Below are 118,876 nucleotides of genomic sequence, written 5' to 3' on the forward strand. Positions count from 1 at the left end.
ATCCCTGTGGCTGATTCATGTCACTGTATGGCAAAAACCATCACAATATTGTAATTATTCTCCAATGAAAATAAATTAATTTTTATATGCAAATATTCTAAACAAAATGCTAGCAAACTGAATTCAATAGTACATTGAACGGATCATATTCCATGATCATGTGAGATTTATATCTGCAATGAAAGCATGGTTCATCATATACAAATCAACAAATGAGACATACTACATTAACAGAGGGCTTCACAGGTGGTTCTGTGGTAATGAGTTTGTCTGCAATGCAGGAGATGAAAGTTCAATCCCTGGTCAGGAAGATCCCCTGAAGAAGGGAATGGCAACTCACTCCAGGATTCTTGCCTGGAGAATTCCATGAACAGTGGAGCCTGGTAGGCTACATTCCATGGGGTTGCAAAGAGTCAGTCACGACCAAGAGATTAACACTTTCTGTTTCACTAATATCTAAAACATATCAGGAATCATACAATTGAATAGTAAAACTAATAATCTGATTTTAAAATGGGTAAAGAACCTGAATAATTAGTTTTCTACAGAAGAGATACAAATGGCCAACAGTTACATGAAAAGATGACATCACTAATGTCATGAAAAGATGACATTACTAGTCATCAGGGAAATTCAAATCAAATCACAATGAGGTATCACTTCAACAGGTTAGAATGATGATTATCAAAAATACAAGGGATAATATGTTGACAAGAATATAAATAAAAGCAAATTCTTATACACTGTTGGTGGTAATGTAAATTAATGCAGCTACTATGGAAAACAGCATGGAGGTTTTTCAAATTTTTTTTTTAAATCACCACATGATCCAGTAATCCCACTTTGGTGTACATATTCAAAGGAAATGAAATCACTATCTTTAAGAGATATCTGTACTTCCATGTTCATTTCAGCATTATTCACAATAGACAAGACACAGAAACTACCTAAATATGCACTGACAGATGAACTGATAAAGAACCTGTTATATATGACTATATATATATACATATATATATAAAACATTTATTCATATATGTAAATAAAATTCAGTCATGAGAAAAAAATTATGCTATCTGACATAGCAACATAGACAGGTATTCTTTGTCCTGGCCAACACACTTTTCCCTTTTGAAACTCCAAGAGAATTTCAAAGGAGTTATATGAGAATATTAGTAACCCTCTACATCAATCAATATAATAATATTAAAGATAAGATAAAATTACAATATTAATTGGAGAGTAATCAGGTATGAACTATAGATATTACATTTCAGATAACCCACAGTATTTATTATAAACTGCAATAAGTAAGCCTGTAGGCTTCTAACACCAAAGAGAATTTACCTCAGAAACATATTTGAAGATAACCATATACTATAAAAGAGACATGGGAAATTGTTGGAGTAGGGGCATATTATTTAATAAATGATACTGTTATTATGTGGAAAGAATCCATTTGCATTTCCCTCTACATATCACAAGCCAAAATTCATTCTAGGTAAATGAGTATTTATTTTTCTTTATCCATCTGCCTCTTTTGAAATATCTAAGAAATCTAATCTTCTTGGAATTTGTTTACATGTATTGTGACATAATTTCATCTGTTTTCCCAAAGGATTAGCTAATTACTCTAACACCATTCACCAAATGTGTAGAAAGAGTTAGTATAGCAAATGTAAGATTGCAAGCTTTATAAAGACTTGCTTGAAAGGCTGGCCTTTGGCTGGATTCTGTTAACTTGGATTTAAAGAAGGTTTCCACTATTCCCAGAACAGATTATGACTGGCCCATTGTGCCTAAGCTCTCTGTGCAAACAATACAGTTTATGCTAAATATTAATACCGTCTTTCCTTCTGGGAGTCTCAAATTTTGGTGTATGCTAGGCAAAAGGTACCTCAACCTCCCTCAATTCTTGGGTACTGAGTATCTAATAAGCTTCCTTGATAAATAACATTTCACACATGTTGTCATAAATTGTTGAAGGAATTAAGTGTATCCTGTGGGACTCCACTGGGAGAGAAATATTGGAAGTTTGCAGCAGTTTCTTTTGAACTTTGCTCCATGCACTTTTTTTTCCCTTCACTGATTTGGTTTCACATTCTTTTGTAATAAATCATAGCTGTGAGTACAACTGTATACTGAGCCTTGTGAATCCTGCTAGTGAATCACCGAACATGCTGAGGATCCTGGGCACACTGAATCTTTCACTTTTCTCCATGAATTTGAACTGTCACTCTAATATAAATACCCACATATATGTGGAAACATATGGGCTCTCTATCTGTATTCCATTTAACTTTTCCTGAGTAGTTCTACCCTGTTGAGAGATTTGACAAAATTTTAAAATTCTCTGTGGGACAAACACTTTCCAACCTCCATATTACTTTTCTTTCAAAATTCTCTGGACTATTCACAGGCTTGTGTGTATGTAGAAATCAATAAGGAGTTCTTGAACTTCTAAGAACCTCTAAAAGGCAAATGATAAAAGCTTATAAATACTCTGCTTACAAAAAGAAAATCCAACTGGCTAATAGACATCTGAAAGCAGGTTTAACCTCATTAATAATACCAAAATAATAAGACAACACCATGTTCCCCAATTCCATTAGTAAAAGGCTTAAAAATTTTGCTGATAGGCTTATAGACATATGTATCTACTAAGTTCACTATACGTTTCTAAGACAGATTACCCAGCCCACAGCCCCATCCCAAAGGAAGAAGTCCTTGCTTGACTCTTGAGTAGGCATGACCAAATGGATAAGCACTGGACACCTGAAGGTGAGAGTTCATGGAACTGGTGAAAGGGATCAGCAGCGTCACTAAAGGGGATAGATGGCCTTCTAGAAAATCTTTGAAGAATGGATAGGCCTCTGACAGAGATTACAGAGGGCTGGAGATGATGAGTGAGAAAGGACAAGTGAATGAGAAAGCTGACCTCTTCAGGTGCAAGGAACTGTGTGAATAAGCTGTGGTGAAGATCAGTCTGTGAAAGCCTATTTGTGTGATCTGTAAAATGCTATATAATGTATGTTCTACCCTGAAAGGCATTAGTTAAAAAGGTTTTAAAGACAAGTTCTAAGGCATATTCAAGGTACAGATATTCTTTATGTTATACAAACTCTTCCTGAGCCCAGAAAAAGAACGAAAGCTATCCTAACTCATTTAATGAAGCTAATATAACCTTGAAACTATAATAAGAAAACTACAGCATTAAAAAATAAAATCATAGGTCAGTACCATTAATGAAAAAAATGAAAAAACTGGCAAGTTGAATCTAGTAGTATATTAAAAAACAGTAACAACAAAAATACTGTGATAGAATGTCAAGGAGAGAGGCATAACCATAACTGCAGTCAGATTTCAGCACAAGTACAGACAAAATAAGTAAAGATATATAACACAAGACTTAAACAAGATTATGAACTAACTGGACCTAACTGACATTTATAGAAAAGTTCACAGGACAACAGAAAGATACACAATCTTTTCAAGTGCAATCGGTATATTTCCTAAAATAGACCATATTCTGGGCCATAAAGGAACACTCAATAAATTAAAAGAGTAAGTTCTCTGACCAGGTCAGTACTGTAGAAATATATAACCAAAACATACCTGGAAAAGCTTCAAATATTTACTAACTACATGCTGCTGCTGCTGCTGCTAAGTCGCTTCAGTCGTGTCCGACTCTGTGCGACCCCATAGACGGCAGCCCACCAGGCTCCGCCGTCCCCGGGATTCTCCAGGCAAGAATACTGGAGTGGGTTGCCAGTTCCTTCTCCAGTGCATGAAAGGGAAAAGTGAAAGTGAAGTCGCTCAGTCGTGTCCGACTCTTAGCGACCCCATGGACTGTGGCCTACCAGGCTCCTCCGTCCATGGGATTTTCCAGGCAAGAGTACTGGAGTGGGGTGCCATTGCCTTCTCCGTACTAACTACATAGCCTACTTCTAAATAATTCTTGGATAAGAGAAGAAATTTAAAAAGAAATTAGTATGTAATTTCCATAGAAAAATGAAAACACAACATACCAAAATTTGTGGGATGCAGCTTAAGCAGTATTAGAGGAAAACTTACAATACTAAAATGCCTATATTAGAAAAATGATGGGCTCAAATTAATTGACCTCAGCTTCCATTTCAAGTAGCTAGAAACAGAATAGTAACAACCACAAAGTAAACGAAAGAAAAACATAAGAGCAAAATCCAATAAAGAATAGAAAACACAAAATTTAAAAAATCAATAAAATTAAACACTAATTTGTTGAGGTCAATAAAATTTATCAGCCTCTAGCCAGAATGATAAAGGAAAACAAAAGAGAAGACACAATTACTGATAATCAAGAATGAGAGAGATGATATCACAAGATAACAAACATCAAAAGGATAATAAATTTATTGGCAAGGCTGGAGGGAAAGACAACCCATAAACTGCTGATGGTAATGAAAATTTGTAATATCCCTTTGGAGGGATATCTCAGAATATCTAATTAAACTACATATGTATTTATCATTTGACCAACCATCCTCACTTCTAGGAATCTACCTCTAACCAGACAAAAATTATAATTGCACAAGATTACTCTTCCAATGTATGGCAAAAACCACTACAATATTGTAAAGTAATTAGCCCCCAACTAAAATAAATAAATTTATTTAAAAAAATTACTCTTCCAACACTGTTGCAACAGCAAAATATTGGAAAGAAATACCCGTATACAGGAGAGTAATTGAACAAATTAAAGCAGTGACTGGAGAAGGAAGTGGCAACCCACTCCAGTATTTTGGCCTGAAGAATTCCATGGATAGAGGAACCTGGCAGGCTACACTTCATGGGATCACAAAGAGTCGGACAAGGCTGAGTGATTAACACATAGCAGTGACACAATGGAGGATTATGCAGCTGCAAAAAATGAAAAAGATTGCTATGTACTAATTGGCTTCAAATCTGTAAAATGTGCAGATAAAGAGGTTAATGGGATTAGTCAAATTTATTTTTTCTAACTATACTCTCCTAAAAAGACTTTGGTATTCTGGAAATACCTCATAAAGCTGAGCTCTGATCAAAATGGATTAGCACAAATAAGGGAGTGCCACTAAGGATAAATGCAAACCACCAAGATGCATTTGACCAAAAAACAAAAACAAGGAAAAGAGCAGAGTCAGTGGAAGGAAACGTGTGAGAAAATTCATAAAGCAGTTCCTGTAGGTGGTTCCCAGAAAGACCCTCCTCTAGGCCCAAGACTGGAAAAGGGAGGGAGGCTCAGATGGAGCAGGTAGAACAATGACCCTTGTGTCTCTGGATGGGAACTGTTGAGGGCGCAATGGGACTAAGCCCTTTCAGAATCTCATATCCAGGGCAGATCCTCAGGATGCTGCTGCCTGGGTTGAGATCCAGGGATCCCCTTGAGGGTTGAAAAGCTTGCGGATATCCCAATGAGAACCACTATGTTAAGGGCCCAAAGCATCTAGGTTCCCTCCTCATGAGTGTGTCATCTCTCCACTTCACTAGAGCTGCCCAGGTTGAGGTTCATGCCTCTCTTTTATCTCCAGGCACCTGGAACTTTAGAGTAAAAGTCAGTTCCATTACTCTCTGATCAACCCCATACCCATTCCCATCACTAACTCGCCTGCAATATTGAGTCCAGTCATTCCCACTGTCAGACAGAAGAGAGAGTGCCAACTGGAAGAGAGTAAGGGAGGGGTATGTATGGTACCTCAAAGATCCCATCTGATCCCATCCCTGCCTCTCCAGAGCCAGCGCTATGGGTGTACACAAATTGGGTGTTCACAGACTGTCACTTCACCGTGTCCTCTCTCTAGGCACCCCTGAAGCCAACTGCTTCCTCGTGTCCACCTCCCCTACCCAGAGAAACAAGAGTTGCGCTGCGCTGGGCGGGGAGCCTGGGGTGGGGTGAGGGGCGTTCAGAAAGCAGGATGGAGCAGGAGGCAGCACGAAGGTCCCAGGCGCTTCCTCCACGAGGATCTAGTCTCTATCACCACCTCCCATGGATGCTATTTCCCGGCCGGCCGGCCTCCAACCCACCTCCTCCAACAGCGGCCGCTGCTTCTCTCCACATACGCCTCCCTCAGGATGACTTCCGGCCTCTTGCGCTCCTGGACAAAAATCAGAACCCCAGCTAAGACGCTCGCGACTGGCTGAGGGATAGTGTCCTCTGCCAACAAATACCGTAATCCTGGGCACCTGAGCAATTCGTTTTCAGGCTAGTGCAGCTTGAAGAGACACCCACCCACCCACCGTTACATCCTACCACTCCTCTTACAGCCGTCCGTCAAGCGTCAGGTGCAAGCCTTTCCCGACCCTTTCAGTGCTTACACCCCTCTACGCCGGTCCAAGCCAGAGCGCCGTCATGTGACCCACCCTCAGCCTCACGTGACCGCACATTCGGCATGTCTGCCGCAACCCTGCAGCAGCAAGCAAGGTACAGTCTTCTGCCTCTAGGGCTGAGCTGCTTGCTAGAACAACCTGAAGCTCCCGGTGGTGGTGAAGATGGCTGAAAGGAAGGCTGGATTGGCGCCAACGCTTCCAGTCCTAGGCCTGGGCTTTGCTCTGTAGGAACACAGGGCTGGCGAGGAACACTCCATGAGGAGTTCAGAGACCAACTGACTTAATGTTCTGTATAAAACTCGTTTGAGTAGGCTCCGAGAGTGATGGACAGGGAAGCCTGGTGTGCTACAGCCCATGGGCTCGCAAAGAGTCGGACACGACTGAGCGACTGCACTGATAAAACTCGGGTGATGTATTAAAACACACGCAAGATCTGTGTTGAAAATACTGATAGGCAAAACAAACATTCAGTCTCCAGTTTCCACCACCAGGACGATCTCTGTTATCACTTCTGGTTTGTGAATGGATGAAATCTGCCACTTTGCCCTACTTAAAAAATCTTACAGCCTAGACTCTTAAAAAAAAAAACTTTCCATCCTGAGACAAACCAAGGTGAATAAAAATGTGTATTTTCCTTTAACCTGGACTCCCTCCGACGCCAAATCAACGTTATCCCTGACTTTTAATCCTGTCTGAAGATAATTACCTTTGTGAATCCAAAAAAAATGTGTACCATAAACTCAGAAACTTTAGAAAGTTTACAATTTACTCCCTTTAAATAATTATGCATTTTTATTTGGCAACCCAGTCCTAAGTTGTAGTCTCTCACACTTCTTTACTCTTTTGACATGTTTTAAATGGTTATAAGATTTTCCATAATCAAATAATATACATTTCATAAATTCAGTCCATTTCACACATTTGGGGAGTATCATCCTTCCATATATTTTACCAGCCTTTTCTATTTCATCAAACATAGAAGGCATCAGAGCTTTTCTTATCCAATTAAAAAACCTGTATATCATCACTCTTAGTGGCTGTATGCTATTACCTTAACACTGTCCATGGTACCACCATGAAGAAATGGTCTTCCTGACAGTTAAATTTGTGTGCTTTCTGGTCTTTTTCTTTTAATCTGTGGGCCAGTGGTCTCCAACCTTTCTGGCACCAGGGACGAGTTTCATGTAAGACAATTTCTTCACAGACTGGGGGTCGGGGGGATGAGGATGGTTCAGTTGGTAATGTGAGCAATGCAGGGGGGCATGGTTCAGACAGTAATGCAAGGGATAGGGTGAGCTCAGAGGAAGCCTTCTGCTCACCTCCTGCTGTGTGGCCTGATTCCCAACAGGCCACGGACCAGTACTGGTCTGCACCCCGGACCCCTGCTTTAGGCAGTATCAAAGAAACACCCATTCTTTGAACTGCAAAATGCAACTTCTCAGCTCTTCAAAACTTACCTCATTTTATATCGCTTAATACTTAATACTCCTCGCAGCCACTCCAGGCAGACTGGATACCTCACTCCCATAGGAGCACTTTTCCAACTGCGAGCTTTTCTTCACAACATCCAACCTCTTCCCTACATTTCAGAGCCCAAATCAACTGGGTGCTTTTTCTCTAAATCATACCCTGAGTAGCAACCTATGGTAACATTTGCATTTACAGATATAAGAATAAGCTTTTTCAAGGAGCATTATTATTCATACATTAATTATCTCTATGTTGTCACGTGTTATCTTGGTATTTATATTTTAAGTTCAAGGAGAAGGGTGATTTCTGCCTACTTAAACACAGAACTTTATTGAAAACAGGACATGACTCAAATCGACATCAGTAACACCAGAACAACAATCAAAAGGGTAGCTTATTTATGATGGCTCAATTCACTGTAAGTTTAAATACTAAATTCACAATCTGGACAAAAACAAATATCAACAAATGTGCTTTCAGTTTTAATATTCATTTGGCATCAGAAGATTGATCCAACTCATACAGAGTTGGGCAAAGTTAGTATCAGCATTAAGGATGTACATTACAACATAGAACCAAATTTGAAAACATTATTGAAGGATCATAACTCAGGAACGTAAGAACAATCAGAGCCAAGTAACTAATTATATGCATTTTTTTGGTCTGCCTTGGGGTCATTTTTATGATCTGTTTTGCCTTGCAGTTCCTTAGCAAATTTCTCAACTTCATGGAATGCAGAAGTAAGTGGCTCACGACTGAAATCATCAGTGAACAACGCCTCTCTTTTTATATTGTTACCAATATTCTCAAACATTGTTAGAACAACTTGAATATTATCATTTGTCTCTTTCCTGCTAAAAAGGCCCATGAATTCTGACACTGCTTCAGCATTGAGTAGTTCTTTTGTTATGACAGGATTTTCAGACAAATTCAACACCATTTTCAAAACATGAAACCCTGTTTCAGTATTGCCTGTGGCTAATAACAAGAGAAAACCAGATATATACCTGGCAACCAGTGTGTGATAGTAAGTGGCTCTAGTGAGGTGTCTAACCATCTTTATTCCAGATAACTGCTCAGGGGAATCCAAGCTATAAGCAAGAGTTTCCTCACATACTTGACAAACATATGTCTGAATTATGTTTAGATTTGGGTAAGGTGGAGCCATGTGAATCATATTCTCTAAAAACCTTGTCCTAAGTCGGGAGGAGGGATAATTGAGCAAGGTTTCAATAAGTGAGACAACACCTGAATCACGAACGAAATCATGAGTATATTGAGAGGTAGTTCTCATACCCATTGCAATTTTAGATATTTCATGAATAAAAGGATCTCGAATTTTGTCCATTAATAGTTCTTCTTCAAACTCTTCAGGACCAATTTTAAGCTCACACTGTATGCAGCTGCAGGAGCAACACTCAGGCTCTGCACTCTCCCTGGTCCTAAGATGCTCCCGAATTTGCACGACTGACCAGTAGAATGGATCATACTGAAATGGGAACTCGGAGTCAGGTTGATCAGGCTTAAGCAAAGATTCCTTGTCTTCCCCTTCTAGGCTCAGTTCCATGTGCTTTGGCTTGCCTCCAAAGATTTCAGAGAATAGAAATGCTGCTTCTTTTGAAAATCTAAAGGGACTTGGGGACGGGAAGCCAACCCTACCCCATGGGCCAGGCTTGAACTGAACAGTAACCTCCTCCCAGCTCTGGGGCCTGTGTGAAACATCAGGCTCCTGCTCAACTGAACATCTGGACCTGCAAATGGCCCTGTACACAGGGCTAGGATCTGATTCAAAATGGGTCTCATCTCCTGCCAAAACCAGGACCCCACAATGGCTTCATCCTCCTCAGCTATTGTCCCGGACTCACAGTTGGTTCCATCACCAGTCCTGTAATTGTCCTCGTTTTTAGCCACAAACCAGAACCCAACAACTGCCCCTTCCTCATTTTCTGGCCTAGACTCAGAGGTGGCCCCAGTTTCAGTCTCATTAATGTCCTTGTCTCCAGACCAGAACCAGGACTCAACAATCATCTCTTTATCATCCTCTGGCTTAGATGCACAGCATGTTTTGGCTTCTACCTTGACTTCTTTTGCATCCCAGAACCAGGATTCAAAAATGGTTTCCTCTCTAGGTCTTGATGTGGTCTCTTCTACTGCCTGAGGTCTAATGTCTATACTCTCTTCTTCAGCCCAGAACCAGGACCCAACAATGATTTCCTCCTTTTCAGCTCCATGCTTGGACTCAAAACTAGCCCCTGCCTCCAGACTGGTCTCTTCTTCAGTCCAGAACCAGGACTCAACAATGACCTCCTCCTCTCCAGCTTTTGGATTGTATTTGCTGCAAATGTTAGCCTCATTCCTAATAGCCTCTTCCCTGGCCCAGAACCAAGACCCAACAAAAAGTTCTTCTTCAGCTGCCAGCCTGTCCTCTTCTCTAGCCTCTGCTTCTGTTTTAAGCCTGTCTTCCTCCCTAGCCCAGAACCAAGAACCAATAATGTCTTCCTCTTCAATATCCAGCCTGGATTCTTCTCTGTCTGCAGCCTCTATAATGGCTTTATCCCCTTTCCAGAACCAGGATGTGATCATGGTCTCCTCTTTGGTAGGTGGCTTGGCTTCTTCTTCAGCCCTATCATCTATACTGCTCTCTTCCACAGCCCATAACCAGGGACCTATAATAGTCTCTGGCCCTGTATATTTTATGGACCAGAACCATGAATTAACAATGTCCTGTTCATCCTCTAGCCTAGACTTCCAGCTGCCTTCACTGGTAGGAAACATACAGGGACCTTCTCCTGACCAGAAACCAGACTCACTGTTAATCTCTTCAGCAGCTGTCATAAATTTACACTGGGCACCAGCAGCATACTTCATACCAATCTCTTCAGTGGTCCCAAACCAAGACGATGTAATACTCTTTTCCTTGTCCTCTAGGCTAGACTTATTATTCACTTCAGCCCTCCCACAAGCTTCTACTCCAGGCCAGAACCATGACCCAATAAAGGGCTCCTCCTCCTCCGTCTCTGGCATAGTATCACAGTTGACTTCAGCCCCAGAATCCATGTGGGCCTGGTTTCCAGCCCTAAACCAGGGCCCAAATATTGTCTCCTCTTCAGCTCCTGGCCTGGCCTCTTCTCTGAACTCAGCCACTGTACTGATTTCTTCTCCAGCCCCAAACCAGGGGCCAATGACCTCTTCTTCCTCAGACTTTGGCCTGGACCCACAGTTGGCCCCAACCCCAGCTTCCACACTGGCCTCATCACTGACCCAAAACCAAGATCCAAAAATGGTCTCTTCTTCAGCCTCTGGGTTGGTTTCTTCATTAGCCCAGCAAAAACTGGCAATGACCTTTTCTTTCTCATCTGTTGGCACTGATTTGGAAGTGGCATCAGCCCCAGTTTCCACACTGGTCTTTTCCCCAGTTCCAAGCACGGAATTGCTAATAGGCTCCTGCTCAGTCTGTGGTCTGAATGTACCACTGGTTTCTGCTTCAGTCCAGAACAAACTACCAACAATGGACTCATCCTCCACTTGAGAACTGGACTTGACAGTGGCCCCACCAACTATGCTAGAGTCTTCCGCAACCCAGAACCAGGCCCAGGTGAGGAACTCTTCCTCTAGCCTGGCTTCTTGCTTGGCCCTGGCTCTGGCCTTGATTTTGGCTTCTTTCTTTACCACTACTTTGGCCCTGACCTCTTTCTTGGACTTGGGCTTGGCCAAGTTATTAGCCTTCTCTCCAGGCCAGAACCAGGGCTCTTTTTTGACTATATCCATAGACCCAGACATGAAATCAATGGAAGTTTTTCGCTTGGCCCTGTGCCTGGCACTGACATTGGCCCCCTTCCTGGCTCTGGGTTTGTACCTACCCTCCTCTCCAGCCCCAAACCAGGATTTGACATTGTCTTCCCATTCAGACCCAGAACTGGATTCAGAGACTTCTTTCTTAGACCTAAACCAGGACCTACTATTGGTCTCTTCCCTAGGCTTAGACCAGATACTGGTCTTTTCTGTAGCCCAGAACCAGGATTTCTTGATAGATTCATCTTCAGAAACAGAACTGGAGGCAACATAGAGTTCCCAACTGGTTTTGGGCCTAGACGTAGCCTCTGCTTTGGCCATGTGCCTAGACCTAGTACTGGCTTTTACCCTGTCTCTAGGATGAAGCCTTGTACTTACCTCTTCTCTACTCCAGAACCAGGTCATAAAGGATCTATCCACCCATCTGAAATCACAATTGTGAGGGGTCTCTTTTTTAGATGTAGGCCTGGGATGGCACCAAGACCCCATATTGGTCTCCTCCTCTGACATAAGCAAATGCTGGATTCCTAATTTGGACTTGACCTTAGTGCCAGGAAAGGACTCAGCATCCATACTACCCAGTTCCCTAACCATAGATGAGGTCTTAGGTTTCGCAACTGACCCAGACTCAGTACTGATCAGCGGCCTGGCTATAGCATTGTTTTGGGACACTCCCTCTGTCTTCAGTAGGATCTCAGCATCAAACTCAGTCTTGGCCCATGAATAGGTTTCATCCATGGACCTTTCTACAGTGATTGCCTTGGCTTCACTCTTAGGATGTGTCTCAGTTACTGCCATGGTGTCAGTTTTGGGCCTTGCTACAAGCATTACCTGGGCCTGGGTTCTAACCTTTGGTCTGACCCCCACTGGGACTTCATTCTCTCTTTCAGCCCCACCGGCAACTTCTTTGCTAGGCTTCTTTTCAGGCTTGGCCTGGACACCAGTCTCAATCTCAGCCCCAGTCATAGTACAGTAACAGAGGTGACCTGAATAACTACAACTATTCCAGTCTCAGCTTCTACCACAGATTTCTCACAGTTTTGTATCTTCACATTCTAATTTTTTGATGATTCAGGTGATACAGTTGGAAAGAAAAGTTAGAGCCAATCACCAGTCCAGCAGTCCTTTCCAATCCCAGCCTCAGTCAATATTACAGTCAGAGTGAAGAGAAAACACAACCAAGCTGGGAGAGGATGGATGGTTCCTGGGTGGGTACACACCTGTTGAAGGTGGTGCTCAGCAGCAATTCCAACACTACCAGAGCTACCACTGGAAATCAATCTGGGAAGTGAGAATGACATGGAGGTTTGAGTCTTTTCCAACTCTCACTCCATGCAAAAACTCACGCAGAGAGACTAGACGTTAAATGCTTAGTGGGAAAGTTAGGCTATTAAAGTCTATCACCTTCATTTTGTCTACAATTTTTATCCCCAGAGCCGCCATATTACCTTGCTTGTTATAAAATAGGTATGAAGTTGGTGGAAAAGTATCTTGGCAATGAGAGAGGCTGAGGAGTCCCAAGGCCAGATCCTAGTCACTGCTGGATTTATGTTGGTCTCCTCTACCCCACCCAAAAGCTGTACCCATTCCCATACCAACCTGCACTGATGTAGTACAATTTCTTGCTCCTTTCCTGGTGTCAAACTCTACAGCAGCCTGTAGGCTACCCTGAGAACAAGTAAACATATAAGAGAGAATGGAGCCTGACTGCTAGAAAGACAAGCGAGAACCCTGACCCTGATACAAACTTCTTTCTCTTTTAAAGGTCTAATATGCCAATATTTTCTGTTTCCTGGTCTCTACTCTCAAGTCTTTTCCTCCCATTAACTGCCCAGTCCACACCTACTCCAATATTCCTAGTATACCCTGCAGGAAACATGAGGGTTTCTGTGGCAATGTACAAATTTGACATGGAGTAGGTGAGGTAGAGAAGGCCCTGCAACCACTTGGATCAAAGCTATCTGCCATATTACTCTAGCTGTCTCCTGCATTGCCCCCCCGCCCTTTGCACAAACCTCCAGAGATTTGAACCGGACTCCTCTGCCTTTCCTTCCTTGCAGAAGTGACCAGACTTAAAGCAGGCCTATGGGAAAACAGACAAAAAGGTAAGACAGTCAAGAAATAATAGTAGCAACTGAGTACTTGGGGGACAGACAAACACCACAAACATGAGTTCCCAAGTTACCTGCCTTTTAACATGTAAGAGTCCCATTAGGTAGAATATCTCCTTTTAACTTAGGCCATCTGGATGACGTTTCTGGATAACCCCTCAATATCATACCACACTCCTCCTCTTACTCTCTTCAGTTCTGAAGATTCACCACTTGTTCACCTCCTTTGTGCTGCACAACAAATTGGGGGAAGAGCACCCACATGTTCTAGGTTGTGTAGTGGTACTTGTATATATGACTTCTCTCGCACCTTTATCTCCCAGTCCAGCTTTTCCACCTCCAGTTCTGGAGAGAGGAGAGAGAGGAAGGCAAGGGATGTGTGTGGAAACCAGGTACACAGAATTTTAGAAAGTATTCCTGGATGCCTGACCTGCGCTGGTCGCACTCACCCCACCCCGATTCAGATGTCCAGTCAAGGGCTGCTTCCCACCCTCAACCCCCCCATTCCCCACGCACCTTCAGATAAACAGTTCGTTTTCCCATCCCTCGTTTTCCTCAAGCCTCTCCTCTACAGATGCACCCCGTGGCCTGCAATTGCCAGACCGACTGCACAGAGGGGAGACTTTGGCATCAAAGAGGTGCCTGTGGGAAGGGACAGCACCCGGCACGAGGGGCCCAACAAGGACCTTCGCAGAATCATGGCCTGGGCTGCTTCCGTCCCGGCTCCCTCCGCCACTTCGTGCGTAGCAGCCTCCCGCACAGCCCTCTTCCCGCACAGGCACCGTTGAGGGCGGGGCGCAGGCACCCGGAAAGCCCGGCGGGGACTAGTCCGCCCCATACGCCTCCCCAGCATCCGAGAAAACCCCCACCCCCACCCCGCCCGCGCAAGTCGCCGCTGTCTCAGCCCCAGGGATCCTCCGGCGCTGCGCACTTCTCTAATGGGTCCCGCTCTGACCCGCTCGCCTTCCTACCCTCAGGCTGCCAGGGGTAGGCTGTGAGCAGGTCGTCGCCCCGCAACACCCTCACTTGCCTTCATGGGCGCAGGGTCCTGGTGGTTGTCCTCCCACTCAGGTCGCAGTTCCTCTTTCGTTTCCCACCGCTCGCCGTGCGGGTAGAACAGCAAAGAGGCGTCTGGCCCCTGCGCCGCTGCGCCAAACCCGGCAGAGGGTGTGTAGGCTGCAGCACCGATCGCTCCCGGCGACGGTGTCTGGAAGGGGGGCGGAGGGATACGGCACTAATGGGCTTATTGCCCCCCCAACCACCACCCCCCCTCCAGGCCCAGCGTAGTTCCGACCCAGAGGGGGCGGGGCCGGGAAGAACGCCAGCCCTCCACCGCCCCCCGTGGGGTGACCCCCCCCAGCACGCTTCTGGTCCTGCAGCGTAGGGGGGTCACGGGCGGCGCGGCGCGGCGCGGACCGGTCGCACTGCAAGGAGCAGGGGATGGATACAGACCACCCTGCACTGTATGTGTGAACCCCCAGACTGTTTGGTGTCCGCCCCTCCCCTCCCCAACCGCGCCGGCCATCCCTCTTGGGTGCGGGTGGCAGGGGGGCTGCTTTCACCTTCAGGGGCCGCAGGGCTGGAGGAAAGTGGGAAGGGATGCCCGTGGAGACTGAGCCCCTGCGCCTCTTCTAAGGGAAGGCAGCCCCTGATAGACCTCTGACCTGAGGAGACAAACCACTTGTCTGCTCCAGTGTCGTCATTCTTTCTGCCACACTGCTGTTCTCTCAGTCGCTGTGGTGGCACGCTTTACCATTTCACTGTCCCCACAGTTGCCCAGGAAAGAGGACCTTTCCCTGACAGGACCTGCACCTGCTCAGACAATCCTGTTTTTCACCCCATAGCCAGGGGTCAGGCATCACGTAGGGGCAGCCCTGGCTCCTCTTCCTGGCTTCTGTCTGTCAGGTCATCTCTTGCAGGGGATTCCAAGGGCTCATCATCTTTGGCAGGATAGGAATATGCCAAGGATTAGAACCAATTGGGATCTCACACGCTTGCCATACACACCAGTCTACTTCCCCCAGCCATTCTTTGGAGAAGGCCCCACCAAGCACTTAAGAGAGAAACCTGCTGTTTCATGAATCCTCTGATTCCTGCACTTCTATGTCCTTCCTCCCTGTAGTCTCCATCCCCTTCATTTGTGCTCCATTGGGCAAAGAGCAACCATGGTTATGACCAACTCTGGTTGAACACAAACCTGCTGGCATTGTTGCCCATTTTAAAACACAACTAAATGGCATGCTCATTGTGGTAGGCTGAATAAAGATCTCCCAATGATGTCCATGGGCTTCCCAGTGGTGCTAATGGAAAAGAACCCACCTGCCAATGCAGGAGGCATGAGACCCTTTTCCTATTTGCAACCTTCAGGACTGTAAGATAATATTTGATTGTTTTTGTTTTGTTTTTTTTTAAACCATCAAGATTGCAGTAATTTGTTACAGTAGTAGTGGGAACGAAATTCTGTCACCATCCTGATAAAGTCCATTCCGGTTCACTTTCTTGAATTGGACTTCCACCCCCAGGAGGATCAATTTGGGGGCTCATCTCTCACCACTTTAACTACCCTCTTAAGCGCCTTCTCTCTTTGCTAAAGAAGAGAAATTTTGAAATCATCTTCGAGGTTCCTCTTGGAGAAAGTCCCTTTGCATTGAAAATCACTGATGCTTACCAGGATGGAAAGGGAACCTTATTCATACCACAGCAGAGGACGAGATGGTTGGATGGCATGATTCGACATGAGTTTGAGCAAACTCCAGGAGATAGTGAAAGACGGGGAAGCCTGGTGTGTTACAGTCCATGGGGTCACAATCAGTTGAACGTGACTGAGCGACTGAACAACAAATCATACCACAAATTTTCATATATTTTCATATCAGCTTTTACTTGTTATTAGATATTTATTGTAACTGCACAATATTTCAGTGATAGAAAAAAAAGTCTAGAGATGATTCTATACTGTATCTAGAGACAACAAATGTCAGTTTCCATAGGAAAGTCTTTCACTGTGCTCTTTCAATTACCTTAGCTGAATTGTGGATTATGTTTTCTTTGTTCCAAAGTAGACTCTCTCTTGGACGAATGCCAGGTTTGAAGAAGGATGTCTGAGCTCTGCGCGATCTGTGGGTGTGTGTTAATCTCTTTGCCTCTGTGAACTGTTTCTTCTTGTTGTTAAGGTGTCTGGTGCCTTTCATTTATCAACAGATATATATGAGTGTCTACTTTATCCTAGGCACTAGATATGCAATAAAAAAAAAAAACCCAGATATCTCTGTTCTCTTCAGTTTACATTTACTTGTATTTTCTATTTTATTTGGATTCCTACCTAAAATTTTATGGTCATACCAATGCAAACTTCTCTGGTAATTTCCAGATGCTGGGACATTGATTCCCAAAACATTTACTGGCAGGGGAGTGGATACTGTGAGACTATGAAATACATTATGGACAATTTGTTCTAAATTCATTTACAGAACAGACACTATTGCTGTTAACATTTATTGGACTAGAAAAGTCTTATTTCATGCTTTTTATGTGTTAGTTCTTTATGTGTATGTATCAGAGAGACTGTCATGTTTAAAATCAAAGAGCAAATAAAATATTTAAACAGGATGCTGACCTATGTCTGTCTGACTGTTAAATAATATTGATTTGTTGTTGTTGTTCAGTCACCCAGTCTTGTCTGACTCTTTGCGACCCCATAAACTGCAGCACGCCAGGCCTTCCTGTTCCTCATCATCTCCCCAAATTTGCCCAAGTTCATGTCCATTGCATCGGTGATGCCATCAAGCCATTTCATCCTCTGATGCCCTCTTCCCCTTTGTCCTCAATCTTTCCCAGCATCAGGGATTTTTCCAGTGAGTCAGCTGTTCACATCAGATGACCAAAATACTGGAGTTTCAGCTTCAGCATTAGTCCTTCTGTTAGGTAGTTAGAATAAGAAAAAGGAGTCCAGAATGGCGGTGGCTAAAAGACAAGGAAGGGAAAAGCCCGCAAAAATAGAACAAAGGAAGGTTTGAGGACCGGAGTGAGGACCTCAGGTAGAACAAACAGCACTCCTGGCTAGCCCAATTTACATAGGGCAGGCCCAGGGGAGGAAAAAAACATATAAAAAGAGGAGCCAAAGGGTGGGGGGGGGGCTCTTTCTCCCACACGCGTGCACACTCTCTCTTCCTTCTCTTCAGTTCTTTTGGGTCAAAATGCCCTCACACTTCGAGAATGTGTTTTCCTTTATTTTCTAAATAAAACTGAGCTGTAACACAGATCTGTAACATTGTCCGAGAGCTGTGACGTGCCGAGGGCTTTAACGTCCATCACTTCAAATTTTTGTTGTGATGAGACAGAACCGAGGAAATTACACACTCCTCTGACACTTCCAATGAGTATTCAGTGTTGATTTCCCTTAAGATTAACTGGTTTGCTCTCCATGCTGTTCAAGGGACTCTCAGGAGTCTTCTCCAGCATCACAGTTCAAAAGCATCAATTCTTTGGTGCTCTGCCTTCTTTACGGTCCAGCTCTCACAACCGTACATGACCACTGGGAAGACCATAGCCTTGACTATATGGACCTTTGTCAGCAGAGTAAGGTCTCTGCTTTTCAGCACACTGTCTAGGTTTATCATAGCTTTCCTGCTAACAAGTAAACATCTTCTGATTTCATGGCTGCAGTTACCATCCACAGTGATTTTAGAACCCAAGAAGGGGAAATTTGTTACTACTTCCACCTTTTCCCCCTCTATTTCCCATGAAGTAATGGGGCCAGATACCATGATCTTAGTTTTTTTAATATTTAGTTTTAAGCCAGCTCTCCCACTCTCCTCCTTAACCCTGGAGAGGCTCTTTAGTTCCTCTTTGTTTTCATGTAAATACTGTATTTGTGAAAGTCACTCAGTTGTGTCCGACTCTTTGCGACCCCATGGTCTATACAGTCCATGGAATTCTCCAGGCCAGAATACTGTATTTACTTCCCTGTATTTAAAAATACTGTATTTACTTCCTTGTAAAATGGATTCTCATGTGAATGCAACAGCCACAGTTCCACCCTCCAGTGTTTCCAATGGCACCTGTGTAATCCTGACTAGCCTCTGAAATCTAAATTTCTGTGGTGTAAATGCTGGGCATTACACCTTTTGATTTTATTTTAAGTGCCTGACATTAAGCTTTTGAGTTGCAAAGGCATCCATTTCAAAAGACATCCATCTTAAATAAACATAGGTTGTAAGACAGCTACAGAATGGATCTGAGAACAAACTAGGCCACTCCTACTCATGAAGCTCTCTCTTTCAGAAAGCCTTGGTTAACCTAGTTAACTGAGTCCTTAAGAGATACTGATTTTTCATCCTTGAGACTACTATCCATTCTTGTGCTTTAAATTAGTAAATAAAGACAACCTGAGGAACCCTAGGCTCCCTATGCTGGGACCCTCATAAAAGAAGACCCCCAGTTTCATGTTCTCTCTCTGTCTCTCTCCCCACACCCCCAAATAATCCCCAAACCAGTAAGCCTGGGATACAAAAGCAGTTGTGCTGCCTCACTATACCCACCCCACCTCCCACATCCATGCACACAAACGTTCACTCTAACATATACCTTTCCTGTGCAGCTTGAGTAATCTACTCCTGTCTCTCTCAATTATCATGGTCATGGACCTAGTTTTGCCCATTTGGCTTAACTTACCTTTCTTCTGTCCTTCATGTGCCTCAGGCAAACTTTCCCTCTGGAAAGGGAAACAACCCTTTTGTTCAAGGTTGATCCAAACCCTATGTATTCTTAGAATATATCCATTCTCCTATTCCTGAGTTCCAGGCTGGGTTGAGTTCTTGTAAACTATGAAACTGGCTCAACAGTTGTCTACTTTCAGTAGAGACTGAAGAACCTCTAAGAAAGCTCTAAACAGTGTCTGCTACTTGAGACAAAGCACATCTAAAGAATGTATGGGGAGTCTTGACCCAAGAATATTTTCAGGTTACATTTACAGTGGGTTCTTCTTTAAGAGAATTTATCCTTAGGGAAAACAAAGCCACGCACAATGACCTCAGCCCAGGAACAATGCCTTTTCATTAAGGAAGTTTAGCTATTCTATTGATAATGGCAGCACTGGTATTAGGACTCTTGTTTTTGCCTCTTGTAAAATATATCTTCAACTGTGTGTCTATCAAAACAAAGGCAGGTTCGTAAGTTATCCCCAAAAGAAGTGTCTGCAAAGAAACTATAACATTATGGTGTGCAAATTCCACTTATAAAGTATAACCTAAAGAGGAGAGAGTGTCCTGTTCTCCAACATGGTTTTAAAGTTTAGAGTAGTAGTCAATTCTAACATCATGAGGACTCTGGGTGTGGGTAGTGGTTGGACAAATTAGAGGGAGCAATTGGAGGAACTTAAGTGCTTAACAGTAAAGCATACTGTGCCAACCACTTATGGAAAAATCGTGTGAAAACCATTGAAATTCAGGACATGGGAAATACCTCTTGAGGATTTCTAGAACTAAAGGGGCTGGTGAGGTGAGCTCATGGTTATTAACTTTGCAAGGAGAAGAGATCTTGAATTTCTACAATGCCAGCGAATATTGGCAGTTAACTGAATGTCAAAGTAACTTTCAAAACAGAAAAGATATTGAAAAGTCCATAGTACCTTCTGTTATGTTTCTTATTACCTAACCATCACTTATGCCTCACTATTATGGGGCATTGCAATAGTCTGTGTCTAGTCAACAAAATGGGAAATAAGAGTCAAGGCAGTCCACCTGCTTCCTAAAATCCTTAATAAAGAATGTCCACATCATTTATACTTAGATTTCATTGACTGGAATTCAATCACCATTCATTGAGAGTGCTGTCCATTCACAAGCTGTGCTGGGACAATTAAATATCCACATGCAAAAGGATAAAATTGCTTCAGCAAACTAGGATAGAGTGGAACTTCCTTGACTTGATAAAGAAATATACAGAAACATACAGTTACCAGGGAAGCCCACATAATGGTTAGGAACTGGCTTTACATTAAGATCAGGAAAAGTCAAGAATGTCCTCTCTCACCACTCCTTTTCAAAGTTGTACAGGAATTCCTAGCTAAAGTATTAAGACCAGAAAAGGATATCAAAGGGATGCAGATTGGGAAGAAGAAATAAAACTGCCTTTGTTTGCAGATGACACGATTGTCCATGTAGATAATCTAAAAGAATATAAAAAAATGGAACTAATAAGCAACTCTAGTAAGGTTACAGGATAAGGCTAATATTAAAAAGTCAATTGCTTTCCTACATACTAGCAACGAGCAAGTGAGGTTTGAAATTAATAAGACAGTACATTTTATATTAGCACCCTCAAATGTAAAGTACATAGGTATAAATCTAACAAGTATGTACAGGATCTATATGAGGAAAATTACAAAACTCTGATTAATGAAATCATACAGGAACTAAATAAATGGAGAGAGAGTTCATGTTCATGGATAGAAAGACTCATTGAGACTAGTTCTTCCTAACCAGCTCTTCCCAAACCAAAGTATAGCAAGCTATTTTGTGGATATCAAAATATATCAAAGTTTATATGATGAGGCAAAAGACCCAGAATAGCCAACTCAATATTGAAGGAGAAGAACAGTCAGAGGACTGACAAAACTTGACTTCAAGACTTATTATAAAGTTACAGTGATTGTAATGATGCGATATTGGTGAAAGAATGGACAAACAGATCAATGAAACATCATCAGAACAGAGTCCAGAAATATACCAACATAGCCAACTGATCTTTGACAAAGGGGCAAAGACAACAAAATGGAGCAAAGATGGTCTTTTCAACAAACAGTGTTGGAGTAAATGAACATCCCCATGCAAAAACTGAATCTAAACTCGGACCTTACATCTTTCACAAAAATCAACTTAAAATGGATGGCAGACCTAAATATGAAATGCAAAACTACAAAACTAGAAGTAACATAGGAGAAAACCTTGATGCATTTCCCTGATGACTAGTGAAGTTGAGCACCTTCTCATATACTTGTTGGCCATTTGTATGTTTTCTTTGGAGAAATTTCTATTCAAGTCCTTTGCGTTTTTTTGTTTTTGTTTTTTCTTTTTTGGCTATGAAGTTGTAGGAGTTCCTTGCATATTTTAGGTATGAGTCCCTTAGATATATGGTTTGCAAATATTTTCTCCCTTTTCACTCCATTGATTATTTCCTTTGTTGTGTACAAACGTTTTACTTTTAGTTTGATATGGTCTCATTTATCTATTTTCACTTTTGTTGCCAGTGAGTTTAGTGCTATACCCAAGAAATCGCTTCTAAGACAACCACACTATTGTAATTAGCCTCCAATTAAAATAAATGAATTAATTAAATAAACTTTTCTCTATTTCTTTTTTAGTGAGGTATAGTTGATTTACAATACTATATGTTTCAGGTGTACAACATAGTGCTTCACAATTTTTAAAGATTATACTCCAGTTATACAACTACAATAAAATATTGGCTATAATCCTTGTGCTGTACAGTATATCCTTGCAGCTTACTTATTTTACACATAGTACTTTGTACCTCTTAATTTCCTACCCCTATCTTGTTCCTTCCCATTTCCTTCTACCTACTGGCAACTACTAGTTTGTTCTCTATATCTGTGAGTTTGTTTCTTTTTTGTTATATTCACTAGTTTATTTTTTAGATCCTGCATATAAGTAATAACATGTAGAATTTGTCTTTCTGTCTTACTTATTTCATTGAGCGTAATAGCCTCCAAGTTCAGTCATGTTGTCAGTCACAAATGGCTAAATTTCATTCTTTTTTATGGCTGAGTAATAGTCCACTGTGTGTGTGTCTGTATACATATTTTTTTAATTTTAGTCTTTTGAAGTATAGTTGATTTACACTGTGTTAATTTCCTCTGTTCAGTTCAGTTCAGTCGCTCAGTCATGTCTGACTCTTTGAGACCCCATGAACCACAGCAAGCCAGGCCTCCCTGTCCATCACCAACTCCCACAGTCCACCCAAACCCATGTCCATTGAGTCGGTGATGCCATCCAACCATCTCATCTTCTACCATCCCCTTCTCCTCCTGCCTTCAATCTTTCCAAGCATCAGGGTCTTTTCAAATGAGTCAGCACTTCGCATCAGGTGGACAAAGTATTGGAGTTTCAGCTTCAACATCAGTCCTTCCAATGAACACCCGGGCTGATCTCCTTTAGGATGGACTGGTTGGATCTCCTTGCAGTCCAAGGGCCGCTCAAGAGTCCTCTCCAACACCACAGTTCTAAACCATCAATTCTTCTGCGCTCAACTTTCTTTATAGTCCAACTGTCACATCCATACATGACCACTGGAAAAACCATAGCCTTGACTAGACGGACCTTTGTTGGCAAACTAATGTCTCTGCTTTTTAACATGCTATCTAAGTTGGACATAACTTTCCTTCCAAGGAGCAAGGGTCTTTTAATTTCATGGCTGCAATCACTATCTGCAGTGATTTTGGAGCTTAGAAAAATAAAGTCAGCCACTGTTTCCACTGTTTGCCCATCTATTTGCCATGAAGTGATGGGACCAGGTGACATGATCTTAGTTTTCTGAATGTTGAGCTTTAAGCAAACTTTTTAACTATCCTCTTTCACTTTCATCAAGAGGCTCTTTAGTTCTTCTTCACTTTCTGCCATAAGGATGGTGTCATCTGCATATCTGAGGTTACTGATATTTCTCCCGGCAATCTTGATTCCAGCTTGTGCTTCCTCCAGCCCAGTGTTTCTCATGATGTACTCTGCATATAAGTTAAATAAGCAGGGTGACAATATATAGCCTTGACGTACTCCTTTCCTTATTTGGAACCAGTCTGTTGTTCCATGTCCAGTTCTCACTGTTGCTTCCTGACCTGCATACAGGTTTCTCAAGAGGCAGGTCAGGTGGTCTGGTATTCCCATCTCTTTCAGAATTTTCCACAGTTTCTTGTGATACACACAGTCAAAGGCTTTGGCATAGTCAATAAAGCAGAAATAGATGTTTTTCTGGAATTCTCTTGCTTTTTCGATGATCCAGCGGATGTTGACAATTTCATCTCTGGTTCCTCCACCTTTTCTAAAACCAGCTTGTACATATGGAAGTTCACGGTTCACGTATTGCTGAAGCCTGGCTTGGAGAATTTTGAGCATTACTTTATAGTGTGTGAGATGAGTGCAATTGTGTGGTAGTTTGAGCATTCTTTGGCATTGCTTTTCTTAGGGATTGGAATGAAAACTGCCCTTTTCCAGTCCTGTGGCCACTGCTGAGTTTTCCAAATTTGCTGGCATATTGAGTGCAGCACTTTGGCAGCATCATCTTTCAGGATTTGAAATAGCTCAACTGGAATTCCATCACCTCCACTAGCTTTGTTCATAGTGATGCTTCCTAAGGCCCACTTGACTTCACATTCCAGGATGTCTGGCTCTAGGTGAGTGATCACACCATCATGATTATCTGGGTCATGAAGATCTTTCTTGTACAGTTCTTCTGTATATTCTTGCCACCTCTTCTTAATAACTTCTGCTTCTGTTAGGTCCTTACCATTTCTGTCCTTTATTGAGCCCATCTTTGCATGAAATGTTCCCTTGGTATCTCTAATTTTCCTGAAGAGATCTCTAGTCTTTCCCATTCTATTGTTTTCCTCTATTTCTTTGCATTTATTGCTGAGGAAGGCTTTCTTATCTCTCCTTGCTATTCTTTGGAACTCTGCATTCAAATGGGTATATCTTTCCTTTTCGCACACATATACATATATATACACAACATTCTTTTTCATATTCTTTTCCATTATGGTTTATCAGCGGATATTGTATACAGCTCCCTGTGCTATACAGTAGGACCCTGTTATTTATACATTCTGTATATAATAGTTTGAACTATTGGGAACAAGAATGGAAAGCAGGGACACCAACTGAAAGCTGGGAAGTAATTGCAATGCTGTAGGTCAGAGATGATAGTGGCTTGGACTAGGGTGTTACCTGTGGAAATGGTGTTAAGTATCCAGCTTTGGCATATATTTTGTAGGTAATGCCAATGGATATTATAGATGGATTGAATGTAAAGAGAGAGGAATCGATGATTCTGATGCTGAGCAACTGAGTGAATAATGGTATCATTTACTGAGATGAATGAAGACTGGGAAGAACAGGTTTTAGGGGGAGGGTCATGAGCTCAGGTTAGGGCATGTTGAGTTTTAGATGCTTTTTATACATATACATGGAGATGAAAAGTAGGCATTGGATGTATGTGTGGGGCTTTTAAACGAGTTCCAGATTAGAGATAGAAATTTGAGAGTCATCATGATGCTTGCATGAATGTTCAGTTGCTCAGTTGTCTGACTCTTTGCAGTCCCATGGACTGTAGCCTGCCAGGCTCCTCCGTCCATGGGATTTCCCAGGCAAGACTCCTGCACTGAAAAAATAAAAGCAATCTGAAGAGAACTCCCACAAACTCCTACTGCCTTATTTACCTGCATCTGTACCCATAAATTTTGCCTTTTCTAGTATTCTCGCAATGAAATCTTCATCCTGTTATGTAAACCTGGCCTCTTCATTTGTCCATTGGATGATATCCTATTTCTTCTACTCAAGGTCATTGTTCCAAAATTTTCCTCTCTCTCTCTTTTAGCATGAACATTTCCCTCTCTAGTGGAATGTTCTCACCAATATTCAAACATACTGTACTACCTCCTATCTTCAAAATAAAATTCTCCCTTTACACCATATCACTCAATAGTTACTACCTCATTTCTCTGATTCCTTTTGCTACAAAATTCCTTAAAACTGTGGTCTTTGGGTACTGTATCAATGGTGTCTCCTCCTTTTCTCTTGAAATCATGCTAGTCTTTCATCTCCACCATCCAATGGAGTTTCACTGATCCACTGAAACTGCTCTTGTCAAAATTGCTAATGATGTCCATGTTGGTAAATTCAATAATCAGTTCTCAATCCTCACTGTAACCTACAATCCCAGTTACCATACAATTTACCATTCAAGTCAGAACATTTCTGAGAGTGAAAAAGGATTCTGTTGACAATTATTTCTGCACAACAGATATAAATTAGGACTGTCCTGGTAAAGGAGGGGTATTCTGTCACCTTACCTATCAGCAGTGTTAGGCAGAGTTGAAAACTTCCTTCTTGAAACATCTTAATTTGCAGGATATCATACACTCTGGCAGAGAAGGCAATGGCAACCCACTCCAGTACTCTTGCCTGGAAAATCCCCTGGATGGAGGAGCCTGGTAGGCTGCAGTCCATGGGGTCGTGAAGAGTAGGACACGACTGCGCGACTTCACTTTCACTTTTCACTTTCATGCATTGGAGAAGGGAATGGCAACCCACTCCAGTGTTCTTGCCTGGAGAATCCCAGGGACAGCAGAGCCTGGTGGGCTGCCGTCTGTGGGGTCACACAGAGTCAGACACGACTGAAGCGACTTAGCAGCAGCAGCAGCAGCATACACTCTGAGTTTTTCTCCCATTATACTGGCGACTCATGACTGCACATTCTTAACTTTCTTTTTTCAATTTTGCTTTTGCTAGTTCATTATCATCTCTTATATCTCAATATTGAAAAGCCCCAGAAGCTCAATCATTGGACTTCTTCCCTTACTACCTGCATTATTTATATTCCTTAGTGATCTCACACAGTTTCTTGGCTTTAAATACCATCTGTATTATTGCCTGGAAAATTCTATGGACAGAGGAGCCTGGCAGGCTACAGTCCACGGGACTGCAAAGAGTCAGACATAACTGAGCAACTGAACATGCATGCAAGCATCATGATGACTCTCAAAATTCTATCTCTAATCTGGAACTCATTTAAAAGTCCCACACATACATCCAATTGCCTACTTTTCATCCCCATTGTATATGTATAAAAAGCATCTAAAACTCAACATGCCCTAACCTGAGCTCATGACCCTCCCCCTAAAACCTGTTCTTCCCAGTCTTCATTCATCTCAATAAATGATACCATTATTCACTCAGTTGCTCAGCATCAGAATCATCAATTCCTCTCTCTTTACATTCAATCCAGCTATAATATCCATTGGCATTACCTACAAAACATATGCCAAAGCTGGATACTTATCACCATTTCCACAGGTAACACCCTAGTCCAAGCCACTATCATCTCTGACCTACAGCATTGCAATTACTTCCCAGCTTCCAACTGGTCTCCCTGCTTTCCATTCTTATTCCCCTAGGATCCATTCTTTACACAGCAGACAGGATTATCCCTTAAAAAATGGAAGATGTATCACACAACTCCCCTTGTCAAAATCATCTAATGGCTTCCCATAAAACTTCTTTTATCTAAACTTCTTTCCCTGGCCTACAGTATCTCACAAGATCCACCCACTGAGTACAAATTTACATTTCTTTCCAACCTCTTTGCTTACTCTATTTGAGCTACACTGGCCTCCTTGCTATTTCTTTAACAAGCTAATCACTTCTCTACCCAAGGAGCTCTGCATTTATTGTTCCCACTGCCTAGAATATTTCTTCTGCAGATAGCTTCATGCCCTAATCCCTCATTTCATTCATTTATATGTTCATAGAGAATTTCTCTATCTCATTAAAAATAGTACCTCACTTCCAGTATTCTTTATCCTCATACTCTGTTCTCAATTTTTCTTCATAGAATTTATCACTACTAAATATTATATTACATATTTTATATATTTACTTTCTTATTATCTGTTTTACTTCATCGTAAATGTAAACTCCATGAGGATAACAATTTATCTTTTTCTATGCTATATTCCCAGGACTTAGGAACAGTGCCTGGCATATAATAGATTGCTTAATAAATACTTGTTAAATATATAAATGCCTCCAGAACCTTGGGGTGTCTTTTCTGTTGATTATAAAAATCATATCAGTTTATACTATAATTTTAAATCTGAGGAGAGTTATTATCCTTTTACATGCTTTGAAGTCAAAAGCTACCTGGAGAAACAGAGAAGTTTGGCCTTGGAGTACAAATTGAAGCAGGGCAAAGGCTAACAGAGATTTGCCAGGAGAATTCACTGGTCACATCAAACACCCTCTTCCAACAACATAAAAGAAGATTCTACACATGGACATCACCAAATGGTCAATACCAAATTCAGATTGCTATATTCTTTGCAGCCGAAGATGGAGAAGCTCTATACAGTCATCATAAAAAAAAAAACCAGGAGCTGACTGTGGCTCAGATCATGAGCTCCTTATTGCAAAATTCAGATTTAAATTGAAAAAAGTAGGGAAAACTGCTAGGCTATTCAGGTATGACCTAAACCAAATCCCTTATGATTATATAGTAAAAGTGATAAATAGATTCAAGGAATTAGATCTGATAGAGTGCCTAAAGAACTATGGATGGAGGTTTGTAACAGTGTAAGGAGGCAGTGACCAAAACCATCCCCAAGAAAAAGAAAAGCAACAAGGCAAAATGGTTGTGTGGGGAGGCCTTACAAATAGCTGAGAAAAGAAGAGAAGTGAAAGTCAAAGGAGAAAGATAAAGATATACCCAACCAAATACAGAGTTCCAAAGAATAACAAGGAGCGATAAGAAAGTCTTCTTAAGTGAACAGTTTAAAGAAATAGAGGAAAACAACAGAATGTAAAACACTAGATATCTCTTCAAGAAAATTATAGAGATAGCCCTGGTGGCTCAGGTGGTAAACCATCTGCCTGCAGTGCAGAAGACCCGGGTTCAGTCCCTGGGTCAGGAAGATCCCGTGGAGAAGGAAATGGCAACCCACTCTAGCATTCTTACCTGGAAAATCCCATGGTCAGAGGAGCCTAATACGTTACAATCCATGGGGTCACAAAGAGTCGGACACGACTAAGTGACTTCACTTTCACTTTCAAGGGAACATATCATTCAAAAATGGGCAAAATAAAGGACAGAAATGGCAAGGACTTAACAGAAGCAGACGAGATTAAGAAGAGGTAGCCAGAATACACAGAAGAACTATACCAAAAAAGGTCTTAATGACCAGGATAACTACGATGGTGTGGTCACTCACCTAGAGCCAGACATCCTGGAGTCTGAAGTCAAGTGGGCCTTATGAAACACAAGTATGAACAAAGATAGGGGAGGTGATGGAATTCTAGCTGAGCTATTTCAAATCCTAAAAGATGATGCTGTTAAAGTGCTGAACTCAAAATGCCAGCAAATTTGGAAACCAGCAGTGGCCACAGGATTAGAAAAGGTCAGTTTTCATTCCAATCCCAAAGAAGGTCAATGCCAAAGAATGCTCAAACTACCAAAAAACTGCACTCATTTCACATGCTCATGAGGTTACGCTCAAAATCCTTCAAGTTAGGCGTCAACAGTACGTGAACAGAGAACTTCCGGATAAGCTGGGTTTAGAAAAGGCAGAAGAAACAGAGATTAAATTGCCAACATTCGTTGGGTCATAGAAAAAGTAACAGAATTCCAGAAAAATATCTACTTCTGCTTCATTGACTACGCTAAAGCCTTTGACTGTGTGGATCACAACAAAGTGTGGAAAATTCTTCAAGAGATGGGAATACCAGACCACCTTACCTACCTCCTGAGAAAAGTGTATGCAGGTCAAGAAGCAACAGTTAGAACCAGACATGGAACAATGCACTGGTTTCAAATTGGGAAAGGAGTATGTCAAGGCTGTATATTTTCACCTGGCTTATTTAACTTCCTTGCAGAGCACATCATGCAAAATGCAAGGCTAGATGAAGCACAAGCTGGAATCAAGATTGCCAGGAGAAATATAAATAATCTCAGTTATGCACATGACACCACCCTAATGGCAGAAAGCAAAGAAGAACTAAAGAGCCTCTTGATGAGGGTGAAAGAGGAGAGTGAAAAAGCTGGCTTAAATCTCAACATTCAAAAAATGAAGATCATGGCATCCAGTTCCATCACTTCATGGCAAATAAATGGGGAAACAATGGAAACAGTGACAGGCTTTATTTTCTCTTTGGCTGCAAAATCACTGTGGATGGTGACTGGAGCCATGTAATTAAAAGACAGTTGCTCCTTGAAAGTAAAGCTATGACAAAACTACACAGTGTATTAAAAAGCAGAGACATCACTTTGAGAATCCCTTGGACTGCAAGGAGGTTTAACTAGTCAGTCCTAAAGGAAATCAACCCTGAATATTCACTGGAAGTACTAATGCTGAAGCTCTGATACTTTGGCCACCTGATGTGAAGAGCTGACTCAATGGTAAAGACTCTGATGCTGGGAAAGGCTGAGGGCAAGGGGAGAACGGGGTAATATAGGATAGTATGGTTGAATGGCATTACCAACTCAATGGACATGAGTTTGAGCAAACTCTGGGAGATAGTGAAGGACATGGAAGCCTGGAGAACTGCAGTCCATGGGCATCACAAAGACTCTGACATGACTGAACAACAACAATGAGTGATTGAACAACAACAAATCATTGGCCAAACTAAGAAGCACCCCATAAAATATCTTTAAACTCATTAGTTTGTTGGAGATAATAATATTCTTTGTTTGTAAAGGTGAACATATTCCACCCAGTACATTTTTTTACTCTGCCATCTAAAACAGATTAAAAAACTAATGCATACACATTATCACACTGAAATTGTATATAATTCTGAAAGAGGGGCTATTGGTTTGCTAGGATTTATAACATTTGGAATTTTGAAGAAACGTGTACAAAATTCTATATATTAAGCATAAATATGGGTCTTCTGTCTCCCAAAATGGATGTTAGATGCCAAGTCAATAAATATAAATTTGAGGATGTATTAGTTTCTTGGGGCTGCCCTAACAAAAACAGCACAGACTGGGTGGCTTAATTTATTAAGAGAAATTTATTTGTCTCGGGTCCATAGGCTAGAAGGTCAAGATCAAGGTGTTGGCAGGTTTGGTTTCTCTTGAGGCCTCTCCTCTTGGATTTCAGATTATCACCTTCTTGCTGCACCCTAATGTGGTCTTTCCTCTGTGCACATGCATGTCTGATGTGTCCCTGTCAAATTTGCACTTCTTATAAGGACACCAGTCTAATGGACTTGTTTGAAGTTGACCACCTCTTTATATGCCCTGTCTCCAAATATAATCACATTCTGAGGTATGAGAGGTTAGGAATTCATATTAATTTAGGAAAAGAGGGACAATTTAGCCCATAACAGAGGGTTATTATGATAAAGAGAAAATTAAAATGAATCCCTATCATATGTACAGGAAGTCCATCACAGAACAGTTTTCCAAGTTGTTCATTGTGAGGTGAAATTTATAGAACGGTAAAATTTCATAACTCCACTTTGGCAAGGAAACCTGGGGGGTTTATCACCCATCTGTTTTCACCTTATTATAATATGGCCTTGTGTGAATTCATGGATGATGACTGGATGGATGTCTCTCAAAGATATCCATATAACAAAATTCAAATTATGTGAGTAGCCTGTTTTACCACAGTATTTACACATTTGGAACTTGTTTTACTGTTACTATGACCACTGCCTTTACTGTAAGTGGTATGGTAGACTGAATAAGGCCCTTTCCCCCCAGAGATGTCAGTATCTTGATCCCTGGAACTTGTCAATATGTCACCTTACATGCTAATATAAATAAGTTAAGGTTCTTGATATGGAAAGGTTATCCTGGATTATAAAGATGGGCAAATATAAGTACAGGATCCTTAAAAGAGGGAAGAAAGAAGGTCAAACACATAAGGAAGAGATGAGACAAAAGAATCAAAGTCTGGAATGATACAAGAAAAGGACCATGAATCAAGGAAGGTAGGCAGACTCTAAAGGCTGAAAAAAGACAAGGAAATGGATTCACCCTTCACAGCCTTCAGAAGGAAACAGCCTTGCCAATATCTTCACTATATTCCAGCGAGACTAATTTTGGACTTTTGATCTCCATAACACTAAGATAATAAATCCATGTTGTTTTAAGCAATTATATATGTAGTAATTTTCACAGGACCAATAGGAAACTATTATAAGAAAAGTTCCCTCTGCCTTTAAGCAGAACAGAAATACTAGAACTTTTCTTTAGGAAATTACCTAGGTGAATTGTTGAAAATATTGAAATTAAGCACACTGCAAAGTTTCTATCAATTCTGCCCTAATCCTACTGCTGAATACTTTAAGACAACAGCTGAGAAGATCTTTCTGGAGTTTAAGGGGATTACTTAGAATTTAGAGAAGAGTACCAAGGCCTATTTTCAGGCTTAAAGATCTCAAACTTGTTTACTGCTCTGTGAGGAAAGGTGAACTCATAATTATGATTTTGTGGTAACAGTGGCAGATAAAAATAAAGCAGGTAGAAAAAACTCAGCATATTATCTACAAGTATATGATTACTAACTAGTATGTTCCCTAATGTCTAATGAATCCTTAAAGGAGTAGCAACATCCCTTCATTTCCTAAGTCCTGACTGGCCTCTCTAGTCTTTGAAAAAGCTATTTGTAATTTTCAAAAAGGTACAGAAAAGCATATATGATATTATCAAAGTTTTTATAGATGCTATAACTGCCAGTATCCTGTGAATAACAAACTATAATAGCATTTCCTAAACATTCAGTTCATGGTATTTTCCCTGAAAGTATTAATGATGATAAATTATTTCCAACTAATATATAAATATGGTGGTTGTGGACCTCTAATACACAGAGTTTACAAAAGTGATGAGGTTAAGAAGTCTCGACACTGTGTTTATCACCAGAATCTCAGATTCATGTGCGTCTTTCACAGTGTAACTTGCTAAAAAAAAAAAAAAAAAAAAAAAAAGCCTCATAATCAAAATGAACAGAATAGACCAGAAACCATAAAACTCCTAGAGGAAAACATAGGCAGAATCATCTTTGTTATAAATAGTAGTAGTATTTTTTTAAATCTCTCTTCTAAAGGAAAGGAAATAAAAGAAAAAACAAGCAAATGGGACATAATTAAACATAAAAGATTTTGCCCAGCAAAGGTAACCACTGACATAACAAAAAGATAACCTACAAAATGGGAGAAAATATCTGTAAATCATACGACCAGTAAGGGGTTAATATCCAATATATATAAATAGGTCATACAACTCAATATCAAAAAAACAGACAGAGCAGCGGCCCCAAGATGGTGGAGGAATAGGACAAGGAGAACACTTTCTCCCCCACAAATACATCAAAAGATCATTTGAAAGTTGAGCAACGTCCACACAAAAACTTCTGAATGCTGGCAGAGGACACCAGACACCCAGAAAGGCAGCCCAATCTCTTCTAAAGGAGGTAGGACAAAATATAAAGACGTAAACAGAAGACAAAACATTTAGGGACCGAAATTAGTTCTGGGGAGGGAGTCATGAAGGAGGAGAAGTTTCCACACAATAAGAAACCCTCTCACAGGCGTGTCAGTGGGGAGCTTTGGAATCTCAGAGGGCAACATTAAAAAAAAAACACATACAGAATATGCACCTAATCATAACTATCAGTGGAGAAGTGGCTCAGATGCTTGCGTCCACCACCACCGAGTGGGGACTGGACAGGGAGGCCCAGGCTGCATCGTCCTTCCTTAGGGTAAGGACCAGGCTTTAATGCCCTGAGGACAATCTGAGGGAGCTAATGTGACATAGCAACCCAAGCCAGGGGACAGCCAGAGAGATCAAAAGACCAAAAAAGGACCTTTCCTGAAAAGACTCTAACACCGCATGGTAATGCCTGGCATGCTCACAGAACAAAGGATTGTGCCCTAGTGAATACCAAAGGAGAGCAAGCTGGCTGTCATTTAGGGTCCTCCCTCCCTGGAAGCAGAGAGGCAGGTGTATGACCACCAGAGCGAGAAGGCAAGGGGCTGCTGCAATCTCAGCCACAGAGACTGCATCTTCCACCAAACTGTGAGCAGGCTGCCAGTTGCTAACCACATCTTCCTGGGATCGTGGATGAATCACATCTGCCAGGAGTGTCACAGCCTGAGATCAGCTCCCAAGAGGAGACACATGGTGCACTTGGGACTGTGCTCTCAGGGCACCAGGGAAACCGAGTGGCCAGGATGGGGGAGGTGCATAAGATGCATGGCCCACCTGGAACACTGCACTCACCAAGCACCCAGTCGCCTGAACTTTTCAGACCTGGGAAGGGCACAAAATGCACAGCCCATTTGGGTCTGTGCCCCTGCAGAGCACCCAAGAACCTGAGCAACTCAGACCTGAGAAGTGCATGAACTGCAGGACCCACCTGGAACAGTGCCATTCCAGAGCACTCTGGAGCCTGAGCAGTGTGGACCTGGAAAGTACATGCTGCCTTGGGCTGTGGCCAACCCAGTGTGGCCCATCCACTGCAAGCAATTCCCACACATGCCAGCGGTATTTGTTTGCAGTGTGCCTCCCTCTCCACAGCACAACTGAAGAAGTGAGGATAAATAAAGGGCCACCATCACTCCCTCATGTCAGGGAGGAAATTAGACAGTGAAGAGATTTGCAAACAAAGGAAGCCAAAATAAACAAAGAAGGAGGAAGAGTGCTCTGGAAGTGACAGGTGCAACAGATTAAAACACTGCAGTTAATGCTGAGACTGTGCATTTGAGGGGCAACTTTAGACCTTGAGAACAAGTACAAGCTGGAACAAGGGACTTTATGACACTGAACTGACCCCACACTGCCCACAACAACTCCAGAGAAATTCCTAGATATATTTTTACTATTATCACTTTTTAATTTTTTAAAAATTTTAGGTCTTTATTACTCCTTTTAACTTCCGTTTTTATACCCTAATATTACTTTAAAAAACCTATTTTTAAGTAAATTCCATACATATTTTATTAACTTTTGTGATCATTTTTTTTTTGTATTTTCATATTGTATTTTTTGAGAGTCTAACCTCTATTCTAGGTTTTTAGTCTTTGCTTTATCGTATTTGCTATCAATTTTGTACCTTAAAGAATCTAATCTTCAGTATCCATTTTCACTTAGGGATTTGATTACTGGCTTGATTGCTTATCTCCTTTTTGACTCTCCCTTTTCTCCTCCAGGTTACCTCTACTGTCCTCCCTCTTCTCTTCTCTATATAACTCTGTGAATCTCTCTGGGTGTTCCTGGCTGTGGAGAATTGTTTCACCATTAACCTAGTGGTTTTACCTTCTATGCTGTATGGATGGAGAAGTCTTCAGGCTACTGTAAGAGAAGGACCAAAAGCCAGAGGCAGGAGGCTTAATTCCGGAACTTTAGTATATCAGAGAACTCCTGACTCCAGGTAACATTAATAGACAAGAGCTCACCCAAAAGTCTCCAAACCTACACTGAAACCAAGCACCACCCAAGAGCCAACGAGACCCAATGCAAGACACACCACGCTAATTTCCCAGAAAAACAGGAAAACATCCCTAAACATAAAAAGAGAGTCTGCCCAAAGCCATGCCAAACCTATAGACACCCCCAAACTCATAACTGGACACTTCACTGCACTCTAGAGAGAAAAGATCCAGCTACAGCCACCAGAACACAGAAACAAGTTCCCCCAAACAGGATACCTTGATAAGCCACTGGTCTAACCCAACCCAGAGAGAGCAGACTCCACAATCAATAGTAACCACGAACTTCCAGCCTGCAGAAAGGGCACCCCAAACACAGTAATCTAAACAAAATGAAAAGGCAGAGAAATATTCAGCAGGTAAAGGAACATGATAAAAAACCACCAAACAAAGCCAAAGAGGAGATAGGGATTCTACTTGAAAGAGAATTAAAAACAATGATAGTAAAGATGATCCAAAATCTTGAAAACAAAATGCAGTTACAGATAAATAGACTAGTGACAAGGATTGAGAAGATGCAAGAAATGTTTAACAAGGACCTAGAAGAAGTAAAGAAGTCAGTCAATAATGAACACTGCAATAACTGAGATTAAAAGCACTCTGGAGGAAACCAACAGTAGAATAATTGAGGCAAAAGAGAGGATAAGTGAGTTGGAAGATAGAATGGTGGAAATAAATGAAGCAGAAAGAAAAAAGAAAAAGAATTAAAGGAAATGAGGACAAACTCAGAGACCTCTGGGACAGTTTTAAACACACCAACATTCAAATCATAGGTGTCCCAGAAGAAGAAGACAAAAAGTAAGGGCATGAGAAAATACTTGAGGAGACAACAGTCAAAAGCTTCCTTAAATGGGGAAGGAAATAGCCACCCAAGTTAAAGAAAACCAGAGTCCCAAACAGGATAACCCCAGGGCAAAACACCCCAAGACACATATTAATCAAACTACCAAAAATTAAAAACAAAGAGTAAATATTAAAAGCATCCAGGGAAAAACAACAAATAATGCACAAGGGGATCCCCTGAGGATAACAGCTGATAACTGAGGATAACTCTCCAGGCCAGGAGCGAATTTCAGGACATACTTAAAGTGATGAAAGAGAAAAACCTACAATCAAGATTACTCTACCCAGCAAGAATTTCAGTCAAATATGAAGGACAAATTAAAAGTTTTACAGACAAGCAAAGGCTGAGAGAATTCAGCACCACCAAACCAGCTCTTCAACAAATGCTAAAGGATCTTCTCTAGACAGGAAACACAGAAAAGGTTTATATAAACAAACCCAAAACAACAAAGTAAATGGTAACAGGATCATACTTATCAATAATCATCTTAAATGTAAATAGAGTAAATGCTCCAACCAAAAGACAAAGACTGGCTGAATAGATACAAAAGCAAAACTGCCATAAATGCTGTCTACAAGGGACCCACCTCAAACCTCGAGACATATGCAAACTGAAAGTGAGAGGCTGGAAAAATATATTTCATGTAAATGGAGACCAAAAGAAAGCAAGAGTAGCAATACTCATATCAGATAAAATAGACTTTGAAATAAAGACTGTGATAAGAGACAAAGATGGACACTACATAATGATCAAAGGATCAATTCAAGAAGTAGATATAACAATTATAAATATGTATGTACCCAACATAGGAGCACCTCCATACGTAAGGCAAATCCTAAGTATGAAAGTATAAAAGTAAGTATAAAAGGAAAGTATAAAAGGAAAACCTAACAGTAACACAACAATAGTGGGGGACTTTAATACCCCACTCACACCAATGGATAGATCAACCAAACAGAAAATTAGCAAGGAAACACAAGCTTTAAATGATGCAATGGACCAGTTAGACCTAATCGATATCTACAGGGCATTTCACCCAAAAATAATGGATTCCACCTTTTTTCTCAAGTGCATTCAGAACATTCTTCAGGACAGATCACATCTTGGGCCATAAATCTAGCCTTGGTAAGTTTTAAAAAACTTAAATAATTTCAAGCATCTTTTCTGATCCCAATGTGGTAAGATTAGATGTCAACTACAGGAAAGAAAAAAAAACTATAACACAAACATATGGAGGCTAAAACACACTTCTGAATAACCAACAGATCAAGGAAGAAATCAAAAAGGAAGTCAAAATATGCACAGGAAAAAATAAAAATGAAAACATGACAGCAAAAACCTACGGGATTCAGTAAAGTCAGTGCTAAGAGGGAGGCCCACAGCAATATAAGCCTACTTCAAGAAACAACAGAAACATCAAATAGACAACCTAACTTTACACCTAAGCAACTAGAAAAAGAAGAACAGAAGAACCCCAAAGTTAGTAGAAGGAAAGAAATCACAAAAACCAGAGCAGAAATAACTGAAAAAAATGAAGGAGACTATAGCAAAGATCAACAAACCTATAAGCTAGTTCTTTAAGAAAATAAATAAAATAGACAATCCACTAGCCAGACTCATCAAGAAAAAAAGGGAGAAGAATCCAATTGATCAAATTAGAAATGAAAATGGAGAAATCACAACAAAAAGAAATACAAAAGTTCACAAGAGACTACTATGAGCAATTATATGCCAATAAATTGAACACTTGGAAGAAACAGACAAATTCTTAGAAAAGTATACTCTTCAAAAACTGAACCAGGAAGAAATATAAAATCTTAACAGACCCATCACAAGCAAGGAAATCGAAACTGTAATAAAAATCTTCCAACAAACAAAAGCCCAGGACCAGATGGCTTCACAGCTAAATTCTACCAAAAATTTAGAGAAGATATAACACCTATCTTACCCAAACTATTCCAGAAATTGCAGAGGAAGGTAAACTCCTAAACTCATTCCATGAGGCCAACATCACCCTAATACCAAAACCAGACAAAGATCCACAAAAAAAGAAAACTACAGGCCAATATCACTGATGAACATAGATGCAAAAATCCTTAACAAAATTCTAGCAAACAGAATCCAACAACATATTAAAAAGATCATACATCATGACCAAGTGGGCTTTATCCCAGGGATGCAAGGATTCTTCAGTATTCACAAATCAATCAGTGTGATACACCATATTAACAAATTGAAAGATAAAAACCATATGATTATCTCAAAAGATGCAGAGAAAGCCTTTGACAAAATTCAACATCCATTTATCATGAAAACTCTCCAGAAAGCAGGCATAGAAGGAACATACCTCAACATAATAAAAGCCATATATGACAAACCCACAGCAAACATTATCCTCAATGGTGAAAAATTGAAAGCATTTCCTCTAAAATCAGTAACAAGACAAGGGTGCCCACTCTCAACACTACTATTCAACAGTTTTGGAAGTCCTAGCCACAGCCATCAGAGAAGAAAAAGAAACAAAATGAATCCAGGTCGGAAAAGAAGAAGTAAGGCTCTCTCTGTTTGCAGATGACATGATCCTCTACATAGAAAACCCTAAAGATACCACCAGTAAGATACTAGAGCTAATCCTTGAATGTAGTAAAACTACAGGATATAAAATTAATACACAGAAATCCCTTGTATTCCTATATACTAACAATGAAAACACAGAAAGAAACTAAGGAAACAATCCCATTCACCACTGCAATGAAAGGAATAAAATAATTAGGAATAAATTTACCTACAGAAAAAAAAGACATTTATATAGAAAACTATAAAACATTGATGAAAGAAATCAAAGATGACACAAATCGATGGAGAAATATACCATGTTTGTGGATTGGAAAAATCAATATAGTGAAAATGAGTATACTACCCAAAGTAATCTATAGATTCAATGCAACCACTATCAGCTACCAATGGTATTTTTCACAGAACTAGAAAAAATAATTTCACAATTTGTATGGAAAGACAAAAAGCCTCGAACAGCCAAAGCAATTTTGAGAAAGAAGAATGGAACTGGAGGAATCAACTGTCTTGACTTCAGACACAAAGCTACAGTCATCAAGGCAGTATGGTACTGGCACAAAGACAGAAATATAGATCAATGGAACAAAACAGAAGGCCCGGAAATAAATCCGTGTACCTATGGACACCTTATCTTTGCCATAGGAGGCAAAAATATATAATGAAGAAAAGACAATCTCTTTAACAAGTGGTGCTGGGAAAACTGGTCAACCACATTGCAAAATAATGAAACTAGAACACTTTCTAACACGATACACAAAAATAAACTCAAAAAGGATTAAAGATCTAAACGTAAGACCAGGAACTATAAACCTCTCAGAGGAAAATATAGGCAGAACACTCTCTGAAATATATTACAGCAAGATCCTCTAGGACCCACCTCCCAGAGTAATGGAAATTAAAAAAAAAAAAAATAGGACTTAATGAAACTTACAAGCTTTTGTACAATGAAGGAAACTATAAACAAGGTGAAAAGGCAGCCTTTGGAATGGGAAAATAACACCAAATGAAACAACTCACAAAGAATTAATCTCTGAAATATACAAGCAGCTCATGCAGCTCAATACCGGAAACACGAACAACCCAATCAAAATGTGGGGAAAAGAACTAAACAGACATTTTTCCAAAGAAGGCATTACAGATGGCTAATAAACTCATGAAAAGATGCTCAACATCACTCATTATTAGAGAAATGCAAATCAAAGGCACAATGAGGTATCACCTCATGCTGGTCAGAATGGCTGCCATCAAAAAGTCTACAAACAATAAATGCTGGAGAGGGTGTGGAGAAAAGGAAATCCTCTTACACTGTTTGTGGGAATGCAAACTAGTACAGCCACTATGGAGAACAGTGTGGAGATTCCTTAAAAAACTGGAAACAGAACTGCCATACGACCCAACAATCCCACTGCTGGGCATACACTCTCAGGAAAGCAGAACTGAAAGAGACACAAGTACCCCGATGTTCACTGCATTACTGTTTACAATAGCTAGGACATGGAAGCAACCTAGATGTCCATTGGCAGATGAATGGATAAGGAAGTTGTGATACATATACACAATGGAATATTACTCAGCTATAAAAAAGAATGCATTTGAGTCAGTTCTAATGAGGTGGATGAAACTGGAGCCTATTATACAGAGTGAAGTAAGTCAGAAAGAGAAATACCAATGCAGTATATTAATGCATATATATGGAATTTAGAAAGATGGTAATGATGACTCTATTGCAAGGCAGCAAAAGAGACACAGATGTAAAGAACAGACTTTTGGACTGTGTGGGAGAAGGGGAGGGTGGGATGATTTGAGAGAATAGCATTGAAACATGCATATTACCATATGTAAAATACATGACCAGTGCAAGTTTGATGAATGAAGCGGGGCACTCAAAGCCAGTGCTCTGGGACAACCCAGAGGATGGGGTGGGCAGTGAGGTGGAAGGGAGGTTTAGGATGGGGGAACATATGTGCACCCATGGCTGTTTCATGTTGATGTGTGGCAAAAATCACCACAATATTGTAAGGTAATTATCCTCCAATTAAATAAATTAATTTTTAAAAAAGTCAGACAACTCAGACATCCCTGGTGGTCCAGTGGTTAAGACTTGCCCTTCTACTGCAGGGTGTACAGGTTTGATCCCTGGTCCTCCTGGTCAGGGAAGTTCCACAAGCCATGCAGTGTGGCCAAAAGAAATGAAAAAAAAAAACTTTTTAAATTAAAAAATTTTAATTTAAAAATGTAAAAAATTTATTTTTAATTGGAGGACAATTATTTTACAATGCTGTGTTTCTGCCATACAGCAGTGCAAATCAACCTTAAGTATATGTATATACCCTCCCTCTTGAACCTCTCTCACATCCGACCCAACCCACACCTCTAGGTTGTCAGAGAGCACCAGGTTGAGCTACCTGGGTTATACAACAGCTTTCCACTAGCTATCTATTTTACATACAGTAATATATGTTTCAATGCTATTCTCTCAGTTGGTCCCATCCTCTCCTTCCCTCGCAGTGTCTACAAGTTCATTCTCTATGTCCACGTCTCTATTCCCACCCTGTAAATAGGTTCCCCAGTACCATTTTTCTAGATTCCATATGCTCAGTCACTCTGTCGTGTCCAACTCTTTGCGACCCTATGGACTGTAGCCCTCCAGACTCCTCTATCCATGGAATTCTCCAGGCAAGAATACTGGAGTGGGTTGTCATTTCCTTTTCTGGGGTAGAGTCCATATATATGTATTAATATATAATATGTGTTTTTCTCTTTCTGACTTACTTCTCTCTGTATTACAGGCTCTAGGTTCATGCACCTCACTACAACTGACTCAAATTCATGGCTTCTTAAGAGAGTCCATGAAGCAGCAAGTAGGATCTATGTCCCATTAGTGTCTCCAAGAGTCCTTCCTATATGTCACTCTTTCAGCCTCTTTCTACTCCCAGTCATGCAGCTCACAACTCGGTACTCTGAATGGAATGAGAGAGAAATGGGCCTCTTGGTGGTATCCCTGACAGCTGGGGAAGCCAGACACTCCTTAACACCCTTTCACTAACCCTGCACCCCTGGCCCATACAGGAGAAATCACTGGCCAAGAAAGTGTCTGTTGGAACTGAGGCGTATTGATTGGGGGTGGGGTGGTACAGATAAAGTCAAAATGTTCTTCTTTCCCTCTCCAATGAACCCAAGCTCATACTCATACACACACACACACACACACACACATTTATGTGTGTGTGTGTGTGTGTTTGCTTTCTCCAACAGCATGCTGGACCTTCTCTGTTGAAAACCTTGAATTCCATAAAGGCTTTCTTGTCAGTGGGTGATTGTCTCATCCATAGATGGTTGACAGTGTTCTTCAGGGGCTCCTAGACGATTAATGAGAAGGACTGGGGCCAGAGCATGGGCCACTGCAGGATCTGAAGCCAAAACTGAGATCTGTGTGTGTATTACCTAAGACATGAGTGGGTGAGACTCTGTCTAGGCCCTGTGGTATATGATGTTGGATCCCACAGCTCTCACAAAGGCACTTCTGTCTGTGTGCTTAGACACTCCAGTCACATCTGACTCTTTGACCTCATGGACTATAACGCACCAGGCTGCTCTGTCCATGGAATTTTCCTGGTAAGGATACTGGAGTGGGTTTCCATTTTCTCCTCCAGGGGATCCTCCTGACCAAGGGATTTAACCCATGTCTCCTGCATTGCAGGAGGATTCTTTACCACTGAGTCACCAGGGAAGCCCACTTTAGTCTGTAGATAGATGCTAAATTGTTATTATTGAAAGTGTAAGTGAAAGCCACTCAGTCGTGTCTGACTCTATGTGACCCCATGGACTATACAGTCCATGGAACTCTCCAGGCCAGAATACTGGAGTGGGTAGCCTTTCCTTTCTCCAGGGGATCTTCCCAACCCAGGGATCGAACCCAGGTTTCCAGCATTGCAGGCGAATTCTTTACCAGCTGAGCCACAAGGGAAGCCCAGGTATATATTCAAAGAACGTCTTACTTGTCCATTTTGTCTTTTTACATTTCTTTTTCTTAGGGATGGTCTTGATCACTGCCTCCTGTACAATGTCACAAACCTCCATCCATAGTTCTTCAGGTGCTGCCTTACAAATAGCTGAGAAAAGAAGAGAAGTTAAAGGCAAAGGAGAAAAGGAAAGATATCCCCATCTGAATGCAGAGTTCCAAAGAATAGCAAGGAGAGATAAGAAAGCCTTCCTCAGTGATTAATGCAAAGAAATAGAGGAAAACAATAGAATAGGAAAGACTAGAGATCTCTTCAAGAAAATTAGAGATACAGAGGGAAGATTTCATGCAAAGATGGGCACAATAAAAGACAGAAATGATATGGACCTAACAGAAGCAGAAGATATTAAGAAACGATGGCAAGAATACACAGAAGAACTGTACAAAAAAGATCTTCATGACCCAAATAACCAGGATGGTGTGATCACTCACCTACAGCCAAGACATCCTGGAGTCTGAAGTCAAGTGGGCTTAGGAAGCATTACACAAACAAAGTTAGTGGAGGTGATCGAATTCCAGTTGAGGTATTTCAAATCCTGAAAGATGATGCTGTGAAAGTGCTGCACTCAATATGCCAGCATATCTGGAAAACTCAGCAGTGGCCACAGGACTGGAAAAGGTCAGTTTTCATTCCAATTGCAAAGAAAGGCAAATACCAAAGAATGTTCAAACTATCGCACAATTGCACTCATCTCACACGCTAGCAAAGTAATGCTCAAAATTCTCCAAGTGAGGCTTCAACAGCACGTGAACCAAGAACTTCCAGATGTCCAAGCTGGGTTTAGGAAAGGCAGGAGAGAGAGAGAGAAGTCACTCAGTCATGTTAGACTCTTTGCAACCCCATGGACTTTAGCCTACCAGGCTCCTCCATCCATGGGATTTTTCAGGCAGGAGTACTGGAGTAGGTTGCCACTTCCTTCTCCAGGGGATCTTCCCGACCCAGGTCTCCTGCACTGCAGGCAGACGATTTACCGTCTGAGCCACCAAGGAAAGCTCTTAGAAGGCAGAAACCTCTTAGAAAGGCAGAAGAACCAGAGATCAAATTGCCAACATCTGTTGGATCATCAAAAAAGCAAGAGAGTTCCAGAAAAACATCTACTTTTGCTTTACTGACTAGGCCAAAGCCTTTGACTGTGTGGATCATAATAAACTGTGGAAAAATTTTAAAGAGATGGGAACACCAGACCACCTTATCTGCCTCCTGAGAAAGCTGTATGCAGGTCAAGAAGCAACAGCTAGAACCAGACATGGAACAGTGGACTGGTTCCAAATTGGGAAACGAGTACGTCAAGGCTGTATACTGTCACTCTGCTTATTTAACTGATATGCAGAGTACATCATGCAAAATGCCAGGCTGGATGAAGTACAAGCTAGATACAAGACTGCCTGGAGTAATATCCATAACCTCAGATATGCAGATGACACTACCTTAATGGCAGGAAGCAAAGAGGTACTGAAGAGCCGCTTGATGAAAGTGAAAGAGGAGAGTGAAAAAGCTGGCTTAAAACTCAACATTCAAAAAACGAAGATCATGGCATCAAGTCCTATCACTTCATGGCAAATAGATGGGGAAACAATGGAAAGACTGACAGACTTTATTTTTGGGGGCTCCAAAATCACTGCAGATGGTGACTGCAGCCATGAAATTAAGACACTTGCTCCTTGGAAGAAAAGCTATCACAAACCTAGGCAGCATATTAAAAAGCAGAGACATTACTTTGCCAACAAAAATCCGTCTAGTCAAAGCTATGGTTTTTTCAGTAGTCATGTATAGATGTGAGAGTTGGACCATAAAGAAGGCTGAGTGCTGAAAAATAGATGCTTTTGTACTGTGGTGCTAGAGAAGACTCTTGAGAGTCCCTTGGACTGCAAGGAGATCAAACGAGGCAATCCTAAAGGAAATCAGTCCTGAATATTCATTGGAAGGATTGATGCTGAAGCTGAATCTCCAATACTTTGGCCACCTGATGCCACTGACTCATTTGAAAAGACCCTGATGCTGGGAAAGATTGAAGCAGGAGGAGAAGGGGACGACAGAGGATGAGCTGGTTGGATGGCATCATCAACTCGATGGACATGAGTTTGAACAAGCTCCAGGAGTTGGTGATGAACGGGGAAGCCTGGCCTGCTGTAGTCCATGGGGTCGCAAAGAGCCGGACATGACTGAGTGACTAAACAGAACTGAACTGATTTGTGCATGTTGCTAACAACACTTCTAGCAATAAGTGCTTAAATATAGAAAGCATGATCCATGAAAGAAAAATCTGTGAAGTAGGACTTTATTAAAGTCCTTATTAAGTAGGACTTTTCCCTGAAAAAATGTTTTTTAAGATAATGATAAACCAAACCCGGGACTGGGAATAAAGCTCTTTAAAATGCACATATAATAAAGGACTGATATCTAAAATATACAAGAAATTCCTAAAACTAAACAATAGAAAAATAAACATCCATTTTAAAAATGGGCAAAAAGTCTGATTAGACACCCATTTTATTTTAATGACTCTAAAGTTGATTTTAGAAACTGAGGACAAGAGACCAAATATTATGACAAAAGATGCTCCAATTGCTCTTATCACTCAGGAAATTCCCAGGGTTTTGGGAACTGTGAGCTAGGAACCATGGATGGAGACCAAATATACATGAGAAATAGATTTTGATCATCTTAATGACAAATATATTACACATCCTTTATAGAAAAACAATAAAAAATGTTAAATATAACATATTACTAGAACTTCATTCAGTCACTAATGATCCAGTCCATCATCAAATCTTATGAAAATGTCTCCCAGTGAAAGGTCACTCAGGTTTGCAGGCTTCTATTCAATCCTGTCAGGTTCCAAAAGCAGAAGTGGTATCAGCAACATACAGCTAAACCATTTCAGGCATCCAGTATAATTGAGCCGAGAGACAAAAGAGATCTTTTGCCCTGAGCCTCTTTTGAGATGCTCGTGCAATACTGAATTTCTCTGATTACATAATCCATTTATTAATTTTCTAACCCTCAGCTACTAATATTTTTCATTCTCTTCACTGACACCCAAACTTTCCCATCTTTGGAAAGGATGTTAGGTTCAGTCACTGTACTAGTATAAATGGTAGGCAGCAATACTAGTCTAGCAAGTCCTACTCCCTCAGTTCACTTTTAGTCAGATTAGGTAAAGCTACACATGAGCAGAAGTTACATAAGTGAACTATCAATAGGCAATATAGCTGTATTCACTGTTAACCCTAATTTTACCAGATTGGGTGAAGGCATATCCTCCCAATATCCTTAGGAATTCTGACATAAAGGTAAACATTTTCTTGCTTAGGAATCTTCCTTGTTTCATGCCCTTGTAGTTGCAGCCCTGGTCCTGAAACCATTGTAACAAGTAGTGCAGAAAAGAAGTTGAGGTGATATGGAGAAGAGAGAATACCAGTATTTTCCCCACCCCCTATTCCCTGGATCCACCAGAAGAAAAACAGAAATCTATCCTGTGGGAACACTCTTTTAGCCCCACTCATATTCAAGTTGAGAATGAGTATATACTTGAAAAGGGACATGAGCCGGCCCTTCATGCCTTTACCCTGCCCCCACCCCCGTATTTTAGATAACCAATATTTTAACAGCCCACTTCAATTCTCTATCAAAGTACGACTCTAAAGAGGTTATTTTTTTTTTACCATTGATGGACATCATGTGATGTAAAGTCTATATGTTCCTTCATCTAAAGAAGTGATGCTAAACTGTCCTAACTTGTGCAACATCTTTTCTTACAGTACTCTGAGCATTTGCCATCTACCACTGGGTAGGCAAAACCTAATAAAGAGTCAATATCTAGTCCTGCATTCCTATCAGGACTCATTTGTAGCCCCCAGGGCTACCAGCATTAGTCTGACTATAATTAGTCTGACAACTACAATCAGGGCCTCCCCCCACCCCCAGGGAATCTGCCACATAGCCATCTGCAGTCTGTCTCTTTTGCTGGCATACAGAACAGTTCTTATTGGCATTGCCTCAGGTGGTGTAAGAGATTCAGCCCATCTTTGCCTTGCTGCCCTTCCCCCATGTCCACTCATTTCATGGACCCAGGTGGAAAACTCAAGGAAGCACACCAAAAGGTCCACTTGGTGATTCCAATCACCTTCTGAACCTTGGAAGAGGGTTCTTCTGATGAGCATCAATATGTCCTACTTTAATGTACCCCCTTAAATTCCCAGTGATTTCTATGGAGCTGTGCCCTATATGGTCATCCCTTTTAATAGTCCAGTTTTTCATTGCCTACTACCTGACCATATGGCCAGGCCATGGGTTACTGCCCAAGTGTAGGTAAAAACCCAAACATAAGGGCTTTTGCCATTTCTCAATTCCACCACTGCTAGGAAGACAGCATGCAATTCAGCACACCAGGCTGATCTATTTTCACCTTCTTCAATCAGGAGTACGGGCCTCCCAAACACTTCTAAAATATTGTCCATTTCCCATGGAACTGGCCATCCACAAGTTGAGCAGCTCTTTGTTGGTCAGTTAAGGGCTCTTTATATGGCACAGTACATATTACAACATAATGCAGCAGCAACTCACACAGTTCCAGAGTCAGCCCTTAGTGAAAAGAGGCCCCCTGCTCTCAGGAGTACCTCATCCTTGCATCACTCATGCAGCTTGTTCCTTTACCAACCATTTTCATTTTACTGTGGAACTCTTCTGGGCACTGCCAGTCCCATTATTCTAGACATTATGGCTATTTCAAGTTTCAAAATCACTTCATGCCCTTCAGTCAGTCATAAGGGTAGCTTCAATTCATCTCTGATTGCAAGGTAGTAAAATGCCCCTCAAATGGAAATCTTCTAATCCATAGTGCCAGTAATTGTCACTGTGAGGTGCTCACAGACTCTTGCCATAAGCCCCAGTCAGGAAGGAAATGGCAATCCACTCCAGCATTCTGGCCTGGGAAATCCTATGGACAGAGGAGCATGGTGAACTACAGTCCATGGTGTTGCAAAAGTGTCAGACACAACTTATATGCCTCACATAGGGCTATCACATAGCCTACCAACACCTCAGCCTCTATTCTACACTGTTTTGGCTCAGGCAATCTTACTGGTTCCCATTTAGCATGCCCAATTAACACTGCTTGAAAGGCAAATTTACCTGCCTTCTGTTTCACACTACTAGGTATGGGAAATATTCACCAGTCAGATACAATGTCCATCCCTATAATACAATCAAGTAAAAAGGAAAAAAAAAAAGATGCAATCACTTCACAAGAAACCTGTTAAAATATATCAATTCTCCTACAAACTTTTACCTTAACTTCATCAACCCTTACATTCATACCTGTAGCCTCCATTAGGACTTCATCAATGGGTTTTGGTTTTACAATACTATGTAAGGGAAGCGTTCCCCAGTAAGACATAATTTCCATTCCTAAAAAAGATTTAGGTAACATTCCAACTTTCATAATTTAATTAACCCTTACAATGTTCTCTCAACTGAACTGCAGCCTGAGTCAAGGTTTCATCAATAGATTCTGGTACCACAGTTTGTAGACTCCTGTATCAAGGAGTCTTGGAATCTTTTCTCTACCATCTGACTGTTTTAACCAAGCTTATGCAAAAGGCTTTAGATCCTTAGCAAGAGTCAAGGGACTCTATAAGTCATAAAGTCTTATGTATAAGACATATAAAGTGTTATATGTCTAAAATCTTATATGAGATTTGTCAATCTTATATTGATTGTCTTACTATTGCCCTAAGTGATTGGTCAGATTTCTCATTGTAATTTCTGTTTTCTGGCTTTCAAATTTTCTCCAAATTGTGGTAAACAGAGCTGACTTATCTGGGGCCATTTAATGTTTGGGGGGCAAGCAAGTCCATTGGTAGTGCTGTATTAAAATCTCTGTGTTAATCCCACCAATACCTGTTTTATTCATTCCACTTCTTAATTACTATCTAAAGATTTCCATTCTGCTAGGATGAGTTCCATGACTCTTTCTTCTTTGCTCCACTCCTATCAACATTTGCTTTGTTCACCTTATTTCTTAACTGTTTAAAATTCTCCCCTGATAAAACCATTCTCTTGATTCTCTTCTCTGCTTTCTCCATTCTCTTGTTAATAACCTAATATTTTTATTAGCATCAATAAGACCATGAGAGGAAGCTGAGACAGTCAATTTCATAAGGCTTTTTGAACTGTCCCTCAGTTTTGTAGCAGTAAGGTTACAATAAGGTATCCATACAAAAGGAGCACTTTAACATAGCATCTACCAAGACTGGGTAACAAGTATATTCACTGGGTGAATATCCTAGTGTTCATAAAGCCAGTCCCACGTGGTTTGCATACAAAGCATATTAGCTGCTTCATCTAGGGTATTCCAGCTGCCATCCATACAGAACGATGGGCAGTCCCCTTCTCAGGGTAAACAGACCTTACAGTGATTTTTATTCCATCTACCAGGCTGGTTGTTCCTTCAGGAATAACCTCCTGTGTGTCTGGATCACATATAGCCATCTGTGATTGTTCTATAGTGATCTGTGTGTTCTGTGCCAACCCACACATGCTCTTTCATTCTGCAGCATTCAAAACCAAAGACACAGCTCCTAAATTAGTCACTCTCACAATCCATTTCAGTAAAGATTCCTCAGGAGACTGCTGATATTGATCTACAAAATAAAACAACTCCTTCACACTAATGTCTCCTGGTTTCAATAGTGTTTTGGTTTTGTCCTCCCCCTACAATGACTACCTTCCTAGTAACTAGAGGTTTTAGAGGTACTTTCTGTTGCCTCTGCATAATTTTTACCTTGGCTGGAGGCAGCTGTGAGGCTAGTGGCTGAAGATCAGACTCACTGAAATCTGAGCTTGGTCTAACATCAGGGTCTAATCTAACACTCTCTTTTACTTTAGCTATTAACAGATAGTTACCAAGATTCTATATTTATCTTTTTTCTTATTAGCCTGCACTTCCTCATTCATCTAGTGAATCAACTCCCCAGGAGTTGGATCTGATGAAATAAAATTCTAATTTTATGGCAAGACAAGAAAATGTAAATATAAAATTTTTCTCTGCCCATTTGGGCCTCCTCCCTTCCCTTTAGTGTGTATTGTGCATCTGCACTAATCAGATCTCTCTAGGATATAACCTTCCTTCTTAATCTTGTAAGGAGTCATGGTGACTACTCACTTTGTACTTGCAGACCTGGATTGTATCAATATGTCAGTTGATATATAATCCTTTGTCTCAAAAACATGTAACTGTGCTTTGACCTCTAACAAGTGGGACAGTCCTCAGAACTTTCTGAAAGTCTGCCTCCCTAGTTATAATCCTCAGGTTGCTCTGAATAAAATTTTCATGTCTTTCTTAGATTGACTATTAATTTCTCATTGACAGATCCATCCCTAAATTCCATTGGTAACTTTTACCCTTCGTATCAGATTGTAGCACAGCTGTTGCTCCATACCATGTATGATCATGAATCAAAGGTTCCTCATCCCCCACCTTTTCATCCTTTCTTTTCCCAAACTACATATTTACGTGAGCCAGGGCTTTCTAGCAAATCTCACTTCTCTGATACTAACTAAAGCGGTTCTGAACCCATTTCCAATGTGTATGTGTCAGAAGGTGGGGAGGGGGAGGTGGTTTCCTATACCAACAAGTAATTCTCAAATGTCAGCAAGGTGTCCTACAAGTAAACTTAATTATGATACTATCTACCCAGAGATAGCATCAGATTCCACAGGTTAGGGACCCAGTCCCACAAGACTGCCTTCACTTCAAATGTCAATCTCAAGCCAAGGTTGTTACCTGTACTTATGAACAACTGGCTATAAATCAGAGGTTCCTATGGCCTCCTCCTTGGTTTTAATTAATTTTCTAGAGTGACCTACATAATTCAGAGAAACACTTTACCTACCAGATTACTAGTTTATTATCAAAGGATGTAATTCAGAAACAGCCAGTTGGATTACATAGGACAAGGTATGGGGAATGGGTGCAGAGATTCCATGCTCTCTCTCCCAGAATCTTCATGTGTTCTCCAAGTCTGAAACTCTCTAAATCCCATCCTTTTGGGTGTTTATCAAGGCTTCATTACATAGGCATGATTGATTAAATCATTGGCTACTGGTGGATGATTCAATTTCTACATTCTCTCCCTTCCCAGGAAGTAATAGGAGGGGTTTGGACTGAATAGTACAACGTCTAATCACAGGGTTGGTTCCTCTGGCAATGGGTCACTATCTCTGGTGCTTTCCAAAAGTCATCTCATTAACATAAACCCAGTTGTGGTGGAAAAAGGCAGGGAAGCCTGGCGTCCTGCAGTCCATGGGGTCCCAAAGAGTCAGACACAACTTAGCAGCTGAACAACAAATGAATAACAAAACATGCATTTCACCATAATGGCTCTGAAGTGGGTTTCAGGAACTGAGGATAAGAGACCAAACATGATCACAAAAGGTGTTCTTATTGCTGTTATTCAGGAGATTTCAAGGGTTTCAGGAGCTGTGAGCCAGGGACAGTGGATGGAGACCAAATATATAATATATCTTGGTCATCTGAATGACCAATTATATTCCTTATAAATCACAATACCACACAAAGCTTACTACAGTAACTGCAGCAATTTCAACAGCATGGTACTGGCATGAAGATAGGCATGCAAACCAGTGAAACAGAATAAAGAGCCAAGAAATAATCCCTTGCATATATGTGGCCAAATGATTTTTGACAAGGATACCAAGACCATTCAATGGAGAATGAACATTCTTTTCAAGAAATGGTGTTGGGAAAACTGGATATCCACATGCAAAAGAATGGATTTGGAGCTTCACCTCATACCGCATGTGAGAGTGAAAGTGTTAGTCACTCAGTCATATCTGACTCTTTGCAACCCCATGGGCTGTAGTCCACCAGGCTCCTCTGTCCATGGAATTCTCCAGGCAAGAATGCTGGAGTGGGTAGTCATTCCCCTCTCCAGGGGATCTTCCTGAGCCAGGGATCAAACCCAGGTCTCCCACAGTGCAGGCAGATTCTTCAACATCTGAGCTACCAGGGAAGCCCCATACCACATACTAAAATTAATTCAAAATGGATCAATGACCAATTCAAGAGCTAAAATGTTGAAACTCTAGAAGAAAATACAGGGAAGAACTTAATGGCACTGAGTTTGGGAATGATTTCTTGGATAGAACACCAAAACATAAGAAAAAATAAATTGGACTTTGTCAAAATTAAAAACTTAGGTGTATCAAAAGATCCTTTCAAGACAGTGAAAAGGCAAGCCATAGAATGGGATAAAATACTTGCAAATTATATATACAATAAGGGGTTAATATCAAGAATATTTAAAGGACTCATAAAACTCAACAACAACAACAAAAAAGACCAAACAACCCTATTTTTAAGGGTTTATTTTTAAGGGTAAAGTGAAGTGAAAGTGAAAGTCACTCAGTCGTGTCTGACTCTTTGCAACCCCATGGACTATAGAGTCTATGGAATTCTCCAGGCCAGAATACTGGAGTGGGTAGCCTATCCCTTCTCCAGCAGATCTTCCTGACCCAGGAATCAAACCAGGGTCTCCTGCATTGCAGGCAGATTCTTTACCAACTGAGCTATGGGGGAAGCCCTCATTAAGGGCAAAGGCCTCAAACAGACATTTTTTCAAAGAAGATATGCAAATAGCCAATAAGCACATGAAAAGATGCACAACATCACTGGTCATTAGGGAAATACAAAGCAAAACCACAAGATACCACTTCATACACATTAAGTATTATACAGAAAAATAACAAATGCCAGCAAGGATATGGAGAAATTGATACCCATGTGCATTGCTGATGAGAATGAAAAATGTAGCCACTGTGGAAAACAGTATGTCAGTTCTTCAAAAAATTAAACATAGAATTACCATATGATGTATCAATTCCACTTCTAGTTATTTAGCCAAAATAACTGACAGCAAAGACTGAATCAGATATTTATGCCACCAATGTTCTTAGCAGCATTATTCACAACAGCCGAAAATTGGAAACAACCAAAATGTCCATTGACAGATGAATGGATAAACAAAATGTGGTATATACCAGCAATGAATTATTATTCAGTTGTAAAAAGAAATAAAATTTTGATACATGCTACAAGGATGAACTTTGAAAATATATGAAGCAGCCAGACACAAATAATAAATATTGTATGATTTGTTCACCTACTGCACCATAATACCCCCCACCTTCTTCCCCTCTGGCAACCATAAGTTTGCTCTCTATATCTGTAAGTCTGTTTACATTTTCTAGTTTTTGTTTTTGTTTTTGTCTGCACAGATTATGGGATCTCAGTTCCCAACCAGGAATTTAACCTGGGCCATAGCAGTGAAAGCCCAGAATCCTCATCACTAGGCCAGCAGAGAACTCCCTCTGTTTCCGTTTTGTTTGTTTCATTTTTTAGATTCCACATATAAGTGAGCTCGTATGGTACTTGTCTTTCTCTGACTTATTTCACCTAGCAAACCATCAGCAAAATGAAAGAACAAAATATGGAATGGGAGAAAATAATTGTAAATGATATATCTGATAAGGGGTTCATATCCAAATTATTAAAAAATCACATAATTCAATATGAAAAGAAAAATGAACAATCAGATTAAAAACGGGCACAGAATCTGAATGGGCATTTCTCTAAAGGACATACAGAAGGCCAATAAACACATGAAAAGATGCTCAACATCACTAATCATCAGGGAAATGCAAATTTAAACCACAATGTGATATTACCTCATACCTGTTAGAATGGCTATTATCAAAAAGACAAAAAGTAACATGTTGTCAACGATGTGGAAAAAAGGGAACCCTTATGCACATGCTGGTGGGAATGTAAACTGGTGCAGCCACTATGGAAAACAGTTGCTCAAAAATAGAACTGGCATACCATCAAGCAACCTCACTTCTGAGTATTTAACTGAAGAACACAAAAACACTAACTTTAAAAGATATATGCACCCTATATTCACTGTGGCATTATTTACATTAGCCAAAATGTGGAAACAACCTAGATGTCCATCAACAGATGAATGGATAAAGAAAATACACACACACACACAGAGATTACTCAGCCTTAAAAAAGAATGAAATTGACAGAAAACAGCAAAATTCTGTAAAGCAATTATCCTTCAATAAAAACTAAATTAATTTAAAAAAAGAATGAAATCTTGCCATTTGTCACAACATGGATAAATTCATACTGTATTTTAAAAGCCAAATGCATAAACTATAACTAAAAATCTGTACTAATGGACATGATGTACAAAGATCTAATTTGTGACAATAACATAAAGAGGGAAATTGAGAGGTAAGGGCAGACTTTTACTCTTGAAACTAAGCTGATATGAATTCAAACTTGGGTGTTGCGTAATTAAGACATGGTACACTGGGCTTCCCTGGTAGCTGGGGCAGTAAAGAATTCGCCTGAAATGCAGGAGACCAGGGTTCGATCCTTGGGTCGCGAAGATTCCCTGGAGAAGGGAATTGCAATCTACTCCAGAATTCTTGCCTGGAGAATACTGGACATGGACAGAGGAGCCTGGTGGGCTACAGTCCACAGGGTCCCAAAGAGTCGAACATGGCTGAGCGACTAACACACACACTAGAGAAACTACCAAATTGTTTTGTATGTTGGCTGCAATTTTTACATTTCCACCAGCAGGTTCAAGGGTTCCAAATTTTTTACATCCTTGCCAACACTATTATCCATTTTTTAAAGAATTTTATAAAAAAAAAAAAATTATAGCCATCCAGTGAGTGTGAAATGGTATGACTGTGGTTTTGATTTGCAGTTCTCTAAAGATATTGGGCATATTTTCATGCGTTTATTGGACATTTACATATCTTCTTTGAAAACATAGCTAATCAAATCCTTTGCTATTTTAATTGCTTTTTATTTGTCTTTATTGAGTGGCAAGAGTTCATTATATATTCTGGATACCAGTTCCATATCATATACATGATTTGCAAATATTTTCTCCTGTCCTATGAGTTGTCTTTTTAATTTATCAATGGCATCATTTGAAGCATGTTGCTAATTTTAAAGCCAAACTGAGTAAGTTTCATGGTTTTGCTCTGAGAAGTGTTTAAGGAAAATACTTCTTATTCATTATATTATTTATCAAATCCTGTTACTGATGTAGTGGAGTCAACACTTAAGTTACTCAAGATATCCATGTCACTGGTTTATTAAATTATTGTAACTCAGGATATTTTGGTAGATTGAGCTCTGGGGACAAAGATGCCAGAACAAAACTATTTCAGGGAAGTTTGATTAACCAAAAATGCTTTTTTGCTTCAATCACAATAGAAACTTGTCTGTATATGCTTTAAGTTATGAATGTTAAAAAAAAAAAAAAAGAAAAAAAGCTGATATGTTACAGTCCCTATAATAAAGAGGCTGACTTCATTTTTTAAACTTTGACTACTTGATAGGTTTTAAGCCTCACCTCTTCCTCTCCGCTGCTCCACATATGAATAAGTTGATATGCTCCCCTTCTGCCCCACATCTGGGCAAGCTGATCAGAAAGCCAAGGTGCTCCCTCCTTAGGCACTGGCAAAAGTTCAAACCACCTGCAGGAACCCTCACCCTGAACCCACCTCCTAGCTACTATAAAACCCAAAGGTCATCTTCTTGTCCTAATCTCTTAAGCCATTTTCAGACCTGTCTGGGAGCTACCCTGCTCTGCCCAGAAAGCCTCATTATTGAGTAATAACTTTTCATACTGTCTTGGTGCGTATATATGTGTGACATTATCAATATCGGCATCTGAACAAAATCTGGAGTGATAATGTATTTCATCTCTGAGGGGTGGCCACAACAGTCCCCAAAAAGAAAATATTTTTTTCTGTACGATGGAGCCATGTTTCTTGCAGAATGAAGAGAGAGAGGGAATTAACTGTGTTGTTCATCTAGGCTATCTTTGGAAATTTTAATATTATATTTCAAAACTTTACCACATATATAATGACATTAATGGATTTATGTAAATTATAGAAGTTCCTGCCACTGTTCTTGGTATACCAGAAAAATCACATTACTTTGACAGGAATCTCAAGTGGAAAAGGTACAACCTTTGAGTCATTTCCTTTGGTTTTTTATCCACTTGAGATTTATATACCAAGGGATGACAGCCACAGAAGTTTTTGTTTTACATATCAGATTGGTTTTGACTCAGAAGAAATTATCTGTTATGAAAACTGAAGGATGAGTGTGCCTCTTCTCTAAAAGCTTTTTTGTGCTTGGTCACTGGTTCACTGAGGGATGAACTGATAGTTGTGGACCAGGATTTCTCACCTAAGGTGTTTCAGAGTACCTGAAGTCCCGTGTAGGTTGAATGCAGGTCACGTAGTGGCATATAATGCAAACAATGGAAAGATACTGAAAGATATTGTGCCTTGAAAGCCTTGCTAGAGAATCTGGTGATATGTAGATGAATTTCCTCTGAAAGTTCCTCTTTTAAAATTAAGGGTACAGCAAAGGGTCAGCAGGTGCTAATGATCCAGTTGTGTTGTAGGAAGAGTACTTGCTTTACTTAATGACAGGGAAGTTTACCCCCAGCCAGCAACATACTGAGATAAGTAATATCTGGATCAGCCCTGATACTACATGGGTTTGCTTGAATTATTTTTCCAGGAAAGGAGATGAAACAAGAGACGAGCAATGGGGTTTTGACTTCAGGTACACCCCAGGAACAATTTGGAAACTGATTCTGCCTTCCATAATTCCCACCCAAGGGAAACCATCAGCTTCTTGCTTTGATACACCTACACACCTTACACTCACCCTTCTCTTTAGCTGATGGAAAATTCTACAGCTATCAACTGTTTTAACTGTGTGCTCCATAGGGCATTTGAGACACAGAATACTTCCAAAGGGTCTGGTCCAACAGTTCTGTGAAGATCCCCAATTCTGAAGGCAGCACCCACAGATGGAATTTCAGGCTATGGGAGTTCCGTGGATTAAAAACAAGTTATAAAGAACTTCAAATATCATCTAAGTTGCAACTGTATGTTGCAAAAAGCCAGCCTGCATTTTTTCACCTTTAATGCACATATGTGGCTGTCCTTCATTTCAACTCCTAGATATACAGAAGATAGATTCAGATTTGACCTTAATAGAAATTAAAGATAGCTGCTAAAACTAGGGGTGCATGACATCTTGTAGAGATTTTTCAGTTTAGGCCTTCCCCTCAAACACATAAAAAGTAAGGAGAGAGAGAATGTTCAGTAGGAAGACCAATATTTGTACACTGCATTTTCCAATACTCAATTTTCCAATGCTGGCAGTTAAGGAAAGAGGATGATAACAGCAAAGGAGATAGAAGGTAGGAGAGGCAAAGGGGACCCCAGATCCCACTCTAAACTCTGGCATTCTATGCCACAAACTCTTAACCAGAACCTAGGTTCTGTTAGGTATAAACAGGAGGAGCTGAGGTAGTAGAGACAACATGGCTTCAGCTCTGTAAATTGTACAAATAAATAAGATAGTGGGATTAGGGGAATTAATTTCTTCCTAACCACACACTCCTAAAGGACTTTGGTACCTGTGGCTGTCTCATAGAGCTGAGCTCCGATCAAAAGGGATCAGCACAAACAGGGAACTGTCATCAAGCATAGGTGTAAATCACCAAGTCCAAAGCATTGGTCAGCAAATAAAAGCAAATATGAGAGCAAACAGTCATAAAAATGGGGCAACTGAGGTTATCCATGAAGCAATTTCTGTGGTTAGACCTTAGAAAGGCACTCCTCTGAGACCCAGGAATACAGAGGGAGGGAGCCTCAGACAAAGCAGTAAACTTGGTACCCCAAAGATGGGCACCTGGATGTTGAGGACACAATGAGACTGGGTCCTTTTGGAACCACACTACCATGGCTTTGCTGGTTGGGGATGAGAACCAGGCATTTTCTTGAAGGTTAAAAATCTTCCTAATGAGACATATGTGAAAGGCTAAGCACAAGTTCTGGGACTCAGACTGGAATGAAAGCATCTGTGTCCCTTTACTCCTAAAGTCTACGTCTTCACCCCTTTTCCCAGATCTGCCCAGATGTCAGCTAGTAGCACAGTCTTGTCTTCTTGTGTACAGAGTGATTCTCCTTCTTGAACATGTTGAAACTAAAGGATCTGTCAACATAAACTTGTTGTTTGTACCCCGCTACAGACAGACAGTGCTCTTTATAATCCTGTTATTTGTACTTTTCCCCTCTGACTAGACTTCAGCTGAAGAACTAGGACAATGTTTTCACCAGTTTTAGCATGCAACTTTATTCACATGTAATTGAAGTATTAAATGAATACACTTATGTTAATATAAAGCACAGAAGTGTAACTTACTCAGGATGAATAGGTTCATTATCAGGTCATATTGCAAAAATACTAAAATATCTGAATTTATATAGCACAATGAAAACCAACAAACATTCAAGCTCTCAAGATCATTTGGTATCCATAAAATTGGCTCCTTCAATCAGCACAGATAGCATAAATACTGAACTTATAAGTTGCATTGGTTTCATATTACACACCAAAAAAACTGCTAAAGGTTTTGTGAGAACATACAGCTATTTAGAGTTTGAGTATTAATCGTATAACTTTCTCTCTCACCTCAGGATCACTGTGCTTTGTTAAGTCTTGTAGTTTCTGACCAAACTCTTTTGCTCCCTGAAATATGGAAATAAGTTCATATTTAGTGAACTCTTCCTTGGTAAATAGCTTCACCTTCCTTTTAAACTGGAAATTTATATTCTCAAATATTTCAATGATATTAAGAATATTGGCCTTTGACTCATTTTTGTTAAAGGGCGCAACCAATGATGACAATACTTTGGCACTGATCAGTTCTCTTGTATTGGCTTGATTTTTAGACAACTGCGAACACACTTTTAAAACATAAAACTTGGTTTTGACACTTCCTTTGTTTAACAAAGTGAGGAAATCTGGAATGTAATTGACAATTATATGGTGGTACTCAAAGTTTACACTCAGCTGCACTAATAATTTTAGTCCAGCCAGTTGCATAGGGGAGTTCAAAGGATAAGAGAGTATGTCCTTACAAACTTGATTTATGTACAACTCTCCTGTTTTTGGTTCTCCAGAAGACTCAGAGTTGTCATCCACCATATTTAAAGTTCTAGGGTGTTCTTTAGCATTGGGATTATTGACCAAGTTTTCAATCATAACAGTAATACCTACATCATGAATTATATCTTGGGTAAATGGATAAGCAGGACTGATACCCATTATCATTGTAGCTATTTCATGAATGAAAGGATCTCTAGTTAACTTAAGTAGGGCAACAAGTTTATCAAACTCTTTAGGCTCTAAACTAAAAGCATGTGATTTGCAGCGACAGGTTTTTGGACTAGGCCTATACTTTTCCCTATACTTAACCTGCTCTTTGAGCTCAGCTAAGGTCTGAAAGTAAGGCCCATTATAGGGTGGGATCTTGGTCAGAGGTCGAATCCCTAGAGGAGTTTCAATCAAGGTATCAACCAGAGTCCAATTCCTTCCTGGAGGTAAGGATTGCTCCCCTCCATCTACCGGAACTAGGACACAAAACCTGGCCCTTGACCATGCTTTTGCTTTTTGCTTTATAGTAAGTTCAGGTTTGGGTGTAGGCTTGGGCTTTTCCTGGATCTTAGCTGGAGGCTTATACACTTGAAATGGGTTGTCTTCTTTAGGCCAGAACCAGGATCCTACACTAGGTTCTTCTCCAGTCCAAAACCAAGAACAGACATTTTCTTCATCCTCATCACCGAACTGAGTTACAATACCAGCTCTGTCCCCAGCCTTCAACTTGATGCTGGCCTTGCTCCTTCTCTGGGGCCTGGACCCAGTGTTGTCTTTGGAACTGATACTAGCTTCACCTCCAGCACCAGCCTTCACTTTATCCTTGGTCACAGCACTGAGCCTGGACATAGGCATGGCCTTTGACTTGCTTTGGGACACTACACTAGGTTCTGTCGGGGGGGTTGCCTTGGTCTCAGCCATGACTCTAGTGTTAGTCTTAGATTCCATCTTGCTCACTTGTCTTGTCATAGCCATGGCCTCAGCGTAGGTCACTGCGTCCTGGCCACTGCTCCATCCCCAGGCTTGGCCTGGGTCACCAGTCCCGTTTTCAGTTCTGTCTCAGCCACTGCCTTGGCTTGGATCTTAGCCTTGGCTTTAGCGTTGGCAGGGCCACGGATGCCAGCTTTCAGGCCAGCCCCAGCCCCTCTTCTGCCCTTGCCTCAGCACCAAAGTCGGTCACCATCCAAGTTACAAGCAAGGCCAAGTTATATATCCCCACCCCTGTCTCAGCCTTGACTGAAGGTCTCTCCCGGGTTGGTGTTTTCATACAAAGTCCAGTTGTCACTCAGCCCCCTTTCGAACTACAGGCTCTGCCAGTGATATAAAACCATGTGCAGAGGAAGCTCACTCATGGAAGGGAAGGATGGCTGTGTGCCTGAGCACAGCCCTGTGGAGGGTGGTGGTCTTCAGCCACTCCAAGGCCATCAGATCTGCCACTGAAGTTGGACCTAGGAGTGGAGGAAGGAAATGGGGCTTTGAGTCTTTTTCTAACTTTTTTCCACGTTGATTAGCACAACATGGAAACAGAAAAGTATGGAAATTCAGTGCTAATTGTAAAAGGCAGATAATGAGCAAACTCTTCCTCCATTTCATGTTCCCTACTATTGCAGGTGCAAACAGTCTTTTTTCCAGACACAAAACTGGAGTATGGAGAGTGGGAAAGTTGGATGGGAGTGACAGAGGCTGAAGAATCCCTAGGCTGACTCTTTACCTCTGCTGCCCCCAAGCAGATCTCCACTACTCCATCCTACAGGTCTACTGAGGGAGTCTCCACACACACTAACCTTCACTGATCTGCAGTAATTTCCTCCTCCTTTCCCTGTTTCCAGTGATGACAAGACTCACAGCAGACCTAAAGGCAGATCCATGGACAAATAAACAGGATATGCAAACTGATCTCTTGGTAGACTGATCTTGGTCCCTGGTCCCTACATTTGTAGTTTGTCTAGTGTTTCCCTCCTTCTGGCCCCTTTCCCCCATTGCCCTGCTTCATTCAGTACCCTTCCTCCTCCCTGTTTCCCATCATATTCCTCTTCAGAGACTACCCTAACATCTCCCTGTTTCAGAACTGTGCTAGGAAAACCAAGTGGGAAGTAACAAAAGCAGGTATTACCCTTCTATACCCCTAAAGCTTAGGAAGGATTCCAACTACATTGGCAGAAGACCAAATAGGTTAGTAAACTGGCCAAACAGAAGAGACAGATAATTCCCTAGTCTCAATCACTCTACCCTCACACCAATCTAAACAGATACAGGGCACATTTCTCTTCCTCATTATTTCCAAGCTTCAAGTTGGGTTCCCATTTACAAGTCTTCACAACAACTGAGAGGTCCACAAACCTAATGACAGATCTACACACAAAGACTCACAAGTGCAGAGATAAATAAACAAATACAGACACAGAAGACAATGGAGATTGAGTCCTTGGTAGAGATCAGCACCTAGGACACTGATCCTTTCTAGATACAAGTACCTGACTGCCAAAAATTTCTCTTTCTTCTTCTCCTCCCCCAAACCCCAAGCTCCTCTGCTCCTTTCTCAGTCTGACAATTCCCCTGCAGAGACAACTCAAAAATCGCTGCAAGACTGTGCTGCTGGTAGTAAGGATGGAATGCTCAAACCATTGAAGTTGTTTTGGAAATCAATGAAAAGTATTATTTTCATGTTCTTATGTTTCCTTCTTCTCCTCAAAGCCTATCATTTTCTTCAACACTATAGGGAAAGGGAGGATGGTTTGGAAAACTGGCAGAAAAGAGACGCCAAGTTACCCCTAGATCCTTACCTGCTCTAGTCCTAGCCACCTACCACACCCAAGCACTGCCCTCTACAGAGGTTATGACAATTTTCTTTTTCTTACTCCTCCTTTTGAGGTTCACTGCCCCCTACAGACCATGTTTACAGAAACATGGAGTACCACAAACGTAGAAACAGACCTACACAAATAAACGCATGATACACACTTAACGATCCAATGAAGACAGTGGGAGAGAGTTGGTTATTAATACTCAGCCTAGTAATTAAGACAGGAGACTCTCTTCTAATCCAGGGCTTTGATTATCAAACACTTACAACCTCTTTTCACACTCTCCCTCCCAGGGCTCTCCAGACAACAGCTCTCACCGAGAGCAGGAGCCCCTCCTCCTATTATTGTAATCCACCATTCCTCCGCTAGAGGCCACCACTACACTCCTTTCCCTCCCCAAACATGGTGGCGTGATGCAGTGTCCGGAAGCCAAGCTAGCAAGAGACAGATCATTCATTTATCATTACTGCTGCTGCTGCTGCTAAGTCGCTTCAGTCGTGTCCAACTCTGTGCGACCCCATAGATGGCAGCCCACGAGGCTCCGCCATCCCTGGGATTCTCCAGGCAAGAACACTGGAGTGGGTTGCCATTTCCTTCTCCAATGCACGAAAGTGAAAAGTGAAAGTGAAGTCGCTCAGTCGTGTCCGACTCTTCGCGACCCCATGGACTGCAGCCTACCAGGCTCCTCCATCCAGGGGATTTTCCAGGCAAGAGTACCGGAGTGGGTTGCCATTGCCTTCTCCGCATTTATCATTGTGTGTCACGCAAATGACCCCGTCCCTCTTTCCCTCTCACCAACCCCGTGCGCCCCAGGGCTAAGTCACATCGCCCACGTTCACCTCTGACACCCGTATCCACACTCCCAAGCAATGCCCGCCTCTTCACTGACCTGCTCCGCTTGGATGAGAAGTAGCTTTCTCATTTCCTTGCCTCGAGGGGGTGCAGACACCTACGAAAGAGGGACAGAGATGAGCTCAAGGACATGAGACAATGGCGCCGACTGTTTGGAGACTGGCCCGACACCTGGGACTCACGACGAGATACCTACTTTATCAGATGAAGGACCGCAATTGGCATACGATTGCCACTTTTTGGTATTTCCTTCTTCTTGTCCCCAGGACACCTCAGGGACCCGCTCCTAGTAACTCTTTAACAGCCACCTTTTCCTCCGCAGACTTTGTCTCGCCTTATCCCAAGAAAACAACACCGACAGCCAGAGCTACTAGCCGGCAGCTGAAGGGGATCCGGCTTTACGGAAGCGGAGTGATACCACGCTTTGCATAGCGCCACTCCTTCCTCTTCCGGCGAGCTCGGTCCCACCCACCCTGGCTGTTTAGGCTGCTGGAGTGGGCGGTGGCAGGGTTTGGATATAGAGAAAGCCTCGCTGGTTGGTGAGAAGCCGACTAAACGAAAAGATCTGGTGTTAGTTCCTTTCCCTTAGAGAGCTCCCCTACCGCAAACCTACAGTCTTTTCCCCTGATCTGAAATGTGTACGGGTTTCGGGACGTGGCATCAGTGAGTCATCATCCGTGATATGATGCGGCGGACAGATACCGAAATGTAGTTTTTACGCATTCCGCTCTCCGAAGTCCGAGGTCCGCAGCTATGGGTGGGGTTGGGGATGTGGGTAAAGGTCGGGAAAGAGGCACAGGACCGACAGGCTCAAGACTGACACAGGAAGGTAAATTCTCGTCTATTCCGAAACTATGCGTCCCTTCCATGAGAGAAGCCCTTCCATGAAAGAAGCCCCTCCAAACCGCCCTTCCCAGCAATCCATTTGCCCAACGAATGGGTTGAGGCGTCTGGAAATCTGCTCTGGTCGGATGTGCTGATCAATGTCAAACACCTTGGTCTTGTTCTTCTCTAAGTCTCTGGCCCTTGTTGCCTACTTTATTTCTTGCACAGAAACAGTTGAGGGTAAGGTGGGTTGAGAATACAGGGAAAGCACAGATGGACGGAGAGAAGCATATTAATACCATACTAGGCAGGTGTGTACATATGCCATTCTTATGCCCTGCCACCGCTCTGGACGCCCACAATATTTTCTGCACCTAAATATGCAAGGGCCTTATTTGATTATGGGTATGTGGAAAACAATTGTGTACTCATAGAAGAGGATGAGCACTCAAATATCTTCGTACCTTTAAATACCTCCCTTGCCCCCCCCCCACACACTCCCATACCCCCACCACAGGGTTTCCTTATTTATCACCTAAAATGGAACATGAAATGCAAGAGGGGTAAGAAAGCAGCACTGAATGAGAATGGATTAAATGCCAAACTATCTCGTTGTGGGCCCCTCTTTATGCCTCACCACCATATTGTTGTTTAGTTGCTCAGTCCTGTCAGAATCATTGCCATCAGATGAACTGCAGGACCTCAAGGCTTCTCTGTCCTTCACCATCTCCTGGAGTTTGCTCAGACTCATGTCTGTGATGATTCCATCCAACCATCTCAATCTCTGTTGCTCCCTACTCCTCCTGCCCCTCAATCTTTCCCAACATCAAGGTCTTTTCCAATGAGTCGGCTTGCGTCAAGAGGCCAAAATATTGGAGCTTCAGCTTCAGACTCAGTCCTTCCAATGAATATTCAGGATTGATTTCCTTTAGGATTGACTGGTTTTATTTCCTTGCTGTCCAAAGGACTCTCAAGAGTCTTCTCCAACACCACAGTGCGAAAGCATCGATTCTTCAGCTCTCCGCTTTCTTTATGGTCCAGCTCTCACGTCTATACATGACTACTAGAAAAACCATAGCTTTGACTATATGGACCTTTGTCAGCAAAGTGATGTCTCTGCTTTTTAATACACTGTGTAGGTTTGTCATAGCTTTTCTTCAAGGAGCAAGCGTCTTTTAATTTCATGGCTGCAGTCGCCATCTGCAGTGATTTTGGAGCCCAAGAAAATAAAGTCTCTCACTGTTTCCATTTTTTCCCATCTATTTGCCATGAAATGATAAGAATGGATGCTGTGATCTTCGTTTTTTGAATGTTGAGTTTTAAGCTAGCTTTTTCACTCTCCTCTTTCACCCTCATCAAGAGGCTCTTGGTTCCTCTTTGCTTTCTGCCATTAGGGTGGTGTCATCTGCATATCTGAAGTTACTGATACTTCTCCCATCAATCTTGATTCCAGCTTGAACTTCATCCAGCCCGGCATTTTGCATGATGTACTCTGCATATGAGTTAAATAAGCAGGGTGACAATATACAGCCTTGATATACTCCTTTCCCAGTTTTGAACCAGTCTGTTGTTTCATGTTTGGTTCTGTTACTTCTTGACCTGCATACAGGTTTGTTAGGAGACATGTAAGGTAGTCTGGTATTCCCATCTCTTTAAGAGTTTTTCAGTTTGTTGTGATCCACACAGTCAAAGACTTCAGTGTAGTCAATGAAGCAGAAGTAGATGTTTTTGTGGAGTTACCTTGCTTTATTGATGATCCAACAAATGTTGGCAATTTGACCTCTGATTCCTCTGCCTTTTCTAAACTAGCTTGAATATCTGGATGTTTTCTGTTCACGTACTGTTGAAGCATAGCTTGAAGGATTTTGAGCATTACCTTGCTAGCATGTGAAATGAGTGAAATTGTGAGGTCATTTGAACATTCTTTGGCGTTACCCTTCTCTGGGATTGGAATGAAAACTGACCTTTTCCAGTCCTGTGTCCACTGTTGAGTTTTCCAAATTTGATGGCATATTGAGTGCAGCACTTTAACAGCATCCTCTTTTAGGATTTGAAATAGCTCAGCTGGAATTCCATCACCTCCACTAGCTTTGTTTGTAGTAATGCTTCCTGAGGCCCACTTGACTTCACACTCCAGGATGTCTGGCTGTAGGTCAGTGATCACACCATCCTGGTTATCCGGGTGATTAAGACCTTTTATGTACAGTTCTTCTGTGTATTCTTGACACCTCTTCTTAATTTCTTTTGCTTCTGTTAGGCCCATACCATTTCTGTCCTTTATTGTGCTCATCTTTGCATGAAATGTTCCCTTGGTATCTCTAAGTTTCTTGAAGAGATCTCTCATCTTTCCTATTCTATTGTTTTCCTCTGTTTCTTTGCATTGTTCTGTTAAGAGGACTTTCTTATCTCTCCTTGCTTCTTCGAACTCTGCGTTCAGATGGGTATATCTTTCCTTTTCTCCTTTGTCTTTTGCTTCTCTTCTTTTCTCAGACATTTTTAAGGCCTTCTTACACCAACAATATTGCCAGCATAAAAAGTCAGATGAGGTAGAGGAAATATCAGAAAAGGAGGAGAGGAGAAGCAGTTTGAGGCCAGACCACTCCAGAGGTTCTGGGCAGCCCTCTGCAGTTCTGGTTTCATTGTTTCTGGGGCCATGGGTGGGAAGACGGTGGAAAGGTGCGCCAGTGGAGGCCAAGCCCCTGCCCCTCTTCTGAGGGAAGGCAGCCCCTGACAGACGTCTGGCCTGAGGAGACAAACCACTTGTCTGCACCAGTGTAGTCATTCTTTCTGCCACACTGCTGTTCTCTCAGTCGCTGTGGTGGCACACTTTACCATTTCACTGTCCCCACAGTTGCCCAGGAAAGAGGATCTTTCCCTTTCAGGACCTGCACCTGCTCAGACAATCCTCCCTGTTTCTCACCCCACAGCCAGGGGTCAGGCACCACATAGGGGCAGTCCTGGGTCCTCTTACACTGTTCTCTCTAAGGAAAAGGGACACTACCCACACATTTTTCATGGCAGATCCTTGAACTGCTCTCCTGTCTCCTCCTCTTCTCTCACCACTGTGTCCTGCCTAATGAATGTATTGCTCATTCTCACTGTATATATATATTATTTTCAAGTTGAAAAAAGTGAGGGGCCATCTAGTCATGAGAATTCCATGGTACCTTGTACTGTTTGTAGATCAAGACCTGTCTCTAAGTTTGTCTTTGTCTTTCCCTGGTGGCTCAGATGGTAAAGAATCTGCGAGTGATGCAGGAGACCCTGATTTGATCCCTGAGTCAGGAAGGTCCCTTGCAGAAGGGAATAACTACCCACTCCAGTATTCTTGCTGAACTAATTCCATGGACAGATGAGCCTGGTGGGCTACAATCCATGGAATCATAGAGTCCAACAGGACTGAGCGACTAACACCTTCACTTTTCACTTTGATGTCTGTAAACCAAAGGCTTTGCCTAGAGTCTGCCACACTGAAGATGCACTCTAATTTTCAGTGGAGGAAGGAAGCAAAGAATTTGTTTTAATATATTTTGGAAAGAAATCTGGAGTATCTTAATAACATGTATTGCAATGAACATTTGGGGTGACACATTTGATAAGAGGTTTTTATCCTTTTCTGTCTTCTTTTCATACTTGAAACTATACCTTACTAAGCTCCTTAATATATAGCAAACCTCTATGAATTCATAAAGAAAAGACCAATGACCAACAACCCAGTAGAAAAATAGTAGAACATTGTTCATCAAAAGAAAATGTTTCTCAATTATACGAGAAAATGTTTCACCTCACTGACAATAACAGAAGTGCAAATTATAATTACAATGATATACTGTTTCTCATCAATCATATTGGCAAAGAACAAAAAATTTGGAAACAAATTGGAATGGAGAAGAGGTGGGAAAACTGGCATTCTTATACATTGTTGGTGGCTTATCTCTTTTGGAGGATAACCTATTGATAGAAAGTCAAAGGTGTGAAAGAGATTTGGAGACTTACTTGTATGAACTTTTCATGTGCTTTTAAAATTTTAAACCTCATATTTATAACTATTCAGAAATAAATTTCAATTTAAATAAAGCATGTCTTAGAGGATATTTAAAACACAATACATATTCTTAGGAATGCTCCAACTTCTCAGACTTACACACCTGGACTCTAAGATGGTTAGTAAAAGACAGTGAAAAAGGCCCATTGGTTGGCTTAGCAATTTCCAATTCTGAAATGGCTTTAATGAGGGTAGATGGCTTATCCTCCGGATTTGAAGAACAAGCCTCCAAGACGCCCTTAACTACACATTCTCCTGTGAGAGTCACAATCTATTTTACTGGGTAAATCCGTAATAAATACTGTAAAGATACTGCTACTACTCATTACAGATAATGTTGCTTTTCATTGAGGAGACTGTATCTGAATCCACACAAAAGCGTGTTGTGAAACAGCACTCTTCATACTCAAGAAACATCTAAAGAGCAGAAATGATAGCTGTTGAAAATAATGATTATGGGAGATAGGCTTTCTATTTTTAGGCATCTTTTTTGTTTTAGGGTGGTCCCAAATTTTGGCCCTTCCATTGGAAGAAACAAAGAACAATGAGATAGTTCTCATGATCATACTCTTAACTGAATTCATAAGTTGCTTTAGAAATGTACTTTGTTCTGAAAATAATTCAACTTCTTTTCTACCACAACTTTTTTTCTATTGAACTTTCTGGGAATGTTTATTTTCCCAATCCTTTAACTTATTTTTTATTACCTAAGTTATATATGCTCATGGTAGAAAAAATAGTAAATATAAGAAAAATTATTAGGAAAAGTATAGAATATCCTGGGGCTTCCCTGGTGGCTCAAATGGTAAAGAATCTGCCTGCAATTCAGGAGACATGAATTTGACCCCTGGGTCGGGAAGATCCCCTGGAGAAGGGGATGGTTACCTACTCCAGTATTCTTGCCTGGAGAATTCCATGGACAGAGAAGCCTGTTGGGCTACAGCCCATGGGGTCACAAAGAGTCAGACATGACTTAGTGACTGGCACACACACACACATAGTATATCCTAACACTGATAAATACCACTAATATTTTGGTATATAATCTTCCAGACTGGTATCAGTGCCAACCTGTGTGTATAAACACACACACACACACACACACACACATATATCTTAACCAAAAACATTCCATTATATTTATTTCATTGTAATCAGTTACCTTTCCAGCAGCTGGAATGTGCTGTTATATTTCTTATTCTTAAAACTTTCTTGGGAACCTATTTCAACATAATAAAGGCCATATACAACAAACCCATAGCAAACATCATTCTCAATGGTGAAAAATTGAGAATAAATATTGTAAAAATGGATATACTACCAAAGCAACCTACAGATTTAAAATTAAATTACCAATGACATTTTTCACAGAACAAACCCAAAAATGTTTACAATTTGTATGGAAACATGAAAGGGTGGATGTGAGAGGAGTTCTGAGGATATGAGGTGGATAGATTTAAGATAGACTTTGAAGTTTGGGGCAGGAGTGGGGAGGTGCTTGTCTGGGGCTTTCTGTAAACCCTAGAGATGTGGAAATTCAGTCTTAAACCTGGAGCACTGGACAAAAATATTGTCCATGTTGCTCCTGGAAACGGATCATATAAATCTGTAATGATAGAAAACTTGGCTAGAAACTACATATCACATTCAGGATAGGAGTACCCCTGGGAAAGTGAGAGGGGCGTGGAAATGGGGTGAAGGTCAAGAAAACCTCAATTTTTCTGTAATATTTTTATTCCTTTTAAAAAAAAAAAAGACACAGTAAATATACCTAAATATCAACCACATCCAAATCAGAGTGGCGGAAACACTGGTGTTTATTATATTTAATGTCTGGGACATTGTAGGCAGTCAGTGAATGTCATTTGTTGAATGAGCTTGTTTTTCTGTTTTAACAGTTCACCCAACAAACATACAAAACTCTCAAGTTTGTGCCCCATGCTACAAGAGCACAGAAAAATAAATGAAGAGAAGTGGAGGAGGTCTGAGAAATGCTTGAGGAGAGAGTGATTGATGATCTATGTAGATCTCTACCACCATACAAGAGCCATATAGAAAATATGGAGTGCAAGCTGAAGACATAGTCCTATCTCCATTTTATCTTAACACTCTAAGGTTCTGGGTGAATATACAGAAAATGACCTTGAAGACTGAGTTCTTCCAAGTTAACTACCAGATCCTCACTTTTCCCCCCAACATAGACACTGGGTGGTGCTGCTGTCCAAAAATTCTGCTCTATTCTGGACTTATTACTTGAATCTAAAGATGGGTATTTATCTAAGCAACTACTGTGGATCAAGCAAAGTGATCAGGATTGAAGAAAATCAAGATGAATAGCCTCAGCAGATTCTCTGATTACCCTAAACTGACTGTTATCATGTTCAGTGGCTGAAAATCAGAAAATACAACTTACATAGGAGCCCACCACTGTCACAGAAATGCTCAGCTGAGAGAGTCAATGACCCCAAACCGCCCACCCTCTTCATGAACATCCCTCCTCCATGACCTCGCAGAATTAGAACAGACAACACTGAACATTGCTTCCAAATCACTGTTTGGTTGTCACAACGTATAGCTCCTATGGCTATAAAAAGCAGGGAGTACCTGATTACGGCTCCTTCGCTTGGATCTCAGAGCTTCAGACAGGTAGAAAGCTAACTGGGTAAGATGCATCTACTTATTGTAAAGGCCCCTATTATCATGGAGGAGTGAGCATACTTAGGAGGAAGGGAAGTGGACCCTCAGGATGGATGTAGTGGGAGAAACAGGGGAGGTAGGCCAGCCATCAATCCCTGGAGGAATCACAGTGAGTTTGAATGGGGCCTGGGGAGGCAAATCTGGTATGACATTATTAAACCCTGATAGCTCAGTTGGTAAAGAATCCGCCTGCAGTGCAGGAAACCCCAGTTAGATTCCTGGGTTGGGAACATCCCCTGGAGAAGGGATAGGCTACCCACTCCAGTATTCCTGGGTTTCCCTTCTGGCTCAGCTGGTAAAGAATCCACCCGCAATGCGAGAGAGCTGGGTTCGATCCCTGGGTTGGGAAGATCCCCTGGAGAAGGAATAAGGCTACCCGCTCCAGTATTCTGGCCTGGAGAATTCCATGGACTATAAGAGTCGGACACGACCGAGTGACTTTCACTTTTTGGGGTTCCCTTGTGGCTCAGCTGGTAAAGAATCCGCCTGCAATGTGGGAGACCTGGGTTCGATCCCTAGGCTGGAAGGATCCCCTGGAGAAGGTAAAGGCTACCCATTCCAGTATTCTGGCCTAGAGAATTCCATGGACTGTATAGTCCATGGGGTCACAAAGAGTCGAACACGACTGAGTGACTTTCACTTTCACTGGGGAAGCGGATCTGGTATGGCATTATTAACACCCAGTTGCAGGGCTGAGGTCCTGAGTAGAGGAGAGATAGTGGACTCAGGCCAGCAAGGCTAAAGCGGTGGGAGGGGCAAGGAGGCGGGTCTAGGATTCCTTGACCAATCGGAGATGATTGGGGCGGGTTGGGGGGCGGGGCCGGCACGCAACTTAAAACTTCAGGAGCTCCTCGCGGGAAAGCTAACTAACCTCGTCCAGAATGTGAAGCGGTGTCAGTGCAGCAGTCTATCTTTCTCTGGTCTTCAAGTCTTCGGGTGAGGATGTGCGGCCCCGCCAGAGCTAGAGGGCTATGGGGAGAGGAGGGCGTGGTGGCCGTGGGGCTGGCGAATCCGGCTTGCAGTAATTGGAAGGGCGGAGGTTGGGACGCGCGATTTGTAGCCGCGCCTCCTGGCGAGTGCACGCTTTTGTCTTCGCAGCGCCGACTTCTGAGCGTGATTGGGATCCTTCCCGGGTCGGTCCCTGGCAGGTCCGGAGGCACGAGCCCCAAGAGCGGCCGTCCGCTGTGGCTGTAGGTCCGATGCTGAGGGGACGAGGAGTTTGGGACTGGGAATGAGCCCTCTGGGGCTGGCCCTTTGCTCCTTCTGCTCCTGTGACTGTTCGGTTGGACTGGGCTCCCAACAATGATGATAGTTATTTTAAAATGTAAGCAAATTGCTGCTAACAACGTGGCTTATTTGCCCAGCCCTGTTATCATTTGAAGTCCCTATTTTCTGCCCTCTGGAGATTGGCGGCCAGTCACTTGTCAAGGATGGTCCTAGGTTGACCCCGAAGGAGAGAAGGCATATTCGGGACGTCTGGCTGTTTGGGAGCCTCTCCATTCTAGTCTAGGAACTAGACATGCTTTATTCCACCGGGTGAGACCAGACACACGCAGGAGAACTCTGCTGACCGGGCTCAGAGGTTTCCTATTGTCTCCTCTGGACAAACCCAGAATAATCACCGGGCACCTCACCTCCTAGCTTCATGTCCTCCTCTCGCCTCCTGAGGAGAAAACATAGTGAAATAAAAATCAACTCTGTTTGGTTTATCCCATTCTGCTGAAGTTCCTGGTTTGATCATAATTAGCCGTGCTGTCTTACAGCATTTACAAACCAGTCCCACAAGGAGCTATTGTGAGACATGTTATTAGTTAAGATGGGATTAAATCCCCCCTTCCCTTATTGGAGCATCTTGATCTATTGTCTTTGGGCAAATGAAATGGAAAGAAACTAGTACAATTTAGTTGAGTTCAGTTGCTCGATCGTATCTGACTCTTTGAGACCCCATGGACTGCAGCATGCCAGGCCTCCCTGTCCATCACCAGCTCCAGGAGTTTACTCAAACTCATGTCCATTGAGTCAGTGATGCCATCCAGCCATCTCATCCTCTGTCGTCCTCTTCTCCTCCTGTCCCCAATCCTTCCCAGCATCAGGGTCTTTTTCAATGAGTCAGCTCTTTGCATCAGGTGGCCAAAGTATTGGAGTTTCAGCTTCAACATCAGTCCTTCCAAAGAACACTCAGGACTGATCTCCTTTAGGATGAACCGGTTGGATCTCCTTGCAGTCCAAGGGACTCTCAAGAGTTCTCCAACACCACAGTTCAAAAGCATCAATTGTTCAGCGCTCAGCTTTCTTTATAGTCCAACTCTCACATCCATACATGACTACTGGAAAAACCATAGCCTTGACTAGACAGACCTTTGTTGGCAAAATAATGTCTCTTCTTAAAAAAAAAAAAGCAGTACAACTTATGCCACCCTTTATTGTGTGCTGCTCCCTAACCCCAATAAAAATGCCATATAAAATGAAGGTGTTCAAATAGTGCTATCTCCTGTTACAAATTCATTAGCTGGTTTTAAGCCCAGTCATTTTTTTTTCTATCTCTGTTTGCTCTTGTACTTTTATCACTACCTCCAACTGACCTTGTTTGTGATTTTTCAAAGAGTCAGACATATCAACTCTGGGTTTTAGAGCATCTTGATTTCTAGTGCATCCTGATTCAGTGGTTTTTACTGACTATTGAAAATACGGTGATGATGTGCAATTCAAAAGCATTTTGATAAAAACATGACTTTCCTAAGATGTGTGCTGTTTTCTTGTTGAAAATCAGAAGGTAAAATCCATATTGATATTAAACTTGAGAATTTGGGGTTGTGATCCATTAGTATGATAATAGTTTTGCCAGTTAAGTTTAAAAAAAGTTTTTTTTCAGTCTTTCTTTTAGCCAAGATGAGTGATAAACCAGATTTGTTTGAAGTGGAGAGGTTTGACAAGTCAAAACTGAAGAAAACTAATACTGAAGAAAAAAATACTCTCCCCTCAAAGGAAAGTAAGTCATGGGGCAAGGTGGGGGGGGCGGCTCTAGTGAATAAAAGCATTGGTGAGCATTGACAGGTTCAGTAAATAAACTCTCCTAGTAAATTTTGCCGCAGAGTAAGCAATAATTAAGTAGCCACTGAATTTAATGCAACAAATAAAAATATCAAGTAGTTGTCTAAGTACCTGGCTTTATAAATGGTTCTTACATGATAAACTCAAGAAGTAATGGGGGAATAAAAAACTATTGTTGGAAAATCACTAAAAATCACATTGCAATCAATTTTGGAATACTATACTTAGCACTCAAAAAATCTTAGTTTTGTCACTCATATGGTTATTTGCAATTTTCTGCATCTAACAACTTAGTTCCATGATCTCATTTCTGAAGAACTATATAAGCTCTGCAGTTTTGGCTTTCTGTACCTAACAATGAGACAGAGAACAAGTTTAGATATTCGGTTCACTAGGGCTCCCAGACTCGAGGAATCAGTTTTGCCTTTGACATTTACAGTCTGATGGAGAAACTCTAAGCATATTCACAGAACTGAAGGATACTTTTTGTCATGTTTCTGTTATTTGATAGTTTCTAAGTTAATCAAAATTGTCTGAAAGGGTATAATTTCCTAACTATATAGTGATAGATAAATCTGAGGAAAATAATTCACTTGCTTCTCAGTCTCAGAACATTCTATGAAAAAAAATGGCAACAGCATAAATCAAACTCTGAAATGGAGAAAAAGACACAGCTGATGTAGATTTTGATGTTCAACTGGTTAACACACACACACACCCAACTGAGGATTTGCAGTTAGTGCCTTGGCATTCTAAATTTAAAGCAGGTGTGGTAGCCTTCTTCTCTTGTGTTGTTGGAAGAGGGTGTTTACTATGACCAGTGTGTTCTCTTGGCAGAACTCTATTATCCTTTGCCCTGCTTCATTCTGTACTCCAAGGCCAAATTGCCTGTTACCCCAGGTGATTCTTGACTTCCTACTTTTGCATTCCAGTCCCCTATAATGAAAAGGACATCTTTTTTTGGGGTGTTAGTTCTAGAAGGTCTTCTAGGTCTTCATAGAACCGTTCAACTTCAGCTTCTTTGGCATTACTGGTCGGGGCATAGACTTGGATTACCGTGATATTGAATGGTTTGCCTTGGAAACGAACAGAGATCATTCTGTCTTTTTTGAGATTGCATCCAAGTGCATTTTGGGATCCTTTGTTGACTATGATGGCTACTCCATTTCTTCTAAGGGATTCCTGCCCACAGTAGTAGATGTAATGGTCATCTAAGTTAAATTCACCCATTCCAGTCCATCTTAGTTCACTGATTCCTAGAATGTTGAGGTTCACTCTTGTCATCTGTTTGACCGCTTCCAATTTGCCGACTCATGTAACTAACATTCCAGGTTCCTATGCAATATTGCTCTTTACAGCATTGAATCTTGCGTCTATCACCAGTCCCATTCACAACTGTTCGACCACCAGATGGTCGACACTGAAATCAGATTGATTATATTATTTGCAGCCAAAGATGGAGAAGCTCTATACAGTCAGCAAAAAACAAGACTGGGAGCTGACTGTGACTCAGATCATGAACTCCTTATTGCCAAATTCAGACTGAAATTGAAAAAAGTGGAGAAAACCACTAGACCATTCACATATGACCTAAACCAAATCCCTTATGACTATACAGTGGAAGTGAGAAATAGATTTAAAGGACTAGATCTGATAGACAGAATGCCTGATGAACTCTAAATGGAGGTTCGTGACATTGTACAGAAGACAGGAATCAAGACCATCCCCAAGAAAAAGAAATGCAAAAAAGCAAAATGGCTGTCTGAGGAGGCCTTACCAATAGCTGTGAAAAGAAGAGAAGCAAAAAGCAAAGGAGAAAAGGAAAGATATACCCATTTGAATGCAGAGTTCCAAAGAATAGCAAGGAGAGATAAGAAAGCCTTCCTCAGTGATCAATGCAAAGAAATAGAGGAAAACAATAGAATGGGAAAGACTAGAGATCTCTTCAAGAAAATTAGAGATACTAAGGGAACATTTCATGCAAGGATGGGCTCAATAAAGGACAGAAATGGTAGGTACCTAACAGAAGCAGAAGATATTAAGAAGAGGTGGCAAGAATACACAGAAGAATTGTACGAAAAAGATCTTCATGACCCAGATAATCATGATGGTGTGATCACTCACCTAGAGCCGGATATCCTGGACTGTGAAGTGAAGTGGGCCTTAGGAAGCATCACTACGAACAAAGCTAGTGGAGGTGATGGAATTCCAGTTGAGCTATTTCAAATCCTAAAAGATGATGCTGTGAAAGTGCTGCACTCAATATGTCAGCAAATATGGAAAACTCAGCAGTGGCCACAGGACTGGAAAAGGTCAGTGTTCACCCCAATCCCAAAGAAAGACAATGCCAAAGAATGCTCAAGCTACCACACAATTACACTCATCTCACACACTAGTAAAGTAATGCTTAAAATTCTCCAAGTCAGGCTTCAGCAATACGTGAACCGTGAACTTCCATATGTTCAAGTTGCTTTTAGAAAAGGCAGAGGAACCAGACATCAAATTGCCAACATCCTCTGGATCATCGAAAAAGCAAGAGAGTTCCAGGAAAACATCTATTTCTTCTTTATTGACTATGCCAAAGCTTTTGACTGTGTGGATCACAGTAAACTGTGGAAAATTCTGAAAGAGATGGGAATACCAGACCACCTGACCTGCCTCTTGAGAAACCTGTATGCAGGTCAGGAAGCAACAGTTTGAACTGGACATGGAACAACAGACTGGTTCCAAATAGGAAAAGGAGTACGTCAAGGCTGTATATTGTCACCCTGCTTATTTAACTTATATGCGGAGTACATCATGAGAAATATTGGGCTGGAGGAAGCACAAGCTGGTATCAAGATTGCTGGGAGAAATATCAATAACCTCAGATATGCCGATGACACCACCCTTATGGCAGAAAGTGAAGAAGAACTAAAGAGCCTCTTGATGCAAGTGAAAGAGGAGAGTGAAAATGTTGGCTTAAAACTCAACATTCAGAAAACTAAGATCATGGCATCTGGTCCCATCACTTCATGGCAGATAGATGGGCAAACAGTGGAAACAGTGGCAGACTTTATTTTTCTGGGCTCCAAAATCACTGCAGATGGTGATTGCAGCCATGAAATTGAAAGACACTTACTCCTTGGAAGGAAAGTTATGACCAACCTAGACAGCATATTAAAAAGCAGAGACATCACTTTGCCAACAAAGGTCCGTCTAGTCAAGGCTTTGGTTTTTCCAGTAGTCATGTATGCATGTGAGAGTTGGACTATAAAGAAAGCTGAGCACAGAAGAATTGATGCTTTTGAACTGTGGTGTTGGAGAAGACTCTTTAGAGTCCCTGGGACTGCAAGGAGATCCAACCAGTCCATCCTAAAGGAGATCAGTCCTGGGTGTTCTTTGGAAGGACTGATGTTGAAGCTGAAACTCCAATACTTTGGCCACCTCATGCGAAGATTTGACTCATTGGAATAGACCCTGATGCTGGGAAAGATTGAAGGCAGGAGGAGAAGGGGATGACAGAGGACGAGATGACTGGATAGCATCACGGACTCAATGGACATGGGTTTGGGTGGACTCAGGCAGTTGGTGATGGACAGGGAGGCCTGGCGTGCTGCAGTTCATGGGGTCACAAACAGTCAGACATGACTGAGTGACTGATGTGAACTGAACTGATTGTAGCCTTCAGTGACTTGGCAAAGAGTGGCAATGAGCTCTCTTGGAAGAAACTGAACTTCATCTTAGCACCATACCCTTTTAATGATTTTTTTGTTTTTGTCTTTTTCCCAGCTATGCAGCAAGAGAAAGAGTATATTCAAGCATCATAAGATGAGGATCTCCTCCCAAACACAAATTTCAACATTGCCTGAATGTCTTGGTTTTAGACTTGTTTTTTGTAAACCTATGTGTTTGTAGAGATTTTAACTATCTTCTGATGTCTTCTCATCCATAATCCCTGGTTAAGAGGTCAGGAGTAGCCAATGCTCCCTTGCTGTGCTGTGCTTAGTTGCTCAGTCATGTCTGACTCTTTGCCCACCAGGCCCCTCTCTCCATGGGGTTTCTCCAGGCAGGAATACTAGAGTGGATTGCCATGCCCTCCTCCAAGGGATCTTCCCAACCCAGGGATCAAACCCAGGTCTCCTGCATTGCAGGTGGTTTCTTTACCATCTGAGTTACCAGGGAATCCCAATGTTCCTTTACTTTCATTTTTAAACTTTCCATTTCCATCAGCTGGCTGATGGAATAATCTCACCATTGATGATCTTTGTGCATGTAGTCCTTGCCTCCCTAAGGGATAAGCAACTTTTTATACTGGATGTCTTCATTGTTCCATAATCTTCATAAATTGGCAAGCATTTGCAGCTTCTCACAGTTTATTTCACTTCTTACTTGGCAATAAAATAATAAATATAATCATTACGTTGAGACATCTGTGGTGGTCCATTTTTGGTGGTCTTCTACGGACTGAAAGTACAAAAGGGTACCCTTCAAGCAAACAAAATGATTGAAGGAAGTCCACTTTAACAGAATAGTCACATGGAAAAGGCTCTTCTCTGTCCAGGTGAGGTGGTCATGACTTGCTTTTTTCCATAGTTGGAGTCACGGAATTTGAGAACCTTAGAAGAGGAGGTCATGTGGACTAGTATTCTTATCTCAAAGATGAGCAAATGAAAACATGGTAAATAAGGACTGGGATTTAATATTACTCAGCCATTAAAAAGAATACATTTGAATCAGTTCTAATGAGGTGGGTGAAACTAGAGCCTGTTATACTGAGTGAAGTAAGCCAGAAAGTAAAACACCAATACAGTATACTAATGCATATATATGGAATTTAGAAAGATGGTAACAATAACCCTATATGCAAGACAGCAAAAGAGACATAGATGTTTAGAACAGTCTTTTGGACTCTGTGGGAGAAGGAGAGGATGGGATGATTTGAGAGAATAGCATTGAAACATGTATATTATCATATGTGAAATAGATCGCCAGTCCAGGTTCGATGCATGAGACAGGGTGCTCAGGGCTGGTGCACTGGGATGACCCAGAGGGATGGGATGGGGAGGGAGGTGGGAGGGAGGGTCAGGATGGGGAACACATGTACACCCGTGGCTGATTCATGTCAATGTATGGCAAAACCACTACAATATTGTAAAGTAATTAGCCTCCAATTAAAATAAATAAATTTTAAAAATAAACTGAATTCTCTTGTTTTCTGAAAGTGTTTTTCAATTTAATGAGAGGAGACCCCCAAGACTGGGGTTGGATAGAGAAGAGGGCAAGAGACCCTTACTAACACCCACTTTGCTAAGCACATCACATCTTCTGTTGAACAGCAGCTCAGAAATCTAATATCTTCTGATGAGCTGCAGCACTGAACCTCTGGTCTATTTTTTGTCTTTAACAGGATCTACTGTCTTATGAACCAATCATTTTTGGTGTTCATGGTGAGGACAAGGAATACATGTAAATGGGAGTGGCCCAATCCCTGCCCGTATGCAGTATTTTATCACTTTCAATTTATAAAAACCGGTCACTTATAATCCCACCAATTAGAAGCATTAGCATTTGGGTGCATAATCATCCATACTCTGGTATACTACAGGCATAACTTAGGGATATTGTGAGTTTGGTTACAGACCACTGCAATAAAGCAAATATTGCAATAGAATGAATCACACAAAGTTTTTGGTTTCCCAGTGCATATGTTATGTTTATGTTTAAGTTATGTTTATACTATACAATCAACCCTTGAACAACGTGAGTTTGAATTGTGAGTCTGCTTATACACAGATTTTTTTCAATAAATATGTGGGAAAAATGTTTTGAGATTTGCCATAATTTGAGAAACTCACAAACCACATAACCTAGAAATACCAATTTTTTTTTTTAAATTCACTATGTCTTGAATGCATTAAAATATGTGTAAATATAACGTAGAATATATGTCTTGATCAACTGTTATCTGCAAGGCTTCCAGTCCACAGTAGGCTATTAGTAGTTAAGTTTTGGCGGAGTCAAAAGTAACACATGGATTTTTGACTATGCAGGGGTTAGTGTCCCTAATTCCTGCATGTTTCAAGGGACAATTATACTGTAGTCTATTAAGTGTGCAATAGCATTATGTCTAAAAAGCAATGTATATACCTTAAGTAAAAAAAAAAAACTTTATTGCTAAAAAATGCTGCCACCATCTGAGCCTTCAGTGAGTCATAATCTTTTTTCTGCTGGAGAGTTTGAAATATTGCAAGAATTACTGTAATGTGGTGCAGCGAAATGAAGTGAACCAATTACCAAGGTGTGACACAGAGATACAAAGTGAGCAAATGCTGTTGGAAAAACATGGAGGTAACGTACTGTCTTACACAAGGTTGCCACAAACCTTCAATTCTCAGAAATAAAAAATAACAACATCAAACACCATATGACCCAGCAATCCCACTGCTGGGCATACACACCGAGGAAACCAGAATTGAAAGAGACATGTGTACCCCAATGTTCATCGCAGCACTGTTTACAATAGCCAGGACATGGAAGCAACCTAGATGTCCATCAGCAGACGAATGGATAAGGAAGCTGTGGTACATATACACAATGGAATATTACTCAGCCATTAAAAAAAATACATTCGAATCGGTTCTATTGAGATGGATGAAACTGGAGCCCATAATACAGAGTGAAGTAAGCCAGAAAGAAAAACACCAATACAGTATACTAATGCATATATATGGAATTTGAAAGATGGTAACGATAACCCTATATGCGAGACAGAATAAGAGACACAGATGCATAGAACAGTCTTATGGACTCTGAGGGAGAAGGTGAGGGTGGGATGTTCTGGGAGAATAGCATTGAAACATGTATATTATCATATGTGAAACAGAACACCATTCCAGGTTCGATGCATGAGACAAATGCTCAGGGCCGGGGCAACGGGATGACCCAGAGGGATGGGATGGGGAGGGAGGGGGGAGGGGGGTCCAGGAAGGGGAACACATGTAAACCCATGGCTGATTCATGTCAATGTATGGCAAAAACCACTGCAATATTGTAAAGTAATTAGCCCCCAACTAAAATAAATACATTTATTAAAAAAAAAAATCCCACCACAATAAAGTGGAGCACAATCAAATGAGGTACATCTGTATGTATCTTTTCCTACAAGAAAGGGATTATGCTGTTCAGACCTATTTGAAACTTTGTGTTATCTTACCACTCCTTTCTTTTTTTAATTAATTAATTTATTTTAATTTAGGGCTAATGGCTTTACTTTTGCTATATATTGACACGAATCAGCCACGGGTGTACACGTGTCCCCCATCCTGAGCCCCCTCCCACCTCTCTCCCCATCCCACCCCTCAAGGTCGTCCCAGTGCACCAGCCCTGAGCGCCCTGTCTCATGCATCGAACCTGGACTGGCGATCTATTTCACATATGGTAATATATGTGTTTCAATGCTATTCTTTCAAATCATCCTACCCTCGCCTTCTCCCACAGAGTCCAAAAGTCTGTTCTTTATCTCTGTGTCTTTTTTGCTGTCTTGCATATAGGGTCATCATTACCATATTTCTAAATTCCATATATATGCATTAATATACTGTATTGGCTTACCACTCCTTTCTAATGGACTACCTTCCAAGGGAACTGGAAGCTGTTTTCTTTGCTAGAGCGTAAACTTCCACAAGCAAAACAGTACATATGAAGTGATGCAATCATAGGTCTTAGTGTTGCTGGAGGATTTGAGACTTGGAAGAAACCATGTTGGCCACTAAGACCTAACCTCTTGCTTGAAATAATTACCCTATAGTGTTGTTCAGTCCCTTGTGGTGACCTGCTGCTTATACTGTGCCCAAACCTGCCTCCCTGTAGCTTCGATCCAATAGTTCAGTTCAGTTCAGTTCAGTCGCTCAGTTGTGTCTGACTCTGCAACCGCATAAACCACAGCACACCAGGCCTCCCTGTCCATCACCAGCTCCCAGAGTCCACCCAAACCCATGTCAATTGAGTCGGTGATGCCATCCAACCATCTCATCCTCTCTTGTCCCCTTCTCCTCCTGCCCTCAATCTTTCCCAGCATCAGGGTCTTTTCCAATGAGTCAGCTCTTTGCATCAGGTGGCCAAAGTACTGGAGTACTTCCAGTGAACACCCAGGACTGATCTCCTTTAGGATGGACTGGATCTCCTTGCAGTCCAAGGGAATCTCAAGAGTCTTCTCCAACACCACAGTTCAAAAGCATCAATTCTTCGGCACTCAGCAGTCTTTATAGTCCAACTCTCACATCCATATATGACCACTGGAAAAACCATAGCCTTGACTAGACGGACCTTTGTTGACAAAGTGATGTCTCTGGTTTTTAATATGTTGTCTAAGTTGGTCATGACTTTCCTTCCAAGGAGTAAGTGTCTTTTAATTTCATGGCTGCAGTCACCATCTGCAGTGATTTTGGAGCCCAGAAAAGTAAAGTCAGCCACTGTTTCCACTGTTTGCCCATCTATCTGCCATGAAGTGATGGGACCAGATGCCATGATCTTAGTTTTCTGAATGTGGAGATTTAAGCCAACTTTTTCACTCTCCTCTTTCACTTTCATCAAGAGGCTCTTTAGTTCTTCTTCACTTTCTGCCATAAGGGTGGTGTCATCTGCATATCTGAGGTTATTGATTTTTCTCCCAGCAATCTTGACCTAGGACAATATTCTGGAGACTCACACAGCAGGTAATCTCTGCTTCAATATTTGAAGATAGATATTGTATGTACCTCTAAGTCTTCTCGTAATGACATTTCTCAGATCCTTTGGACCCAAGTTGCATGCATGGGAAACAACCTGGTTGCCAGTATGCTCAAATTTGCTCATCAGATCTCTTTGGATCCTAATCCCTTCACACAACACATTACTCTCCTTCTAGTACTGCCACTTACAAATTTGAGAAGGATACTATATATCCATTATAAACTGAGCAAACTCTGCATTTGTGCATTAATCACAAGATTAGGCCCATTTCAAAGGGCTTAAAGGAAAGCATGAACATTGTCGTATAAGCTGGTGTTGGACAATAACTCCCATTGTTCAGCTGAATCTGATAACCATTCTTTTCATTAATGTACTGATTCTACCCTGGATAGTGTAAGTACTAAATTGAGTGGGAGCAGATGAGAGGTGTGTGGCAGGAGATGGAAAACCTGGAGCTTCTAAGTGAATGCTCATACAAATGTGAGAAAAATGATTGCCAAAATGAAGTAGTTTTACCCTGCCTTTCTTAAATCTATAATATGGGGTACTCTTCTCGTTGCTAGATTTACTTGCCTATCCAAGTGTGGTGTTTTCCCGGTAAGTTCACTATAAGCATTGAGATTTAGGGCCTGAATCAATTTATTACTTACAAAATTGGAAGAATGGTGTCATCCCGATTGCAATAGACATCATTCCTGACTTCCTTCCCCCTCACAAGAAGACCCAGTAGCAATCATCCATAGCTAAGACAGCATTGTGCAAATTCCAGAAGACAGGAATGAGGGATGAGGCTGAAGTCTGCCTTGGACCACAGAGACTGAGAAGCAGTGCATATTAGAGAGGCGAGAGGAGCAACTCCACTCGGCTCACATCGCCTCTCTCTCAAGCTGATAAAGCGCTGCACCGAGAGGCGCCTCTTGGACTTACAGTTTCTCCGCCGTGAAAAATACCAAAAGGTGGATGTCCAGCTTCTCAGTGTTGTACGAAATTTCCCAGGAAGCTCACAGGGGTTGCGCCTCACAGGGATCACTGGGAAAATCTGCAGGGCTTGGCCACGGGGGGACAGATAGAGATGGAAAAGGGGAGCAGGGCTTTCAAAGATTAGCACTCAGATCCAGGCAGACTGCAATCCTGCTAACAATGGTGCCTGAACAGACATCCCGGCCAGTAACTCTGCCCATCTGCAGAGCTAAGCTGGTGGCCACATCTAGCAGGGTAGTTTAGTTGGCATTTCTGCCTGACTTTGGTCTTCAGCCAATGAACCACATGGGCTGTGAAACCCCTCTTATGGGTAGAGAAACAAATTCACAGCCCTACCCAACTGCTGAGTATAACCTCTAGTCCTACCTGACCAGAAAGCCTGGCCAGAGAACCCAGCCAGCAATGGAGCCCATTTTACAGCCCGTCTTACAGCCCTGCTTGGACACAGAGTCAAGTATGGGTCAACGCACAAAAATAAATACATGATACACCACATTGACAAAATGAAGGATAAAAATCACAGGATCATCTCAATAGATGCATAAAAGCATTCAAAAATTCAAATATTTTTCAAGAAAAAAATTCTCAACAAATTAGGTATAGAATACATGTAACTCAACATAATAAAGACCATATTTAACATAGCCCACGGCTAACATCATACTCAACGGTGTAGAGCTGAAAGCTTTTCCTATAAGATACGGAACAAGACAGGCTGCACATTCTCATCTTTGTACTGGAAGCTTTAGCTAATGCAGAAGACAAGGAAAAAATAGTAGGCATACAGATTGGGAAAAAGGCATAAAACTATCTTTTGTTCATACATGATAATAATATATGTACAAAATCTGAAGGAATCAACAAACTCCTAAACAAGTGATTATAGTAAGACTGCAGGACATAAGTACATATGAATCAACTGCTTTCCTATATATCCCAATGGGGTAGCAAAGAGTCAGACGCGACTGAACAACAACCTTGGAAGACAGTTTCTTCTAAACTGAAAGATACTGAAACATAAATCAGTTGTGTCCGACTCTTTGTGACCCCATGGACTGTAGCCCACCAGGCTCCTCGGTCCATGGGATTTTCCAGGCATGAATACTGGAGTGTGGGTTGCCATTTCCTTCTCCAGGGGATCTTCCCGACCCAGGGATCGAACCCAGGTCTCCCGCATTGTAGGCAGATGCTTTACCATCTGAGCTACCAGGGTAGCCTAAACTAAACCTGCTTATACCACGTCATCCAGTAAACATATTCCTTGGTATTTACCCAATGAAGTTGAAAAGAATATTACACACAAAACTCTGCACATGAATGTTTATAGCAGATTTATTCGTAATTGCCAAAACTTGGAAACAACCATGATGGCCTTCAGTTGGTGAAAGGATAAATAACACTTTGATATATCTAGACAATGGAATATTATTCACAGCTAAAAACTAATGAGCTATCAAGCCATGGAAAGAAATGGATGGAACTTAAATCCATATTACTTAGTAAAAGAAATCAGTCTGAAAAGACTAATTGCTGGGTAATTCCAACTATATGACACTCTGGAAAAGGCAAAACTATGGAGACAATAAAAGATCAATGGCTGCCAGGGGTTAGGTGAAAGGGAGGGATCCTGTGGAACACAGAGGATTTTTAGGGTGAAACTACTTTGTATGATAGTATATTGGTGGGTACCTGTTGATATTGTTATTGTTGTTTAGTTGCTAAGTCGTGTCTGACTCTTGTGACCCCATGGACTGTATCCTACCTTGTACAAGACCATGGAATGTACAACATCAAGACTGAATCCTAATGTAAACTATGGATTTGGCTGATAATGACATATCTCATCAATTGTAACAAATGTCCCACTCTCATGCGGGATGTTGATAATGGGAAAGGCTAGACATGAATAGGGTCTGGGGGCATATGAGAAATTTTTGTAACTTCTGCTCAATGTTGCTGTGAACCTAAAAGTGCTCTATAAAATATACTCTATTTTTAAAATGACAGTTTAACTTAAACAGATTTAGTACTAACAGAATTTGAAGCATCACTGAGGAGAATCTTTTAAACACTGCAATTTTGTGAGGGAAAAAAATCTGTGTCATTCTGGGTAATTTATCTTAGAAGCCAAGTAGAAGTCTTATTTTTAAAAAGATAAATCAATTTCTAGTTGATTCATGCTTTATGAATGTAAAATTTGATGTTCAAATCGAGAAAAATATAATTAACCATTTCTTCCGAGTTTTGTATGACAGCATTTTGTTTCAAAGTTGATATCACTGAGGCAAATATCAAGAGAAGAGAGGAAGACATTCAGATTTAGCATTTATTAAAATTATACACTCTCCAACTAAGCAGAAACTTTACTGGTCAAGACCCTTCGCATCCTTTTGGACCCAGAGGGTAGTTGGAGTTTCCTTAGACTGGAAAATTCTTGGATCTCTCCTCTATAACTCTAGTGCAAGATATCCACACTTCATTATTGACCCTAACAAGGCAAAGGATAAGAATTTGGTCAAGTTATAGTTTTGTTTTATGAAGTAAAGTTAGTGGGTAAAAAAACAGTCATCAGGATAAAAGAGCAGGATAGAATAGTGCAGAGTAGTGGTGGTGGTTTAGTCACTAAGTCGTATCTGACTCTTTGCCACCCCATGGACTGTAGAGGAGCCCACCAGGCTCCTCTATCCATGGAATTCCCCAGGCAAGAATACTGGAATGGGTAGCCATTTCCTTTTCTAGGGGATCTTCCCGGCCCAGGGATCGAACCCAAGTCTCCTTCATTACAAGTGGATTCTTTACTGACTGAGCCACTAGAGAAGTTCCTAGTGCAAGGTAGAGACATCTTTGAAAAAAAAATTCCCCAAAATTTGGAAATGAGTCAATCCAGGGGTCCTCAAATCACTGTAACTAACTGGCCAGTAGAGTGAAAAAGTAAACTAGGACTGATGAGTGAGCAACCGAAGTGCCCTTAGAGTCATCTATTCTAGCACCCACACATTCTAGGTGATCTCCAAGGCTCACAATTGGATCAATTGGATTGTAATGAAGAACAAGCCAGGAAAATAGTCAGAAGAACCAAACCAAAACCTAGGCTCCCTCTGAGACTTATGATCTGGCCTCTTCACCACAAAGTTTTTATTTTTTTATTTTTTTTTTATTTTTTTTTTTATAAATTTATTTATTTTAGTTGGGGGCTAATTACTTTACAATATTGTAATAGTTTTTGCCATACATTGACATGAATCACCACAAAGTTTTTATCACCAGCCCTTTAAAATGATGCTTTGTTTCTATATTTGTAAAATGGAAGTTTAACAGCCTATTTGTCTCTACATTGTGAGGAGGACTGACTTAAACAAAAGGGGGAAAAAAAAAACCCTGAAAACATAATTCTGGATTTCTGTAACCCTGTTGGTTTTTCATTTCAAAGGTTACATGAGCTTGAGGTGAGACAAAAAATAATGCTCCTTTTCCTTTCTAAATTTTTATTTAAATGTTTTTCCCCTACTGGGCAGAGAGGATAATAGCTTTGGACAGTTCTTGCCTGGAGGGGAGGCACAGGACTTGAGAAGATTAATTGAAAGCTCCCTTCCTGGAGAATCTCAGCTGCCTACTTGCTCTATCACCAAATGTTGCATCCGCACTTGCCTTGCCTGCTCTCTCGGCTCCCATGGTACCCTGGGCACACGACCCTTTTTGTTACCCGGACACCCTTTGTTTTCACATTTCGGACTGTTCTACCTAGAGTCATTGGCGGGGGTGTATGCTGAGTTGGTTCAATCATCTCCACAGTTGTGTCCAGCCCCTTCCTGCTGATCTCCCCTCCTGTCTTGTCCCCCATGGTATGCCCCAGGACCGCACTGGAGAGGCAGAGGGGCTTCACTAACACACGCAAACCAACCATAGGGCAGCTGATCGAGGACTGGGCTGAGGTGAGGGGCTCGGGTCCCAAGGGCTGTGGGGGTGTCTTGCTGCCTGAGTCCAGCTGCCAGGCCTCTTCATAACCAAAGGCAAGTCTGGGGCAGAAGTTAAGGAGGAAGGGGGTTATTCCCAGACTAATTAAAGACAACTGAGTTTGAGGAAGTCTCTTGAAGAAGTTATTGCCCATCTCTGGGCCTTGATTTTCTTTCCTTCTTACCCAAAGATAACTTTCTTGAATTTCAGGAAAGGAGACTCTACTAGACTCACTGTTCTCCTTCCCTCAAGGCTATTTGAGAAACTTAGCTATTCCAAAAGAGACCCTTGTCCCCAACCTCAACTTGGAGCCACAGGTTCAGTCAAAGCACAGAATGGCAACTGAAGAGCCCTCCTGTCGTCCTCCCTGTATCAGAGCCAAATCTTCCACCACTAACAGCTTGCCTCTTCTTTTTGCCCCAATTCCAGATACCATCAAGATGCCCAACATGGAAAAAGCTGTGCTCCAGAATGATTCCAATGAAGCAGAGAGTAGAGCCCATAAGCCTGAAACACCAGAGCAGACCCAAGAAAACCAGAGCTTCTGTTTAGATGACCACTCTGCTGGTAGGTCTGGAAGTCTATCATCATTTCCTTGGGTAGTGCTCGATAGCAGCTAGGCTAAAGGAATAGATAGCATGTGGTTTAAGTGCCTTTAAGGAGCATAGAAGGCTCTCACAACCTTATGTTTTTCACTCCTCATCCTTCTGCTAACTCCTCTTTCATATTACTATTTTTCTTGTCTTTTTCCCCCTCTAATCTTTACATATTGGACCTAGGTCCCCAATTGTCAAGTGAAATTAAAAGATATTTTAACTCTAGAGAAAGAGGCCAACAAAACATAATGACTTGTCTTTGACAAGACTTGAGCGTGCCTGACTTAGTTCAAAACATGGGAAATTGGTGGCATTCTTATATTTTGATTTTATAGATTGTAAATGATAAATCTAGAATAGATTTGAGAGAATCCTAATTACCTAGTGCTGAAATTGTGTTCTGTCCAAAGCACTTTGTTGACATAAGAATTGTCACTGCTCTAGGGTAATTTTTTTAGATCTATAACAACAGAAACACAGAAGCATGAGATCTCTTCTCCACCTTGTGGTAGGCATTTATTTGAGACTTTTGTTTGACTAGTCCAATCTCATAGGAACTCAAATTGCAATTCTCTTATGAAAATTGCCAATGAATTCAACCAAACATAAATCTGAAGATCTGTCCAAATGTAGTGACTTGATCTAAACTCTTGAAGAGAGAAATGAAAAAAATAGTTGGAAGCCACAATATTTTTGAGTCATGTATGTTTTTCTAGTGGCCATTTAGGGTCACTGCTAGTAAACAGAGTGGAACAATTATTAATTCATAGTGTCTCTCAAAATAAATGACTTAATGAATTGAATAAATGATATATTTCAACATATGTAGCTTTTCAGTTAGAGTGGAAAGGAGATTTGGATTGATGATACTAACTTCTGTTGAAAAATTTTTAAATGAAAAGTAAATGTGCATAAGTATACCATCTCTTTGGAGAAGGCAATGGCAACCCACTCCAGTATTCTTGCCTGGAAAATCCCATGAATGGAGGAGCCTGGTAGGCTGCAGTCCATGGGGTCACTAGGAGTCAGACACGACTGAGCGACTTCCCTTTCACTTTTTGCTTTCATGCATTGGAGAAGGAAATGGCAACCCACTCTAGTGTTCTTGCCTGGAGAATCCCAGGGACGGGGGAGCCTGGTTGGCTGCCGTCTATGGGGTCGCACAGAGTCAGACACGACTGAAGTGACTTAGCAGCAGCAGCAGCAGCAGACCATCTCCTCGGTGAAGTTTTATGGTTCTTAGATGAGTCTTATATTTTTGGTTATAAGTAGTTCTCTATGAACAAATTATGGAACAGTGTTGAAAGTGAGAGAGAAAATAGTTTTATTTTATATACCAAGTAATGATTGTAACTACTATGTGTGCTTACTATTTATCTCTCTATAACTAAGTAGTCTGTACAACAATCCCTCTGTATCCACAAGAGATTGGTTCCAGGACTCTTCCCCACCCTTGCCCCTCAGGATACCAAAATCCATAGTGCTCAAGTCCCTTATGTAAAATGGTGTAGTATTTGCATATAACCTACTTATATCTTCCTGTATAATATAAATCATCTCTAGATTACTTATAATACCAAATTCAATACAAATTATATGTAAATAGTTACCAGCTCGGAGCAAATTCAAGTTTTTCCATTTGGAATTTTCTGAAATTTAAAAAAAAAAAATATTTTTTTTTCTGCCATGGGTTGAAACTTCAGGTACAGAGAGCCAACTGTATAATGAACTCAGAAGTCGTTCCTAAATTCCCATGAGAGTGTGTAATAAAGTTCTTACCAATCCTGAAGGAAATAAAGCAAAAATGTCATAGGTGTTAAAAATAAAGTTAAATTGATGCAATTTAAAGATTGTTGAATTCAGACTATTTTCTTTTTTGCTTTTTGAGATGTTAAAATATACTTTTTTCACAAAATAATTATTTGGATTATGGTAAGGTGAGTTTTTTGTCATGACACCCATATGTGGAAAAATTTAAATTGGCATATTACTGTCACTCATTTTTTGTGGGTGAAATTTTATTGGTTTGTGGAATCCCAAGACTTTGGAACAATGCTTTAAGAATGGTTCAGCTTTAGAGCCATATACTAATACTTATGGTGTTATCTGTAAGGAGACTGTCATTTTATGTCTCTTCCTCTCTCATCAGATGTAGAAAAAGGATTTAGGAACCATTTTCTGAGTTCATTATACAGTTGGCTCTCTGTACCTGAAGTTTCAACCAATGGCAGATAAAAAATATTTTTTTATCTGTAGATAAAACAGTAAGTATAAAAAGTAAATTCTAGCTAGAGTTTTATTTTATAAACCACAACTTATTCATTGTTTCTTTGCTATATTTTACTTACTGTTTTGACAGTTTAGGCAAAAGTTTTTGAAATAAGTTTCACTTTTTGTTTTTCACAAGGTAACTTCTCCTCATATCTGACTTCTCTGCAAGTTTCTAGAGCTGTTGAACAGCAAAGGGTTCAGAAAACCTCAAATACTATAATGATCGAGTGAATCTGTTTAAGATCTGTTTGATAAATCTAAATTTGAGGAATTTACTTGGCTGAGTGAATCTCTGATGAAAAGAAATTCTATTTGTGTGGGTTCCCTGTTTACTGATCTCTATGCCTTTTTTCCAGCAAGCCGACCTGAAGTAATTTCTGCCACGGATCTGATAGAGACTGTTAACAAAATTTCTAAGCTTAGCATTGCTCATGAAATCATGGTAAATCAAGATTTTTACATGGAAGACAGAGTATTACCTCCCAACAGGTATCAACTCTATTTTTTCCATTTTATTCCTCCTGGCATATGTACACAGCACAAATGACTTTGGATCAGGTTTGAAGCATTTTTATTAATACAGTTAATGTTTTAGTATGTCTTAAATGGTACCAACAAACAAAACAGAGGAGTAATCTGTGTAATTATTAGTTTTACAGACTGAAAGCAGAAAATTTTTATTTAAACAGGGAATAAATTAATGAAATTATTGTCAGAATTTTCTATCTCATTTAACAGTGAAACACTATGAATTCCACATCTTCTTAGACAGCTTTGGAGGAAGTAGCTACTAGTAGTTAGTCTCTTAACTGTCTATAGATTGATCAAGTACAGATGAAAGTATTTCTTTTCTAATAGTGGTATTGCCAACTCTTCATGGGATAAGAGACTTCAGGGAACATTTCTGCTTCATAATCAGCTTAACAAAAATTCTGTGAACCAAGATCAAAACCCATTAATAAACAATGCCCCTCTAAAATCAAACCTTATTCTGGTTCTTATTAATTGTATTGATATTGCAATACATACATGAATCATTCAGGAAGTATGATTTGAATACTTCTAGTAGTTTGTTGGGGAAGGCAATGGCACCCCACTCCCGTACTCTTGCCTGGAAACTCCCATGGATGGAGGAGCCTGGTAGGCTGTAGTCCATGGGGTCGTGAAGAGTCGGACACGACTGAGCGACTTTGCTTTCACTTTTCACTTTCATGCATTGGAGAAGGAAATGGCAACCCACTCCAGTGTTCTTGCCTGGAGAATCCCAGGGACCAGGGAGCCTGGTGGGCTGCCGTCTATGGGGTCGCACAGAGTCGGACACGACTGAAGCGACTTAGCAGCAGCAGCAGTAGTTTGTTAATAGTTAAATGAGTAAATTTCTTTGTTTGACCCAATATTTCATATAACATTCTAATTTCCCAGCTTTAAAAGTGGCTTCTATTTTGCCACTTCAGGTATTCTATCACATAAGCACTTTGCTCTGTCAGTGTCTCTTGATCTTTACACTTGTTAGTTTTTTCCCTTAGTTTGCCAATAGGTACTCATGGCAGGTGCTGTTTCCCTGAAGGCTTTGACCAAAACACATACCTCCTAGCCTCTTCCTCACTGCCTTCACTGTTCCTGGAGCCTTAGTTAGATTTATTTTTCTGCTGGCAGGGGTGCAGAGAAAGTGAAACAAGGAGAGTGAAGATCTGTTAAAGTGGCTGAGGGGTTGTGGTGGTGATGAGGTGTGGGGAAATGAAGCAGAGGGAAGAATACTCTTGAACTGGCCAGTTTGTTCAATTTTTCCTGTAAGGTGGTTCTAGTAGCATTTAGTTGACTTTAACTTCACTTCAAACAATTTTATTAGGTTGTATTGTGACAGCTGTCATATCAGCATGCATTTAAAAAAAAAAAACTTATCAAAACTGATGAATTTTTGTGTAGCAATTTTAATATTGAAGATGGAAGGAAAAAAGCAACATTTTGGCATATTATGCTTTATTTTTTCAAGAAAGGTAAAAAAGTTCCATTTTTAAAACAAACTGTGACAGATGATGAAAAGTGGATACTGTACAATAATGTGGATCAGAAGAGATCATGGGACAATGGAAATGAACTACCACTAACCACACCAAAGGCTGGTCTGCATCCAAAGAAGGTGATGTTGTGTATATGGTGGGATTGGAAAGGAGTCATCTATTATGCGGAGAAGGCGATGGCACCTCACTCCAGTACTCTTGCCTGGAAACTCCCATGGACGGAGGAGCCTGGTAGGCTGTAGTCCATGGGGTCGTGAAGAGTCAGACACGACTGAGCGACTTTACTTTCACTTTTCACTTTCATGCATTGGAGGAGGAAATGGCACCCCACTCCAGTGTTCTTGCCTGGAGAATCCCAGGAACGGGGGAGCCTGGTGGGCTCGGGGTCACCCGGCAGTCTATGGGGTCGCACTGAGTCAGACACGACTGAAGCGACTTAGCAGCAGCAGCAGCATCTATTATGAGCTCCTTCTAGAAAACCAAACAATTAATCACAAGTACTGCTCCCAATTAGACCAATTGAAAGCAGCACTTAACAAAAAGCATCCAAAATTAGTCAACGGAAAGCACATCGTCTTCCATCTGAATAGCGCAAGACTGCATGTTTCTTTGATGACCAGGCAAGAACTGTTACAGTTTGACTAGGAAGCTCTGATGCATCTGTGTATTCACCAGACATTGTACCTTCAGATGTCCACTTATTTCAGTCTCTACAAAATTCTTTAAATGGAGAAAGTTTCAATTCTCCGGGAGACTTAAAAGGAACCTGGGTTAGTTCTTTGCTCAAAAAGATAAAAAGTTTGGGGAAGATTAAATTATAAAATTGTCTGAAAAATGGCAGAAGGTAGTGGAACAAAATGGTGACTACATTGTTCAATAAAGTTGTTGGTGAAAATGGGAAATGTGTCTTTAGTTTTGCTTAAAAACCGAAGGCACTTTTTGGCCAACTCAATGTTTAGAACTCGATCTTCATTGTTTTGTTATTAACAGCCTTATTCTAGTGTAGTAATGCAAGAAGTATACCAGAAAAGATACTGAAATATAATTGGGGGTCACCTATTATCTATAGGTAATCAATGACTGCTTTTATCTTTGGACTTATAAAATGATACTAATTAGAGTTATGGATTCCTAAGAGAAATCTCATTGTCAGATATTTATTCTACAAACATTTATTGAGTATGCACTAAGTGGAAGGCTGAATGTTAAATTTTGGAGACATATAGATGAATATGATGCTGGCTTTGCCATTAAGAAGCTTCTGTAGGTGAGATAGTCAAATAGTAGATAGTTCCTGTGCAGTGATAAGTTCTCTCACATCTAGTATATGGAGTTCCTTATTCCTGCTTAGCTGCCGAGGAGGGTCTGGGAAACCTTCCTGATGAGGTAATGTTGAGTTGAGTTTTTAGATATGAATAGGTGCTTTTCAGGCAGCCTAGGGTTCATAAATTGTATAGGAGACAGGGACCAAAACCACCCCAAAGAAAAAAAAATGCAATGGCAAAATGGTTGTCTGGGGAGACTTTACAAATGCTGAAGAAATAAGAGAAAACCAAGGGAGAAAGGGAAAGATATGCCCAACTGAATGCAGAGTTCCAGAGAATAGCAAGAAGAGACAAGAAGGTCTTCTTCAGTGAATAATGCAAAGAAGTAGAGGAAAATGATAGAATGGGAAAGACTAGAGATCTCTTCAAGAAAACTGAAGATATCAAGGGAACGTTTCATGTAAGGATGGGCACAATAAAGGACAGAACCAGTAGTGATCTAACAGAAGCAAAAGACATTAAGAAGAGGTGGCAAGAATGCACAGAAAAACTATGCAAAAAAAAAAAGTCTTAATTATCTGGAAAAGCACAGTGATGTGGTCACTCACTTAGAACCAGATATCCTGGAGTGTGAAGTCAAGTGGGCCTTAGGAAGAATTAGCATGAACAAAGCTAGTGGAGGTGATGGAATTCCAGCTGAGCTATTTCAAATCCTAAAAGATGATGCTGTTAAAGTGCTGCACTCAATATGCCAGCAAATTTGGAAAACTCAGCCGTGGCTACAGGTCTGGAAAAGGTCAGTTTTCATTCCAATCCCAAAGAAGGGCAATGACAAGAATGTTCCAACTACCAAACAGCTGCACTCATTTCATATGATCAGAGGTTAGAACTGGACTTTGGTGAGTCAAAGTTAGAAATGGACATGAAACAACTGACTAGTTCCAAATTGGGAAAGGAGTATGTCAAGGCTGTATATTTTCACCTTGGTTATTTAACTTATATGTAGAGCACATCATGAGATATGCTGTGCTGGATGAATCACAACCTGGAATCAAGATTGCTGGGAGAAATATCAACAACCTCAGATATACAGATGATACCACTCTAGAGGGAGAAAGGGAAGAGGAACTAAAGAACCTCTTGATGAAGGTGAAAGAAGAGAGTGAAAAAGCTGGCTTGAAACTGACCATTTAAAAAACTAAGATCATGGCATCCAGTCCCATCATTTCATGGCAAATAGAAGGGGAAAAAGTGGAAGCAGTGACACATTTAATTTTCCAGGGTTCCAAAATCATTGCAGACTGTGACTGAAGCCATGAAAGTAAAAGATGCTTTCCCTTGGAAGGAAAGCCATGACAAACCTAGACAGCATATTAAAAAGCAGAGACATCACTCTGCCAACAAAGTCCATACAGTCAAAATCATGGTTTTTCCAGTAGTTATGTACGGATGTGAGAAGTGGAACACAGGGAAGGCTGAGTGCCAAGGAATTGATGCTTTTGAATTGTGGTTCTGGAGAACACTCTTGAGAGTCCTTTGTACTGGCAGGAGATCAAATCTGTCAATCCTAATGGAAATCAACCCTGACTATTCATTGGAAGGACTGATGCTCCAGTACCTTGGCCACTTGATACGAAGAGCCTACTCATTGGAGAAGACACTGATGCTGAGAAGATTGAAGGCAAAAAGAGAAGGGGGCAGTAGAGGATGAGATGTTTAGATAGTACCACCGACTCAATGAACAAACTCCAGGAGATAGAGGATGTCAGAGGAGCCTTGCATGCTACAGTCCATGGGGTCACAAAAAAAGATGAGGACACAACTTAGCAACTAAACAACTTTGGGGCTCCTCTCGTGGCTCAGCAGTAAAGAATCCGCCTGCCAATCCAGGAGACCCAGGTTCAATCCCTGGGTCAAGAGGATTCCCTGGAGGAGGAAATGGCAACCCACTCCAGTATTCTTGCCTGGGAAATCCCATGGATAGAAGGGCCTGGAGGGCTATAGTCCATGGGGTCACAAAGAACTCGGACACAACTTAACTACTAAACAACAATGACAACAAGAAAATCTTCCTGGTAATAGGGAGGTTCTAGAGAACTTGAAATGAACATGTCATTATGATCAGATTTTTTTCTTAGATCATTGGTCTTAGCAAGAATATGTGGTATTGTGGGAGGAAGACTTTGATTGGGGGCTGGAATACCTTTACTAGACTATTGCAATAGTCCAGGTAGGAAATGATGGCAGGAGGAGATGGATTCCAGACTTATTTAGGAATTAAAATCTCTGTAATTTGGGAACCAAGTCCATTGAAAGGATGAAGGGAAGTAATTATTATGTGTTAGATAAATAACAGTTGGTAACATCTCACAAATGGGATTGGTGTGTTGGGGAAGGAACTTTGACTTTTTTCATTTATCTCTGTATTGCTTGTAAAATTTTCAACAAAAGCATGCATTACTATTCTATTTTTAATGGGAAAAAATGTAAACTTTATGATTTGTTTGAAAAAACACAGGTTTGAGAAGGGAAGATAATGAGTTGGAGGAGCACATAAGATTTTCAAGTGTTATCAAGAAGGAAAATCCTTTCTTGGTTTTTAAGGCTGAAGGGAAAAGATCATCTAATTCAAAGGTATAAGTCTATGGGTATTAAAACCAAGGCATACATTTAAGTCAGATGAAGAACCAAGGCTAGAACTCAGGGCCTCAAATGCAAGTTCTTGGTTCTTCTTACTAGAAGGAGAGCTTTTCTGGAACCATGAGGAATCCTTCTGAGAGAAATTGACCAGTGTCTTTGCATCTGAGACTAAAGTCAGTTTATTCAACTCTGCTAAAGTCTAAACATAGCTCCTGCCCTGTCAACATAATGGTCTTAAATGATGTTTGGGATTTAGGAGATTAGGATCCTATATCAACTCTCTGGGTAAAGAGCAAGTTGCTCATTTAACCATCTTATAGTCTGGAAGGCAGGGTTATGGAGACAATGTACAAGGCTTTTTGGGACCATCTGAAAGTACAGCTATCAAGTACTCCAGCTGACTTCACTTCTGCACTTGAACTCCTAAAAGAAGTTAAGGAGGTGAGTAACCAACTTCCCATTTGTGGATATTAAATCTTAGTTGTGGCATGGGGTATCTTTCATTGTGGTGCATGGGCTTCTCTCTAGTTGTGATGCATAGGCTCAGCACTTGCAGCTTGCGGGTTTAGTTGCCCTGCAGCATGTGGGATCTTAGTTTCTCTGAGCAGGGATCAAACCCATGTCCCCTGTATAGCAAGGCGAATTCTTAAACACTGGACCACAGGGAAGTCTTTAAAAAAAAACAAAACAAAACAGACCTTTTAATTGTTGATAACTAGGAATTATTTGGGTGCTTCCCAAGTGATGCTAGTGGTAAAGAGCCCACCTGCCAATGCAGGAGACGTAAGAGACTTGAGATTGATCCCTGGGTAGGGAATATGCCCTAGAGGAGGGCATGGCAACCCACTCCAGTATTCTTGCCTGGAGAATCCCATGGACAGAGGAGGCTGGTGGGCTACAGTCCATAGGGTAACAAAGAGTCGGACATGACTTAGCATGCATGCATGCACAAGCTTCCTTTTTACATATGTTCCACTACTTGAACAGATAATGTGGAGAAACTTTCATTTTATTTGTACGAGATGAAGCTTGAAAGTTGAGATCTTGCTGTAACAATACAGTATTTCATTCAGTTAAACAGATTTTTGCTTAACTCCAATTATGTTTTCTGTGTTTCAGAAGCACATAGATACATAAGAGAGCCTTTGCCAACAAGAAACTTATACTTTAGAGTGAAAAGATTATTTTGAGTGACACTTAAAGGTTTCTCTGCCTATTTCATCTTTTCCCTTAGCAGTCAAACAATCTAATAATGTACTTATCCCTTATTAAGAATATCTCACCACCACAAGGCTATATTTAAAATGGATAACTAAGAACCTACTGTATAGCACATGGAACTCTCTCAATATTATGTGGCTGCCTGGATGTGAGGGGAGTTAGGAGAAGAATGGGTGCATGTATATGTACGGCTGAGTCCCTTCGCTGTTCTCCTGAAACTATCACACTGTTAATCGGCTACACAAATACAAACTGAAAAGTTTTATAAAAAGAATATCCCATTATGTTGTGATGGTATGTATTTTATATTTTTTTATAATCTGCATTTGTTTTTGTCACAGTTATTTTTCTTAGTATCTTTATCTCATTCTGCCCAGAAAATAGTACAGCACTACTGTTACTACTAATCCCAATGAAGCTTTAAATTATAACTGCCTCCTAAACAGAGAGAAATCATATTCTGAATATGCAATTGGGAAACCTAGTTTCTGGAGCCCCAATAGACATAGGCTGGCATTCAAGAAGACCCATTTCTTGAAAAGAACAACAGTTTTTTCTTTAGGACTAAAATTGCTGGATATAAGAAAGTTTTTTGATGTATTTGTATTGCAGACTTTCGGAGAAGGCAATGGCACCCCACTCCAGTACTCTTGCCTGGAAAATCCCATGGATGGAGGAGCCTGGTAGGCTACAGTCCATGGGGTCGCTAACAGTCGGACACGACTGAGCGACTTCACTTTCACTTTTCCCTTTCATGCACTGGAGAAGGAAATGACAATCCACTCCAGTATTCTTGCCTGGAGAATCCCAGGGACAGGGAGCCTGGTGGGCTGCCGTCTATGGGGTCACACAGAGTCGGACAGGACTGAAGCGACTTAGCAGCTTCGCAGGCATGCCTTTGCCTTAAGGATATTGTTCATCAAAGAGTGCTTGGGGTTCTAAATAATCTGGCTCCATTGATTGTCTTTTCTGGGCAGATATTGCTATCACTGCTATTACCACGCCAGAACAGCCTAAGAGATGAGATTGAAGAAGCTCTGGACATAGATCTCCTCAAGCAGGAAGCAGAGCATGGGGCCCTGGATGTCCCTCATCTCTCCAACTACATTCTTAATTTGATGACCCTGCTGTGTCCACCAGTCCGAGATGAAGCAGTGCGAAAACTAAAGAGCATAACAGATCCTGTGCAGTTACTGAGGTGAGAAACTAGATGTACTGTTCCTGAACACTAGATGTAGTATCCTGTCGTAAACACTGTACCAGAAAACTCTGGGCCAGATACTGGGTTATAGCCCCTGGCTTGCCTAGTTCTTCTATACTGAAGAACGGAGTAATACCTCTATTGTTCCTCTCTGGATTATTGGCTTTTATTTTCAAAGGATGGCTTCTCAGAAGCCTTTTGATGATCTTCAGATCATTTGGACCCTTTCTAAGAAATGATGCTGTTAAGATACTGGTTTCCCGGGTGACACTAGTGGTAAAGAATCCCCCTGCCAATGTAGGAGATGCAAGAGAAGAGGGTTCACTGCCTGGGTCGGGATGATCCCGTGGAGAAGGAAACGGCAACCCACTCCAACATTCTTGTCTGGACACCAGAGTACAGTATCTGTTTCTCTAGGAGATTTCAAGCGCACTTTTGCAGATGATTTCTTATGTATCTTAACTCAAACCCCGTGGGGGAACAGGAATGAGGATGATTCCTGTTTCACAGATAGAAGAACCAAGACACAGAGGTAAAGTCATAAGCCGAATGAGTTACAAATTCAACCATCATCATCCCAACAACCCACAGAGAGTTAGAATTTTAGTGGTTTTTCTGAGATGGAGTACCTACAGTGGAAAGAACTCTAGACTGGTAACTAAAAGGTCAGAAGCTGTATCTGTTCCTAGCTCTGATAACAACTCACACTGTGGCCTTGGGTCCCTGGCTGCAATGTCTGTATTTGTAAATTGAAGTAGGACTGCGGTTTTTAAGGCCATTTTTAATTCTAAGACACTGCGATTTTAGGACTCTTAGCTTCAGTTCCACCTCACCCCACTAGATTACCTTTCAGAGTGTAAGCATTTTATTTTTCCTCCTTTGACAGGGGCATCTTCCATGTTCTGGGCCTGATGAAAATGGACATGGTAAACTATACTATACAGAGCCTCCGACCCTACCTGAAGGAACACTGTATCCAGTATGAACGAGCTAAATTCCAGGAACTCCTCAACAAGCAACCCAGTATGTTCAAAATTTAAGGACAGGAGAGGGGGACATTTGACTTTGGGTTGATTTCATACAGTGATAGGATACTTTCCTTTTTTTTTTTTTAATAGATAGTTTCTCCCTGTTGGACAAGGGGCTAGGGCATGGGGTAGGACGAAGGAACATTTCTCCAAGGGAAAAGATGTACAAAATCACTTATTTATTGAGGAAGAATATATCCTCAAGCCTTACTTTTCAAGCCTTGGTGTTTGAAGATATTTACATATTCCCTTCTATGTCATAGATCTCCTTGATTGCACCACAAAATGGCTAACGAAAACAGCTCTAGACCTCAATACACGACCTTCAAGTTCTCCTGACTCTCCCAGCTCCTCCAGCATGGCCCGTTCATCTCCAAATTGGGCAGTGGACAACCCGCAACTTCCCAGTTCCACAATGGTGCTGTACCAGGGTTACCTGAACCTTCTTCTCTGGGATCTTGACAGTAAAGAGTTTCCCGAAGTAGGAATATACGTTAAAATATTGCCTTTTTGTTTTGTATTTGATACCTTTACTAAAACACTCTTCTGACAGCTTGCTTTTCCCTGCCTCACCAGACTCTGCTAATGGATAGAAGCCGGCTGCGGGACATGGAGTCCCAGTTGAAGCAGTTGGCCATTCTGGCCTCAGTCTTGCTAGTGGCCAGAAGTTTCTCTGGTAGCGCTTTATTCAGTTCGACTGAATTTGTGAATAAACTGAAACACATAACCAAGGCCCTGATGGGGGAATTTAACTCCAGGTAAACTTCATAGAGGCTCCCCAGGTGACTCAGTGGTAAAGAATCTGTCTGCCAATGCAGGAGACCCAGATTTGAACCTTGGGTCAGGATCTTACTCCAGATCCCCTGGAGTAAGAAATGGCAACCCACTCCAGTGTTCTTGCTTGGAGAATTCCATGGATAGATGAGCCTGGCAGGCTGCAGTCCACGGGGTTGCAAAAGAGTCAGACATGACTTAGAGACTAAACAACATGAGGAACAACAAATTTCCTAGATCTTTCTGAGAGTGGAAACTAGTATGTTGGCTTTGGAACTTAGGCAGTTAATGTATTACTGCCTTATTCTTCATCATAAACCACGCAAAAGACCTTGGCCATCATCTGCAAAGGTCATTTGTGTCTTTTGATAAATTGTTTTAAGGCTTGTGATGGAAACAAAACCTATTTCCAAGGAGGTGAGTGTGGTAACTAGTTTGCTATGAAAGTCTCAGTACTGTGTGTGCTAAAAATGAGTCATTATATACTTAAATAAGTGACACTGGATTTGTGTTTGTATATCCAGAAGTTGATCCCTTGGTCAATATGTATCCATAATTTGCTTCATGCAGGGCACCTCAGCTGAAGTAAAAAGAAGAACTGGAAGTTCAGACCTCAATATATTTACAAGTTAATTGCTGAAGTAGGGAAGACAACTATGGAAAATGCCTAAGAAATCTTAAAACAGAATTTGAATAAAGCTTATGGGGCTAAAGAATACTGATTAGATCCAAGAATGGAACTGAACCCTTGTCCAATTTGTTTCATTTGAAGTGGAGAATAGTATGAATTAGTTAATATGTACGAATTAATGTGTGAAATAGCTGACATCTTGAGGGTAACAATGAAATGATTTGAAATGCTGGGTCCCCTGTTAGTGGTGGAGAGCTGGAATTCCTTTGTAAGTGGACCTGGCTTCTGGTGTTGGACTCTCTGGGCTTTGCCCCTATGCCAAGGTCACTCTGCTTTCTGTCCTTCATTATCTAGGCCTGAAGAGGCTATGGTGACTGTGAGTGAACAAGTGTCTCAGAAAATACATGAACGCCTCAAAGACATGGGCCTAACTGCCCTGAGTAGTGAAAAGAAAGCCTCTCTTAGAGGCCAACTTCAGAACATCGCCAAGAAAGAGAACCGTGTTCGTAGCATCATTGGTAAGAGTCCTCCTATGGTGGTGGGGCTGGGAAGGGGTGGCAAGAATGTGGAAGGTAAGAAGGTGGACTCAAGCCTGGAAGTCAATTGTGAAGCCATTCGAAAATGGAATGATCGTTGGGAAAGTCTTTTGGCTTTAGTTTCTTTATGTATGGTGTGCAGAACTGAAATAGATCTCTTTCAGTTTGAAGGTTTTAAGGTCAGCTAGGATGCGTAACTTGCAGGTGCTAGTGCTGAGTGATTCCTGGTCATTCTCTAACTATAACCCAAGACCTGTGATGGGAAACCCTTTCTATATCCCATGCTTTAAGTTACCATGACGGTCGCTACTTCCCTCTAAGGAACTGATGCTAATTTAGGCCGAAGGATATATTCCCTGCAAGAATGGGAGCAGTGAACTCAGCCACCTTGCTTCTAATTTTTGAATCTTGACATAGTCTGATATGGTTGTAGTACCCAGTGTTGGTACACTGGCTGCAATGTGTGTCCTTAGAATTTCATGTACAATGTCTAGGATCCTCTTGTTAGGTCACACACATCAGGAGCTCACTTAGCACCCCATAACATTATAAAGAGCCAGAGACTTACTGGCTGGACATCTTTCAATAATGCATTGCTTTAAGGAGCTTTATAGCATTCCTTCTTCCAAAAGAAAAGAAAAAAATTCATTAACGTGGTTTACCTAAATGAGTGGGTAGGTCAGTGAAAATGTGTTAATTTAAACGTCGGTGAACAGAGAGGGCAAGGGCATTGTGAATTTCTACTGAAACCTCTGATCTTTCCCTTTTAACTTTTTTCTTGTGCACAGATCAGCGGACCTTCTTGTTTCTCAAAGGCTGTTTGGTTCGCGGGATGCAGGAGTCTCTGCTAGACTTCCCTGTTGGCCTTATTCTCATCAAGGGGGAGTTGACAAAACTGGGTTGGAAGTTTTTCAATCTGATGCGTCACAATCAGCGGGTATTTAGCCCCTATTATGATGAAATCCTTAAAGATATCATCCCTCCAGCTCAGGCCCAAGAAACAGAAGTGGAGTCTATCTGACAGTGCCAGACCCCAGTCTGGCAACAGGGACCCAGGAGAGAGGGCTCAGCATGTTCCTGGGATGACATCACCTGTGGCGAGCAGAGTAACATCTTCCTCACTATGGCCTGGACTCAGGGCTGCAGGATTCCAGCATGTAAATACAAACTGGCCCAGCCCCCTTCATAATAAACTTCTGTGCTGCAAGAAAACCTTGGTTCCTTCTGTGTTGCGACTGAATCCAGGTTTCGTGCCCTTATCCCCTACTGTCTGAGAACCCATGAGCTCGCAGTTCTCTTTCACTGGCTCATCATCTTCCCGCCTGGCTTGAGCAGGCATCAGGGCATCAGCTGCTAACATTGTTTCCTCCAATGGAAAATCATTTCCTTGAGGGCTGTGAAAACTTTCTCTGGAATTTTTCCAAAGTATGAGTTCTGGAAGTATAAGGGCTTCTAGAGGTTGGGAATACACTGAGTTACAGATCAGGGGAAGACATAGAACGCTATTTCCAGTATCACATTTTCCCTATAATTTTGAAACTGCAGTAATGGTAAGAGCCCCCACATCCTGTTCTGGTGTGGGGGTCATGAAGCAGTATGCAAAAGTGAGGACTGGGTTAAAGTCAATATTGTCTGCCAACAAGCATTCATTTGAGGATATTTCTCAGCCTCAATGGGCGCTCTCTCTCTCTCTTTCTCTCTTTAGTGATCCTGGGGGTAAGTTTTAGACTCTCTCAAACCAATTGCAAATGCAAGCACTTAGGTCACAGACACTTGTTTCAAGTTCATCTCTGGTTCCATTCTGTAGCTAAATCTTCTATTGTCACATTTCTAGGCTTAGAACACTTCTTTCTTCTTGAGATAAATGACCTGGGTATTCAAGAGTGGGACAGCCACCATGTTTCTTCCCGCTTGCAGTCTAAGCCTCTAACTCCCAGATTGTGATTGTCAATTCATTTGGCATCACAAATGACAGATGTCCTAGATTCACAAAGATCTGGGCTTGTTTTCTTCAATTGTAGAGAGTCACCCTATCATTTGACCTTTGACTGTGTGGATCACAACAAACTGTGGAAAATTCTGAAAGAGATGGGAATATCTGACCACTTGACCTGTCTCCTGAGAAATCTGTATGCAGGTCAAGAAGCAAGAGTTAGAACCAGACATGGAACAACTGACTGGTTCCCAATCGGGAAAGGACTATGTCAAGGCTGTACATTGTCACCCTGCTTATTTAACTCATATGCAGAATACATCATGGGAAATGCTGGAATGGATGAAGCACAAACTGGAACCAAGATCGCCGGGAGGAATATCAATAACCTCAGATATGCTGTTGACAGCTCACTTATGGCAGAAAGCGAAGAAGACCTAAAGAGCCTCTTGACGAAAGAGAAAGAAGAGAGTTAAAAAAAGTTGGCTTAAAACTCAACATTCAGAAAACTGAAATCATGGCATCTGGTCCCATCACTTCATGGGAAACAGATGGGGAAACCGTGGAAGCAGTGACAGACTTTATTTTTGGGGGCTCCCAAATCACTGCAGATGGTGGCTGTAGTCATGAAATTAAAAGACACTTGCTCCCTGGAAGAAATGTTATGACCAACCTAGACAGCATATTAGAAAGCAGAGATATTACTTTGCCAACAAAAGTCTGTCTAGTCAAAGCTGTGGTTTTTCCAGTAGTCATGTATGGAAGTGCGAGTTGGATTATAAAGAAAGCTGAGTGCCAAAGAATTGATGCTTTAGAACTGTGATGTTGGAGAGGACTCTTGAGAGTCCCTTGGAATGCAAGGAGATCCATCCAGTCAATCTTAAAGGAAATCAGTCCTGAATATTGATTGGAAGGACTGATGCTGAAGCTGAAACTTCAATACTTTGGTCACCTGATGCAAAGAACTGACTCCTTTGAAGAGACCCTGATCCTGGAAAAGATTGAAGGCAGAAGGAGAAGGGGATGACAGAGGATGCAGTGGTTGGGTGGCATCACCGACTCATGGCCATGAGTTTGAATAACTCTGGGAGTTGGTGATGGACAGGGAGGCCTGGAGTGCTGCGATCCATGGGGACGCAAAGTGTCAGACACGACTGTGTGACTGAACTGAACTGAAATGACCCTATCATTTACAGGCTAACTACAACAGACCACCAGCAATCTCGGAAAGTAGGGGGAAATTAGCTCACCTTTGGATTTGTTTGAAATGGACAGGAGAAAATAAAAATTCCCTTGTGGGATATTATAACTGGATGGGAAGAAAAATGTCCTCATCATTTCATGGGTTGGGAAGAGCTGAGTATAATTTATTTAGTCCAAGAGTAATAACAGATGGGATCTGAGTTCCATTACTCCCAGGTTAATTTTTCTCGAAGATAGATCCCAGGTGTTTGCTATATCTAGGTGAACAGAGTGATATCTTTATTGGCTGAATAAAAGGCACACAGAGGAAGGAGCCTGGTGGGCTATACTCCATGGGGTCATGAAGAGTCGGACACGACTGACTGAGTAACACTTTCACTTTTCGCTTTCGTGATAGTCTCCCCATCTCAAGATCCTTAACTTAATCACATCTGCAAAGTCCGTTTTGCCAAATCAGGTAACGTTCACAGATTTCAGGCACTAGGGCATGGATATCCTTAGAGGCCATTGTTCAGCAGACAACAGTCTGTCTTCTGACCCCTGCAAGGACTCAAATCCATCCATCATGCAAAACACATTCATCTCATCCCAATATTCCCCAAAGTCTCAACATATTACCTATCAAGTCCAGAATCTCACCTGTAAATCATTTAACCAGATATGTGAGAAACTGGGTATGATTCTCCCTGTGGCAAAAATTTTCTCCATCAGTGGGTCTGTGAACTAGTAAAAAAGTTACCTCCTCCCAAAATACAGTAGTGGGATAGGTATAAGATAATAGTTACAGACATTCCCACTCCAAATGGGAGAAAATGAAGAAAAGAGTTATTGACTCCAAGCAATCTTGAAATCCAGCTAGGTAAACTCCACCAGGCTACAAGGCCTGGAAATCATCTTCTGTTTCTGGAGATTCTGGCCTTTGTGCCTGAGGGTCTGTACTTCACATCAAAGGTTCTGTACTCAGAATCATCCTTCCATTTTTCTTGAACGATACTACATGTTTGCAGCTGAGTACTTTTCATCAATTTGTTTCCTTCCTGTAGGTTTTTGGGAATCTAACACCCTTTTTCATTTATATGCTGAAAATTTGCTCCTAAGACATGTCCTTAATATTTTCTAAAACAATTCACCATTCTTTATCGGAGACTTTTTGGATGGATAGAAAAGATCTTAACTTCACTTTAATTTTTGTGAATTTATTTGTAGCATAGTTGAAAGCTTTTTCAGTCATATAGCTAGTTTTTAATTCCTTTGAGGATATCTATACCATGCCTCCAATGTACACAAACCACCTACTTGGTGCTGAGGAAGATGAGGAAGATAAATTCCTGCTGTAGACCTGGATATAGAGCTGTCAGAAATGGTAGTGTGTAAGGTCCAGGCAGAAGCACTGGAAAGGTGTGACCTCTGAGGGGAGAAGGAATTTAACAAGAACAGAATTAAGAAACAAGTGGTTTTTAATTAATTTATTTATTGGACAAATGCTGCAACATGTGGGATCTTAGCTCCCCAACCAGGAATCCACCCCAAGACCTGCTGAACTGGAAGTGCAGAGTCCTAACCAACCACTGAACCGCCAGGGAAATCCCACAAATAGAATTAAGTCGGAGGCATTTTCTATGTAGTCTTCTTTAAGCCAAATAAGCATTCAGTTATTCACAAGTTGTATAATTTTTGCATTTAAAACATCAGTGAGAACTCCTCTGGTGCTCCAGTGGTTAGGATTCAGTGTTTTCACTTCCTTATGCTGGGTTCAATCTCTGGTTGAGGAACTAAGATCGTGTAGTGCAAGCTGCATGGTCCCCACGCCCCCACCCCCAAATAATCAATGAATCAGTTCAGTTCAGTTCAGTCGCTCAGTCGTGTCCGACTCTTAGCGACCCCATGAATCACAGCATGCCAGGGCTCCCTGTCCATCACCAACCCCCGGAGTTTACCCAAACTCATGTCCATCGAGTCGGTGATGCCATCCAGCTATCTCATCCTCTGTCGTCCCCTTCTCTTCCTGCCCCCAATCCTTCCTAGCATCAGGGTCTTTTCCAATGAGTCAGCTCTTCTCATGAGGTGGCCAAAGTATTGGAGCTTCAGCTTCAACATCAGTCCTTCCAATGAACACGCAGGGTGATCTCCTATAGGATGGACTTGTTGGATTTCCTTGCAGTCCCAGGGACTCTAAAGAGCCTTCTGCAATAGCACAGTTCAAAAGCATCAATTCTTCGATGCTCAGCTTTCTTCACAGTCCAACTCTCACATCCACACATGACTACTGGAAAAACCATAGCCTTGACTAGACGGACCTTTGCTGGCAAAGTAATGTCTCTGCTTTTAAATATGCTGTCTGGGTTGGTCATAATTTTCCTTCCAAGGAACAAGGGTCTTCTAATTTCATGACTGCAATCACCATCTGCAGTGATTTTGGAGCCCCCCAAAAGAAAGTCTGACACTGTTTCCACTGTTTCCCCATCTATTTCCCATGAAGTTACGGGACCAGGTGCCATGATCTTAGTTTTATGAATTTTGAGCTTTAAGCCAACATTGTCACCCTCCTCTTTCACTTTCACCAAGAGGCTTTTTAGTTCGTCTTTATTTTCTGCCATAAGGGTGGTGTCATCTGCTTATCTGAGGTTATTTATATTTCTCTCGGCAATCTTGATTCCAGCTTGTGCTTCATCCAGCCCAGCGTTTCTCATGATGTACTCTGCATATAAGTTAAATAAGCAGGGTGACAATATACAGACTTGATGTACTCCATTTCTTATTTGGAATAGGTCTGTTGTTCTATGTCCAATTCTAACTGTTGCTTCCTGACCTGCATACAGGTTTCTCAAGAGGCAGGTCAGGTGGTCTGGTATTCCCATTTCTTTCAGAATTTTCCACAGTTTATTGTGATCCACACAGTCAAAAGCTTTGGCATAGTCAATAAAGAAGAAATAGATGTTTTTCTGGAACTCTCTTGCTTTTTTGATGATCCAGAGGATGTTGGCAATTTGATGTCTGGTTCCTGCCTTTTCTAAAACCAGCATGAACATATGGAAGTTCACAGCTCATGTATTGCCAAAGCCTGGCTTGGAGAATTTTGAGCATTACTTTACTAGCATGTGAGATGAGTGCAATTGTGCAGTAGTATTAGCATTCTTTGGCATTGTCTTTCTTTGGGATTGGGGTGAAAACTGCCCTTTTCCAGTCCTGTGGCCACTGCTGAGTTTTCCAAATTTGCTGGCATATTGAGTGCAGCACTTTCACAGCATTATCTTTCAGGATTTGAAATAGCTCAACTGGAATTCCATCACCTCCACTAGCTTTGTTCGTAGTGGTGCTTTCTAAGGCCCACTTCACTTCACATTCCAGGATGTCTGGCTATAGGTGAGTGATCACACCATCGTGATTATCTGGCTCATGTAGATCTTTTTTGTAGAGTTGTTCTGTGTATTCTCGCCACCTTTTCTTAATATTTTATACTTACGTTAGGTCCATACCATTTCTGTCCTCTATCAAGTCCATCTTTGCATGAAATGTTCCCTTGATAACTCTAATTTTCTTGAAGACATCTCTCGTTTTTCCCATTCTGTTGTTTTCCTCTATTTCTTTGCATTGATCGCTGAGGAAGGCTTTCTTATCTCTCCTTGCTATTCTTTGGAACTGTGCATTAAAATGGGAATATCCTTCCTTTTCTCCTTAGCTTTTTGCTTCTCTTCTTTTCAGAGCTATTGGTAAGGCCTCCTTAGACAGCCATTTTGCTGTTTTGCATTTCTTTTCCATGGGGATTTTCTTGATCCCTGCCTCCTGTACAATGTCCCAAACCTCCATCCACAGTTCATCAGGCACTCTGTCTGTCAGATCTAGTCCCTTAAATCTATTTGTCACTTCCACTGTATAATCATAAGGGATTTGATTTGGGTTATGCCTGAATGGTCTAGTGGTTTTCCCTACTTTCTTCAATTTAAGTCTGAGTTTGGCAGTAAGGTGTTCATGATCTGAGCCACAGTCCCCTCCTGGTCTTGTTTTTGCTGACTGTATAGAGCGTCTCCATCTTCGGCTGCAAAGAAGAATCAATCTGATTTCGGTGTTGACCATCTGGTGATGTCCATGTGTAGAGTCTTCTCTGGTGTTGTCGGAAGAGGGTGTTTGCTATGACCATTGCGTTCTCTTGGCAAAAATCAATGAATAAATTTACACAATTTCTGTACTAGCAAAAGAAGGAAACGTGTTAAAAGTAAATATTACAGACTTTATGCTAAGACGCCTGACCAAAGAAGAGCTTTGCTAATCAGTGGAGAAGTGGTTGCTACTGCCCCCTTGCTACTCCTGATTGGATGGATGGTTTAGTTAGGCACTGGGATGGCCCCCGCCAGGGTCTGCCCAAAGGCCTGGCTGAGCATTAAGACGGTGGAACATGACTATGTACATAGGTGAACCTGCAGGAGGATCATTAACGCGGTTCTGAGAGCGTGGAGGCCTCTCCAGGCAGCTCTCCAGCCTGCCCCCATGCGGGACGGGAAGGGGGCAGGGAGGCCGCCAGAGGCCAGTCCATGCGTTTGCCAGGACCTGGCGCCTGGGCGGCTGGCAGTCGGGCCTTAGTCTTCTGAAAGGGACGACAGTGAGAAGGGGTGGCGTGAAGCCATTGGGTGGGAAGGCTGCTCCTCTCCTTTTCCCCGCCCTTCTTCCTCTCTTGCCTACACCTGGAACACCCTAAACCCTGTGCGGAGGGGCAAGGTGAGGCCCGCCTTCGCCTCCCGGGAAGTCCTCTCTGGCGTGTCTCTCCTGCCCGACCTCCCTGCCACGTCCCTCGAGGTTATGTTCCAGGGTTCCGGGGGGCAGAGCACCGCCCCCCAGCCCCACGCGTCTTCTTCTCCGGGGCCAGTTACGACACCCCGTTCCCCCAACGCCCGTCGCGACCGACCAGCGTGGAGCCTCTGGCTTGTCTCTGGCTATGCAGCGTGGTGGATGCGGCTCCGCCGTGCGGACCGCTTGCCTGCCTGTCTCCCAGCGCTTCTCTCCGCCCTCTGCGCCTCCGGCCTCCCCTCCGTCGGTTAGGCAATTTCTCCCCCTCCTCGCCTGTGGCTGGGAGGGTGCCTGAGACGTGGGTGCGGGGAGGGTCCCGGGTTTTGGGAAAGACAAGGGGCGATCGGGGAGCCAGGGGGTTCTGCCTGCTTTTCAGGGGACCCGGGGTTGTCGTCGGCCGGCGGGCGCCCAGCGCCCAGTGATCCCTACTCAGGGGCCCAAAGCGCGGAAGGCTGCGTGCCCCGGGCGGTCTGTAGGTGGAGAGTGGTGGTCCAAGGCGGGGTGGCGGCTGTGGGGCGCTCCGCCCCTGCTTTGTCTGCCTCGCTGTTACCTAGCCTGTCCTGGGGCGGAGGTTTAAAGGCTCCTGGGGAGGGCGCCTCTCCGCCTTGGGGTCGGGCCCGCGGGTAGTCAGGAGACTGGTCTCTTCTTCCCCAGATTCCGCCGCTCCAAGGGGCTGTGGCGCCCCCTGGCGCCACGGTCACCCAGGCGTAGGCAGGCGGGAGGGGGCTACCGGCAGCGGTTGTCTTGCCCGCAGCCGCTTGTTCCCCTGCTTGGGACCTTCGTCCTGGAGGGAGGAGGGAAACCCCTCCGCCCCCCACACCCCCAGAGCCTGTGCGGTGTCAGAGGCTGCCCCTGCTGGTCCCTGCCTGGTGCCCCATCTGGAACTTTCCAGACCATCAGGTCCGCTGTTTCCCTCCTGGGCATCCTCCTGGGTGAATGTGCCTGGCCAGGGGCTGGTCTCTCTTGGGATGGGAGGGGGGCTGAAGTCAAAACCAAACTGGTAGGACTCTTAGCAGTGGATCAGAGTGTGTCTTGCTGATTAAAGGCCTGCGCACCCTGCTACCCCAGTGTTGCTGTGCTGGGGGTGTCCTCTCAGGCCCTCCAGGCCCTCCATCCCCCTAAGTGCAGACATGGGGGCACCTGCCTTTGTGGCAGATGCCTGGGAACGCTGCCCATGAGAAGGAAGATAGGAAGACAGCTTACATAGAGGCCCTGGCTGCGGCCTCCGCGGTCGGCCCCTCCTCGGCAGCTTCCACGTGCTTCAAGCAGTCTCTGGGCCTGCTCCCCTGGGATGTCCAGCATGGGGAAGATCTTGCAGTCCCCGCGGTGCATGTGGCGCCAATCCGAAGGTGGTCCCCGCCCTGCTATTGGCCTAGTCGCGCTTTCCCCGCCTCCTCTGCGGCCCCCTCCCCACTGTTTTCTTATCTACCAACTGGGGGCTTCCCAGGTTGGAGAAGGGGCATGCTTCCCTGGTAGGGGGAGGAGGCTTCCCTAGTAGGGAGCTGATGACTTAGGGGTAAAGAATCAGCCTGCCGTGCAGAAGACCTGGGTTAGATCCTTCCATCCTTCCACTGGGAGGAGCCCCTGGAGAAGGAAACGGCAACCCACTCCAGTATTGCCTGGGAAATCCATGGACGACAGAGCCTGGCAGGGCTACTTACAGCCCATGGGGTCCCAAAGAGGCCGACACGGCTGAATGACTAAATATGCCATGACATAAATGTGACATAGTAGACAAGAGATCAACAAATAATACACGTAAAAAGGAAAACGCTTCCTCAATAAACCTCTAGACAGATGCCAAATCACATTAGCTTAAAAAATGAAAATTAGGAGATATAATAAGTGAGAAAGCCACCTTGAAGAAAATTTTACATGATAGTAACTATTAAAAATAATATACAAACATCCTAAATACTTTAAAATATTTTAGGTAGGTAAGCACATTACCTAAGGACAAATGCATTTGGAAAGTTTGCACCAACCTAGTAAATACTGGATATCTAAGAGTGATGGTGATGGATTCATACAAGTGGAAGATGCAGAATGACTTTATCTTCTAAATACACATTTAGAGTGTTTAATATTTTGTAATTAGCAAAATTTGTTGAGTGAAACACTAGAAAATATATACTAATACGTTGACCAAACATTCACATGAATTTTTAGGTTTTCTTGAAGGTATATTTCAGTGTGTGTGTATTTTTTTTCTTACACTTCCATCATCCAAACTGTTCACAACTCTTGTGCAGATTTCTCTTCAGCTCATGCAGGAGATGGATTTCTTCTCTTAGGTCACAGAGACTCAAGAAAAACTTGCTGTTAGGAGACAGAAAATTCCATAAAGTTCTGCCTGATACACTGTCTTCACTCCCTCTCCCTTGCTAAGTAAGCTGGTCTTAGACTTCCAGAGTTCCAATTCTGTCTCTGACAAACAGGGAACATCGATCCATATTGTCCACATTTTTCAAAAAGAAGCAGCATGACTTTTCCCCCTACTATTATTTCAGTGCCCACTAAGCTCCGCTTCCTGTGTCCTTTATGCTTTCCATTTCTGTCCCTGGTATGCCCTCCCTGGAACGGGCTGGACTGTCATGCAGCTACTTTCAGTTCTTTTTGCAGCTTTGATCTTCCTTCAGAAAAATCCCATAATATGGCAGCGGGAGTTTATTAAAACCTATTCATGGTGGTATCGTGTTCCTTCAGTTAGAGCTCAGTCCCAGTGTCTGCATCTCCGTGTAGCATCTGAATGACTCCTGACAAGCTCCTATATTTCATTAAGCCTCAGCAGCCTCAGAGAGGGCCAGGACCTGGCAGTTCTGCATATCAGAGTCCTGATCAGAACACAAGAAGGAAGAAAATATGAAGCAGGAGGCACAGGGCCTGGCATGCAGCAGGCCCTCAGAGTTCCCTGGATTTCTAGATCCAAGTAACTGGGACCCAGGCCTCCTGATTTTAGCTACCTGCTTCTGCATGGGTGGCTCGGTTTCTAAGGGTTCTCTCGGTGTTACACCGGTAGCAAAGTGGGGGTGGGGGGAGGGCAGTAAGAACTGGGAGCTCAGTCTCTTCTGGCCCCTAGGGCTCTCCTCTCTCTCCTTGGAAAAGGAACTTCTTTTGAGGACTCATCTTGCCTCTGTGGCCCTGACAAAGTGATTTGGAGACTATTCTTGGTTTCCTTGACCATTTTGCCTTATTTTCCAAAAACCCCATGACTTCATCCCATAGACTCTCCTCACAAACACTCTTTGAAGACCTGGTCACTTCCCACAAGCCAAACTGGGTGAGTCAGTCACCATGAGGTCTTGACCTTAGGACCCTATATAGTAGGTGGGATTGTGAGGTCCTCCCCATCCTAACACACACGACACCCAGGGCACTCCCCTTTACACAGATGATGGTGGCACAATGGCTCAGGTTGATTGTTTTCCACTCTTCTAAGGGTGTGTGTTGAGTGAGTCCTAACACATATGCCATGATTACTTGTGATGAACCTCTCCTCTTGTGGCTAAGGTCATGGCTGATGTAGAATCTTCCCTCTGCTGAAGGGGAAAGGCTCTAATCATGTGATTCCTTGAGTCTTCCAGAACTCCAGGCTCATAACTACTCCTTCAAAATCTCTGCACTAAAAGACTTGACTAAACTCAAGCATGGCTTTTAGTAGCTTAAGGCTATGTCTTAGAGACAACCCCAGCCCGTCCTATCCCCACACACACCTTTAATTGTATCCTTGAAAAAGCTCAATGCTAACAATAGGATTTGCTGTTTGTTGCATCTAAAACTTGGTAGCAGACAGATATTCCCCAGTACTCACTCTTAGAGCAGTTAAATATCTTATGTTATAATCCTTTCTCCTCAATTTGAGATGAAACATTGCCTCAAGGACCTGAGAGTCATCGCTGTGAAGTGCAAAGGTTCAGGGAGATAACCCTCCCTGTTGTTCCCTGTCCCTATGGGAGGTTAAGGGCCTAAGTTCAGTGAACACCTTGTTTCAATTTACACCACTGCTTCCTGTCACGAATACAAGAGAAGACTGTTCCTCTTCCAGATAAGTGAAAGAGTGAAAGTGTTACTCTCACAGTCAGGTGCAACTCTTTGCAACCCCATGCACTGTAGCCTGCCAAGTTCTTCTGTCCATGGATTTCTCCAGGCAACAATACTGGACTGGGTAGTCATTCCGTTCTCCAGGGGATCTTCCCGACCCGGGGATCGAACTCAGGCCTCCCGCATTGCAAGTAGATTCTTTACCATCGAGCCACCAGGGAAGCCCCACATAAGTCTAATTATCAAATCCAAGTAGCTGCATCATAGGAACTAACCCCCTACTCCACCCCCATTCAAACACCCCTCAATGACTTTCCCTTAGCATTCACCCATCTGTAAAAATGTCTCCAGCCTTCTTTTCAAGGATTCAAGTTCAGTTCACACTGGACAGTTTACAAGTTCAGTTCACAGTGGACTTTCTTCCTATATGTTGTTGTTCAGTTGCTCAGTCGTGTCCAACTCTTTGGAATTAGTGCTTGGCCTTGTTTGTCTTTGATACCTCTCAGGATAAATATTTGGAGAGAGGGGAGCGTCCCTGGGGTGAAGAGTGTTAGAAATCTTGGGATTCATAATTAGATGAGGGAAGGGCGGAGAAACCACCCTTACCTTTGAATCCTCACATGAACCATTCAGGGTCGATTGTATTACTCTCATTGAAGTTTCTTGAGGTTTGATTTACGGCCAAGCGTATTCTGGAATGTTCCAGCCCCAGTTGTTATATGCAATGTTCTACTCTGAATTAATTTTGTCACTCATGTTGTTCAAAACTTCTTCATCTAACTGAATTTTTTTGTCTGTTTTAATTGTAATGAGTGAGCTGTTAAAATACCTCCCTGTGACTGTTTATTTCACTATTTATTCTGTCAATTTTTGCTGCATGTATTTTGACTCCTATGATAAGAGGTGCATAAATTTGAATTGCTTTATTAATATATTCTTATCAAGTGAAACCTCTTATAATTATGAAATGTTTCTTTTCTACAATATAATTTCCTTAAATTAATTCTCTCGTTGATGTGGCTATAACAATTTGATATTTTTTATTACTTTTGGATATTTCTCAATCAAGATATCTTCAAATACTTCTCTATTCTTCTCTTTCTTGAATGCCAATGAAACGTGTATTAGATTTATTCACCACCTCTCCGTTAACTCTCATCTACTCTCTTTTGGTACTTTCTATCCTTCTGTCTCTCCAGGTTACATTCCATACAGTCACCTTAGACCTATATATCATTTTTCCAAGTCTTTTTTCAAGTAGGAAAATCATCTTTGAGCTTTGAACCACAGCACCAAATATTCAGGGTATAGTTTATTATGCCTCTCGAGTATTAAAAGGAGGTAAGGGTTAGAGATGTTAAGTGAATGTTCTCAGGTGACCCAGGATGACAAAGGCAGAGCTCCAACTAGGATAGATCAGACCCTCAGCCCAAGTCCTTCCCACTGTACTTGCTTTTTGCTGGGCTATGGATCCTCCCAATCTCTCATATCCCAGAAAATAAACTATAGAGAGGTCTTCCAACATTTTTAGAACTGTGCAATACTTCATTTTAGCTTTTACAAGTCAGAGAAAGAAACACAAATATAAAGAACAGACTTTTGGACTCTGTGGGTTAAGGCGAGTGTGGGATGATGTGAGAGGATAGCGTTGAAACATGTATATTTTCATATGTGAAACAGATCACCAGTCCAGGTTGGATGCATGAGACAGGGTTCTCAGGGCTGGTGCACTGGGATGACCCTGAGGGATGGGATGGGAAGGGAGGTGGGAGGGAGGGTCAGGATGGGGAACACATGTACACCCATGGCTGATTCACATGAATGTATGGCAAAAACCACCACAACATTGTAAAGTAATTAGCCTCCAATTAAAATAAATAAAAAAGAAAAAAAAATAAAACTTAGTGATTCTGCTTCATTAGGCATGATATTTTCCTAGGACTTTGTTCTGGCCTTTGGAGCATTTATGTATTGTTCCCAATTCAGTTCAGTTCAGTTGCTCAGTCGTGTCCGACTCTCTGCAACCCCATGAATTGCAGCACGCCAGGCCTCTCTGTCCATCACCAGCTCCCGGAGTCTACCCAAACCCATGTTCATCGAGTCGGTGATGCCATCCAACCATCTCATCCTCTCTCGTCCCCTTCTCCTCCCGCCCCCAATCCTACCCAGCATTAGGGTCTTTTCCAATGAGTGAACCCTTCGCATGAGGTGGCCAAAGTATTGGAGCTTCAGCTTCAACATCAGACCTTCCAATGAACACCCAGGATTGATCTCTTTTAGGATGGATTGATTGGATCTCCTTGCAGTCCAAGGGACTCTCAAGAGTCTTCTCCAACACCACAGTTCAAAAGCATCAATTCTTTGGCGCTCAGCTTTCTTCACCATCCAACTCTCTCATCCATACATGACCACTGGAAAAACCATAGCCTTGACTAGATGGACTTTTGTTGGCAAAGTAATGTCTCTGATTTTAAACATGCCATCTAGGTTGGCCATAACCTTCCTTCCAAGGAGTAAGCGTCTTTTAATTTCATGGCTGCAGTCACCATCAGCAGTGATTCTGGAGCCCAAAAAATTAAAGTCTAACACTGTTTCCACTGTTTCCCCATCTATTTCCCATGGAGTGATGGGACCAGATGCCATGATCTTAGTTTTCTGAACGTTGAGCTTTAAGCCAACTTTTTCACTCTCCTCCTTCACCTTCATCAAGAGGCTCTTTAGTTCTTCTTCACTTTCTGCCATAAGGGTGGTGTCATCAGCATATCTGAGGTTATTGATATTTCTCCCGGCAATCTTGATTCCAGCTTGTGTTTCTTCCAGCCCAGCGTTTCTCATGATGTACTCTGCATATAAGTTAAATAAGCAGGGTGACAATATACAGCCTTGACGTACTCCTCTTCCTATTTGGAACCAGTCTGTTGTTCCATGTCCAGTTCTAACTGTTGCTTCCTGACCTGCATACAGGTTTCTCAAAAGACAGGTCAGATGGTCTGGTATTCCCATCTCTTTCAGAATTTTCCACAGTTTATTGTGATCCACACAGTCAAAGGCTTTGGCATAGTCAATAAAGCAGAAATAGATGTTTTTCTGGAACTCTCTTGCTTTTTTGATGATCCAGCGGATATTGGCAATTTGATCTCTGGTTCCTCTGCCTTTTCTAAAACCAGCTTGAACATCTGGAAGTTCACGGTTCACGTATTCCTGAAGCTTGGAGAATTTTGAGCATTACTTTACCAGCGTGTGAGATGAGTGCAATTGTGCGGTAGTTTGAGCATTCTTTGGCATTGTCTTTCTTTGGGATTGGAACCAAAACTGACCTTTTCCAGTCCTGTGGCCACTGCTGAGTTGTCCAAATTTGCTGGCATATTGAGTGCAGCACTTTCACAGCATCACCTTTGAGGATTTGAAATAGCTCAACTGGAATTCCATCTCCTCCACTAGCTTTGTTCATAGTGATGCTTTCTAAGGCCCATTTAACTTCACATTCGAGGATGTCTGGCTATAGGTGAGTGATCACACCATCCTGATTATCTGGGTTGTGAAGATCTTTTTTGTAGAGTTCTTCTGTGTATTCTTGCCACCTCTTCTTAATATCTTCTGCTTCTGTTAGGTCCATACCATTTCTGTCCTTTATTGAGCCTATCTTTGCATGAAATGTTCCTTTGGTATCTCTAATTTTCTTGAAGAGGTCTCTAGTCTTTCCCAATGTGTTGTTTTCCTCTATTTGTTTGCACTGATCGCTGAGGAAGGTTTTCTTATCTCTCCTTGCTATTCTTTGGAACTCTGCATTCAGATGAGAATATCTTTCCTTTTCTCCTTTGCTTTTCGCTTCTCTTCTCTTCCCAGTTATCTGTAAGGCCTCCTCAGGCAGCCATTTTGCTTTTTTGCATTTCTTTTCCATGGGGATTTTCTTGATCCCTGTCTCCTGTACAATGTCACGAACCTCTGTCCATAGTTCATCAGGCACTCTGTCTATCAGGTCTAGTCCCTTAAATCTATTTGTCACTTCCACTGTATACTCATAAGGGATCTGATCTAGGTCATACCTGAATGGTCTAGTGGTTTTCCCTACTTTCTTCAATTTAAGTCTGAATTTGGCAATAAGCAGTTCATGATCCGAGCCACAGTCTGCTCCCGGTCTTGTTTTTGCTGACTGTATAGAGCTTCTCCATATTTTGCTGCAAAGAATAGAATCAATCTGATTTCGGTGTTGACCATCTGGTGATGTCCACGTGTAGAGTCTTCTCTTGTGTTGCTGGAATAAGGTGTTTGCTATTACCAGTGCGTTCTCGTGGCAAAACCCTATTAGCCTTTGCCCTGCTTCATTCTGTACTCCAAAGCCAAACTTGCCTGTTACGCCAGGTGTTTCTTGACTTCCTACTTTTGCATTCCAGTCCCCTATAATGAAAAGGACATCTTTTTTGGGTGTTAGTTCTAGAAGGTCTTGTAGGTCTTCATAGAACTGTTCAACTTCAGCTTCTTCAGCGTTACTGGTCAGGGCATAGACTTGGATTACCATGATATTGAATGGTTTGCCTTGGAAACGAACAGAGATCATTCTGTCGTTTTTGAGATTGCATCCAAGTACTGCATTTCAGACTCTTTTGTTGACCATGATGGCTACTCCATTTCTTCTAAGGGATTCTTGCCCACAGTAGTAGATATAATGGTCATCTGAGTTAAATTCACCCATTCCAGTCCATCTTAGTTCGCTGATTCCTAGAATGTCAACGTTCACTCTTGCCACCTCCTGTTTGACCACTTCCAGTTTGCCTTGATTCATGGACCTAACATTCCAGGTTCCTATGCAATATTGCTCTTTACAGCATCGGACTTTGCGTCTATCACCAGTCACATCCACAGTTGGGTATCGTTTTTGCTTCGGCTCCATCCCATCATTCTTTCTGGAGTTATTTCTCCACTGATCTCCATTAGCATATTGGGCACCTACTGACCTGGGGAATTCATCTTTCAGTGTCCTATCCTTTTGCCTTTTCATACTGTTCATGGGGTTCTCAAGGCAAGAATACTGAAGTGGTTTGCCATGCCCTTCTCCAGTGGACCACAAACTGTCAGACCTCTCCACCATGACCCATCCATCTTGGGTGGCCCCACACGGCATGGCTTAGTTTTACTGAGATAGACAAGGCTGTGGTCCGTGTGATCAGATTAGCTAGTTTTCTGTAGTTTTAATTTTAGTGTGTCGGCCCTCTGATGCCCTCTCGAAACACTTACCGTCTTACTTGGGTTTCTCTTACCTTGGGCCTTGGGTAATTCCTCTTGCCGCCCCCACTGCCGTACAATTATCACGATATTTTGTTTCCAAGAAGAGCAAACCCCAGCATGTTTACTCAGAGAAGCATGGGAATTGTTTGAAACAGTTTTGATATACATCTTTCATCCTACCAGGAGGGAGATGGACACACCACAATGAGTGATGTCCACATGGGCCCCCTCAGCATGACTGCAACATGTCAGCAAGCAGAATAGATGGCCAGACATTTAACACTTTCATTCTTTTCCTTCCTCCAACTTGGCAGAGGGCAGAGGTGTTAGAGGAGATTGCAGGACAGGCCTCTTGGGGGACACCGCCCATCCCTCCCTGCACTCGTCACACCATCCTGCCTGTCCTCCAGAGGAACCCCAGGTAGCCTGAGACAGCTGTGATTCCTCAGAGAAATATCCAACTCGGACAGGCACAGGGGCCATCGGGAGAGAAAGTGGTGATCATAAGGGCGGGCCAAAGACCCTCAGCCCCACAGTGAGCCGGGAAATGTCCCTTTACTCCTTCTGGGGACGATCTACCCCCTTGGCTGCTCTGTTTCCCACGGCCAAGTCTGACTGAGCTCACACAGGTGACAAAGCTTCAACCAGCATCCAGTGACCCCCAGTCCAACATGTGCATAGTTGGAGGAACGGTGCCTGGGCTGTTCTGGGGCAGGGGAAGGAAAGGGCTGCCTCAGGGGCACCGCTTCCCCTTTTCCTTGCCTCTCCTCTGACCCCCGCCATGGTACAGCTTTCTTCTCTTCCCTTCCCTTTCTCTTTCTCCCATGTCTCTACACCCCTATGTCTCATCGCTCCCCTCCTCCCTCCACTCTCTTCCTGTCTTCATCTTCCTCCCTCCTTCCTGAGCCCCACCACACCCACCTCCCTGCCACAGCCTCCTGGGCCATCCCTGAGGTCTGTCTTGATTTGACAGAGTGCTGGACCCCCAGTGAGGTAGCAAGGCCCTCGCCTTCCATCCCCCCACTCCCTCTTCCTCCACACCCTTCACTGGGCACTGGAGGAATGGAGGCAGGGAGGGGAGGAAGGCCTGCAGATTGGATTTGAAGTGCTGGTCCTT

General features: G+C 41.9%; 4 protein-coding genes across 10 annotated transcripts; 2 read left to right on the top strand and 2 right to left on the bottom strand.

The window, feature by feature from the left end:
• Positions 1–8,118: 8,118 nt before the first annotated feature.
• On the bottom strand, positions 8,119–62,538 carry GPRASP1 (G protein-coupled receptor associated sorting protein 1). The gene is given in 10 exon segments (XM_081567010.1): positions 8,119–9,624; positions 9,627–12,888; positions 13,207–13,275; positions 13,623–13,690; positions 13,793–14,063; positions 14,749–14,925; positions 15,281–15,382; positions 58,005–58,061; positions 62,163–62,222; positions 62,322–62,538. Coding segments are annotated over 2 exon segments (4,116 nt in total). The 5' UTR covers positions 12,574–12,888; positions 13,207–13,275; positions 13,623–13,690; positions 13,793–14,063; positions 14,749–14,925; positions 15,281–15,382; positions 58,005–58,061; positions 62,163–62,222; positions 62,322–62,538; the 3' UTR covers positions 8,119–8,455.
• Positions 57,640–71,495, bottom strand: ARMCX5 (armadillo repeat containing X-linked 5). The gene is given in 8 exon segments (XM_081564045.1): positions 57,640–59,464; positions 59,467–59,628; positions 60,254–60,321; positions 62,113–62,222; positions 62,845–62,941; positions 68,158–68,215; positions 70,564–70,894; positions 71,454–71,495. Coding segments are annotated over 8 exon segments (2,367 nt in total). The 3' UTR covers positions 57,640–57,965.
• On the top strand, positions 70,559–77,150 carry TMSB15A (thymosin beta 15A). 2 transcript variants are annotated; one of them, XM_081567026.1, is made up of 3 exons: positions 70,559–70,628; positions 72,565–72,681; positions 76,515–77,150. In XM_081567026.1, the coding sequence occupies exons 2-3, from the start codon at positions 72,582–72,584 to the stop codon at positions 76,550–76,552; spliced, it is 138 nt and encodes a 45-aa protein (XP_081423152.1). In that variant the 5' UTR covers positions 70,559–70,628; positions 72,565–72,581; the 3' UTR covers positions 76,553–77,150. The 2 variants fall into 2 exon arrangements, with proteins under 2 accessions (XP_081423152.1, XP_081423153.1); XM_081567027.1 differs by lacking the exon at positions 70,559–70,628 and having other exon boundaries at positions 72,527–72,681.
• A 9,173-nt stretch (positions 77,151–86,323) lies between these two features.
• Positions 86,324–101,786, top strand: TCP11X2 (t-complex 11 family, X-linked 2). 6 transcript variants are annotated; one of them, XM_081567014.1, is made up of 10 exons: positions 86,324–86,446; positions 86,820–86,957; positions 89,614–89,746; positions 95,504–95,624; positions 97,382–97,602; positions 98,492–98,628; positions 98,897–99,114; positions 99,210–99,391; positions 100,393–100,556; positions 101,363–101,786. In XM_081567014.1, exons 2-10 carry the CDS (start codon positions 86,831–86,833, stop codon positions 101,593–101,595), a joined length of 1,536 nt encoding a protein of 511 aa, XP_081423140.1. In that variant the 5' UTR covers positions 86,324–86,446; positions 86,820–86,830; the 3' UTR covers positions 101,596–101,786. The 6 variants fall into 6 exon arrangements, with proteins under 6 accessions (XP_081423140.1, XP_081423143.1, XP_081423141.1 ...); XM_081567017.1 differs by having other exon boundaries at positions 101,561–101,786; XM_081567015.1 differs by having other exon boundaries at positions 86,324–86,368.
• The last annotated feature ends 17,090 nt before the right edge of the window (positions 101,787–118,876 follow it).

Source organism: Giraffa tippelskirchi, chromosome X, assembly GCF_054371585.1.
Source record: "Giraffa tippelskirchi isolate mGirTip1 chromosome X, T2T-mGirTip1v1.2.pri, whole genome shotgun sequence".
Lineage (NCBI taxonomy): Eukaryota > Metazoa > Chordata > Mammalia > Artiodactyla > Giraffidae > Giraffa > Giraffa tippelskirchi.

What these genes read in the sequence shown, in the direction of transcription:
- TMSB15A (XM_081567026.1), top strand. Translation starts at nt 72,582, where the DNA reads ATGAGTGATAAACCAGATTTGTTTGAAGTGGAGAGGTTTGACAAGTCA. An exon ending in TACTCTCCCCTCAAAGGAAA is followed by an intron (nt 72,682 to 76,514) that starts GTAAGTCATGGG and finishes TCTTTTTCCCAG; the next exon opens with CTATGCAGCAAGAGAAAGAG.
- TCP11X2 (XM_081567014.1), top strand. Translation starts at nt 86,831, where the DNA reads ATGCCCAACATGGAAAAAGCTGTGCTCCAGAATGATTCCAATGAAGCA. An exon ending in AGAGTATTACCTCCCAACAG is followed by an intron (nt 89,747 to 95,503) that starts GTATCAACTCTA and finishes ACCATCTTATAG; the next exon opens with TCTGGAAGGCAGGGTTATGG. An exon ending in CCGTGTTCGTAGCATCATTG is followed by an intron (nt 100,557 to 101,362) that starts GTAAGAGTCCTC and finishes TCTTGTGCACAG; the next exon opens with ATCAGCGGACCTTCTTGTTT.